At 35.2% G+C, this 122034-nt stretch overlaps 2 protein-coding genes across 4 annotated transcripts; both read right to left on the bottom strand.

The window, feature by feature from the left end:
• Positions 1 to 11189: 11189 nt before the first annotated feature.
• Positions 11190 to 21637, bottom strand: LOC134844558 (uncharacterized). Its single transcript, XM_063861286.1, has 8 exons — positions 20316 to 21637; positions 19162 to 19339; positions 18603 to 18724; positions 13318 to 13582; positions 13008 to 13081; positions 12832 to 12919; positions 12333 to 12453; positions 11190 to 12082 (listed from the first exon to the last, which is right to left on the bottom strand). The coding sequence occupies exons 1-8, from the start codon at positions 20839 to 20841 to the stop codon at positions 11531 to 11533; spliced, it is 1926 nt and encodes a 641-aa protein (XP_063717356.1). The 5' UTR covers positions 20842 to 21637; the 3' UTR covers positions 11190 to 11530.
• Positions 21638 to 55299: 33662 nt separating this feature from the next.
• LOC134843822 (putative ammonium transporter 3) lies at positions 55300 to 111707 on the bottom strand. Of its 3 annotated transcripts, none has more exons than XM_063860112.1 (10): positions 111196 to 111707; positions 109587 to 109950; positions 101994 to 102176; positions 101478 to 101681; positions 89973 to 90126; positions 82138 to 82209; positions 81878 to 81937; positions 79567 to 79640; positions 61616 to 61831; positions 55300 to 56279 (listed from the first exon to the last, which is right to left on the bottom strand). In XM_063860112.1, exons 2-10 carry the CDS (start codon positions 109792 to 109794, stop codon positions 55630 to 55632), a joined length of 1821 nt encoding a protein of 606 aa, XP_063716182.1. In that variant the 5' UTR covers positions 109795 to 109950; positions 111196 to 111707; the 3' UTR covers positions 55300 to 55629. The 3 variants fall into 3 exon arrangements, with proteins under 3 accessions (XP_063716182.1, XP_063716181.1, XP_063716180.1); XM_063860111.1 differs by lacking the exon at positions 111196 to 111707 and adding an exon at positions 110558 to 110581 and having other exon boundaries at positions 109587 to 110004; XM_063860110.1 differs by lacking the exon at positions 111196 to 111707 and having other exon boundaries at positions 109587 to 110055.
• Positions 111708 to 122034: the final 10327 nt, after the last annotated feature.

The following is a 122034-nucleotide window of genomic DNA, read 5'->3' on the forward strand; positions in this document are numbered from 1 at the left end:
TGTTGTGAGTGCTTTCACAATCTGGCTTCAGGCACTTTCTGGCCTTGCTACGAAAACTGTGATTGCCCTATAAACACGCAAATTAAAGTTTTTGGTCGGCTACATACTTCGCTCGTTGCGTAGCGTTGTTCTCTTTGAATACGGAGCATTTCCAAAGACCGTGTTGACCTTTACATACAGAACATGGAGGGAACGTTTTTCCTTAGTCTTATCACTTAATTTTGCGTTACTCGCAAACACTTTAATTCCTCTTTTTAGCTTCTCTGGTTTTTCAGTGCTACTCTTAGAGTTAAGTGACTTTAGCCTCTCATGACCCTCGGCTTTTCTAAAGCCATTCGTTGAAATCTAGCAGAGTTGGTCGATGCCATCGACTTCTTGCGGTTTACATTGACCATATCTCTTTCAGGTTTGGGGAAGCTTACCATCAGCTTGATTCAGTTAGTTACCACTTTTCAGGTCGTATTTAAAAAACAGAGACTTGAATACGGCAACGATTCCAGAAATTGTAGAGAAAAAACCAATTACATTTTCCGAATTTTGCATTTTCAGTGGCGGAAATTTACTCAATTTATCCAGATGAGCCCCTACTGCGGCATGCGGCTGCCCGAACATTCTCTGAAGAGTTGCTAATGCGTCCTTATCTAGTACTCCGCTGTAGCTTTACTCGGCGACTGCGGATTTAGCTTTACGACTACGAGCGTTTTTAAACAAGTGAGGTTTTCATCATCACTGAGCATGGCTGAGTCAACCATTGATTTGAACTGCCCAATTCACTCATGCCAATTAAGTGGGTGCCATCGAACTGTTTCAGCTTCCATTCAGGAAGATGATCTTTGCGGCTGTGCATGAGTAGATCGACCAACACTCGTGGCAATAGTGGACGTTCCACGTGTGCACCATGTGAATTTCCGTTGGCGCTGGGTAAGTCGAGGAATTACCGTGTTAATCAGAAATGAAAGTTTGATTAGCCTGCGAACATTTTTCAGGCTGAGCAACGAACCCAATCCCTTCACTTGTATAAGGAACAAAATTTTTGGGAGGAGCAATAGGAGTTACGCGGGAAAATTGTTTGTGGGAGGAACGTAGTGTTGCTCAGATGTTATAAGGGGGCAGTAACAGCTGGTCTCCACAAGTCACTAAAAGGATAATAGTGCTCACTTGAAAAGTTATAATAACTAGGGGGAACACTTATATGTTGTTGAGTATATATATGGGATAACTGGTGCCTGGTAGCCAGATACTACTGACCCTGTCGTTTGATGACTCAAAAAAACCTGATTAATTGCTGTTGATGCAGGAACGAACAGTGCTAAACCAGAAGGAACGTTTGCAGATGTTGTCAGAGCAAAATAATTTTCTGAGGGCTACCTGGTTCACTGAGCCTGGGTTTGGAATACCCAGAACTGGATAAGTAGGCAAAGCAGTTTGCTGAGGCAAATTACTAGAAACTGGTTGAATGAACTGCATTAAGCTTACTGGAATGTTAACAGAATGCAGCAAAAGCTGAGATTGAAGCAAATTTGACAAATTATGTTGTTGTCCTTGAGTGTGGTTACTAAAATACAATCCCGGATCACTAGAATCTGCCTGACTTTTGTTCACTCCTGCCCACGGAACTTGCTGAAACAGGATAAGGTTGTTCAGGAGCTGTCGAACGAACGTGCTGCTCTTGACTGGGATCTACAACAGCGTCAGGCTGATTGTGGTCAACATATTCGATCCAGTGATGTGTACGATCCTTGTCATCTTTTGTTAGTTGTGGAGAGATTGGAGTTAAACTTTCTTGCTCGGCATTCTCGCTGATTTCCGACAACTCATTTTCCAACTCCAGCCCTTCCAACTCAATTTCTGCCAGCTTTTTCCTGTGTTCTGCAGCCAATGTTTCCAACTCTAAAGTTCTTTGTTGTTCCAAAAGATATTATTTCATCTTGTTTTGCTGCTCTTTCAGTCTTAATGACACTTTTGCCTTCCTCTCAAGTTCTTCTTGTTACTTCTTTAAAATCATTGAATCGCGCGTTTTTTCAAAAGGAGTTTTCAACGGCGCGGTGGTATAGTAACTAGAATTCTGGGAACCCGATTGCTGATGTCGGCTACTTCGATGTGAAAAATTAGAGCGGTTATCTGATTTATCTTACCGTTTTTCACTCTTTTCGGAATGACGAAAAACTTTTGAGTTGATGTCTATGTCGTTCTGCTCTGCTACTGTCTCGAATCTTACTTTTTATGTGATAGCTTCCTGCAAAACTTCATTGTTTTTTTTGTCAACCTATGAAGCCGCATATCCTGTGCCGGTATCAGTTCGTCGAGATTGGCTCTTTTTGCAGCCAGATTAATCAACTCATTGCTTACATCGAAACAGATTTGCTGGCAAACCGACTCGGGCTCTCAAGTAATAATAAGTAATTCAAACATTCATCGCTTGATGGGATTGCCTAGCCAAATTTACTCGCAAGCCGATTCGGGCTCTGAATTGACACTAAGTTTTTCAAAAATTCATCGCTTGATGGGATTGCCCAAACAGATTTGCTGGCAAACCGATTCGGGCTCTGATTTAACAATCAGTCAGTTCAAACAATCATCTCTTGATGGGATTGCTCAAACAGATTTACTGCCAAACCGATTCGGGCTCTGAATTAACAATCAGTACTTCAAATATTCATCGCTTGATGGGATTGCCTAAACAGTTTTGCTGGCAAACCGATTCGGGCTCTGAGTTAACAATAAGTAATCCAAACATTCATCGCTTGATTGGATTGCCTAAACAGATTTTCTGGCAAACCTATTTGGGCTCTGATTTAACAATCAGTCAGTTCAAACAATCATCGCTTGATGGGATTGCTCAAACAGATTTACTGCCAAACCGATTCGGGCTCTGAATTAACAATCAGTACTTCAAATATTCATCGCTTGATGGGATTGCCTAAACAGATTTGCTGGCGAACCGATTCGGGCTCTGAGTTAACAATAAGTAATTCAAACATTCATCGCTTGATTGGATTGCCTAAACAGATTTGCTGGCAAACCGATTTGGGCTCTGAATTAACAATCAGTCAGTTTAAACATTCATCGCTTGATGGGATTTCTCAACTAGATTTACTGGCAAACCGATTCGGGCTCTGAATTAACAATCAGTATTTCAAATATTCATCGCTTGATGGGATTGACTAAACAGATTTGCTGGCAAACCGATTCGAGCTCTGAATTAACAACAAGTAATTCAAACATTGATCGCTTGATGGGATTGCTTAAACAGATTTGCTGTCAAACCAATTCGGGCTCTGAATTAACAATCAGTTTTTCAAATATTCATCGCTTGATGGGATTGCCCAAACAGATTTGCTGGCAAACCGATTCGGGCTCTGAATTAACAATAAGTAATTCAAACATTGATCGCTTGATGGGATCGCTTAAACAGATTTGCTGTCAAACCGATTCGGGCTCTGAATTAACAATCAGTATTTCAAATATTCATCGCTTGATGGGATTGCCTAAACAGATTTGCTGGCAAACCGATTGGGGCTCTGAATTGACACTAAGCTTTTCAAAAATTCATCGCTTGATGGGATTGCCTAAACAGATTTGCTGGCAAACCGGTTCGGGCTCTGAATTAACAATCAGTATTTCAAATATTCATCGCTTGATGGGATTGCCCAAACAGATTTGCTGGCAAACCGATTCGGGCTCTGAATTAACAATAAGTAATTCAAACATTGATCGCTTGATGGGATCGCTTAAACAGATTTGCTGTCAAACCGATTCGGGCTCTGAATTAACAATCAGTATTTCAAATATTCATCGCTTGATGGGATTGCCTAAACAGATTTGCTGGCAAACCGATTGGGGCTCTGAATTGACACTAAGCTTTTCAAAAATTCATCGCTTGATGGGATTGCCTAAACAGATTTGCTGGCAAACCGATTCGGGCTCTGAATTAACAATCAGTATTTCAAATATTCATCGCTCGATGGGATTGCCTAAACAGATTTGCTGGCAAACTGATTCGGGCTCTGAATTAACAATAAGTAATTCAAACATTGATCGCTTGATGGGATTGCTTAAACAGACTTGCTGTCAAACCGATTCGGGCTCTGAATTAACAATCAGTTTTTCAAATATTCATCACTTGATGGGATTGCCTAAAAAGATTTGCTGTCAAACTGATTCGGGCTCTGATTTAACAATAAGTAATTCAAACATTGATTGCTTGATGGGATCGCTTAAACAGATTTGCTGTCAAACCGATTCGGGCTCTGAATTAACAATCAGTATTTCAAATATTCATCGCTTGATGGGATTGCCTAAACAGATTTGCTGGCAAACCGATTCGGGCTCTGAATTGCCACTAAGTTTTTCAAAAATTCATCGCTTGATGGGATTGCCCAAACAGATTTGCTGGCAAACCGATTCGGGCTCTGAATTAACAATAAGTAATTCAAACATTGATCGCTTGATGGGATCGCTTAAACAGATTTGCTGTCAAACCGATTCGGGCTCTGAATTAACAATCAGTATTTCAAATATTCATCGCTTGATGGGATTGCCTAAACAGATTTGCTGGCAAACCGATTGGGGCTCTGAATTGACACTAAGCTTTTCAAAAATTCATCGCTTGATGGGATTGCCTAAACAGATTTGCTGGCAAACCGATTCGGGCTCTGAATTAACAATCAGTATTTCAAATATTCATCGCTCGATGGGATTGCCTAAACAGATTTGCTGGCAAACTGATTCGGGCTCTGAATTAACAATAAGTAATTCAAACATTGATCGCTTGATGGGATCGCTTAAACAGATTTGCTGTCAAACCGATTCGGGCTCTGAATTAACAATCAGTATTTCAAATATTCATCGCTTGATGGGATTGCCTAAACAGATTTGCTGGCAAACCGATTGGGGCTCTGAATTGACACTAAGCTTTTCAAAAATTCATCGCTTGATGGGATTGCCTAAACAGATTTGCTGGCAAACCGATTCGGGCTCTGAATTAACAATCAGTATTTCAAATATTCATCGCTCGATGGGATTGCCTAAACAGATTTGCTGGCAAACTGATTCGGGCTCTGAATTAACAATAAGTAATTCAAACATTGATCGCTTGATGGGATTGCTTAAACAGACTTGCTGTCAAACCGATTCGGGCTCTGAATTAACAATCAGTTTTTCAAATATTCATCACTTGATGGGATTGCCTAAAAAGATTTGCTGTCAAACTGATTCGGGCTCTGATTTAACAATAAGTAATTCAAACATTGATTGCTTGATGGGATCGCTTAAACAGATTTGCTGTCAAACCGATTCGGGCTCTGAATTAACAATCAGTATTTCAAATATTCATCGCTTGATGGGATTGCCTAAACAGATTTGCTGGCAAACCGATTCGGGCTCTGAATTGCCACTAAGTTTTTCAAAAATTCATCGCTTGATGGGATTGCCCAAACAGATTTGCTGGCAAACCGATTCGGGCTCTGAATTAACAATAAGTAATTCAAACATTGATCGCTTGATGGGATCGCTTAAACAGATTTGCTGTCAAACCGATTCGGGCTCTGAATTAACAATCAGTATTTCAAATATTCATCGCTTGATGGGATTGCCTAAACAGATTTGCTGGCAAACCGATTGGGGCTCTGAATTGACACTAAGCTTTTCAAAAATTCATCGCTTGATGGGATTGCCTAAACAGATTTGCTGGCAAACCGATTCGGGCTCTGAATTAACAATCAGTATTTCAAATATTCATCGCTCGATGGGATTGCCTAAACAGATTTGCTGGCAAACTGATTCGGGCTCTGAATTAACAATAAGTAATTCAAACATTGATCGCTTGATGGGATTGCTTAAACAGACTTGCTGTCAAACCGATTCGGGCTCTGAATTAACAATCAGTTTTTCAAATATTCATCACTTGATGGGATTGCCTAAAAAGATTTGCTGTCAAACTGATTCGGGCTCTGAATTAACAATAAGTAATTCAAACATTGATCGCTTGATGGGATCGCTTAAACAGATTTGCTGTCAAACCGATTCGGGCTCTGAGTTAACAATAAGTAATTCAAAACATTCAGCGCTTGATTGGATTGCCTAAACAGATTTGCTGGCAAACTGATTCGGGCTCTGAATTAACAATAAGTAATTCAAACATTGATCGCTTGATGGGATCGCTTAAACAGATTTGCTGTCAAACCGATTCGGGCTCTTAATTAACAATAAGTAATTCAAACATTGATCGCTTGATGGGATCGCTTAAACAGATTTGCTGTCAAACCGATTCGGGCTCTGAGTTAACAATAAGTAATTCAAAACATTCAGCGCTTGATTGGATTGCCGAAACAGATTTGCTGGCAAACTGATTCGGGCTCTGAATTAACAATAAGTAATTGAAACATTCATCGCTTAATGGGATCGCCTCGAAAAATTTTCTCATTATGAGTGCAGGTTTGCGTTTTGAAATAGCTTGAAAATTTTGAAAAGTTTTATAGCCTGATGAGCTTGCTTTGAAAAGCTTTGGTTTTTCACGAGCTTATCTGCGCTCTGAAGTGTTTCTGCGCGCCAGTCAGGTCCATGATTTCGTTGGTGGTAATAGATAAATAGATTTTATCCTTGGTGTTGAAGTTCAATTTTTGGTCAAAAACCAATATCGAAAAGAGTAGTTTTTCGTAATTTCTTGCACGTGAAAAATTTGTTTTGATAAAAGATGTATGTTGATGCAGATCTGACAGATGCACGATGCCGTGACAGAGTAGACAGTTGTGTCTTTTAACAGATATTCAGGTTTTTTTATGGGTGGCGCAGCCTGTAGGTATTGATATTGGATTACTTGCTTAGGAATTGTTGCTCTCTCAAGAGCTGAGAATTTGAATGAAAATAAGGTTAGATCAACAATTTTCAATTACGAAAAAATTGTAGTCAGAAGTATTTACAATAAGAAAAATGTGCAATTTAGTTTTTAAAAATTTTGTGCTATAGAGTTGAATGGAATTGCATGACTATAGCGTTTTTCAATGGAAATTTTTTGAGAAGTGTTTTCGCTCTACCCAATCTAAATCAAATCTAGTGAAACATAGAAATTGCCTGGAACAGTTTGCCGATCATTTCACTCAGCTATGTCTGAAAAAGTTAGCATATCATATGCTGCAGTATTCTAATCAACATACATAAAAAGGTACTTGATCAGTTCAAATTGAAAGAACTAAAATAACTTAAGCTAATTGTATGAAATAACAACAATTGTGAAGCCATTGCACTAAAGATTTGTACTTGCAAAAGCGAAAACACAGAAAAGAAAACTGACAAACTAATTTTGCAGTCATTTAGTGGCGCATGGGAGTGACGATGCCCAGTAATTATATGATTGCAGGCTTAAATCACCAATGCTTTGCAGTTTGCGAGGTGAGCTCTTGTAAGATATCAATATCTTGAATAACCTGAACTGCTTTGTTGATTGTAGGCTTAAAAGCTCTCTTCAGTCGGGAAGCTAACATGCTTCAAAGATTAAATAACAGATTGGAACCGCAATGTTTTTTTTTCCAAAAATTATGCATTATACCTTGTAAGCTAAAATTGCTACGTCAGAGCTCCAGAAACTTTTGAAATTTGGTCAAGCATTTTTTCTAAAAAAAATATAGTTTTTTTTTCAATGTCTGGAGCTTAACAGAGTTTTATATATTTGTTTGAGAATATATAACACGATTCTGACTCCGCGAGCCTGCTCCTTTTTCCCGACGAAGGAGAATCTCAAAATATATTTTGAATATATATACACTGATCAGGGCTCTTGCTTTAAGAAAACTCGCCTTTAAATAAAATTTTATCGGGACCGTGTAAAGAAGCAATTAAATTGTAGATTATGTTTAGTTGAAGTGTTTTCAAATTTTGTACAGTTTATTCTCGATTGAATCTTGCTCCTTGTGACACTTGCGATCAGCGTATAATGTGTTATTACGAACCTTTTTTTCTCACCTAACTCGCAAATAAAGGTGTGCATTAAGGTTGTTCGTTTATTTGGAAATTGCACATCATCTGTTCTTTGCTTTCATTATTTGTGGCTAGTGTTTGGTGCTCAGTAAGCGTCCGTGGCTGAGTTGTTAGTGTGTTAGACTCTTAATCTCTAGGTCACAGGTAAGAATCTCGGATGTAGCCAAAATTTTACTAATTCGAGGCTTATTTCTATTTTTATGGCACTTTATAGAGCTGCTTTTTGTCGTGTTCTCGCAAGTTTTGAGACTGTGTAAGTTTTGAGACTGCATTGTTCAGTGATTCTTCTGGGCATTTTGTTGGCATTTTGAGAAATTCGGCTGTTACAAGTTTATGAATTTTCCTTTGAAACTATGATCCCGAATCGGGCTAAAAATTTGAGTAGCAGAAAACTATAACTGCTCCAATTCAAAAGCAGAAGGCGTGTTTAACGGTTTAACGCGAGTTAACCTGAGGAATCCATTAGGTTTTTTGTTATTCGGAAAAAGTCGATAACCGGCGTATTTTTGATGTCATTTTTTGCGGAACAAATTTTTGAGCAACAACATCAAAATAAAAAGTTGTGCTGCAGTACGCTAATTAAGTTCAATGCGTCTAAGAAAAACTAAAGCTTTCTTCATATGTTTCAAAAAAAATTCTTGTGGTGTTTTAAAATCTGTTAGAGATGAAATTTGACGCTGATTTCTACCTGCATTGATACATTTGGACAAATTAAGCAGCTGATACGAGGCTACAAGAAATAAGCTACCATGAAGTTTATTCCTGCCTCTACTGCCTCTTCAGCACTGCCGTCCTGCCGAGTGTGTAAGTATATTCAACTCTAACCCATTCAATAGAATACTTTATTTTCACTCAGGACAAATCCGAATTGGCCCACTCAGCACAATTCGGAATAAATTTCTTAGAACTTGTTGAGTTTTGAAAGTAAGACATTTTTTTCAAAAACATTCCATGAACATTTTTTTGAAACATTTTTTTCAGACGCAAAGAAAGCTGTCGAAACTATCAAGGCATTATTTTTAGATGGTCGATGTATTCTAATATATTATTTATCTTCATTTAGCTTTCATCGTGATTTTTTTTTGAAAGTTGTGAGATTGTGTAGAGATAAATGAGAAACCGTTTCGAGATTTATATATTATGTCATCAGTATTTAGAACAAAAATATCCGTCAACAAATGGAACGAAAGTCAACGGTGGCAATTAAAACAAAAGTCACAATCAAGAATTTGCATTAAAGCACTATCAAAAATTAGGTTGAAATTCAAAATCAATATGTAGGATTAAAATCGCCGTAAGGGTAATTGTGATAAAAGACAATATTTTCAGACAGGGTTAACTCTCGATATCGAAACTACAGTGTATCTCAAATATAGAAAATGTCCTTCATCTCAAACATTGAAACATCTATTAATTTTAAAATAAACAAGACTGCTCGTATCAGGGCGAAGCCCTGAATGTTCCGACTGCCTTTTAGGGTTTATGGAGCAGTAATAACATAAAAAAATTAAATGAAATAAAATAAAATGAAAATTTTTTTTCCAAAATTTGAAATTTTTAATGAAAATCATCCCCCCACACGCCATATAAAGTACAAAAAGAGAGATTTCGTTCCTTGTAACAAATCAATTATGGCAAATAAGCTTCTTTTAACCAATTTGGAATGATTTCTTAGACGGATTAACTCTCCGCTTACGCGTTAATAGCGCGAAATATATCGCGCGTTAATTGTCCCAAATTGGCCAAAATGGCAATCTTTAACTCCCCGTAACTTTACGAAAAATGATCGCAGGTGAAATATCTTTTCAAATTTAAGCTCAGGACAACAATACCTTTTGAATGATATAAAAAATTCCGTCAAAATGGCTAGTTAAAAAGTCGAAATTTGTCTGTAGAAAAAAAAAACCCACCCCGAGCACAAATATTCCGTTACTTTCGTATCAAAAGTCGGAACAACAAGACTGCTCGTATCAGGGGCTCTGAATGTTCCGACTGCCTTTTAAGGTCTATGGAGCAGTAATAACATTAAAAAATTAAATGTAATAAAATAAATTAAAATTTTTTTTCTAAACATTGAGATTTTTTGTGAAAATCATCCCCCCACACGCCATACATACTACAAAAGGATAGATTTTGTTCCTACTAACAAATCAATTATGACAAATAAGCTTCTTTCAACCAATTTGGAACAATTTTTAAGACGGATTAATTCTCCGCTTACGCGTTGATGGCGCGAAATATATCGCGCGTTAATTGTCCCAAATTGGCCAAAATGGCAATTTTTAAACCTCCATAACTTTACGAAAAATAATCACAAGTGAAATATCTTTTCAAATTTAAGCTCAGGGCAACGATACCTTTTGAATGATAAAAAAAATTCCGTCAAAAATGGCTAGTTAACAAGTCGAAATTTGTCTGAAGAAAAAAAAACCCACCCCGAGCACAAATATTCCCTTATTTTCGTTACGAAAGTCGGAACAAAAGGAAACTTGTCTTGAATGCTGAAACAACCATTCATCTAAAACACTAAAATGGACATTTTCTTCAAATATTGAATTGCTCAGTATCTAAAACACCCGATATCTAAGACTCTGACAACTGAAAGAACGAATTTGTCTATATAACCTACTTTTGTCACCATTCTGAAGGGCTATTCTTAGTGTTTTTTTATGCCGCAAACTGTTGAGGTGGATACAAGTTTTGCGTAGGTAGCCAACACGTACGTTACAATTAATCCACATATTTTGAAATTAAAGAAATTTAAAACGAAAAAATGTTGCTTGGAAATTTAGCGACTATTTCAATTATTCCAGGTTTTAAGATTTGGCATTGGTTTTCACTGTCGATGATTAGGTCCTTGCTTTAAAATTCCGCATTTTGCTAGATATTGATCCTAGATGCAGCTCCTAATTGTAACGATATACATGGTTTAGCTCAGTGTAATGAACAAAATTGCGGAATCGGCGTATATTTGCAATATTCAGAACAACTTGCTACTTTCGCTCATTGCGAAATAGTTGACAAACTAATGCGCCGACAAAAGTTACGCTGCAAGTTATTTGTGCACAGAATCCACAGAATTTTTGTAATTGGACTCCACATACAGCTTGAAACTTGTTTAGAGACTTGACTCTGGATTCCAGTGACTTACGCTTATCAAATGGTGCGCCTATCTAGTTCACAGTTTGGGCTCGTAATCTTGAATGAAGCTTGGACATTTTTCATGGGGTTAATTTTAATTACACAAATTTATTTCGAATTTTATCTATCGTCGTATTTCATTATAATTGATCAAATTATTCATTAGAGCGCATAATTTTTTTCAGCAACTGCTTTTCAGTAAATAAAATTTGCTTGTCACATCACTCAGTTTTGATTAATGCATGCGGGGCTCGAAGAGTACCTTGGTTGGTGTTTCGGTTGTCTTGATATGATGATTTTGAAGCACCTTGTTCCAATAGCATGAAAGACGTCTTTTTTTGCAGCAGCCGCCAACTGAAAGTCGCGTGAAATTTCTAAATTAGCTATTCTCCTTAGGTGTCGTGATTGTTTCAAACTACACTTCACTGTACAAATCGTCATTACTTTGTTGTGAGAAATTGTTTTTCGTGAACTTTTCGGGCGTCGAGTATTCGTGAAAATGGTCGCTTTTCGAATCAACAATATCTGTCTCCTTGGCTGTTTTGTTCAACTCGTAGAAATTTGGTGGCAACGCTGGCATGAACGAGTCGCGAGGTGCTTCTTGATTTAATGTCCTGTTATGATCGCCTGGACTCCTCGGGTATGCATTTGGGAATCTGGGAGCTCCCTTTGCATTTCCAGTAGAATGTAATGAAGATTTAGGTTGGTCGGATTCTGGTGACGCCTCGTTTGATTTTGCAGCCAATGTTTGCTTGCCGATGTTGATTATGTCCGGACTGTTAAACGGTTTCCGATTTCCATTGAGAGGTCGTTCAGAAACTGCCGGATAGTTGCGCACTGGAACATCTGTTGTGGGTGGACCTGTTAGATCTCTGAGTGGGTTGAAAGGACTGAGAGTCTTGGCTGCAGGCGTGTAGAAGGCACCACGTGGCCTCATCTCATAATTGTCCAGATCCTTGTAGCTGACCTACAAGCATTGCCACATTTCTTACCACTTGATACATTATTAATCAACATGAAGTCAACTTTTTATAGAAGGAAAATTTCAAGGTACAACATAAAATAAAGTGAAAACGTTAAATACATTTTTGTCATTTTTGGTGCGATTTGGTAGCGCAGTGGAAAATTTTGATTGTATCTTTTTTTTTTGAAATTCAGCTGCGAAAGTTTTTGGGGAAGCTGTTAAATAAATGTATGAATGAGTTGTGGCGGCTCACCTCTCGAATGTCCGAGTACCTCTTGGGAACAGGGGGGATGTCGTAGTCGAATGGGATGGCGGGAGTGACGGCCAACTGGTCATTGTACTTGCGCTTGAAGCGCTTTGCTCTGAAGTACAGTCTGAAATGCAACAAAACATAGGGTTCAAAGTTGGAGCTAACAGTTTTGAGCTGCAGAAAAAATCTGCAACGAACCCCCGACTTTCAGAAATTTCTGAGAGGGCAACTCGTGCAACAAACAAAAATCACCTGAGCTTTTTTACCCCACGCCCTAAGCTACAAGGGGCCATTGGAGTTTGATAATTCAAGCTGTTTCTGACAAGCGAATCGAGTGATTTAAGCCAGGCACCCAAGTAGCATTCTCTCGAGGGGGAGGGTTCAATTTTTAAATGATTGAACTGAGCTGAACAACTTCAGGTTTCTCTCAGCATTCGTAGTTCTTACTCATTAAAAAGCAGTTCTTTTCTTGAATACATCTATCACTCCGTTCCTAACAAACCTGGCAGCATAGAGCAATGTGGACAACAGGGCGGCAGTGAGCAAAATGAAGGTGGTGATGGTCCAGAACTTGTTGTTCCGGATCTCAACTGGAACACAAAAGTTTTATTAGTTTCTTCAAAGTAGTCCAGAAGGAGCAAGTTAGAATATGTGAATGAAATTATTTAGTGTTGATACCTGGCTTTTGTTTTGTGTACTCTGCTCGTGGCACATACTCTTCACATCTCTCCCCTTCATAATGACCTTTACACCTGAAACATATCGTAGTACTACTATTTTAAGTCAAAAATCAAAAATGTTGAATCATTATTGTTATGGCTACCAAATGCAAAATTAGCCCCTAATTTAATCAAGTCGATGAAAGTTATACGGTATAAAGTGTAATTGTCTGAAAGAAATGGTCTTGGCTGAGAGAAAGTTCAATTGTTACTGCTGCTTAGTGCTTTTATTTGCAAGCCAGATAGAGATAGGTTAGAGGGAGACTTACGTGCAACCGATGATCTTGCTCTGAGGAATGTAGAAGCAAGTGGCTTCGTTCAGACAGAAGCCTCTGTACTCTGGGGGACAGTTGCCGTCGTATATGGACACAGTTGACCCACCCCCACTACTAGCACTACTACTCCCACTCCCCCCTCCCCACGAGGAGGATGACCCCCCGGAGCCCCCCGAGGGGGTTGAAGTAGAAGAAGGTCTGTTCTGTCCTGTCACCCCTTCCGAGCTGCTCGGCTTAATGGGCTTCTCCGTCACAACATCTGAATCACACAGCCGATTGCTGCCAATGCATATCTCAAACTGTAATTGTTATTTTTCGTCAAACTAATAGTAAATTTTATGGCTTATTGATTAGTATAAGTGATTTCTCTTTATTATCTTTGCTCTTAAGGCGTCGATCTACTGGATTCAAAACGCCTTTGACGTTCTCCCAATTGCATTTGATAGCAATTTATTCGAAAACAACTTATTTCAGCCGCCCTACCTTCAGTCCAATATAAGTGCATGAGTGCATTTATTAGAGTTTTACTATTATATTTCAGCGCTATTGAACACCCGCAATCAGATTGCAAGGATAATAATTGATTATAAGGCATTTTCACTGTCAGTCTTCTCGATTATTATCCATGGAACCTCAGTGCCCGCAGAAGTTCAATTCACATCATAAGCTCTTATGAACATTTAGTCAGCGTGTGTTTCTCAAAAACCTGATGTAGTTTATGTGGATCACTTAACACATGAATTTTACTATTTCAATTTGAAATAAATATTTTTTGCTAATTGAAGCTTGTATCCATGTTATGCCAAACTAATCTTTTGATCGCTTCATTTTCGTCCGTCTCTTTTGGGCTCAATATTACTTATTTGTTCAGATAAGCATCTCCAGAATAAAGGGAGACACGCGTGAACAACAACGGAGGCAGTAGGATTGACCGAAAATCAGTCTACTGCAAAACCTACTTCATCTTTTTTACGGAGGGTAGCCAAACAATAAGCAGAATGGTCTAAGAGCAGAATGGGTCCAAGAGCAGAAAAACAGAAAAATATCAATTTTATAAGCTAATCGGTAAATTAAGTATAAAAGAATTGTCAATATTACCAACGAAGCATTAGTTTATGCATTTTGGCCAATTTGGGACAATTAACGCGCGATATATTTCGCGCTATTAACGCGTAAGCGGAGAGTTAATCCGTCTTAGAAATTGTTCCAAATTGGTTAAAAGAAGCTTATTTGCCATAATTGGTTTGTTACAGGGAGCGAAAGCTATCCTTTTGTACTTTATATGGCGTGTGGGGGAATGATTTTCATTAAAAAAATTTCACATTTTAGAAGAAAAAAAATTTCTTCTGTTTTATTTTTTTTTGGATTTTTTTATGTTATTACTGCACCATAAACCTTAAAAGGCAGTCGGAACATTCAGGGCTTCGCCCTGATATGAGCAGTCTTGTTGTTCCGACTTTCGATACAAAAGTAACGGAATATTTGTGCTCGGGGTGGGTTTTTTTTTCTTCAGACAAATTTCGACTTTTTAACTAGCCATTTTTGACGGAATTTTTTTTTATCATTCAAAAGGTATTGTTGTCCTGAGCTTAAATTTGAAAAGATATTTCACCTGCGATTATTTTTCAGAAAGTTATGGGGGTTTAAAAATTGCCATTTTCGCCAATTTGGGACAATTAACGGGTCTTATGCACTAAACGGCCCAAAATCAAATTTTCTACATCGTAAGCATGAAATTATGCGATCGAATTTGATTGGGTAATTTTAGCCAATCAAATTCAAGTTGGACGGTCAGGCATTCCGATCAACCTTTCCAGCAGATATAATTATTAGCCAAAATTTCCGAAAATATGGAACTTTGTAAAATAATCAAATTAATTTTGAGTTACTTGTGCAACCTTGCCCAGACAAGAAAAACTTTAAAAAATGGCTTGACAAAACAAAAATTCATTTTTTTTGTATCTTTTCGGCTAATAATTTTATCTGCTTGAAAAGGCAGAATTATTTCATTTGAAATGGCAGAAAATGTCGATCGAACTTGTTGGCTGATTAGCCAATCCAATTCAACCACATTAATTCAGTTCAAGAGATGTAGAAATAATAATTTTGGGCCGTTTAGTGCATAAGACCCCAATTAACGCGCGATATATTTCGGGCTATAAACGCGTGAGTGAGTTTTAATCCGTCTTAGAAATCGTTTCAAATTGGTTCAAGGAATTTTATATGCCCAAATTGATTTGTTAATAGGAGCAAAATCTATCACTTTGTACCTAATATGGCGGTGGTGGGATGGTGTAACAAAAAATCTCACTTTTTTGAAACAAAATTTTAATTTCATTTTATTGCTTTTAAAATTTTCATGTTTTTAGTGCATCTATAGACCTTAAAATGCAGTCGGAACATCCAGGGCTTCGCCCTGATACGAGCAGTCTTGTTTGTTTTCACTTCACGAATGAACTTGTAGGATGTTATTGCTACATATTTCGTTCATATTTCAACCACATTAATTCAGTTCAAGAGATGTAGAAATAATAATTTTGGGCCGTTTAGTGCATAAGACCCCAATTAACGCGCGATATATTTCGGGCCATAAACGCGTGAGTGAGTTTTAATTCGTCTTAGAAATCATTTCAAATTGGTTCATGGAATTTTATATGCCATAATTGATTTGTTAATAGGAGCAAAATCAATCTACCTTTTGTACTTAATATGGCGTGTGGTGGGATGTTGTCACAAAAAATCTCACTTTTTTGAAACAAAATTTTAATTTCATTTTATTGCTTTTAGAATTTTCATGTTTTTAGTGCATCTATAGACCTTAAAAGGCAGTCGGAATATCCAGAGTTTCGCCCTGATACGAGCAGTCTTGTTTGTTTTCACTTCAGGAATGAACTTGTAGGATGTTATTGCCTTAGAGTTGATAAAGTGTGGGGTCTTTCTGCTATGCAGGCCAAAATTTCCAAAGCTTTGAATGAGCTTACATGTTGGAAAATAAACTTCATATTTCGTTCGCATTTGTTAATTTCATCTAAACAGAACCAGACATTATGATTAATTTTTCAATATAGGAGAACTCTGATTTTTAGGCCGTATAACAGAAAACCCGACAATTGTGTCCATAGAAATTGTAAGGCTGAATGCTATCATAGTTTTTAAAAACGACATTTTCTACCTGACAGAAAACATGGCTTAAACAAATTTTAGATTTTACTTTACAAGTTTGACAGAACTTTTTTTGGGTTTTTTTCGGGTCTTATGCACTAAACGGCCCAAAATCAAAATTTCTACATCGTAAGCTGGAAATTATGCAATCGAATTTGATTGAGTAATTTTAGCCAATCAAATTCAAGTTAGATGGTCAGGCATTCCGACCAGCAGATAAAATTATTAGCCGAAATTTTCGAAAAGATGGAACTTTGTAAAATAATCAAATTAATTGAGAGTTACTTGTGAAATCTTGCCCAGACAAGAAAAACTTTTAAAAATGGCTTGACAAAACAAAAATTCAATTTTTTTTTGTATCATTTCGGCTAATAATTTTATCTGCTTGAAATGGCAGAAATATTTCATTTGAAATGGCAGAAAATGTCGATGGAACTTGATTGGCTAATTAGCCAATCAAATTCAACCACATTAATTTCAGTTCAAGAGATGTAGAAATAATGATTTTGGGCCGTTTAGTGCATAAGACCCTTTTTTTCTAAATTGACTCCTTATCATTCAAGGCCTGAAAACGCTATAAAAACTGAGAGTTGCAAAAAAGTTCTTATTCCTTTAGTTAGTATTTAAACCATTTATGCCAGCGTATTTTTAATTGGTTTAAATTAAAACCACTGCTTTGGCACAAATACATTTAATTTAACATCCATGCCTTATTAGAAGAAAAAAAAGATGAAAAAAACTCAGTTCCTGAACGGGCCCGAACTTCGAACTTTTTCTAACTTCTTTCTTTTTTTTGAAAAAGTGCCCTCATTGATAACAGTCTTGTTCAAAACAATTTCTACTTGGGACTGTTTTTCGGACTGTTTTTTTTCGTTCAATTTCATATTTTTCCGGACTGTTTTTTTGGACTTTTTTGTATGGGACTGTTTTGTACAGACACGATTTAGATCAATTTAGATCAGACGAAAAGCATAGAACTAAATTAATTTAAAGCCAAGAATTTGAACTCAAAGTGCATTGAGTTTTGATCTAAAGCCATCGTTTTTAATTTTATACAGATTCATTTTGATACATTTTAAAGCGATATATGTCAATATGAAGCCAGTTAAACCATTTTAATTTCAATTGAATCTATTTTATCTATCATCCATCCTTTTTAAATTAATCTTTTTGTACAGATTAGTTATAACAGTTTTTATGGACATGTTGGACTCTCAATTAATATGAATAAATTGCTTATAAAAAAAACAAAGTATTCGCTTCGGTTGGTTTTTCATGCCAATGTTTGACTTCAACAGAAAATACAAGATTAGCTAAGTGCAAATTTCTTTAAGCAAAATTAATTAATTCAAATTAAATTATTCAAGTTTTTTGTTGATTCCTTTGAGAAAATTGCGCTAAAAGTGTCATCTCATAAATGGCATTTGAATAAACTGTGCTCATACTTTTCTTTCATTGTCGTAAGAACCCTTAAAGTGCAAGTTTTAAAGGGATCCTTCTAAAACTAATAGTTTGCGGCAAGAAACTCTCCTCGAGTGACGGTAGATCACTGTTAGTTACACTGACGGAAATTGAATAAAATTAATTTTAAAAACAAATTGAAATTGCGGCGAGATTGGGATGAATTTTAGTAGCTATCAGAACCCATCCAAATTGATTTTAAATCAATTTTTAAGCACTAAAATTATCCTTTTTTCGAATATATTGATTTGAAGCTCATCTCAGTTCTTGAAGGTTACATTTTTTTCGATTTGGATCAATTTTATAGCGAGTTAAAATGGATTCAATTCGACTCTTTTTTTGTTAGTGTGGGTGTCTCTTTTTTGTTAGTGTGGGTGTCACCATTACATTACAGTGCTGGATATTTTGTGTCATTTAGATGTCACAGCTTAGATTTCGCTTGAAAGGTGATTTGCTTTAATAGAATACCGTTTTTACATAATCCTAACACCGCAGACACCTGTATTCCAAGAATTGCTCCGGATTTTTTTTTTCATTATTCTACATTTCAGTCCCTTAGTCAGCCGTTAAAACACGAATTAACAGTCCAAACAATAGACATCTAACACATGGATAGACTTTTAATGAGCTGAGGAGAAGTAGGAGAGTTTGATTACCGGCTGTGATGAAAATGTGAGTTTGCATGGCATCATCTCTGTCTAGGAAATTGGAGCCCACACATGTGTATGTTCCCGCGTCTTGTGGCCGCACATTGTGGAGGGACAGAATCAGTCTCCGTCTGAAACAAATCAAGCTCACTTTTTTTAGAGATTCACTTGAAAGTTGTCTTGGCTAATTGCATTGACAACTTATATTTTGTCTCTTCAGTTGAAATTTCAGTTGAAACTTGAATGCTTCGGTTGAAATTTTGTCGAAACTTGCTACAATTGAGCTGCTTAATTAAGGTTCTTTGATAGCGCATTGAAATAACAAAGGTGCAAGTAATCTGTTTCAATGTTCGTCTTACGCCAGGGCGGTCAACAAGCTTAAAATTTCATTTATTCTCCTTTTTGAATCCATTTCAAATCCAAACTGACAAGACTTTGCCAGCAATCATTTCTGTAAATGGTTCAAATTGTTTCTAAGATTTTTGTTCGTTAGAGAAAAAAGGCACTGAATAAGTTTTAATAAAAGTATTACGTGAGAAAGTCATGAATAGAATGGAACTTTGCTCACCCTCTGCTGCTGATTGAAAGGGTGTGGTCCTGATATCCAGGGGGCAGCACTGTCCCGTTGACCGAAATAGAGTTGACAGGCAGGGGTGTGCCCTTGAACTTGCAATTCAATGTCAAACTCTCCCCTTCATACAAGTAGTAGGTCGATTTCCAAGGTCGAGGAAGGTAGGGCGCCGCTGCTGAAACAGAGAGAAAAACAATCCTCAAATGTTTTAGATTCGCAGTAGAAACGGGTGGACTTAATTGTGTACAAAAAGCTAGAGACTATTTCCTGGCTTTTTAATGACTCTAATTTAGTTTCCTGGCTTTTTCATGACTCCAAATTAAGCAATCTGGCTTTGCAGCTCTTCTTGAGCTGAACAACAAAAGTCTTTGCTGCTGCACTAAAGGAGTTAGGATTCGAAATCAGTCTCAGCGCTCTTAGCGTTTCCTTTCGCAAAGAATAGCAATTGATGAGTTACTTTGAATTTTTCGAATCAACCGATTGGAACGATTAACTATGGCCATTGGGGAGGGGGTGAACAAATTCCTCAATCTTTGTGTACCCAAATTGAAAACGCTAAGAATGGTGGCAAGAAGAGCGACTTATAGACGAGAGCTGGCATTGAAGAGAGCATTGCAATTAGGAGAAGGCTGCGCTCATTCAACAATCAGCTACCATATTCAGTTCATGTCGAAGGAACAGAGCATGGCCGAGAAAGGATTTGCCCGAATCCAAGCAGGAGAGAGTGCCGCAAAAGTAGACAAACACAGGAAAACAAAATTCACTCTCGGTTAAGTGATCATTACGAGGCCTACGGATTTTGCGGATTCGGTGGTTTTGGCCCTGTAAATTTGTTGTCACACAGAAGCTAAGTCCTTTCAAGTTTCGATTGGTTGCGGACTCTATGAAACTAGCTGAAAAGCATCGCCAAAATTGCCAGCATGAAGCGTCCAATAATTTTCATTTAATTCGGTTTATTTTAATTTTGTTGCTGTTTTCACTTCATTTCGTATCCGATTAAAGGTGTTTTTGCTACTAGTGATTGTATGGTCGAATACAAATGCCATTAGTCGCTTCCGACCAGATGTCGTTTTCGACACATTGTCTCTTTGCCAGGAGGGGGTAAGGGGGAGGGGGGTTGTTCACTTAGTGTGCAATATGTCATTTCTCACCGTAACAATCTCTGCAGAACACCTCCTCCTTCATCGTCTTCTCTATCTTCTTCTTATAAACATCCGGCTCAGCATAGAAGAAAAAGAGAGAGTCATCTTCCTCACTTTGGGCCGACACATCCAGATAAAAGATAAACTTGCTACTTGGTCGAAACCTTTTAAACCTTTGCAATTCAATACACGGAGAATGCAAAAGGTCAACTTTCAACTCAACATCTGAACTAATTTTGGGGTGAAATTGTTGGTGACCTTTATAAAACTCGTGGTCGTAAATTACGAATTCATTCGTATTTTCAGGATTGGAGAAATTAGCTCGGCCTTTGACGACTATGGGCGCTGCATTCGCTTTGAAAAGATAAAACTTGGTAATATCTCTTCTTTCTAGGAGACATTGGGGCTTAACGTACGAATGGTCTCCAAATTCACTTTCCAAAGATAGCTTCGAGCAACGAGTAAATGGTAAGCTAATTAACAAACAGGTAATGACCAAATAAGTGAGGCTTAACTCCATCCTACGTATTTTCATTTGAGCCAACCGACTCGCCAAGACAAAACAAGCGTATATGTGCTTTGTAACAAGAATAGTTACGACAGCCAGTATCTGACGCGTAGCTTTGTACAAATTTGGTAAGTTTTTTACTTTTATTGCTTTGAAACTTCAATTGAAAACTGAAGTTATTTAGTCAAACACGGTTTGGTGCAGCTGGTATGTTTGTTTTTTATTACTACTTTCTCAGAGGTAATTGTCAAGAAAATGTCACAAATGTGGATGATTAATCGAACAATTATTTGTCCTGTCGTTGGAGTTGTTAATGAGATTATGAGAAAAAGAAGTCAATTGGCTTAGTAAAAAGTTTTAATTGATAATTGTTTGAAAAACTAATCGTTTTTTGATTGATTTAAAACAGTGCGTTATCTTCACTGAAAAAGAAGAGAAAGTTTCAATATTTCTCAAGCTTCCACTGAAATTTGTCCAAATTTTCTAGGAATTTTAGCCGAAAGATTAAAGAAGCGAGTTTAAACTTGCGGCAGTCAGGAAAATAAAAGGGCTGGAGAATTGAATTTATTGACTGCCAGGTACCAAGAAAGGAATGTATTTATGCCCGACAAGTCCTTTCAAAGTAAGTTTTGCCCACCAAAAACACGAAACTAATATCGTTCAATTTAGATTTGGGTAAGCTTTATTGGTTTCAGTCTTTCAGTTTTGGCTGTGGATCTAATTCGATCAAAACATGAAACCACTCCACGTAGTCTATCTGAGCGATAAATTAGCGGTAAATTTAGAGGGATTAGACGTTTTGAGAAACTAATAAGGAGTGAAAATAAGGGAGATTATACCTAGGAAAAGTATGAGTCTCAAGCAATCGCCGCTTCTCTCCTCTCCTCTGTTTGTGGTCTAGCGTGTTTTCTCAGATCTTCTTAGGTGTCCGCTGTAAACTGCGAGCAGATATTATCGCGCAGCTGTCTTGACAAGCGCCATAGTTTGCGGTTTGCAGATTACGTTTTTAATTTCAGCGTGATCAATGTGCGATCCAAGCGTGTTTATGGGTGTAAGCTTGACTGACAACTGGCCAGGGCTTGGCTCCTCCGTCGCTTGCTGGTTGCTCAATCTAAGTTCAAAAGAACCCGCTTCTTTTTTCTCAGTTTGGCCAAAAGTCCAATCACAACTATCGAGCACGAAAGGTCCAGGAATTAATCTGATATCCATGGAACACCCAAGTCCCAAACGTCCTTCCCAACTTGGTTTTAGTTTGAAATGCCGTTTTATTTTTATTAGAAGAAGTGCATTAAGAATAGGAATCCTGGGTATTTGGATTCGCTATTATTATTCCACTAACGATTTTTTTGAAAACATGGGTGATGTAAAGTAGCACCAAAACATTCGACCACAGTTCTTTGCAAAAAAAGATAGTAAACGGAGGGAGGGACTAACAGCTAGCTAAGAAATGCTTCTGCTAGCTAAGAAAACACTAACAGCTAGCTGAGTATGGCTTCATTGAACAATTATCATATAATAACCTTAGCATGCAACGAATTAGCCCGTAGGAAGAATCAATATTTTGTTTAAATCGATCAAACCACGACTAAAAGTTCCTCGATAAGATATATATCACTCGACCTCATCTGACTTTATTGTGATACTTGATTTTGTGTTCAAAACACAAACAAATAAGCAGAAACACACAAGACTAAAAATCGCTTATACGTATCATTACGAGAGTGCTCAAAAACAAGGATAGCAGGCTGCTGAGCAAGTAGCAAAGAATGTCTCGACCACATTTAAAAAATCTACAACTTTTTTTTCAGATTGTCGTTTCTTGTAAGTGGAATGATAGAATAACCAAACAATAGCGTAAAGCTTAGATATAACCGACACCAGTTATCTTAGAAAAATTACTAACTAACAAAAATAAAAAAAAATCAACAAAAAAGTTATTTTGTAGAAATTTAGTTTATTATTTGTTTTCTTAGAAAAATTCATTTGCGAGGAAACACTAAATTATACACTCAAAGTTTTGAGTTTTCTGAATTTAGTTTTTTTAAGCCTTAAATTATAATTAAAATAAATTTTCATTTAACAAACGTTAGTCGATTGCTTTACTTGTTCGAAAATCAAAACTAAAATCAGAAAAAAATTTTCACGGCATTTCGACAAACATTTCAAAAATATTTAATATTGTTCGAATCTTCAATAAAAGGCTTTAATTTGCTATATCACTTAACCCATTCCGGTGGTTGTTTTTGGTTCCTGAAGATCTGTGGAAAATAAGAAGAGAAATAAAGTAGGCGGAACAATCAGAACAAGCATAAAACTCTGCTATTTATTATTTGTTAGTAGTTTTTTGGTATAATATTTTAGAATCTATTTTGGAAAATATTTGCCAAAAAAGCGCGAAGTGATGTTTGCAAAACTAGTTTTCCTTTTATGAAATAACATTTTAATAAAGTCTAGTTGACAAATTATATATAACGAACGTTGCTTGATCACTTTGCTCGTACGAAATTAGAGAAGAACACAAAAATCAAACTGTTTATTTAGAAAAGAGGATAAGTTTAAGTTTTTTTCAAGTCGCAATTATAAGTTCTTTAATATGTTGAAATGAGAGACTTTTTCTGCTGATTATTTCTGTTACTTGATTTAGCAAAGAAAACAAGAAAAAGTAAAAACTAAAACACCCTGGAAACACTAAAAACTAGAACTGAAAATGGCTTGAAACATATAATTTCCCCGGTAGGGGACCACAGAGGTTGCGGTTTGGCCAAAAGATCAATTCAAACATTGAATGGCAAATGGGACGCTATGTAATTAGGAGATAGCCCAACAGATTTTGAGGACGATCCTAAGCTAATCGTTGACGACATAAGACTGAATAAGAATTCGGTGATCAATATGTCACCTTTTGAACGTTAATTCGGCAGTAAACTGAACACAACTTGGTCTTTTTTGAAGACAATCATAGCTCACAAGTTAATTTAGATAAAACCACTTAAGCTGAGACAATATGGACAAGAGACGCTCTCGTACAAATTGCAGTTCCACGGATCATCATGTATTGGCATGTCCAACACACAAACAAGGCATGAAGGCAATCGGTTTTTGCCTAGAAGACTAAGGTGCATCGGTAAGTGATCATGGAGTTTCTATAAGGGTATTCATCTCAAAATTCCGCCCCAGGTGCTTCTTTTGTAACTTGGATGGCCATTTCAAATCGGATTGTCCATAATTCTGGGTCGCAGTGGCAGATAGTAAGCATCCAAGGCATGAAGAGGCTTTGTCAGGAGTTAAAGCCAGCAAGGCACATCTGATGAGTGAGGCGAAAGCTAGGAGGAAAGAGAAGCCTCAAGAACTCGCCACGAAGAAGATGCTAGCCGTGGTGAAGAAAAAAACAACCGGATTGGAACCGGAGACCGCAACACCAGATTTTACCACGCACACTTCAGTACATGGCCTTAGAATCCCTCGCCAAATCCGCCAGCGAATGGACGTTCCTGAAAAAGACGCACTCCAAAAACGAAGAAGCCGTAGCCTTACACACCCTAGCGAACAGGAATATGCTACTGGCCGCCTTTTTACGAATTAGTGTAACTTCTAGAACTTTTCGCTTTCGGACGCTGCTGACCAATAGCCTACTTTGAAAATGTCAGGTAAATAAGAAGATATTCTTCTATCGGAACGAAATCGGTTGCAAGTTTTTGGAAAAAATTTGGATCGTATATCGGAAGAGCTCCTATTTAAAATGTTTTATGACAAAATATCCCAAATTAATAATAACGTTTTTCTTACATAGAAGGTGAAAGGTATTCGGAAGAACCACATCTCTATCAGGTTATAATGGGTAAATAATTCTAAAGTTTTAGCCATACAATCCTCTTCAAAGACAGGTGCAGGCTAAAAACTCTCTGCCAACTGAAGCTTTCAATCGTCAACATCTGGCAACGAAGTTCTACAACAGCCAAACTCGCCTTCAAAACAAAATTTGACAGCAGTCTCCAAAAAAACATACCCCAAAAGCTCCAAAACTAGATTACAAACCAGCCATTTAGCTCAAATCTCTGCAAAATTGCGCCAAAACTTGCACTGCAGACTTCAGACGCTATAGTGCTCTCTTTGAACAAGACATTCTTAGTGGTCGACTTGAGGGGTGGTCGGAAGGGTTGATTCAACCCTGTTGTAAAGTCCTCACCAGCCAAGAAAATATTAGCCCCTTCTCCTCCTTTTAGGAGCCTCACAACCTGTTAGAAGAACTTATCCTAATCTCGTCCGAATATTAGACCCCGTCGAACTCGCAATCGAAACCATTAAATTGCCCCATCTCATTGAAAGAAGGTTCAGACTGCCATATTTCAGCGCCAGAAGCTACCGCTCTAGCCACAGTTTTTTCGCCAGCCAAACCACCAGAGCAAGACGAAGACGACCAAGAAGACAGCATCTCCGTGACATCGAGATCTTCCGGACAAAACAGATGTCACAGCAGCCCAGCCAGGCACGCGATCAAAGCGGTAGAAGAGACTACACTGAAAGAACCCACTTTGAACGTTTCGGTACCCGTCTCAACAGGCGAATTAGATTCCTCAACAGTACAAGGAAGGAAGATCAAAGTTTTTAAGAAGAGCACATCAGAACTTTCTCGAACGTTTTAAAATTAAACTCATACTGTTTGAACTCTTTGGTAAATACCCTTATCTTCCTTCCCCGAAAATGAGTATAAGTTTTTTCAATGAGGTGTAAAAGTGGTACGGCACAGCGTACCGTATTGATCTTAGCTGTGTTCAGATAGACAATGAATCTGAATGTGTCAAGGTCGAGAAAGGCATGAAGTACATCAAAGAAATAAAGAGCAGGCTTAAACAGCATGAAAGTATCATTGTCAAAAGTTGAAGAATAAATCAAACTTGACGAGGAAAATGATAAGTGCTTCCTATGCAAGTAACACATAATGTTGCGATCATAGTATTAAAAAGCTTTTTTTTGCATTTTCAGAACGTTGAAACCAACAGGTGTGTGTGTGTTTGTGCGTTTTTTTTAAATTTCATTATAAGGGTTTAGACCGGCATTTTCGTTTCATTAAAATTAAAGAAAAAAAGTTTTCTTAATAAAAACCTGAGTTAAGCATCCAAAATTGATTTTAAATTTTTTTTGCACTTGAACTGTTGATTTTTTCCACGGGCACATAATAAGAAACTTTTTATTCGATAATGTTACCATATAAAAAGTATGAAAATAAAAAAAAATAAAAAATTCACTTTTAAGGCAGAGGAAAGGTATTCAATTAGGTTAAACTATTATTTACCAAAATGAATGAACAAAAGGTGCAAATTAGGACCAGTTCAAAACAAAAACTTTTCTTATCTAATCATATTCTTGATAACTATTACTAAAAAAAACTTAGAACTAACCAATCCTTATCCATGACTAAAAATAACAAAAATGTGTAAGGCTGAAACTATATATAGTTTCAACCACAAAAGAATATTTTTTAATTTAGACAGCAGTTGTTCTTCTTTTTCTCCCACCTTGCAAGAATACCAGTATATAATAGATCATTTGAGACTAGAAATCATAAGAGTAAGATTAGGACCGGTCTTAGACAAAGGACTTGAACGAATCTATCCGGCCAAAAATAAGATAGCTTGACGAACAGGCGATGTACCTTACCCAAAATTACCCTATGAGAAAGTCACTCCGGACTCAAGATAATCTGGTTCGATAAAAGGAGTCTGGGGCCGACCTATACTTATTTAGATTTAGAAAAACCAGACACAGATTAAACAAATTAGATTAGAGAGGACATCACCAGGTCACAAAGAAAACAGCAAAACAATTCTCTGCATTGGAAAGCGAAAAAGTGGACTACGGCAATTATCTGAGTTCAAGACTTTTTATGCAGTAATTTTTCGTTCTTCATTATATGAACGACAGAAAAGAGAGCCGTAAACGAGGTTTCTAAACCGTTATTTTTAATTTAATGAATAATGAATTTTATACATAAACACCAAATCAACAAACAAACTCATATCTACTTAAAAATTCTAAATCTGCAGTAATTTTGTGAAAACCTTCAAACTTTAAAGTTTATTAAATTAAAAACACAAAATAAAAAAAATAGTAGATAATATCTAATGATTAGCTTATAGAAATATTTATGATTGCTTGTTTCTCGAGGATCATCTCTGTTATTTTTCTTCTTCACCTCAGACAAAAAACAGAATTTCTAAACAACCAACTTACCTTCAAGACGAGATCATCCAGATTTTCTTGGATCTTTGTCTTTTTTAAATCATTATGTTTTATCAGTTTCTACCAAAGCCTATACTTGCCTGAATTAATTCAGGAAATTATTCATTCAAAACTAAATCATCAAGGCTTTTCTTGGAGCTTTTAGTTTCAACTTAAAATCTTAATCCTGAATTTTTATCCGAAAATTTAACCTTAATTTAATTTTAAATCCAGATGATGAAGGCTTCGCTCAAATCACATACTTAAATTACTCCCACCTTTAAAACTAGTGTCCAACGACCTCAAACCTCGAATTTTTTTCCAACATTTGCATACGACCCATGATGAACTGAAATTTTTCCTACAAACGAACCATTTGAATTGAGCTAAGCAGTGTAGAACTTCGTTTACTCATCCATCATTTGAGCCCCAACTCCGAATTGACCCAGAAGCCCACCTCTTAGCACTAAAGCTTTTTTAGTTGAAAAGAACGCCACATTCAATTGAAAACAGTAAAAAAATCTTTGTACTGAATATATATACTCTCTCCACAACCCGAGAGTACAATTTGAGGATCAGGAAAGCCTCACAAAAAGTGTAAGAACTAACAGTTTAGGAAATAAAAACTGACATCTGTATTTACATCAATCAACTTAACACTTATGTTAAAAGATATTTTGGGAAAAAAATAAATACAAAATCCCCATGATTGCTTCATTGAAGATTCTAGAAACGACCTCCTTATTACACCACACAAAAAAGGAGGTTATATCAGATCAAGAGAGCAAACAAAAAAGAAGCTGCAATTTGTAAAAAAAAAAAGAAGCTGCAACTACAAAACGTAGAATCCGACTCAACAACTTCACGAAAACTTGAAAGATTTGAAAATCTATTTCACACTGAAAATAAACCAGATGATGATCCACGATATATTACTGAATCAGAAGCTACAACAGCATCATGTATAAAAAGTAAACGCCAAATAAAAAACACTTATAGCCGAAAACCAGTCAGACTATATAATTGGAATCAACTAATAAGATACATTAAAAGCTACACAATAAGTGTCATACCTAAGAAAAATTGATTCAATACGACTAAAAACTTGATGATGAATCAAACTTTCCATTTGTCATTGATCCCACTAGTGACCCGTTACGAGAACCAGTACAATTTTACCACACTTTGAAAAAAAAATTATTTCCAAAAGGAAATAACCCCTGTCAACAAGAATTCCCGAAAATAAAATTGAAAGGACAGATATTAGATCACTACTTGCAAGGTATCAGTAACATAACCTCAAAAACTGCCAAGCTTCCAAGTGAAATTTTACACCAGACTCAAAAATGTCATACACCATCACATCGAATACAAACAGATGATAAAGAACTAGATTTATCACAAATTTTTGCCAAATGAATCAAACATATTCATCAAAATTCACAAAAAGCAAACTCAATACTGACAAATAAAGTTTTTTCAATCATCTTCAGTTATATTTCAATACTACACGCCGATGAAACATTCCTGTATCTTCACCACAAACATCCCGACATTCAGCACTAAGAAGAGAGTTTCAGTCTCTTTTCACGGTTCTTAGACTCCATCCGCGAAATTTTTACCGACACAGAGATTTTACAAATAACAAAATTGGAGGCTCAAAGATTCTTAGCATGGTTCATCATAGATTATTTTCAGCATAATATAGACATATTTTCGTAATCTGGAAAAAAATGCACACACACACTCTAAAAAAAAACAATTTTAGCAGATGAAACAGATTATATATGGGACCCGAATTGGTATCACGATATGGTTTTTAATATACCAAGTGTTTTCTCCAGTGAACCAGTTCAAACTATTTATTCAAAAGACAGCACACCTTTCAACTAAAACATAGTCTTTTTTGATAGTACATTTAACAACAGCTTAAACTCAGCATTTAAGAATACGCAAGAGAAGCTAAAAGGATCTACAACCCTAAATCATCTAGATATTCAAACACCATTACAATTCACACATGAATATTGTTAAAATATTGCCTACAACAACACAACAAAGTATATCACCCATGCATCCAACAATCACGACGCCGTATAATAGTTATAGTGCTCCATTCTCCCAAGGTTTAAAATCACTCGTTAAACCAACAGTTTTTCCTAATTTTTCCTTTATGGATTACCAAACATACAGACCAGTTATTAAGAAAATGCTCAATCAATAAACCAAACTATGCAAAGGGAACATTTTTGAAAAACACAATTACATTTTTTTGCAAATGATAAAATCAGTAACTCAATAGTACGACCACTCGTTACAAGACAAAACCAGTCTAAGGAACACAATAACAACCAGCAAAAACTTTAAAACCCAACAATTCAATCTGTATTATTCCACGATAAGAGAAAAAATCAAACAGATTGCTCTGAAAACTATCCATCTTTTCAACAAAATAAATCTTACCCAATCAAAAAGCAGTTCAATTTAAATCAACCCAAAATTTTCAGAACGCGAAGACTATTTATCTAACACAATAACACTAATAACAGAAAAAAATCAATGAAATGACATAAAACAACCAGATAAAATTTTGCAATCCAGATATTTTTGAACCCTAACCAATTTATCCAGCCCATAGCAAACACAACAAAAATTTCTTATAGAACCAATTTTTGCAGAATCATGTCATAACATACAATTACAGCATCCAACAAATACTCAAGGCTACCGAACAGAATCAATGAAAAATGAAATTCTATTACCTTATTACCTAAGAAAACATGAAGTTCCTCAAAACTTCTACAAATACCTAATAAAGCAGAATCACTACAAATGACGATGATTCGATACCTCATGGGGGTACATCATCCTAAACATAAAAAAACCACTAATTTTTTTTACGGAAACACACCCTGAACACTCAGTAGAGGACTTTTTGATTGCTGTCACAGCCAACTTAATATTAAAAGTAGGCCCACAACTTCTGATCACACAACATCATCAAAATTGGATTCTTAGACCCGAAGCACTGTTTCAAGCCACACTCGACGGTTTTCAGTCCTACTGGATTCTTAGACCCACAGCACTGATTCGAGCCACACTCGACGGTTTTCAGACCTTCAAGCGCAAAAAAGGTTTTCAGTCTTACTTATAAAAATTAAATCCAATCGGAAACATTTTTCACAAAAAACTCAAAAATATTTGACTGAGAAAAAAACAAACATGATCAGAGAGTTTTATGCAACGAAATACGCTGACTCCCGATTGAAACTTTGAAAAAACTCGCTGTAAAAATAGGAACTCTGTTACGAAAAAAATATTCTCTAAAAACCTCAAAACTATGAAAACACAAAAATGACGGAAATTTTAGTGATTACATCAACACCACAATTAAGGAAAACAGCAAGAAAAAGAGAGAATCACATCCACCATCAACTCGCAAACCAGGTGTAGATTCCATAAACTCTTCGACAAATTTAACAAGCAGAAATCACAAAAAGTATATAGAAGAACAGAAAAATTTGAAATTACAGTTTGCCAAAAACATTCGGACGAATACGTCACATATAAACAACATTCGAGACTCGAAAGTCAAGTAGCAGAAAAAATCACTCAAATTCTCACTAAATACCAAAAGAACCCGAAGTTTTTTAAAAAAAAACCTTATTCAAAAAATGGTGTTACAATTGCCGCAGACACGGACTCAAAATTGCTAAATGCAACAAGATATATACAAAAGCAACAAGATAAATCAAACTGACTATCAAAACATAAAGAATCAAATAAATCTTTTTTTACCAATACATGAAAAAATATGAAAATCTACCAAACAAAATTTTTTAAATCAACAATAGCTCATGAAAACAACTTCCATCCAGCTACAGTAACAGCAGATCACAATCAGCACACACCAACAACTCTCGAGGAAGATCCTCAGATCCACAAAACTCTGAAATTTTTTCATTAATTAGGTATGGCCGCTTAAATAGCCACAAAAGCCCATACAGAATCAATTACTCAAAATCAAACTCCAAGCGAAGCACTTTTTCTAACTATCCTAGAAATCACTCATATTCAAGCAACCGTAATCGATCCACTTCAAATGATCGTTCTAGACATTCTTCAGGTAACCGAAATAGGAATTTTCAATTGATCGGCCTGGAAACTACTCATATCTCAATTTCAACAGCAAAAACCATAACAACAGACCTCGTAAAAATTCAAATAAATAAAGGAATAAAGACAATCGCTACCAGAATAATTCAAGAAACTTTTCTCAATCACCTCATCGGAATATTTGACACTATTTAAGCAGGCAAACTCACAATTATAGTAGTAGAACGCCCAAATATCAACGACAAATAAATCAGGTACAAACTACAGATGAAACAGCTCAAGACCCACCGGCAAATAGTTGAGAAAACTGGAAACCCAAAATGCAAAATGGAATGATATACATTTATTTCATCCTAAACTTGTACTTTACAACACTCACTCTAAACAAAATAGCTACAACACAAGTCAAAAGCTTGAAAAATTATGGAAAGTTCAATTATTTCTCATACCAACAAAAAATATGGAACAAAACAAGCTTCTAGTAAACCTTTCAAGCAAATTATTCTTATAACAGAGTTCAAACACATCATTACTGTATACCCTTCATTACTATTTATGTTCCAACAATTACTATAATAAGTAGTAAGCTACAGGTTAAAGGAAATTAAACACGAAAAAATACTGCTTGCTTAATATTTCTCTAAAAACTTGAGAAGCAAGCTCCCTTTTAAAAAAACTCTACCCTACTTATAATCAACAACAAAAGCATTTCAAACCCTTAATTGAATATTTTTGCTTCTTGTTATAACTCTAAAAAACATAGCATAGATTATATTGCAATCTTCAAATTTCCGCAAAAAAGGCGAAATTAGTTCTAAAAATAAAATGGATTATATTCGATTATCATGGGTTATAATGGATTATATTCCAAAAACGATCCATTATGATGGAACAAATTGACGGAAATAATCAATTTTAGTACCAAAATAATGAATTATGATGGGTTGATAGGATTTAATTGGAATTTTTTCCCCAAAATTAGTCGATTTAAATAACAACATAATTGATTTCATGATCTAATTTAACATCCATAATCGGTTTAATGGAATGTTTTTTGCCTCCGAAACCCTTTATAATCGATTAATATCCATTATACTGAGGTGCAGGAAGTTACACATGAAGTAGACTGTTTGTATAAAGCTGTGAAATATTGGATAGGAGTTTCTCTCGTTTGTCTCAAGTCGTTTTTACTGCGAGTTTTGAAATTATCAAAACAAAACAGTTTGAAGTTATGAATTAGATCTTTTTGGTTAACTCATAGACTAATTTCGGATAGGGTACACCGTCTGCTCGTCACGCTATCTTATTTTCGGCCGGATAGATTCGTGCAACTTCTTAGTCTAATACCGATCCTAATCTTACTCTTACATCTACTAGTCTCAGGGTGTTTAACTAGTCTCTGCTAGGCTCAATAGATCTAGAGTATACTGGCTTTTTGCGGCAGCTGAAGTTCTCTCTGAGAGGCAACTAATTTCTAAGTTAAATTCAAATCTCTCTAATGCTGAAAATACAAGTATTTTCAGCACTTACAAATAAGTGGGTTGTTAGTTGGATGGATTATGAGGGTTGTTAGTTGGATGGATTATGATTGGTTACTATAAAATATTTTACAGTGGTAAAATATCTAATTTATCCAATAATAAAATGTAGTTTAGATCAGGTTCCACCCATCCGGGTTTTACAGAGTTTTTTAGAACTATCTTTCTTCTCTGCAATTTGAAGGATGGATGATGGTATTTGGTGAACATCATTTCCTTATCCGGTTCCTCTTGAAGAAAAACGTTCCAGGACGCTGGAATGGTGGATATGAAGTTGTTATCCGGGTTGTCATTCGACAACGACTGTGATCCCCAATGAACGACTGTGACCCAAGATGGTTTGCTATGTCAGGTTTTTCTGTATTAGTAGAGGACTGTTTTGTGTGTAGCCTCGTCTGGGAATGGCGTGAAGATCGTGTTTGGAAGGGGTGCCTTGTAACTCGGATCTGTACGTATACTTGAACATCGAGGTGGTCATTGGTCTAGTTCAATGAAGTCCTTTTCTGCGAAGTCAAGTCGTACTCTAAATCCTTTGAGTCGTGATTGTGGACGGCATGTCGGTTGTGTTTAGCCATTCTTTTGTGCGAGTGTGATGGGATCATCTAGTCTGTGGATGTTCGTCTTTGTTGTTGTGTATGATCTATATACTACAAAGTATGATTTACATTTTATAAGTTTATGTTAATTTGGTTTTTTAGTCATGAACTTAGTTAGTCGTTTTCACAAAAGCGTTTGGTTTTAGTTCAGTTCTTTGGAAGAGTTACTCACCCTTGAGTACCTCTTATTAAAAACACAAGTGTGGTCACAAAGCGTGGATGTAGCGCGGAGGGTTATTCCGGCTATAGAGCATGCTCAGGACGTCCTTCTCTGGTGGGTTAGGCGAGAGGTGGGAGTATGATTGCATGCTGTTTCTTTGAGAGGTCCTGTTTTGTGATAACATTTTATGTTGGTTTTATGTTGGTCTTTCTTATGTTACTTTGGTTGTGTCCTTTTTTTCAAAAATCAAATTGTTTTTGGTTTGGGTTTGTCTTGTGACTTTTTTGTGTTTTATTATTTCTTTCTTAGACTTTATAATAGTCTTCAAAAGAATATTTTATCCAGTTTTAAGCTGGGTTAATCCGGTTTGGGTACCGTTGGATTTCTTTTCTTAGTTATGCTGTTATTTTATGATTTGTGGTGTTTAGTAAGCTGCGTTGGTTAATTTCGTTTAGTATATAATGCCTTTCCAACCGGGTTAAAGGAAAGTTTGAAACTTGTTATCGTGTGTTAGAGTTGTTTATAGTCAAAGCTTGAATCTCAAAATCATTATTTAAACAATTCTTTGTGGGCGAGCTGTGCGAGTTTGGATAGAATTCTTGTGCGAATGAATGAAAATATTGAGAAGGTTAGTACTGCTTTCTCATTTTATGAATTTATTGCATTGAATTTGAATTTTACTGCGTTTTGGGGAAGTTTAAAATTATAAATTCTCATCGTATTTAATTTTACTGCTTCATGGGGAAATAATTTATAAATGAAATTACTACAATGGGTATGAATTCTACAACATTATTTAGCGCTAAAGATTAGTTTTTGAATATAATTTAACAAGTTTGTATTTTTATTTGTCTTTTTCTGTTTTGTAGATGATTGTGATGTAAAGACTAACAGAATAAATCAAACATTAATAAAAAATGGTTAGTTTACATTTGAATTTATTAGTTAAAATATTTTAATTCATAGTTACCTTAGTCTTCTGGGAAGAAGCCGTGGGGAAAGATGTCATGAATCATGTCCGATGTTGTTAAAAACTTGGCTAGTATGCGTATGATGTTTTTAGTTTGTAGCAGTGGCCAAAGCAGTTGAAGTGCCTTAATGGTGTTTAGTTCTTCTGTGCCAACTGCAAAATCGTAAGGTGTGTTTTGGATGAGGTTATATATTTTATGGTTATATTTAGTATTGTGAATGAATTCTAATATGGGTATTTCAATAGGTGTGATAAATTCATGCGGGATAAGGAAGGGTCTTGATTCTTCGGCGTTGAATGTCTTCGTGGTGGGACAAAATATATACATTTGGGTAACTGGGTCATAGTTGCGGAGGATGCCGTGTAGGTTAGTATCGTTAATGCAATATGTAAAATTTAGAAAAAATGGTGACGTGTATTTTGAGTTGAGAAACTGAAAACGATGGTGAAGTTGTCTTGATGGAGTGTGCAAATCAAAATGATTTTGTATAAAACGATAATATGTATATGTGTGCGTTTGTTTAGTGCGTAACATAAGATCGTGGAAACAGTGCAAATCACGTTCCTGTTGTGAAAGAAAGTGAAAGGTTAGTAAAAATAACTGAAATTTATCATAGAAGCTTTCATATGCTTGAATATCGACTAATGATTAGGAAATAATTTGATCCTGCTTTCTATCAAAAATATTGAGTGTAAATACGTATGATGTTTTGATGAAAAATTTTTCTGTTAGTTGCGGGTTTGCGAAGCGGTCTTCATCTAAAAATTGATCGTTATTAGGGCCGATGATATTATTATCGTAGTATTCTATTGCAAAATCGTTAGCTCGGGGTGCGGTGAATGTTTTAAATAATTTTTTATATCCAACGTAAGTAAATTGTCGAGGTGTTAGTGTTGTGGTTAGTCTATATAACATGTTTTTATTTTTCTCGATACTTTCAGTAGTTTTAGCTAATGGTAGGCAGAGGGGGTTAGTATAATGATAATAAGCTGTCCAATGGAGTGTTGGCATTAGAACGTGCTCATCAACAAAATTGCGTGTATCGTTAGCGGTGGTGGGTGTATTCAATGTATATTGTGAAAATGAGGGTAATGTGATTTCGAGAAAATTTTTTGTGTTTGTGTGTTCTGAGTGATTTATATATTCGCGGGCTGTTCCGGGTTTGGTTGGGAATGGGTGATTTAGAAATTTTTGTTTAAAAGTGCGATGAGCTCGGTTAGTACTGGTAGGTGTTTCAGTGGATGGGGATGATTGTGCTAATGATGGAGTGTAAGCTGAAGAGGGTGTAGGAGTTGGTGGGTTTGAGGATGTTATTGTAGATGATAGTTGCTGTATTGTAAGGGTGTTGGGGTGTATTAATTGTTGTTGTAAAGTTATAAAATTGTCGAGTTCTGTGGAAATTTGGATGTTATCCGGGGAGTTATTTTGTGATCTGTCGGAATGAAATGGAGAATAGGTTGGGGTTACTTGGGAAGCATAAGAAGGAGTGGAAAAGGATGGGAGTGGATGAGTGGATTGGATGGGTTGAAAAAAGGGTTGCGAAAAAACTGAGGAGATGGTCTGGGTATGGGTAGAGGGAGATAGTTCGGATTCTGCAAATTCGTCGGGGGTTTCTACATTTGCGTTATTAAATTGTGATATAGTATGAAAAACTGAAATATCTGAGTTAGTATCAGAATTCGTGCTTGATGATATATTAATAATTGGAAAATCGGGTGGTGGGAAAGCAAAAAGTGGGATAATTGGGATTTGAGTTTGTAGGTTGGCTGGGTGGGAATTTGAGCGATGGAGAGATCTAAGTTGTCGGCTCATCGTGGGCTAAAAAATGATTATTTTGAGATTGAAAAGTGGTGGTGTGAGGTTGATTTATAATTTGTTCATATGTATTATCATTTTGTGAATGATTTGTCATTATGTGCTGAATAGGGCTTTGCGCTGTATTTGGTCTAAAATTTGGTTATTTGTGATTGCTAGGTTTCGAAAATTTTGGGGAACTAATGATAATGGATGGTTTTGTCTTAGGGTTGGTATCTGTGGTGCTGTAGGTGTTGTATCTACATTATTATGTTCTTCGTTATATGTATTTAGTCTTGTGGATATTTTTGTATTATATTCCTTTATTTGTGCATCTAGAAGTATTTTGTTAATTGATGATGAAAAAATTCCAAAAAATCCTGCAAATAGTATACGTGCTACGATTGCTTGTCGGTTTACTTGTGTGTGTATAGCGCATGTGTTATAGATTCCTTTTAACAGTGAGAAAAGAAATCCTATAAAATTAAACATGGCATATGAGATAGTTAATTTTTCTAAGATGTAATAGGGCCATCCTAGAAAAGCTAGAATTTCGTTCTTTAGGGTGACAAAACTGAAAAATTTATAGGTCAAGTATCCTGTGGTCTATACTTTTCACCGTTTAAATATATGTAGTCTTTGATATCTTTAAAATATCCGCTGTAGTCTTGTGTATAAATATCTGCAAGTCTTCGGTTTCGGTAAGTTTTCTTAAATTCTGGTCGATTGATTGGCGTTGTATTGTGTCCATTTGTGTTAATAATTCCTGAAACTGTTGTGTTCTAATGTGATGTTGTATATCAGATTTAGAACATATTCCAATTGATTGTAAATCAATATTTGGATTACGGGCGATAGCTCTGATGCTTTCGGGTGAAAACTTTTTGAGTGGTTGCATTAATGTAGGATACGGTGTAAGTAGGTAGTATTTATCTTCGTCAGGGTTTAATTGAACGAATTGTGGCTATTTTCTGATCCACATAGGACTGCGGTATCCCAAGAATATGTTCGTCTTGAAAGCGTGTCGACAAAATGTACTTTATTTTTATAGAATATAGGGATTCTTTTATAACAACGTTTGTCTTCGAAAACATATAATGGTGATACTTTTTTGATGCAAGTATAAAACCATAAAATGTTTCCTTAGTAACCAAAAAAATTTGATCTGTTTCCTGATAATAAGTATCCTGCGTAAGGTATTTTTAGTACTGCTAATGCGAGTGATTGTAATATTTGTGTTCGTTCTAATTCGCATAGTTGATGGAGTGTTTCTAATTCAGAAAGTGACATTTCCTGGAAAATTCTACTAATTGTATAGTCTAATTTCATGTCTAAGTGGATATCATAATGATTATTACTAAAATAGGTGCTATTCTTTAGTGATAATTCTTGTAAACGTGTGCTTTTACTGTCATATGGTTTTAGTTTTCCACCAGGTTGACCTTTGCTTTTACCTCTGCCGAAAGTTAACTGGGACGTATGATGTTCCTTCGTTAATAGGGTGACTTGTGGCATAAGGGTCAAATTTTATTTTTCCAGTGGTCAAGTCGAAACCTTTTTCGTATTCGACATGTATTTCAGAGTATTGTGTTTTATAAAGTGGATTGCTATATTTACATGCAAATTCTGTTTCGTGATAGTTTTGAAAACGTGTTACTTTATTTTCTATATCATGGATCTTTTTGAAATCAGTTCTTTGTTTACGAGATGGGTCCACTTGTTCGTATGGGATTGATTCAATAAAATATTTTTCATCAAATTTTATCATTCGAGCGTGTATTTTTGCTACTTGAAATGTTGTGCATGTATCTTCGGGAAACCAAACAATTGTTGCTTGGGTCCTTGTTGTAGGGTCACAATAACCTTGATCATTTTTACAGGGTAATCTGATTCCTTGATAGATCATGGTGTTATATATATTGTTGATTTCCAATAACAAATTGTGTTAAACGTCGTGATTGTTCATCTAGTGGCATTTGATTATTTGCACTATTCATATCTGCGGTTGTGAAGTATTTACCATTTATCTTTGTTAAGATAACTTGTATTAGTTCAATAGGCCAATTGCATTTGGATTCGTCAATTAGTGAATTGAGGTAACTAGCGTCTAAAACTATTTTTAGTGATTCACCTTTTGCTAGAATGATAACAGGATTAATGAAGGTGTTTCCTTTTGGTTGTTCTTCTTTATTTACCGGTGGGTGAGATAATTTCGTATTGTTCTAAAATATCAATTAATCTACTTACCTTGTCGTGTAAGTGAATCGGTACTTTACTTGCTCTTTGTTTTTTGAAAACTGCGTCAGGTTTTAATGGGAGATGTAGTGATGAACTGATTTTTCCAACGTCAAATTTTGATGTTGCGTAAACTTTTGAATATTTTAACAGTTGTTTTGCTAATTTGTCAAATTCATCTTGTGTGATTTGTGAGTGTTAAAAAATAAACATTGTTAAAAATTTTTGTTGTTCTTTTGTGTAATTTGTTATAATAAATGTCGGTTGAAAAGATGGTGTTTTTGTGAAATAATCTGTATTTCTTTTTTCATTACTTATTATATTATTTATGGATAATTCTGTTAAGAATTGTTGATTGACAAATATCTAATAGTTGTAATATAGTATTTACTCGATAGGCTACTTCAATTATAGGTGAAATTGTAGCATTTGTTTCGCAATATCCTAAAAATCCTAAGGGGTAATGTTATTTGATATGGTGTATTGTTAGACACATGTAATGAAATAATCTCGGAATTCGTATTTTTTGAGTATTTTATGCATGAGATTGTAATTTTGAAGAATTTGTGAATAGGTTTCAATTCGAAGTCTGACATAAAAAGTTGTTGTTTGTTTTGACTTTTGTCATACTGGTGAACTTGTTTTATTGAAAAATTATATATATTTCCTGATAAAGGTTTCAGGTGTTTCCGTTTTTGATTGTAAATGGGGTAAATTTTTAAGAAAAATGGTGGTTGTTTGTTTATTCTTTGGAAGAATATTAAGGCTGTGTTTTTTGTTTTGTATATTTGTCTTTGATATGGATTTTACTAATTAAGATATTTATTGTTGGTATATTTTTAGTAATAAATGGTATGCCAATGATATTGTGCTTAATATCAGTAATATGAAATGTTTGTTTAAACGGTTTGTTCAAAATCTTGCTTTCTTCCATTGTTCTTGTGGGAAGGAGGAATAATTGGATTTTTCCATAGTTCACTAATGTTGATCTTTGTGCTGTTGCCAATTTACTAGATGTTTCAAGAGGTGTTAAATTTGGGTGTAGTGTTTTAATTTTATTCCATGTGGGAATATTAATTATATTTGATTCTGCTCCTGAGTCGATTAAAAAATCAATTTCAAGATCTGGTGGTTGAAATTCTTTACTTCTTGGACTCTCTAAGAGAAATGGGATTGTCCAAATTTTTTCTCTTGGTTGTTCTTTTTGTATATTTTGATAAATATGTTTTGTGTTTGAGCATTGTGTTTCAACTTTTTTATCAGGTTTAATTACCGTGTTAATTTTGTCTACTTGTGTAGTTTGTGTATTATTATTAATAGGTCCAATGTAGTAATTATGAAGGAGTTCCAGTTGATTTTCATATATATGTGAAGTAAAAGGTTGTTCGTATATGATAGGTTCATAGTCGTTTTCGACTGTTATCATGTTTACAGAGATGGTATTACCTGTATCACTTTCAGTGTCTGATGATTCACAATTAATGTGATTTAGTTGTAGTTCATTACTTCCTGTGTCATCAACACCTGGGGGGTCTGAAGTTGTTTCTTCATTTGTTTGTACTTGATTAATTTGTCTTTGATGTTTTGGTGTGTTAATTCTATATCGATGTTTAGAATCGGGATAACGGTTATTATTCCTATGTGGTGACTGGGAATAATTTCTGTATCGATTATTGTAACTTGAGTTTCGATTTTGTGAATTATTTTGTGATCTGTTTTGATAGTTATTATTTGATCTTTGATAATTCGATCTATTGTATGAGTTATTCCTTGATCTATTGTTTGAATAGTTCTGATTTCGATCGTTTGAATAACTTCTATTTCTATTGTGTGAATAGTTTCTATTTCTGTTGTATGATGAGTTTCGTGATCTATCATTAGAATAGTGTCTTTTCCTTGGGTTTGAATGGGAACTGGATGCAGAAACAAATTCTGTTGTGTTTGAATTCGATCGTGAATAGTTATTTTGGTTATTTTGGCTATTCGATCGGCTATGTCTAATTTGTGAGAAATTTCGTGAATTTCTTTGTTCGGGCGATCTACCTCATAACTTGAGCTATATGGTGATTGGTTTCTTGAGTAATTTGAGTTACTTGGAAGTGGTTTTCCTGAACTATTATTACTATATATATTTTTGTTTGATAGATTTTGATCTTTTTCCATGTATTGATAGAATGATTTACTTGGTTCTTTGCGTGTTTGAGGTTTATTCTGATTATCTTGTTGTTTTTGTCTACATTCGGCAATACTGTGTCCGTATCTTTGGCAATAATTACACCATTTTTTGAAAGATGGTTTGCCTTTAAAATTTGGGTTCTTTTCATAGATGTATAGTATTTCAGTGATTTTTTCAATCAGGTCTGTGTCTGATTCTTGTATATTATTTATATGTGTAGTATTTGTTTCAATTCGATTAACGTATTGTAGTTTTAGATTTTCTGTTTCTTCGAGTTTCATTGTTTTTTCTGCTTGTTCTAATTTATCTACTAAATTTCTAAAATCTAAATCTGGTTCTCGAATTGAGGAAGGATGAGACGCTCTCTTTTTCATAGCTATTTTCCTTAATTGAGGTGTTAAGATCATCATTAAAAATTCTGTCATTTTTGTGTTTTTTTAATCATGTGTATTAAATGAATATGCTTTTCGAACTAGTGTTTCGATTCGTACTGCTAATTTTTTAATTGTTTCATTTGGTAATCTGCGTATTTCGTTGCAAAAAACTCTTTGATGTTGTTTGTTTCTTTCAGAATCAAACATTTTTGAAAACTCTTGTGTAAATCTTTTCCAATCTGATTTTATTTCTATAGGTAGTACTGAAAACCATTTTTGAGCTGCGCCATCTAGTGTTTTTTGTATTAACGCTGTGCGTCTATGTATAATTTTGATGGAGTGGTGTATTAATTGGTTCAGGTCCTATATTTAAAATTAAATTTGCTGTGACTGCATATAAGTAATCTTCTACAGAATATTCAGGGTCTGTTCCTGAGAATACCATCAGTGGTTTATTCGATGTTAATGATGATCCACCCATGAGGTATGGATTCATAGTCATCTGTAGTGATTCTGCGGCATTTGGCTTTTGTGAAAAATTTGAAAGTTGATTTTTTGTTATTTCGTGTTGCTGGAGGTAATATGGAAGCGGTATTTCATTTTGCATTTGATTTGGTTGATAGTATGCAGGGTTTTGTGGCTGTATCGGTTGAAAAGGTTGTGTGTTAAATTGGTTTTGTATATGCATTTGTTGTGGATTTTGTGTATCTGTTGAATTTTGTGGGAAAATTTTCATATTTTGGGATGGAAGAGATTGTCGCGGTCTTTGTGTGCGATATTTTCTAGTATATGGTGCAAACATATCTGGTTGATAGTAATCATCATCATCAGATGATAAGTTATTTGTGTTATAAGGTTTCTGTTGTTTATTCTTATTTTGTTGAAAAACTGGATAATTTTCACTATAATCCTGTGGAGGGTGTGGATTATCTGGGAAATTTACTGAATTGGTTGATGTATTTGGGAGATTCCAATAATGGGAAAATACGTGATTTAATTTTTGTGTATTTTTTTGGGGGGGTTGATTTGATTTTTGTTGGTGTGCATAATTATAATTGTGTTCTGTAAAAGTGTTTTTTGTGAACGTTTTTCGTGTTTTTGACGATTTTGTCATTGGTCTATATGTCTGATAGTCCATATGTGAATATTTTGGAGCAACCCAAGGTTTAACGGTTGACTGTAAGGTTACCTGTGGTAGGAATGTATTTGTATTCTTTGGTGTTGTGAGATTTGGACGTATTGGTGAAATACTTTGTTGTGTAGTTGTTACTGTTTTTTGGACTACTTCTTCATTTATGAAGTGTGATGGTGTTTGAATATCTTGCTGTGTAAGATTTCTGGTTCCATTGAGATTTTCATTATGAATGACTGTTGAATTTAAGCTGTTATTTCGAGTATCAGGTAAAAATGTATTATAATTTCATGGTGTTGCGTCAATCGTTAATGTTATTACTTTTATATAATCTCTGTGAAAAGATATTGCACTTATCGCTTTACTAAAGATATCTTGTGGAATATTTATAAATGCTGGATGAGAACATTTAGGGTCCCAAACGTAATCTTATTGTCATTGGTACTTTGAGGTCGGAAATTTTTTCTTGCCTGTGAAATTAAATCTAGGTTGTGGGTAAAATAATCTATTATAAACCATGCTAAAATTTTTTGAAAATCACGTTTAGTGTTTTGTGAGACATCATTATTGGTGAAATTTTTGCGGATTATATGTAAAAATGATGACAATATTGTGATTTCGTTTCTTATTTTTGTATTTTTGGATGTTTCTGTTGGTGATGTGCTTTGAACTTCTGTTTTTTTCTAATATAGATATATAACTATATATTATTGCAAAATAATTTCGTTAGTGAATATTGAGTTTGCTCTTTGTGATTTATGATATTGTATGCTTTTGATGTATTCTATGAATACTTTCGAAAATTCTAAATCTATATCGTCTGTTTGAATTACATATTTGTTATGAGCTGTTTGTGGTGTGCTGAATTCTATGGTGTAGATTCCATATTGTTGTTTTAGGTTACATATGTCTTTTAGATAATTTTCTATAATTTGTCTTTTGATTCTTACATCCGGGAATTCTGCTTTGCATGGACTGATTCCTGGTTCAAACAAGTTTATGAGTAAGTTCTTACAAAATTGTGTTTGTCCTCTATCATGGAGTGAATCTATAAGAAAGGGAAAAACTGCTTCTTCATCTGGACTTTCGTCACTTTGAGTGTGGCTCATTTTTTCGTTTGATGACTGTTAATATATAACTATCAATATGTCTAATTGGTTGATTCCAATTATATAGGTGTACTGGTTTGTGTACAGGGTTGGAGAATAGTAAATCGATCCACAAGGTTCAGGTAAAATTAGAACGCAAGTAGTTCGTTAGATACTATTTTAAACTTACTAAGTCTAAGATCTATCCTGGGTCTGGTAAAAGGAGGGTTCAAGTGAAGGATGAATAACCGAAGTTCTTCACTGTTTAGCCTAATTTGAATGGTTAGTGTTATTAAAAATTTCCATTAGTCCTGGGTTTGTTGAAAAGGTTGGCTAGTGAATCGACGTTTGAGGTCGTTAGACACTTATTAAGTGGGTGGGGGAGAACAAAAGTGTTTTTTTTATCCAAGGATAAGCCTGGATGATCAGAATTAAAACTTAATGAAATAGAAAATTTATTAAGATCCAAGGATAAGCCTTGATGATCTGGTTTAAAATTAAGTAAATTTAAGTTTAAACTGGTTTAAATTTATTTGATATAAAGTTTAAGTTTGATATGATGTTAGTTAGCTTATGATTGCTGTTATGTTTAGGTGATGAAGCTGGAACAACAGGATGATTTATATATACTAACAATTTATTGTCATGCTACTAATTTTTATTTTTATTTTTAATAAATATTTTTCAAACAACTATGTTTTATATCATACTGCAGAAGTTGAGAAAACGATCTGAGCTCTTTTTTTCAATCGTTATTGTACATTAGTAATTTTGTTTAGCGCCTGAAATAATCATGAAGATTTTCTTCAAAATTTTATGTTTAAGTGAAAATCTAAATTCATTGCTAATAAGATTCGAAATATAAAATAATGATAATAAGCTGTCCAATGGAGTGTTGGCATTAGAACGTGCTCATCGACAAAATTGCGTGTATCGTTAGCGGTGGTGGGTGTATTCAATGTATATTGTGAAAATGAGGGTAATGTGATTTCGAGAAAATTTTTTGTGTTTGTGTGTTCTGAGTGATTTATATAATCGCGGGCTGTTTCGGGTTTGGTTGGGAATGGGTGATTTGGAAATTTTCGTTTAAAAGTGCGATGAGCTCGGTTAGTACTGGTAGGTGTTTCAGTGGATGTGGATGATTGTGCTAATGACGGAGTGTAAGCTGAAGAGGGTGTAGGAGTTGGTGGGTTTGAGGATGTTATTGTAGATGATAGTTGCTGTATTGTAAGGGTGTTGGGGTGTATTAATTGTTGTTGTAAAGTTATAAAATTGTCGAGTTCTGTGGAAATTTGGATGTTATCCGGGGAGTTATTTTGTGATCTGTCGGAATGAAATGGAGAATAGGTTGTGGTTACTTGGGAAGCATAAGAAGGAGTGGAAAAGGATGGGAGTGGATGAGTGGATTGGATGGGTTGAAAAAGGGGTTGCGAAAAAACTGAGGAGATGGTCTGGGTATGGGTAGAGGGAGATAGTTCGGATTCTGCAAATTCGTCGGGGGTTTCTACATTTGCGTTATTAAATTGTGAGATAGTATGAAAAACTGAAATATCTGAGTTAGTATCAGAATTCGTGCTTGATGATATAATAATAATTGGAAAATCGGGTGGTGGGAAAGCAAAAAGTGGGATAATTGGGATTTGAGTTTGTAGGTTGGCTGGGTGGAAATTTGAGCGATGGAGGGATCTAAGTTGTCGGCTCATCGTGGGCTAAAAAATGATTATTTTGAGATTGAAAAGTGGTGGTGTGAGGTTGTTTTATAATTTGTTCATATGTATTATCATTTTGTGAATGATTTGTCATTATGTGCTGAATAGGGCTTTGCGCTGTATTTGGTCTAAAATTTGGTTATTTGTGATTGCTAGGTTTCGAAAATTTTGGGGAACTAATGATAATGGATGGTTTTGTCGTAGGGTTGGTATCTGTGGTGCTGTAGGTGTTGTATCTACATTATTATGTTCTTCGTTATATGTATTTAGTCCTGTGGATATTTTTGTATTCTATTCCTTTATTTGTGCATCTAGAAGTATTTTGTTAATTGATGGTGAAAAAATTCCAAAAAATCCTGCAAATAGTATACGTGCTACGATTGCTTGTCGGTTTACTTGTGTGTGTATAGCGCATGTGTTACAGATTCCTTTTAACAGTGAGAAAAGAAATCCTATAAAATTAAACATGGCATATGAGATAGTTAATTTTTCTAAGATGTAATAGGGCCATCCTAGAAAAGCTAGAATTTCGTTCTTTAGGGTGACAAAACTGAAAAATTTATAGGTGAAGTATCCTGTGGTCTATACTTTTCACCGTTTAACTATATGTAGTCTTTGATATCTTTAAAATATCCGCTGTAGTCTTGTGTATAAATATCTGCAAATCCTCGGTTTCGGCAAGTTTTCTTAAATTCTGGTCGATTGATTGGCGTTGTATTGTGTCCATTTGTGTTAATAATTCCTGAAACTGTTGTGTTCTAATGTGATGTTGTATATCAGATTTAGAACATATTCCAATTGATTGTAAATCAATATTTGGATTACGGGCGATAGCTCTGATGCTTTCGGGTGAAAACTTTTTGAGTGGTTGCATTAATGTAGGATACGGTGTAAGTAGGTAGTATTTATCTTCGTCAGGGTTTAATTGAACGAATTGTGGCTATTTTCTGATCCACATAGGACTGCGGTATCCCAAGAATATGTTCGTCTTGAAAGCGTGTCGACAAAATGTACTTTATTTTTATAGAATATAGGGATTCTTTTATAACAACGTTTGTCTTCGAAAACATATAATGGTGATACTTTTTTGATGCAAGTATAAAACCATAAAATGTTTCCTTAGTAACCAAAAAAATTTGATCTGTTTCCTGATAATAAGTATCCTGCGTAAGGTATTTTTAGTACTGCTAATGCGAGTGATTGTAATATTTGTGTTCGTTCTAATTCGCATAGTTGATGGAGTGTTTCTAATTCAGAAAGTGACATTTCCTGGAAAATTCTACTAATTGTATAGTCTAATTTCATGTCTAAGTGGATATCATAATGATTATTACTAAAATAGGTGCTATTCTTTAGTGATAATTCTTGTAAACGTGTGCTTTTACTGTCATATGGTTTTAGTTTTCCACCAGGTTGACCTTTGCTTTTACCTCTGCCGAAAGTTAACTGGGACGTATGATGTTCCTTTGTTAATAGGGTGACTTGTGGCATAAGGGTCAAATTTTATTTTTCCAGTGGTCAAGTCGAAACCTTTTTCGTATTCGACAAGTATTTCAGAGTATTGTGTTTTATAAAGTGGATTGCTATATTTACATGCAAATTCTGTTTCGTGATAGTTTTGAAAACGTGTTACTTTATTTTCTATATCATGGATGTTTTTGAAATCAGTTCTTTGTTTACGAGATGGGTCCACTTGTTCGTATGGGATTGATTCAATAAATATTTTTCATGAAATTTTATCATTCGAGCGTGTATTTTTGCTACTTGAAATGTTGTGCATGTATCTTCGGGAAACCAAACAATTGTTGCTTGGGTCCTTGTTGTAGGGTCACAATAACCTTGATCATTTTTACAGGGTAATCTGATTCCTTGATAGATCATGGTGTTATATATATTGTTGATTTCCAATAACAAATTGTGTTAAACGTCGTGATTGTTCATCTAGTGGCATTTGATTATTTGCACTATTCATATCTGCGGTTGTGAAGTATTTACCATTTATCTTTGTTAAGATAACTTGTATTAGTTCAATAGGCCAATTGCATTTGGATTCGTCAATTAGTGAATTGAGGTAACTAGCGTCTAAAACTATTTTTAGTGATTCACCTTTTGCTAGAATGATAACAGGATTAATGAAGGTGTTTCCTTTTGGTTGTTCTTCTTTATTTACCGGTGAGATAATTTCGTATTGTTCTAAAATATCAATTAATCTACTTACCTTGTCGTGTAAGTGAATCGGTACTTTACTTGCTCTTTGTTTTTTGAAAACTGCGTCAGGTTTTAATGGGAGATGTAGTGATGAACTGATTTTTCCAACGTCAAATTTTGATGTTGCGTAAACTGTTGAATATTTTAACAGTTGTTTTGCTAATTTGTCAAATTCATCTTGTGTGATTTGTGAGTGTTAAAAAATAAACATTGTTAAAAATTTTTGTTGTTCTTTTGTGTAATTTGTTATAATAAATGTCGGTTGAAAAGATGGTGTTTTTGTGAAATAATCTGTATTTCTTTTTTCATTACTTATTATATTATTTATGGATAATTCTGTTAAGAATTGTTGATTGACAAATATCTAATAGTTGTAATATAGTATTTACTCGATAGGCTACTTCAATTATAGGTGAAATTGTAGCATTTGTTTCGCAATATCCTAAAAATCCTAAGGGGTAATGTTATTTGATATGGTGTATTGTTAGACACATGTAATGAAATAATCTCGGAATTCGTATTTTTTGAGTATTTTATACATGAGATTGTAATTTTGAAGAATTTGTGAATAGGTTTCAATTCGAAGTCTGACATAAAAAGTTGTTGTTTGTTTTGACTTTTGTCATACTGATGAACTTGTTTTATTGAAAAATTATATATATTTCCTGATAAAGGTTTCAGGTGTTTCCGTTTTTGATTGTAAATGGGGTAAATTTTTAAGAAAAATGGTGGTTGTTTGTTTATTCTTTGGAAGAATATTAAGGCTGTGTTTTTTGTTTTGTATATTTGTCTTTGATATGGATTTTACTAATTAAGATATTTATTGTTGGTATATTTTTAGTAATAAATGGTATGCCAATGATATTGTGCTTAATATCAGTAATATGAAATGTTTGTTTAAACGGTTTGTTCAAAATCTTGCTTTCTTCCATTGTTCTTGTGGGAAGGAGGAATAATTGGATTTTTCCATAGTTCACTAATGTTGATCTTTGTGCTGTTGCCAATTTACTAGATGTTTCAAGAGGTGTTAAATTTGGGTGTAGTGTTTTAATTTTATTCCATGTGGGAATATTAATTATATTTGATTCTGCTCCTGAGTCGATTAAAAAATCAATTTCAAGATCTGGTGGTTGAAATTCTTTACTTCTTGGACTCTCTAAGAGAAATGGGATTGTCCAAATTTTTTCTCTTGGTTGTTCTTTTTGTATATTTTGATAAATATGTTTTGTGTTTGAGCATTGTGTTTCAACTTTTTTATCAGGTTTAATTACCGTGTTAATTTTGTCTACTTGTGTAGTTTGTGTATTATTATTAATAGGTCCAATGTAGTAATTATGAAGGAGTTCCAGTTGATTTTCATATATATGTGAAGTAAAAGGTTGTTCGTATATGATAGGTTCATAGTCGTTTTCGACTGTTATCATGTTTACAGAGATGGTATTACCTGTATCACTTTCAGTGTCTGATGATTCACAATTAATGTGATTTAGTTGTAGTTCATTACTTCCTGTGTCATCAATACCTGGAGGGTCTGATATTGTTTCTTCATTTGACTGTACTTGATTAATATGTCTTTGATGTTTTGGTGTACTACTTCTGTATCGATGTTTAGAATTATTATAATGGTTATTATTCCTATTTGGTGACTTGGAATAATTTCTATATTGATTATTTTAACTTGAATTTCGATTTTGTGAATTATTCCGTGATCTGTTTTGATAATTGTCATTTGATCTGTGATAGTTTGATCTATTATATGAGTTATTTCTTGATCGATTGTTCGGGTAATTCTGATTTCGATTGTTCGAATAACTTCTATTCCGATTATGTGAATAGTTTCTATTTCTGTTGTATAATGAGTTTCGTGATCTATCATTAGAATAGTGTCTTTTCCTTGGGTTTGAATGGGAACTGGATGCAGAAACAAATTCTGTTGTGTTTGAATTCGATCGTGAATAGTTATTTTGGTTATTTTGGCTATTCGATCGGCTATGTCTAATTTGTGAGAAATTTCGTGAATTTCTTTGTTCGGGCGATCTACCTCATAACTTGAGCTATATGGTGATTGGTTTCTTGAGTAATTTGAGTTACTTGGAAGTGGTTTTCCTGAACTATTATTACTATATATATTTTTGTTTGATAGATTTTGATCTTTTTTCATGTATTGATAGAATGATTTACTTGGTTCTTTGCGTGTTTGAGGTTTATTCTGATTATCTTGTTGTTTTTGTCTATATTCGGCGATACTGTGTCCGTATCTTTGGCAATAATTACACCATTTTTTGAAAGATGGTTTGCCTTTAAAATTTGGGTTCTTTTCATAGATGTATAGTATTTCAGTGTTTTTTTCAATCAGGTCTGTGTCTGATTCTTGTATATTATTTATATGTGTAGTATTTGTTTCAATTCGATTAACGTATTGTAGTTTTAGATTTTCTGTTTCTTCGAGTTTCATTGTTTTTTCTGCTTGTTCTAATTTATATACTAAATTTCTAAAATCTAAATCTGGTTCTCGAATTGAGGAAGGATGAGACGCTCTCTTTTTCATAGCTATTTTCCTTAATTGAGGTGTTGAGGTCATCATTAAAAATTCTGTCATTTTTGTGTTTTTTTAATCATGTGTATTAAATGAATATGCTTTTCGAACTAGTGTTTCGATTCGTACTGCTAATTTTTTAATTGTTTCATTTGGTAATCTGCGTATTTCGTTGCAAAAAACTCTTTGATGTTGTTTGTTTCTTTCAGAATCAAACATTTTTGAAAACTCTTGTGTAAATCTTTTCCAATCTGATTTTATTTCTATAGGTAGTACTGAAAACCATTTTTGAGCTGCGCCGTCTAGTGTTTTTTGTATTAACGCTGTGCGTCTATGTATAATTTTGATGGAGTGGTGTATTAATTGGTTCAGATTCTATATTTAAAATTAAATTTGCTGTGACTGCATATAAGTAATCTTCTACAGAATATTCAGGGTTTGTTTCTGAGAATACCATCAGTGGTTTATTCGATGTTAATGATGATCCACCCATGAGGTATGGATTCATAGTCATCTGTAGTGATTCTGCGGCATTTGGCATTTGTGAAAAATTTGAAAGTTGATTTTTTGTTATTTCGTGTTGCTGGAGGTAATATGGAAGCGGTATTTCATTTTGCATTTGATTTGGTTGATAGTATGCAGGGTTTTGTGGCTGTATCGGTTGAAAAGGTTGTGTGTTAAATTGGTTTTGTATATGCATTTGTTGTGGATTTTGTGTATCTGTTGAATTTTGTGGGAAAATTTTCATATTTTGGGATAGAAGAGATTGTCGCGGTCTTTGTGTGCGATATTCTCTAGTAATCATCATCATCAGATGATAAGTTATTTGTGTTATAAGGTTTCTGTTGTTTATTCTTATTTTGTTGAAAAACTGGATAATTTTCACTATAATCCTGTGGAGGGTGTGGATTATCTGGGAAATTTACTGAATTGGTTGATGTATTTGGGAGATTCCAATAATGGGAACATACGTGATTTAATTTTTGTGTATTTTTTGGGGGGGGTTGATTTGTTTTTTGTTGGTGTGCATAATTATAATTGTGTTCTGTAAAAGTGTTTTTTGTGAACGTTTTTCGTGTTTTTGACGATTTTGTCATTGGTCTATATGTCTGATAGTCCATATGTGAGTATTTTGGAGCAACCGAAGGTTTAACGGTTGACTGTAAGGTTACCTGTGGTAGGAATGTATTTGTATTCTTTGGTGTTGTGAGATTTGGACGTATTGGTGAAATACTTTGTTGTGTAGTTGTTACTGTTTTTTCAATCGTTTGTCAATCGTTAATGGTATTACTTTTATATAATCTCTGTGAAAAGCTATTGCACTTATCGCTTTACTAAAGATATCTTGTGGAATATTTATAAATGCTGGATGAGAACATTTAGGGTCCCAAACGTAATCTTATTGTCATTGGTACTTTGAGGTCGGAAATTTTTTCTTGCTTGTGAAATTAAATCTAGGTTGTGGGTAAAATAATCTATTATAAACCATGCTAAAATTTTTTGAAAATCATGTTTAGTGTTTTGTGAGACATCATTATTGGTGAAATTTTTGCGGATTATATGTAAAAATGTTGACAATATTGTGATTTCGTTTCTTACTTTTGTATTTTTGGATGTTTCTGTTGGTGATGTGCTTTGAACTTCTGTTTTTTCTAATATAGATATATAACTATATATTTTTGCAAAATAATTTTGTTAGTGAATATTGAGTTTGCTCTTTGTGATTTATGATATTGTATGCTTTTGATGTATTCTATGAATACTTTCGAAAATTCTAAATCTATATCGTCTGTTTGAATTACATATTTGTTATGAGCTGTTTGTGGTGTGCTGAATTCTATGGTGTAGATTCCATATTGTTGTTTTAGGTTACATATGTCTTTTAGATAATTTTCTATAATTTGTCTTTTGATTTTTACATCCGGGAATTCTGCTTTGCATGGACTGATTCCTGGTTCAAACAAGTTTATGAGTAAGTTCTTACAAAATTGTGTTTGTCCTCTATCATGGAGTGAATCTATAAGAAAGGGAAAAACTGCTTCTTCATCTGGACTTTCGTCACTTTGAGTGTGGCTCATGTTTTCGTTTGATGACTGTTAATATATAACTATCAATATGTCTAATTGGTTGATTCCAATTATATAGGTGTACTGGTTTGTGTTTATATTGCTTTTTTATTCTTCTTTTTCATCTTTTTGATGAGTTTGAAGTTGTTTCTGAGTCGGAAAAAAAATAATTGATCATGGATGGGGCAATTTTTATTTATTGATTCCTTTAATTTGTATAGTTCGTCTAAATTGTTGGTTTCTGATTCGGAAAATGCGTTTCTTTTTTTTTGAAAATCTTTTTCGTGTGATTTGTCTTTGTTTGCTTATAATTTTTCTTTTTATTGTTTGTCGTTTTGTTCGAATGTATCCAACTGTTTCTGTATGTGGGGTTATTACAAGATCATATTTTTGAGTTTCTATTTCACAATTGTGTAAAACGATTGTTTGTTTATTTCCTAAATTTTTGAATGACATAAGGTTTAGGATGAGGGATGCTAGAAGTTATTAGTGATTTTTATTTTTCTAGACTGTTAGTCCTCACGATTTTTTGGTTAGCTTAACCTGGGTCTTTTTGTTCAGGGTTGGAGAGAAAAGTATATCGATTCCGGAGAATGATTTTTTACTTTCTTGTGGCTAGTCTAAGTTAAAGTGTTAACATACTTAATCTTACTTAGGGGTAGTGATTGTGTTCAAGGGTTGGAGAATAGTAAATCGATCCACAAGGTTCAGGTAAAATTAGAACGCAAGTAGTTCGTTAGATACTATTTTAAATTTACTAAGTCTAAGATCTATCCTGGGTCTGGTAAAAGGAGGGTTCAAGTGAAGGATGAATAACCGAAGTTCTTCACTGTTTAGCCTAATTTGAATGGTTAGTGTTATTGAAAATTTCCATTAGTCCTGGGTTTGTTGAAAAGGTTGGGTAGTGAATCGACGTTTGAGGTCGTTAGACACTTAATAAGTGAGTGGGGGAGAACAAAAGTGTTTTTTTTTATCCAAGGATAAGCCTGGATGATCAGAATTAAAACTTAATGAAATAGAAAATTTATTAAGATCCAAGGATAAGCCTTGATGATCTGGTTTAAAATTAAGAAAATTTAAGTTTAAAATGGTTTAAATTTATTTGATATAAAGTTTTAGTTTGATATGATGTTAGTTAGCTTATGATTGCTGTTATGTTTAGGTGATGAAGCTGGAACAACAGGATGATTTATATATACTAACAATTTATTGTCATGCTACTAATTTTTATTTTTATATTTAATAAATATTTTTCAAATAACTATGTTTTATATAATACTGCAGAAGTTGAGAAAACGATCTGAGCTCTTTTTTTCAATCGTTATTGTACATTAGTAATTTTGTTTAGCGCCTGAAATAATCATGAAGATTTTCTTCAAAATTTTATGTTTGCAAATGAAAATCTAAATTCATTGCTAATAAGATTCGAAATAAAAAAGTTTGTGTTGGCTTTTGCCGTACAACCATGAAACTAAATGGTAAGTTTCTATGTAGTCGTATGTCGTCTCCTGTTCAAGGTCTTCTTCCAATACCGGGTAGTTCCAGTATTGTGCGGAATATTGGCTCTGATCTATTGAGTCGTAGAGACATTTCAGTTAAGTTATTATCGTGTAACATTTTGAAAATGTTTTGTCTAATTTCTAATCTATATTTGGTTAATTCTAAGCTATTAAAGTCTTATTCGAGACTTATTGTCGCACCAGATGAGTTAGATCCTTTTGGTTAACTCATAGAGTAATTTCGGATAGGGTACACCGTCTGCTCGTCACGCTATCTTATTTTCGGCCGGATAGATTCGTGCAACTTCTTAGTCTAATACCGATCCTAATCTTACTCTTATATCTACTAGTCTCAGGGTGTTTAACTAGTCTCTGCTAGGCTCAATAGATCTAGATCATACTGGCTTATTGCGGCTGCTGAAGTTCTCTTGGAGAAGCAACTAATTTCTAAGTTAAATTCAAATCTCTCTGGTGCTGAAAATACAAGTATTTTCAGCACTTACAAATAAGTGGGTTGTTAGTTGGATGGATTATGATTGGTTAATATTAAATATTTTACAGTGGTAAAATATCTAATTTATCCAATAATAAAATGTAGTTTAGATCAAGTTCCAGTTACTCTACGGACAAACAAATCTAATTGATATGGACGCATTTTTGGGCTGAAAACACCATATTACTTTCAAGTATTGTATAACAGGTGAAAGCTAGAGACATTCCTTACCATGCTTCAGTATTCCAGTACACCAACCAACTTGGTTTTGGTTCCATTAGCAAATACCTTATAGCGTAAATAAGGTCAGCTCAAAAATTGTGTCGCAAAATCCGCACCGCAATGAGCAAAAAGATCAAGAAAATGAGCTTAGCATATGGAGATGCTCTATGTTTTACCATTTGTTGCTGGATTCCACAAGCGTAAAAAAATTTTGAAAAAAGGCCCCTTGTTACGGATTTTGCGAAAAATTGTTGTTGCTTTGTTGAGAAATCCGTGTGCTTTGTTGAGAAATCTAGGAAAGTTCGTTGAAGGGAAGCGAAATCATTCAGTACTTCGACTTGATACAAGCGATAATGTTGTTTTTTCAGTAATTAACCATCCTGTACGGACAAAAAAGGCTTGCATTCAATTTTATACAGATAATGTAGCAGAATTGACTCAAAATCGATTTAGTTTGATCCAAAAATGAAGTTTAAAAGTCAATTTCAACCCATTCTCAATCGATTTAAATCTTTTTTGTCTACTTTTTTGATTTCATTTGCCTACGGATTTTAGAAACAATAAAATCAATTTAAATAGATTTTTAACAACTTTTTTGTATACTCATTTTATACAAATTATATACAGAATATATTCAGATTTTCTAAACTATCAAACAATAGAGAAAAAATGCGAAAAAAACTCAAGTAAGCTTTTTAATTGACTTTTTGTTTTCATGTTTGGCTCAAAATTGAACTATGAAGATAACTCTAACTTTTTTGAACTCTAACTCTGAGTATAACTCTAAACATCTAAATTTTTTGCATTACAATGAATAATTCTAATTTGAGTTGTTTAATAATATTAGAAATTGCGCCTAGAACCTTGACAACAAAAATGTTTTTTAAAAATACTTGGCATGGTTTTATTTCTCATTACCTCGGGAACCTTTAGTTTTACACAATTCGAGAGGGAATCCCTTTAACGCAATAGTTTGCGGTAAAAATTCTCCTTGAGTAACTATTACTCTCTGTAGCTCTGATACAGACTTTAAGATGGAGCACAAAATTTTGCTCAAGTTCCGAAAGAAAATGAATAGTTAAGTTAAATCAATTGTTGAGATATTCTTGGTTTTCACTACCTTGCGAAAATCCATTTAAATCCATTTCTGTCATAATTTTTTTTTCAGTAAAAATCTAATTAATCCTCTGTGAATCAATTTCCGTAGTTAAATGGGCTATTGTAAATTAAATTTTGTACTATATATTATCTGTATAAAAATCGATTTCAATCTCGAGTTTGTTAGTGCGGGCAGTTATATTTGTTAATGCTTCTTTTTTCAATTTTGACTTTTTATCTTTGAAAATTGGGATTACAAGTTTCTAAATTAATATATAAAGCGCATTTTCGACAAAGTTAGTATGTGTACATCGAATATGAGGTCAGTCAGATTTGTCCAAAAGCATCGATATCAACTTCAGCTATGAAAACTATCTATCGAAGAAGTTTTTGTTCTAAAGGTGGAATGTATGCCCGCTAAGTAACCTTGGCTAATTGGCCCATTGTAATCAATTAGAGTATTTGATTCCGTACTATGTTGGTGAAAAGAAAAGGGAGATACCTATAAAACAAAAAGTCATACAAATATAAAAGATTCAGCTAAATTTACACGTTTCAACTATTTTGAACAGTGAGTCTCCCGTCTCAAAACTTGGTTGCAACCACCATTTCCTCTTCCGCATCTAAATTAGCCACGTTGTTTAAATTCCTGATCTGGACTGTCGGGGAATTCTGTCCAGAAATAACCAGGCTCAAGCTCTGATGAGAGGATCCTTCAATGTGCTCTGAGCTCGGGTAATTTCCCTGCAGTCGTCTCAGCGCCTTGTCAACTCCATTGGAAACTGTGCTTCCTGGCCCCACCACCATTCGATCGGTGGATGCTCCGTTGAGTCCACTCTGCATGAGGTGTTCCGGTTGCATCGCCTCTATTTGCATGAGTAGATCTTGCGTGTTGGCGCACCGGCTTTTCTTCCGCAAACTACATGTCATGTTATGCAGCAGAAAACGGCAGTGTATACTTTCAAGCTGATCGAACGTGGCGTTTTTGGGAATAGTGGCGAATTTGTTGCCATCTATGTCAAAAATGTCGCCCTTGTTGTGGTCGAAGGAGCCGTGGATGGCATGTTCCACCAGATCCGCCCCGAATACCTCAGTGGGGAAGGAGGCCCGCAGCCCCATTGTGTATTTGAGTGGGAGCATGATCAAAGTTGTCATCACAATGGTCCACACGATGCAGCAGACGGCGTAGAGACATTGCACTCCAAGGAGGAAGAAGCCTCCATTGTGCAGCAAGCCTGAGAAACAACGACAGAACAGATAATATCATTCTCGAACTTGTATTTTTTTCAGGAACTACAGACAAAGTTATAATTTCATTTGGGAGAGAGAAGAGAAGATCAACTTACGCTGTTCGTAAGGCCCTGTTGAAGTGTCAAAGCCTTTCTGTTGAAGTGTCAAAAGAAGTTCAAAAAATAATTTGAAAAGAGCAACTAAGGCAGCAAAGTTGGTTGATCTCTGTTAAGCCGAAAACAAAACTGCTGGCATAAAATATTTTGAGCTTTAAAGCAAAGGCGGGCAATTTTTGTTGGGGTGGACGCCCCCATTCCCTCAGGGATTCGTCCGCCTAACCAACCAAAGGGTCCCCCTTTTAGTATTAATTTATGAAATCCATTTTTGGTCGAATAAACTGCTGAGTTACAGTTTTTGTCACTTACTCTTAATGAAACAATAAAAAAACATCAGAAAAAAATTCAAAATTCCCAGAAAAAAAATTGACTCGTTAGTGTAAAATAAGACGAGGTCAATTTGAAAAAGAAGCAAAAATTAATTTTAATTTTTTTTTCGAATTCATTTTTGGTAAGTTTACAAGCTACAAAAGAATTTCAATTATGAAAACAACCTTCAAACAAAAAACTATGCTTTGGAAAGCAAGTAAGTTAGTACAAAAACCACAAAGAATTCGTGCTTCGTGGAATTAGTAGAAATTGAAAAAGTCGTCGTTGATAAAAAATCTTGATTCGTTTAAAAAAAAACCTCGCCAAAACCCAAATCTACCTTTTTTTTCAGAATGGCTAGAGGTAAGTTGCAAGTCGTTGAAAATGTGGATTGCGGGCGAATGAAAGCAATCGGAATTTCTATTAGCTTTCTCTGAATTTGCATGACTGTACGTCAAAATTTGTATTTGTTAGAATCAAGGCTGCGTTACTTTCATTTCTTTTCAATTCATGTATGCCAAAAATGCCAAAATGAACACGACGAATGCTTTGTTCAAGTGATTCATGAGCACAATTCAATCAATTTTTTATAGGCAAAAAGTATGGCGTCTTCCAATCACTGTTCGGTTTCCTTTAATTTTCAATTAAAAGTGCTAATTGAATGGGAAAGCCAGACACATTGTTAGAAGATAAAAAGACGGCGACCTGAGCGCAGCTTTTAAAATAACAAGAAAATTGAACCAGTAACAAGAATCGGTTTTTTTATCAGGTTTTTGAACCAATAACAAGAAATAATTCAAGTTAAGAACACGGAAAAGAAACGGAGTCTCTCAACACATGCAATACAACAAGACTAATGCGTTAAATAGTGAACAGAAAAAGAGAAGGAGGTCGATTTTTTTGGAAAAGAAGTTCAAAAAATACCTAAAAAATTAAAAAAGGCAGCAAAATTAGGTTCGGCCCTGTCGAGTCAGAAACAAAACTATTGTTAAAAAAAATGGAGCTTCAAAACAGCGTCAGGAGGATTTGGAGGAGGACGCATTCATCAAAATGGAGCTTTATAAACTCACTGTCCTGAAAAGTTTTTGATGTAAGCTCAAGTTTTGATTAGCGCCATTTGAAGTCAGTAGAGTGTGAATTATCGAGCTCTTCCAAAACGCTATAAAAACAATTCTGCCAACGTTTTCTGATCACATTCTGTTCACGCAAAGGAAGAAAAGTAACAAGCAAGGAATTTGAACACGTTCAGTCTCAACATGACATCAAAAATAGGTCAGTTTAAAGTTTTTCAAATTGGTTTGATCGAGTTAGAATCATAATCTCACAGCCCAGAAGATTTATCAATAAAAAATAATTTCGAATGACTGTAAATCACCGATCAGCTGTTAAAGAAACGGGTTAGTATAATGTAGATTAATTTCGATGAGGTGTTTGTGAATGATGAAGTGTTTGTCGACTTAATTTTTTTGTTTGTAAATGATGAGGTGTTTGTCGACTTAATTTTTTTGTTTGTAAATGATGAGGTGTTTGTCGACTTAATTTTTTTGTTTAGAATATGATTTTCTGAGCTCTCCGAAAACGCTAAACTCAATTTCGGCCAAAATTTTTGTTCACAGGTTAATTACGAGAAGAGAGTAAAAGCAACAAGCAATGAAACTGGACGAGTTCGTATCTCAAGGTGACATCAAAAGTTGATCAGTTTGAACTTGTTCAGTTTGATTGGATCGAGTTGGAGTTATAAAATCACAGTGCAGAAAAGTTGTTAATGAAAAATAAAATCTTGGTTGGGGCCATTTAAAATCGGGTGACTGTAAATCACCACACAACTGTTATTACAGGGGCTGGTATAACCCAGAAACTTCTCGATTATCAAGGGAGGAAACCTTGATCGACGTAATGCATAAATGTTTGTAAATTTTTTTCTGAGCTCTCAAAAAACGCTATAAAAACCCGTTTTACCAAAGTTTTCACTCCACAGTTTATTTACGGGAAGGAAAAAGGGTCAAAAGCCATAAAATTGAACTCGTTTTTTTTTCAACGTGATATCGAAAATTGGTCAGCTAATGTTTTTTCAGTTTAGTTTGATAAGGGCCATCAAATATCGGTTGACTGTAAATCACCAAAGTTTGAAAAAATTGAAGTCATAATAAAAGCCATTAAAAATCGGTTGACTGTAAGTTACAAAACAGCTGTTGTAACTGTGGCTGATAAAATCTAGATTATTCTTGATAAACAGGGAGAGGTGTTTGTCGACGTACTTTTCTGTTTTAAAAATGATTTTCTGAGCTCTCTCGAAAGTGCTATAAAAAATTAAATTTTACCCAAGTTTTCTATTCACAACTTAATTACCAGAAACAAGTAGGGGTAACTAGCAAAGAAACCGACCTTGAATAAACCTCAACATGACATCGAAATTGTCCGTTTAAGTTAGTTCAGTTTGGTTTGATCGACTTGGAGTCATAATCTCACAGTCGAGAAAACTTATCAATGAAAAATCAACTCTCATATTAGGGCCATTTAAAATCAGTTGTCTGTAACTCATCGAACAGCTGTTATAATCAGGAGCTGGAATAATCTTGAATATTCTCGATTATCAAGGTAGGAAATGTTTGTCGACGTAACTTTCTTAATTAGAATTTTTTTCTGAGCTCTCCCAAAATGCAATAAAAACCCATTTTGCCAAAGTTTTCTCAGCACATTTTTATGGGAAGAAAGTAAGGGTCAAAAGCAATGAAATAGTTTTCATTTAATTTTCAACATGACATGGACAGTTGGTAAGCTCATGTTTTTTCGTTTTAGATCAAGTTGGAGTCATAATCTTACAGTCCAGAAAAATTATCAATGAAAATTCAAGTTTTAATTAGGGCCATTTAAAATCGGTTAACTATAAGCCACCAAACAGCTGATATAAAAGTGGCTGGTATAAGGTGGAATGTTCTCAATAATCAGGGGAGGAGGTGTTCGTCGACGTAATTTTCTGGTTTAGAATATGATTTTCTGAGCTCTCCCAAAATTGCTAAACTCAATTTAGCCCAATTTTTTTTGTTCCCAGGTTAATTACGAGAAGAGAATAAAGGTAACAAGCAAGGAAATTGAAAGTGTTCATATCTCAACGTGACATTAAAAAATAGTCAGTTTAAACTTGTTCAATTTGATTGGATCGAGTTGGAGTCATAAAATCACAGTGCAGAAAAGTTATTAATGAAAAATAAAATCTTAGTTAGGGCCATTTAAAATCGGTTGACTTTAAACCACCGCACAACTGTTATAACAGGGGCTGCTGTAACCCAGAAACTTCTCGATTATCAAGGGAAAAATTGTCGATCCATTTAATTTACTTGTTTGAAAACTTTTTTCTGAGCTCTCACATAACGCTATAAAAACCCATTTTACCAAAATTTTTTCTCCACAGTTTACTTAAGGGAAGAAAATAAGGGTCAAAAGCCTTAAATTTGATCTCGTTTTTTTTCAAACTGACATCGAAATTTGGTCAGCTAAGGTATTTTTAGTTTAATTTGATCGACTCTCAGAGTCCAGACAAATTTGAAGTCTTAATAAGGGCCAATTAAAATCGGTTGACTGTAAATCACCAAACAGTTGTTGTAACTGTGGCTGATAAAACCTAGATTATTCTTGATAAACAGGGCGAGGTGTTTGTCGACGTACTCTTCTGTTTTAAAAATGATTTTCTGAGCTCTCTCGAAAGTGCTATAAAAAAATTAAATTTTACCCAAGTTTTCTATTCACAATTTAATTACCGGAAACAAGTAGGGGTAACTAGCAAAGAAATCGACCTTGAATAAACCTCAACATGACATCGAAATTGTCCGTTTAAGTTAGTTCAGTTTGGTTTGATCGACTTGGAGTCATAATCTCACAGTCGAGAAAACTTATCAATGAAAAATCAACTCTCATATTAGGGCCATTTAAAATCAGTTGTCTGTAACTCATCGAACAGCTGTTATAATCAGGGGCTGGAATAATCTTGAATATTCTCGATTATCAAGGTAGGAAATGTTTGTCGACGTAACTTTCTTAATTAGAATTTTTTTCCGAGCTCTACCAAAATGCAATAAAAACCCATTTTGCCAAAGTTTTCTCAGCACATTTTTATGGGAAGAAAGTAAGGGTCAAAAGCAATGAAATAGTTTTCATTTAATTTTCAACATGACATGGACAGTTGGTAAGCTCAAGTTTTTTCATTATAGATCAAGTTGGAGTCATAATCTTACAGTCCAGAAAAATTATCAATGAAAATTCAGTCTTAATTAGGGCCATTTAAAATCGGTTGACTATAAGCCACCGAACAGCTGATATAAAAGGGGCTGGGATAGTCTAGAATGTTCTCATTAATCAGGGGAAGAGGTGTTCGTCGACGTAGTTTTCTTGTTCAGAAATTAATTTTCTGAGCTCTCCCGAAACGCTATAAAAACCCAATTTTGCCGACATTTTCCGTTCACAAACGTTTTTGGTTGAAATACTGACATGAATGAAAATGTAGGTCTTTATTTGAAAAGATATGACCAAAAAGGGCGTTTTTGTTACCCTCAATTTTAGTGTTTATTGACATCAAGAGCGCCTATAGATAAGTTTTTGGGTTGTTCAATCAAAAATTTTAACAGAGGAGCTTCGATGGTTTGCCAGGGTGGAAAAGGTGTACTATTCCCCTCCAAAGAAATTACTTTGACCCTGGATTTAATGGTACTTTCACTTGTGAAGAAATCAAATGATCTTAAGAATGGGGTGAATCCTGAAACAATTTTTTGTGGGTCGATTATTGATACACCGTTGGGTCAACTTTCAAAACTTCATCCTAGACAACTGATTGGTTTACATTAAGGAATGGAGGAGCTGAAAGAGGAAAGTTTTTGACAAGAGGCAAGAAAATGAGGAAACGAAAGGTTAAACGTACGCACCATCTGTCTGCACGAGTTGCTCCTCTGTCGGATCACTGGCACAGAACAGTCCGACCGCAATTAGACTCCACAGTCCTCCACAGCCATGCACTGCACTGGCACCCACAGGGTCATCTATGTGACACCACTTGACCACCTGCATCGCCCCAATCACAATCAGCGCCCCCACCCCACCCACGGCCAGGGCTTCAGCTGGCGACACCAGGGGACACATGGCTGAAACACACAACACACTCACAATCACAATCACAAGGCCATGACAGCTGCAGACAGTTGTGCGCCTTACAGCCGCCTTCCCACAGCAGCTATCATCACAAAATACTGAAAAGAGCAGAAATGATTTTCCCTTTTTTGTATTTTAATGTCACCAATGTGGAATATAAGTCACTCGTTTGCTTTTTATGCATAATATAAAACTGCCTATATTTGGTTGATTACACGAAATCAAATAACCAAAAAAACCTTCGAAGCCATTATTTAGTAATTTTGAGTTCACCTTCGAAGCCATTATTTAGTAATTTTACGGGGGAGGTGCGCGCCGATAAAACGCGATTTTTAGTCCAAATTTTCAAAAAAATGCCCATAAAGGCATTTTTTGGCTTGTTTTTTTTCAAAATTTGTTTGCGGCGCAGAAAATTTAGCCAAAACGGGGTCTTTTTGAAGCTTTGAGAGCGCTCCGAAAATCAATTTGTTCAACCTAGAAAAAAGGTCGACAAAATTTTCGAAAATGTTTTGAAAAATTGCCCCCCCTCCCCTCGAGAAAATCCTAGATCCACCCTTGGCGAGGATACCCAGTTGTATTTCTATAGTAGCCCAAAATAATCCGACTACAGTAATCTAAGAAAAGCATTAAAAATGAGAAATAATTTGAAAACGTGTTGAAATATAAATCACAGTATTCGTTATCTAAAATTCACAGCATTCGGAACTTGATATATTTGCTCGAGGCGGAGTCCACGACAAAACCAATTTTCATCTTACAAATTTTCACTTCTACGTCTTATCTGAAATGTCATAAGTGTTTTTAGTGAGCGTTTAAGTTTGAATTATAAACATTTTAAAATTTTCTCTTCAAAAATGAACATCCTGACTCGGTTCTGTCGCGAATGAAGATGCGATATCGGGATCACTAATCTGTGAACTATACATCAACCGAATCGAATCGTTTGACTGACTTTTTTTAAAAACTAACGAGTAAAAAAGCCTTGTTTCAAGGAAGTGCTTTGATGCTCAGACGTTGAGGACCGTTATTTGATATATTTAGAACACGAGTACCGCAAAATTCTATGTTCAAGCCGAGGAGACCGAACTCATCCGGTTTGACCCATGGGGACACTGAGAGTATTTTATTGGACCGTTCGGATTTAAAAAAGCATTCTTACTGTAGAGACTGAAAAACCCGGTTTGATTAGCTGGTAAATTGAGTGATTGTTTGCGTGGGTGGGAATCTCAAATAATAGTTCAGTCCGTTATGAACACAATTTGTTTTCTTTTTGAGCGTGAGGACTGTGGGGACACAGTTTTGCTGTTTTGAATCCGTGTTAATCATGCATTTTTGTAGCAAAACATTTTTTTAAATACAAAAAAAAACTTCATTTTTCTATGACTTACTAAACTTTTTTTTGCAACAATGTGGATTATAAGTTTTAGTCAAGATGCTGTCAACTTATTAATGCAACTTTTGAGGAAAATGATAGAATATTTGTACTTGAGGTGGTTTTCTTCTCTCCGAACAATTTTCAACGTTTTAAGGAGCCATTTTAGACAGGAATTTTATATAACGGATTTTTGTATAAATCTTCTGAAAGATATTGATAATCTGAGCTACTACTCAAAAAGATATTTTTTGTGATCATTTTGCAAATTTATGAGGATTTGAAAACAGCCAGTATGATTAAACTGGAATAATTAACATTTAATATATTACGTACTATAAACGGGTTAGCGGGTGTTTAATTGGGCTCAGAAACCGTTCCAAATTGTATTGAGTCAGGGTAGCAGTTTTATATAAAACGTTTCTATAATCTAGTTTCATCATATTGCGATTCGTCATGTAGCAGCCCGGCCAGCGCAAACAGATTTTGCCAATTTTAGATTTTAGTTTGATTTATTCAAATTTCTACAACATTTTTGTGACAACGGTTTTGTCCTCGCTCCAAGAAGTTTTTTTTTACTCGGGAACCGTTAGTACGTCTTCTTTTCGTCGCGGCTTTTACATGATCAGCAATTGCTCTGGTCTAGCTAAATGTCCATAAACTTGCAAATTTGCATATGACCTTGAATTAATATCCGTAAGTAAGAAAAGAGATTACTTAGCATGGTGTTATTTTGTTCCGTTTCTCGCAAAAAAAATAAAGTGCTCTGGTTTTCGATATTACTCGATACAGAAAAAAATTACAATTTCTCAAAATAGATTAATCGTGAAATAAAAAGTGATGACAACAAATTATGGGTAGATTTTTGCAGTCTAATAGGGTGCATTTTCCAAAAAAAATTTGGCTCTAAATATACATAATTTGTTCATCTTCAAATCGATTGCTTTGATGTAAACAAATATGCAAAACTTGCTGGTTAAACAAATTTTTATAGTGAAAAAAGTACGCAGTCCTACAAAACGTGACAAGGAAATATTGGGTGGACAAAGAATTGTTAATGGATGTTTTTTTGTCCGACAACCAAAATATGCAGTTTTTACAATGTCAAATGGGCATTCGTAGAAATTTGTGCCCTTCGTCAAGTTTAAACGGGCTATGCTCATTTTGTTTTTGACATTTGTGAATGATCCCTCTGGAGTTTGCGTCACTTAATTAATTAATTGTTCCGATTTTCGATACAAAAGTAACGGAATATTTGTGCTCTGGTTGGGTTTTTTTTTCTTCAGACAAATTTCGGCTTTTTTTATGTAGCCATTTTTGACGATAGTTTTTTATATCATTCAAAAAGTTTTGATGTCCTGAGCTTGAATTTGAAATTTTACTTGTGATTGTTTGTCGTAAAATTAGGGGGAATTAAAGAGTGCCAATTTGGCCAATGTGGGCTATTAACGAGTAAGCGGAGATTTAATCCCTCTTAGAAATTGTTTGAAATTGATTGAAAGAAGCTTATTTGCCATAATTGATTTGTTACAAGAATCAAAATTTATTCTTTTGCAGTTTATATGGTGTTTGGGGGGATGATTTTTATTTAAAAAACTCAAATTTCAAACCCACATAACTTCACAAGAAATAATCGCAGGTGAAATATCTTTTCAAATTTGAGCTCAGGACAACAATACCTTTCGAATGATATAAAAAAATTCCGTCAAAAATGGCTAGTTAAAAAGTCGAAATTTGTCTGAAGAAAAAGTAACGAAAGTAACGAAATATTTGTGCTCGGGGTGGGTTTTTTTTTCTTCAGACAAATTTCGACTTTTTAACTAGCCATTTTTGACGGAATTTTTTATATCATTCGAAAGGTATTGTTGTCCTGAGCTCAAATTTGAAAAGATATTTCACCTGTGATCATTTTTCGTAAAGTTACGGGGGTTTAAAGACTGCCATTTCGGCTATTTTGACCAATTTGGGACAATTAGCGCGCGATATAATTCGCGCTATTAACGCGTAAGCGGAGATTTAATCCGTCTTTTAAATCGTTCCAAATTGGTTGAACGAAGCTTATTTGCCATAATTGATTTGTTACAAGGAACGAAATCTATCTTTTTATACTTTATATGGCGTGTGGGGGGATGAGTTTCAAAAAAAAATTCAAAATTTAGAAAAAAATTTTCATTTTATATTATTTCATTTAATTTTTTTATGTTATTACTGCTGCTCCATAAACCTTAAAAGGCAGTCGGAACATTCAGGACTTCGCCTTGATACGAGCAGTCTTGTTCTATTGAAAAGTAGTTGTAGTTTTTATCAAAATTTCAGCCACAGAAATAAAAAATACCACCAAAAAACTGATGAGGTTTGGATAAGCGGTTTGAACTCATCGGGCCTAAGCTCAATGCTGAAGCGCAGTTTACCAAAAAATTACACAATGCAAACTTCCAAGAAACTGGAGCACCAATCATGTTGAGAACAATCGCTCCTGCACTGAGGAAATCTTACAAAGATAAAGGAACCCAAATCATCGCTGCATGGAGTTTTAAAAGCTGCGGAGTTCCATGGCTAACAATCGATTATAATGGAAAACTGTTGTCTAAAATGTTGTTATTATAATCCATTATTGTAGCAAATTTGGACCACGAAATCAATTTTATTGTCATTATAAATGATTTTGTTTTGTAAAAATGCAATCCATGAAAATCCATTATAATGGATTATAATCCAATTAAAATCCATTATAATTGATTATAACGGATTATAATCATCACACTTTTTGCAATATAATTTGCAAAACTTGCAACAATTCTGCGTCACTCACGGCCTACTTGCAATCTAAACATACTCTAATTAACCCCTCCCCCCTCCTCGCTTTTCCCCCATCCACTTTTCCCCACTCTCCCCTCACGCCTCACGCACATAAACCACTCCCCTACGTTTATCCCTACGCCAACCCCGATGTTTACTTGAGTTTACCACCTACCCACTACCCACAGCTACAGTTTACCCCCCTCGCCTAAGATTTTTGTCCCACTCCCCATTTTTTTTACCCGCCCACGTTCAGTAAACGGGGGGCTTAAACTAATATAGGTAGGGGGGAGGGGGAGTAAACCGAGGAGAGGTAAGCTGCTGGGTGGGGGTACGGGCGGTTGGGGGAGAGGTAAACTAACGAGGAGTAAATTGTGTGTGTGTGTGTGTGGGGGGGGGGGTAAACTAGGGAAGGGGGTTGTTAAAAGAGGTTATGGAAATTACGTAAAGAATAGAATAAGTAGAGAAAACTTGAATAATTAAAATGGTAGGTGAAAAAAAATTATGAAACGTAACACGTAGCAACTGCACGAACCAGGACGTAAGATAACTTTGAAAAAAAATTGCAATTAATTATAATCGATTATGCTGAATTATATTGATATAAAAATACTAGGATTAAAATCCATTTTTGATGGATTAGAATCCATTATTGTTGTAGTTTTATAGATCGCACTCAATCAAATAAAAGTGTATGCAATAAAAATTGATATTTGTAAATTAAACTTCGGTCAAAAATGTACGTAACGGCTTTAAAATAAACTTAAAAATCATTCATTTTATATTGCACAGCGTTTTTGTCAAAGTGAAAACTTTTCAAATGAAAACAAAGAAAACCAAATTTGCAAAAACTGCTGTCAGAATTCTTAAAGCCCTATATGTTTGCAAATTTTAGACAATCGAGTTGGGCCATTTTTTCTTGCAGCGCTTGTTTTAATAAAAATTACGCAAAAGTGTTTAAATTAGGTAGAAAATATCAACCAGGTTCACAAAACTAAAGAAAAAGCTCAAATTATCAAATTATTTTGTTTTATTTTTGATTCCCTGAGAGCCAAAACAAACCGTGTTTACCATTAAAAAAATTACTCTCGGTTAAACGGTAGATTATGTCTTTCTTAAAGGTTAATGAATTGAGTAAGGCACTTATGTTTCTATAACCTATGAAAAAAAATTTGCTTTTTTTAAAAAAAAAATGCATATGGCATATTGAGACATTGCATATTGCATCAAAAGAATAATCGTGCAATATTACGCTGTCTATGGTCCATTTCAACATGAAACATAGCTACCAGGAAAACTCTCAGAGGATATTATTCACTCAGCAAAAATAATAACCTGGTAATTTAAGGCTGATAGGGGAGGGATTGTCATTATTGTTCGGGGTGGATACTTTTGCTCGGGGTGGATTTTTTCTTCAGACACATTTCGACTTTTTAATTAGCCATTTTTGACAGATTTTTTATATCAATCAAAGAAAATTGTTGTCCTGAGCTTAAATTTGAAAAGATATTTCACCTGTAATCATTCTTCCTAAAGTTATAGGTGTTTAATGATTGCCGTTTTGGTCAATTTGGGACAATTAACGCGCGATAGATTTCGCGCTATTAAAGCGTAAGCGGAGATTGATTCCGTCTTAGAAATCGTTGCAAGTTGGTTGAAAGAAGCTTTTTTTGCCATAATTGATTTGTTAAAAGGAGCGAAATCTATTCTTTTGTACTTTTTATGGCGTTTGGGCGATGATTTTCATGAAAAAATTCAAATTTTGAAAAAAAAATTCATTTTGTTTCCTTACATTTAGTTTTTCTATATTATTACTGCTCCATAAACCTTAAAAGGCAGTCGGCTTCGCCCTGATACGAGCAGTCTTGTTCTATCTTGAAAACCGACTCTTTTGACAAGCACATATCAATTATACGTGATTAGGCGTCAAAACACCACTTAATTAGAACTATAAAGACTTTTCGAGACAATTTACAGAGAACCAATAATTTGACTCTTCAAAACCCTCAAAATACGAGGTGCTTCTCAAAGTATTATTAGATTTTCGTTCATTTTTGTCAAATTTTTACTAAAGATCAAGGAATGAGTTTTAATTGAGCGATACTCTTTCACGTAGAATTATATAAGTATAGCTGACAAGTGCAGCAAGAAAAAAATGTTGTGAAAAAAATATACGACTTAATTGAAAAAAAAAATCAACACGTATCATTACATGAGAGTTTTTATTAGCCTATATTGAAATACATTGTAAAGTCAGGTCGAGGTCCAAGACTACTATGTTGGTTGCGCTGATAATAGTTCCGCGAATGAAAATCCATAATTTAGACATTAGTCTAGGGTGTCTGGTCTTACCATGCTAGCAGATAAATTGTTTTCACTCTTGACGATGGAAAGTTTTTTGTTGTTAGTTCAAGCTGTTATTCTCGTGCAGAGACAATTGGAGATAATTTCGCTTCGGTCTGGAAATTATTAGCGACATAATCTGAAAACTAGTTGCAACATGGTTTCATAATTAACAAGACTGCCCGTATCAAGGCCAAGCCCTGAATGGTCCGACTGCCTTTTTATTTCTATGGAGCAATAATAACATGTAAAATTTAAAAGTAAAAAAGAAAGTAAAATTAATTTTTTTTCTGGAACGATATCTAAACAAGTTTAAATCTCCGTTTACGTGTTGATAGCGTTAATTGTTCCAAATCGGCCAAAATTGTAATCTTTAAACCCCCATAACTTCACGAAAAGAATCACAGGTAAAATATCTTTTCAAAATTAAGCTCAAGACAACAATACCTTTCGAATGATATAAAATAAATTACGTCAAAAATGGCTAGTTAAAAAGTCGATATTTTTCTGAAGAAAACAAACCCACCCCGAGCACAAATATTTCGTTACTTTCGTCATTCCGAGCACAAATATTCCGTTATTCCGAGCACAAATATTCCGAGCACAAATAATATTGACCTGGTCTAAAAATAAATGTGGACGTTGTCAGATTATTAGTCCTGAAACGATCTAAAATTTGTTCGTTTATGGTCAAAAATTAGAATCAACATTTTTTGTTCCGACTTTTGTAACGAAAAAAAAAACGAAATATTTGTGCTCGGGGTGGGCTTTGAGCTCTTTTTCCTTCCCCCCCCCCCCCACCTGCAAATTTTTTTATTTGAAGTTACTGTTCACTTTGACCGATTGTCATGGAAACTGACATGCAGGCTAATTAGGCCATGACAAACATATTTGGTCTTCATAACTAACCTTGTAAAATCACTCGTTAGATCATAAAATTCATGTTTGAGTGAGCTGGGGGGGGAAGGAAAAAGAGCCGGGCTTTGTTTTCTTCAGACAAATTTTGACTTTTTAACTAGCTAATTTTGACGGAATTTTTTCAAATATCATTCGAAAGCTATTGTTGTCTTGAGCTTAAACTTGAAAAGATTTTGAAAAAATTTTTCACCTGTGATCATTTTTTGTAAAGTTATAGGGGTTTAAAGATTGCCAATTAAACCAATTTGGGGCAATTAACGCGCGATATTTACGCGCTATTAACGCGTAAGCGAAGATTTAATCCGTCTTAGATATTGTTCCAAATTGGTTCAAGGAAGCTTAATTTCCATAATTGATTTGTTACAAGGAGCATAATATAATGTTTTGCACTTTATATGGCGTTTGGGAGGATGATTTTCATAGAAAAATCTTCAAATTTTAGATTTTTTTTTTAATTTTATTTTTTATTACATTCAATTTGTTAGTGATGTTTATGTTAATACTGCTCCATAAATCTTAAAAGGCAGTCGGAACATTCAGGGTTTTGCCCTGATACGAGCAGTCTTGTTGCCGTTTTATGCAGGTTTTTCCAGCATATTTTTGCATCTATGTAACTTTGGCCTCTGTAATAGGGCAAAAAGACATTTTTGAATTAAATCACATTTTTTTGCTGCTGCCGCTAAATGACCTATTCATTGGTTCTCTCATTGCTAGAAAATATACTGAATGTTTTGATTAATCATACCCTCCATTTGTTGGCAAAAAATTGTGCTGTTGCTTTTTCGATGAGAATTGAAGGATCTTATTGTTCCTTGAGACTTAAGAAGTCGAAAAGAAAGAGCCATTGCATTTGATCTTCAAGTTGATTGATTTCGAAAATGTTTTTATCCTCTTCAGTTCTCTGTACCAGTCAGAATGATTCATTGCTCATCAGAACAAAATTGAAAAAGGTACGACTTAATGTAATAAAGTATACTTACTGAAGCGTATGTTTTAATGAGACACTTCGTTTTAATTGCACACAAGGTGTTACAACAGTTCAAAGCAATTTGTCACCAAAATTTAACAGTTTCAGCTTTGAAGTGACGAGAACCATCTTTGGACGAGACGAAACGAGACGAGACGAGAACAATTGACCATGTTAGAATTGGACAATTAAGATTTTAATCTCAAAACCTTTCATTTTTTAAAACTAAAAATGGTGTCACAACTTATAATACTCAATGAAAAAACGCGAGAGACCCCGAAAACATGCAGATAGTAATTGAACTTTCATCTTTGGTGAGTTTACTGCTTTTCGTGCAAAGCTGTCGTCGGTTAAAGAGGTTGGCAATTCCATATGAATAAATGTATGAACAAATCTTTTTCTTTAATTCCTCTGCATTTACATTTGGGTTCTTCGGTATTAAGTTGTGAACAGATTTCATTAAGAGGGTAGATATTTCCACCGACTCGCTTTCTATACCTTAACAAATACTTCGTTGCTGCGTGAACAAGTATTTTATTCACACTTTTCCACAAATTCGTTTCCGGGAACCGGTGGCGGGGTTGAAATAACTAGGACGCGGCCGAATATCTTATCTTTCAATATTCAAATCATGGCCTCACTTTTGAAAGGAAAACCGTCGAGATTGAATTTAAAAGTGACATGACTGACTGCTGAGTACTACAAATTGCAATTACAGTCGTCTAGAAAAATGCTTTCAATTAAGTAAAAATTGCTTTGCCACATTTACCACGGGACGACGGGAGAGTGTTCAATTAATCCCCTTAAAAATTCAGATACAAGAATGCAAGAATTTTGTTGCGTTTTTGGTGGCAAATGAAGAGAATGCCTCTCAACAAAAAGTAAGAGCGATGCTAGTCTATTCTCTCAAATATGGATAATTATGTTTGTTGGGTGATTAGTTCGATCATTAGAGATGTTAGCAGTAGCGGGTTTAGGGGGTGGGGGGGCGGGGAGACGCTTTTTCTTTCAGGGATTCGACCCCCTGCCATTCCCCCATTTATACTATTTTGAGATATCCATTTTTGGCTGACTGACCTTAAAATTTTTCTAAAGGCACCTTTGGCGCCAATTTACTGAATTTGAGAGGGGTGGGAGCGCGCCAAAAAACGCAATTTTTTGGTCCAAATTTTCCAAAAATTGCTTAAAAACGCCTTTTTTGGTCTTTTTCAAAAAATTGCCTGCGACGCAGAAATTTTCGTCTAGGGATTTAGGGTCTTTATAGTGGTTTGGGAGAACTCAGAAAATCAATTTGGTCGACCTAAAAAAAGTCGACATATTTTTCAAATTTTTTTTTTAAAATCCGCCCCCCCCCCCCCCCCCTCGAGAAAATCATAGATCCGCGCCTGGATGTTAGTGATTTTAGTTTTGTCAAAAGGGATTTCGTAGGGAGCAGATGGAAGGACGTCTCAGGAGTTTAACCCCCAAATCAACTAAACGACGCTTACCAATAGTGTTATCTTAAGCTTTAGGCTCCCAGGCATTTTCATAAACATTTGGTGTTATGTGATTGGCAAGCACGCAACACGTTTAAATTTAGTTGCGTTATCTAATTAATATGTAATTGAATAAAATTGACTGTATTTTTCAGGGTTCTTTTAGTGTTATTGCAATTTTTGAATACTCAATTCTGAACTCAATTCTTAAACGCTAATTTAAATTATACTTTGAAATTTTTCAAAAAAAAAAACAAAAGAAAAATTTTTTGTAAATTCCTATAAATAAACCACTTCCTAGGATTGCTTGAAAATCTTATTTGTTGGTTAAGCCCTGAATGTTCCGACTGCCCTTTAATGTTTATGGAGCGGTAATAACATAAATATTATTAACAAATTAAATGTAATAAAATAAAAAGAAACAATTTTTTTTTTCTAAAAATTGAGTTTTTTTAAATAAAAATCATCCCCCCAAACACCATATAAACTACAAAAGAATATATTTCGCTCCTTGTGACAAATCAATTAAGGCAAATAAGCTTCTTTCAACCAATTTGGAACGATTTCTAAGACGGGTTAGATCTCCGCTTACGCGTTAATAGAGCAAAATATATCGTGCGTTAATTGTCCCAAATTGGCCAAAGTGGCAATCTTTAATCCCCCATAAATTTACGAAAAAAGATCACAAGTGAAATATCTTTTCAAATGTAAGCTCAGGACATCAAAACCTTTTGAATAATAAAAAAATTCCGTCAAAAATGGCTAATTAAAAAGCCGAAATTTGTCTGAAGAAAAAAAACCCCATCGAAATTCGGAACAATTAATTTTGAAAAAAATGCAATACCTCTGTTGCGATTTCATTTATTTAATTTCAACAGGTCTTTTCTCGTTTGACCGTAGCGTTTCAACCAATACAACGGGGCAAAAGCTATTGTAAATTTTCAATGTTTTAACTTCGAGACCAAATCTTTCTTCATATTTTCATTCTATAAAAAATAGTTTTCGCAACAAACAAACAGTAAATCATGGCACAGCCAAACAGTAAGGAACAAAATGTGAGAGGATTTTTTGTTCCGACTTTCGTAATGAAAGTAACGGATTATTTGTGCTCGGGGGGGGGTTTCTTCAGACAAATTTCGCTTACTTAACTAGCCATTTGTAACGGAATTTTTTAATATCATTCGAAAGCTATTGTTGTCTTGAGGCTAAAATTGAATAAATATTTTACCTGTGATCGTTTTTCGTAAAGTTATGGGGTTTAAAGGTAGCCATTTTGTTCAATTCGAGACAATTAACGCGCGATATATTTCGCGCTACTAAAGCGTACGCGAGACTGAATCCGTTTTAGAAATCATTCAAAATGGTTCAAGGAAGCTTATATGTCACAATTGATTTGTTAATAGGAGCAAAATTACCACTTTATACTTAATATGGCATCGGGGGGGGGGGATGTTTTTTTACAAAAAAATCTCAAAATTAGAGAAAATTTTTTTTTTTTGTTTTAATTTAAAATTTTCATGTTATTGCTGCTACATAGACCTTAAAAGGCAGTCGAAAAATTCAGGTCTTCGCCCTGATACGAGCAGTCTTTTCTTTTTGTCAAAATGAAACAGTGGACCCACATAACCACTGAGAAGACATGGGTGTTGTTTTAATTTGGCAGTCATTGCAAAAAAATTGATCTAGAAAACTTATTGAAACATATAAAACAGTATCATCCACAAACTAAATTTTTTAAAAAAATCTTTGTTGAAAAAAGCAAAACGAACAAGAAAACAAGTCTGGAGCAAGTTTATCGAACAACGAGATTTACGGCAAAAGAATGCTTCCTTAAAAGCAAAACTAAGCTACCCGGGTTGACCTCCATAAACCGAAAATGTTTATCTTACAATTTCCATATATGAAAACTGTATGACTAGCATTTTTTTGATGGCGACAAAAAAAATTCTTCATGTAAGATTGAAATTTCCCGAAATTTTCTTGTTTTTGTTTTCAACCGCAAACCGAATTTTGTACTCAAGCTAACTTTTTCCAAAAAAAATTATTTACAATTATTTTTTTTGTCTGCATAACATATTCCTGGATACACGAAAATTGAAGTTTTTCCGTTTCTCTGGATAATTTCTTTCAAGCAGGTTGAAAACTTCTATTTCTTCTATACGTCAAATTTATTCATGCCTTGATCAATGTCTGTTAATTTGAAAATTCTAATTTTTAAAACAAGCATTTTCGAAAATTTTTGCCAAAACTTACAAGTTTGATGCTTTCAGTATCTGAGATATTTGTGAAAAGAATTCTTACACAATTCAAGTCGTTTCCAATGCATTCTAAACGCCAGCCGATCAACCCTTTGGTGACACTAGTTTTGAGTAAACCCTGGGTTGAGTTACTTGTGTTCTGCCACGAACACATCCCAAAAATTTTGAGAAATAATTTTTTTGTTTATGAAAAAAAGCTTATCCTGCAATTTCTATATATAAAAAAATTCTTATTTTAGAGTTTCCTTAACATTTTTTGAATCTATGGAATTGTACGAAGTTGTACGACGAGCTTTTTTACATATATATGCAAATTATAGGACAAGCATTTTTGGTCAACCCGGGTATATAACGACACGTTTTAAAAAAAAAAAATCTGTTCAAATAATCAGAAAGGTTGGTGTTAACTATTGTGTACCGGTAACCTGATATCAAAATTTGTTTTAGCGATTTTCTCAAAAACCTGTTTTTATCAAAATGTTAGATTTTTTGAAAAATTTGTGTATTTTGTTATGTTTACGTTGTTTTTCAAGGCAGACCTTCAATAGACATATCAAATGTCGTTTGTGCATTCCTCCTGAAAGATTTTTTGATAAAAATTTTTTGAATTAGTAGTGTCTTTGATAGTAAAAATTGTTTTTCGAGGCCAAATTTTCCGAAGCCAAGCTTAAGTAAAAATTGTTTTCCTTCTTTTTTATTCTTTCTTTCTTTTAATTTTTTTTCTGATTTAAAAAAAATTACGTATTTGCATTGATCTACCAAAAAGCAGCAAAATTGATAGATTTCGAAAAAAAATTTTGCAAAAATCAGAACGACTTGCAGAGTCCAAAAAAAACATTGAAATTTTCTCTGCATGATTTTTTTAGTCAACACACCGGGAGACCTAACCCGCAGGTTACTTATATTTAAAATGACAAGAGCGCATAACCAGCACCCATTAAGCTGTGACTTACTTGCAAGAGCTCACCTTGCAAACTGCAGCGCACGAGCAAATTGAACTAGCATGCATATGAATGCTGGGCACCATCACTATCGGATCGCCACAATATAGTTTACAATATTGCGAGTTTTCTTGTTTTTGTGGAATCCACTTAGAGTTTGCGGACTTCATTTATATCATTACAATAATCATTAAAATTTTACAGAATCCGCTTACTTTTGCGAAATCCAGAATAATTAGCTACAATAGCACATTGCAGAATGTGCGACACAACTAATGTACCAACATAACTTACATTACAAAGTGTTTAGGCGCGGAATCCACGGACATCTTGAAATTGGAATTCACTAGTCGACTTTTTTTTAGGTCGACCGAATTGATTTTCCGAGCACTCTCAACGCACTACACAGAACCTGTTTCGGCCAAAATTGTTGCGCCGCAGCCAGAATTTTGAAAAAAAACAGGCAAAACTTTGGAGGCAGAATTTGGAAAGTTTTTACCAAAAATTGCGTTTTTTCGGGCGCGCGCTCCCCCCTCAAAATTAGTATTTATTGGCAACGAAAGCACTTTTAAAAAATTTTAGCGTCAGTCACCAAAAACTGATATCTTAAAACTGTACAAAGGGGGACAAAGGGTATAAAATAATATGATGATCAAGCGCTTTCAGCTTCAAATACTGCTTTTCATTGGCACTTTTTTCGAAAAAAAGATCACATTTTGAAAACGTTGGATAAACAGGTAATTTTTTTAAAAAATGATGTCCGTTTTTGTAATTACGGGGTTCATATTTTTTGTGACTTTTTCACTTCTGCTGTTTGGTCGTAGAGTTTACTGGTGAACAAGTTTTGAGTTAGTTTTTTCCTGGAAAAAATATCAAGAGCTGTATAAGTGAAAATCAGTTCAATCTTGCACTTAGAAAAACAGCGTAGCGCATTTTTTAAAGTCATCAAAAAAAATCTAGGAAATAAATACAAGCATCAAGTTTACTCTGATTCGAACCCATGTTTTGAACATGGCTTCATTGTGCCAAAGAGTCGCTCGATGAAATTTTTTACAATTGGTCTTTAATAATAACCAAATCACTGCACAGTTTGGCATCGTTAATACTTAATTTTAAAAAAAACTTTGTTTGGCTAGAATTTTGTGTGAGAAAAATTGTAGAATTCAGGACAAGCATTAGAAGGCTTTATACTTAAATTGATAGAAAAATCTGTGTTTTCTTTAATTTACAACCTTTTCAACAAACTTGAGCAAAATATTCTGACCAATGCCGATTTTGTAGAATCTTAAGAGTTAATTTCCTTTTTTCTTTTGCATTCTGCAAGATAAGCTTGACTAGCGTTTGTACGCAATCATTGGCGTTGGTAGAGCAAAAAAAAACTTGGTTTTTAAAAACCAAGAATGAAACCAAGAGATAAAAGTTTGTTTCAAAACCAACTTTTGGTGAAGAAGTTTTTCTATATTTTATAATTTTTCCGAAGATCTAATTAAAATAGATATACCTTTTGTATTTGAAAATTTGAAATTTTTATGAAAATTATGCAATAGCAGCCACTTCAAACAAATTTTCAACTCCTGAGAGCTAATTTCGTAGGGTTCTACCAGAACTCTTTTTTTTTAATCATTTTTCTTGAGCTTATCAGATCTAGGAATTTCTAGAGGCGGGGGGATGTATTAGCAAATTCTCGAAATCTTTGATGACTATGTTTTAGGTCGAGCAAGTTGATTTTTCGAGTTCTCTTTTTCGAGCCATCAGGAACCTACTTTGATAAATCTGCTTCCCTTATCTTTGTATACATTGGCGCCCTAGAAAAATTTACTGTCGGTCGGTTACTCTGAGCCCGGGTTATATCAGTTATCACTTCATTTATATCATTACAGTATTCATTAAAATTTTGTAGAATCCGCTTACTTTTGCGAAATCCAGAATAATTAGCTACAATAGCCTGTTGCAGAATGTGCGACACAACTAATGTACCAACATAACTTACATTACAAAGTGTTTAGGCGCGGAATCCATGGACATTTGGAAATTGGAATTCACTAGTCGACTTTTTTTTAGGTCGACCGAATTGATTTTCCGAGCACTCTCAACGCACTACACAGAACCTGTTTTGGCCAAAATTGTTGCGCCGCAGCCAGAATTTTGAAAAAAAAACAAGCAAAACTTTGGAGGCAGAATTTGGAAAGTTTTTATCAAAAATTGCGGTTTTTCGGGCGCGCGCTCCCCCCTCAAAATTAGTATTTATTGGCAACGAAAGCACTTTTAAAAAATTTTAGCGTCAGTCACCAAAAACTGATATCTCAAAACTGTACAAAGGGGGACAAAGGGTATAAAATAATATAATGATCAAGCGCTTTCAGCTTCAAATACTGCTTTTCATTGGCACTTTTTTCGAAAAAAAGATCACATTTTGAAAACGTTGGATAAACAGGTAATTTTTTTAAAAAATGATGTCCGTTTTTGTAATTACGGGGTTCATATTTTTGTGACTTTTTCACTTCTGCTGTTTGGTCGTAGATTTTGCTTGTGAACAAATTTTGAGTTTTTTCCTGAAAAAAAATATCAAGAGCTGTATGAGTGAAAATCAGTTCAATCTTGCACTTAGAAAAATAGCGTATCGCATTTTTTAAAGTCATCACAAAAAAATCGAGGAAATAAATACAAGCATCAAGTTCACTCTGATTCGAACCCACGTTTTGAACATGGCTTCATTGTGCCAAAGAGTCGCTCGATGAAATTTTTTACAATTGGTCTTTAATAATAACCAAATCACTGCACAGTTTGGCATCGTTAATACTTGATTTTAAAAAAAGCTTTGTTTGGCTAGAATTTTGTGTGAGAAAAATTGTAGAAACCAGGACAAGCATTAGAAGGCTTTATACTTAAATTGATAGAAAAAACTGTGTTTTCTTTAATTTACAACCACTTCAACAAACTTGAGCAAAATATTCTGAGCAATGCCGATTTTGTAGAATCTTAAGAGTTAATTTCCTTTTTTCTTTTGTATTCTGCAAGATAAGCTTGACTATTGTTTGTACGCAATCATTGGCGTTGGTAGAGCAAAAAAAAAACTTGGTTTTTAAAAACCAAGAATGAAACCAAGAGATAAAAGTTTGTTTCAAAACCAACTTTTGGTGAAGAATTTTTTCTATGTTTTATAATTTTTCCGAAGATCTATTTAAATTATTAATGAAAATTATGCAATAGCAGCCACTTCAAACAAATTTGAAACTCCTGAGAGCTAATTTCGTAAGGTTCTACCAGAACTATTTTTTTTTCAATTCAATTTTCTTGAGCTTGTCAGATCTAGGAATTTCTAGAGGCGGGGGATGTATTAGCAAATTCTGGAAATCTTTGATGACTATGTTTTAGGTCGAGCAAATTGATTTTTCGAGTTCTCTTTTTCGAGCCATCAAGAACTTACTTTGATAAATTTGCTCCCCTTATCTTTGTATATATTGGCGCCCTAGAAAAATTTAGTGTCGGTCGGTTACTCTGAGCCCTGGGTGGTGCGCAGCTGCTGGTCTGTTGGAGTGCTTCTTCACAACAGCCGTAAAAATTTCAGTGTGAAAAAATTGTTTTGGAAGCATCGACTTTCAGAATTTAAATTTCAATGTTTTTTTTTGGATCTCTTTAACTATTTACCCTGATGCAAAAGGTTGTGATTTTCGTTAATTGGTACAAAATTTGCATATGCTTACCATTGCTTCATTTCTCTATAGGGTGATGATTTCTGTTTAGGTATCATAGGGGTAGTAGTTGAAGAGATTCCGTTGTTCAATTTTTTGATTTATAATTGTGTTATAATTTTCTGATATATTTTGCTCAATTTAAATCCAATTTTTATTTTTGTTTTCAGTAAGCATGTTTTTAGAACAGCAAAACCTCTTTTTCCGGCGATATAATCAATTTTTTCTCGTCCTTCAAAATCGATTTCATAGAGATTATTTACAGTTTATCTACAGATTTTATACAAATTATCTACAGATTGTCTACAGGTTGTTTTTTATACAGATAATCTACATTTTATATACAGATTGTATACATATTATACGCAGGTTATATACATATTTTATACTTTATAAAATCGATTATTTTGACACTAAAATCTTTTTATTTTTGGTGAAAAAAAATCGATCCAATCTGTATAGAATCGATTAACGTTCGTAAAATGGTTGTAGATAAATCGATTGTATGCTTATGTTAATCTGAAGATTTTTCTGTATATAATCAATTTTTATCAATTTTTGTCACTGCAGGGCATCGTCTACCATTCCAACCCTGCCTCTCCTGATATTAAAAATAAAATTCAGTTTTGCTAGAGACTACTTTTGAAGTAGATTTTGATGGCAAGGAAATTGAGAAGCAATGAGCCGATATGTCAATAAATCTACCGCTCATTAAACAATAAATCTATGAGGTAGTCAGTGTTTGGTTCAAGCCGCTACAGGTCAGGATGTGGGATGTGGTTGATCACTATTTCTCTGTTCAGGAATTGCATCATTGCATTACTTTTTGCTTCAAAATAAAGGTAGTCTCAAATTCACATTGTTCAAACAAATATAGTCTGACTTTTTTCGTTTTTTTTTGGCGAAACTACTTGTATGCTTGATTTCCGGTGGCCGATTCAATGTTGTTTTCAATACGTGTACCTGTGATGGAGACTAGTCCTCCCAGAATGCCATTGGTTATGAATGAAATGTCGAAGCTCCGTTTGATGACAAAACTAAAATGAGAGAAATGAAGTTTTCGATTACTGCATTCGAGACTCGACAGTGCTTTATACTCTCGAACAAGTCTAAAAAAATATTGCATTACGGACGCGGTAGTCTGCTAGTTAGTCACCATAATATGGACATATGTCGCTGACTTGGAAGATACTCATGGTCTCAAACAGGGGCGCATCTAAGGACTTTCTCGGAGGGGGGGGGGGGCAGTGTATTTTCAAAAAATGTTCGCAAAATTTCTCATTTTTTCAAGCTCTCCCAAAGCATTAAAAAACCCTGTTTTGGCAAATTTTTTGCGCCGCAGGCGAGTTTTTGAGAAAATAGGCATTTTTAGGCACTTTTGGACAGTTTTGGCTAAAATATCGCGTTTTTTTGTTTGCCCTCACCCTCAAACGAAGTCAGTGAAGCAGTTTTTAGATGTAAAAATTACTGCAATTTGAAGACATGAAACCACAATAAGTAATCTACAAAAACAAGGATCAACAGCGCAATCTCATTTTTTCTTTTTCATAAAGCAAAGAAAATACCCTAAGGTCGCGGTTAACTGGCTCGTCGCATGCAGTATTTAGTGTTACCGTGCAGGTTGCAATTTTTTCTAAATTACTCTGCTACTCCGCCGAATCCGAAACAAGATTAAATATTATGTCTATGGTAGTTAATGTGAAAGAACCTTATATCAAGTTTTTGCGAGTTTTAGTCTTTGTTTTATTGGAAATAAAACAAATAAAATTGAGCAATTTGCACAGTTTCATTATGAACTTTTGCGAGTTGAAAAAAAAATGTCAAAAAAAAAACAAAATCTACTCTAACTTTTATTCGTTTGACTCGATTGAAGTCAGTGTTAAATTAAAGTGGAATTTTTTTTGAGCGGCAATAGAGCAGGTCAAACTTGTGGAGGTGACAGTGGAGACGGCCGGTGTCATAAAAACTTTTGAGTTATGAAAAAAAGCTTTGAAACAATGGGATGAATAAGTATTAGCGATTTTGAAACAACTTATTATCAGGCAAACAAACTGATATAACATCAGCCGAAACTATTTAGGCCGAAAACTCCAGTAAAACAAAACAAAAACCGTAAAAATACACTATCATCGGTAATATAATAACAAATTTCACGAATATAACAAAATGAATTTCAATCAATAACTTTGTAAATAGCTTAAATCAGAAAAAAATCCATAATTTGGAAAGTGAGCTAATAAATTAAAGCCATGTGTCATAATTTTTTTGGACTGTTTTGTATATGCACCAAAAAAGCATACGAACAAATGCACCAAAAATTTTTTATATGCATCAAAAAAATACGAGATACACTAATCATGCATGCTGCAAGATGGGCGTTACCTCGTAGCTAAATGGGCAGAACCACTACCGAGCTTGAATTTATTTTTTGAAGTACGTAGCATTCCACAAATTCTGTTACTAAAGCTGTTCACGGGAAAAAAATTAGTACCCAATTAGGTGAAGGCTTACGCCTTGTACTCGCCTAGCCAAATATGGGAGTTTAAATAAATTCTGAAAAACTAGCACAAAATTTTATTAGAACTTAGCACCAAAGTTCTTCAATGCAACCGATGCATCACTATTAGTGATATTTAATGAAGAGGCGCATTGAGGATATTGACCCTCACACCACGCAAGTTGTCCATTTTTGGCACTACGTTCGACAAAAATAATCGGACCCCATATAAGCTCATTTTAAGTACGCGCGCAACTGCATGTCTCAAAAAACCGCACTTTTGCTGCGTTTCGCAAGAAATATTTGCCTACAACGCATAAGGTGTGACAGAAAAGGGGCTTTGTTGGTGTTTTATGTCGCTGAAAACTGATCGCCACAATAATTCGAATGATTGAAATATTTGACACCCAGAGAGTCATCCTTTGGTACTAAATTACAACATCCAATATCAGCCGACAAATCAGAAATGTTTGTAAAGGCGCCATGGGCCATCATCGACTAACTTTTTTGAGAAACGCGCGCCGAACAACTTGAATTTCGATCCAAACCATCATAAAACGTGCTTTTTTTTGGCGTTTCAGGAGAGCTCAGAAAATATACTAGTTGACCCAGAAAAAGTATTTGTTTGAATTCCCCCATCCTCAGAAAATCCTAGATGCTCGCCTGCCCCTGATTGATGATCCATCTAGTGTCTGTTCGAATATCGAAAGTGACACTAGATAGCAGACCTTGTATCTATGAGATTGAAATGAAGTGAATAAACTGCTGTGCGCTTACCTGACCAGAAAAGAGACAGCTCCAGCCGCAATTGAGGAGTTAATTGTGGTCACTGCAGATCTGAAACACGAATCTGAAGATTGTTTAGCCTATCAAGGTCAAAGTTGGCTGAATTCCATTATTTACATGCGCAGGTTTTCTCAACGACTTTTTAGTTTCATCAAATTTCAGTGGGCTAGTAAAAGTTGTTGTAGAACTCACAAAGCATAGTTTGTTTGGTGAGGAAATCTTTAATGAATTAGAAGAGTGAGAGGACTCACTTGGCAGCCAACTTCCACTTTCCCCCTGCCACCCCGTACGTGCTGCCGCAGTTGAACCCCAGCCACCCCCACCTACACAAGGGCAAAAGTCACATAAGAATATGCACAAGTTCCGTGGTGTTTATAGTCGCCTTTACTCTGGAACAGGTCGCGCTTTTATTTCCAGACTGTCGCAACCGAAACTCAGTATTTGCAAACTTTGCAAACCAAGATGATGCGTCCGGTACCGGCGCGACAAACGAAATGTTAACCGCGCCCGACACCACCCGAAGAATTGATAGTTTTTGGCGCGGATATTCGATCAGTTAAACATGAATGTTTGTTAGAGAAAACAATTAAATCAACCTTCAGTTTGCAACTGCGTTCTCTATCAATATCCAAAAACATGCGAGGGGCACTCTGGAAATTGTTTTTAAGCAGGATTTGATTTTTCAAATTTTTAAAGAACCTATAGATATTGAAAATTCAAATCAGTAATAACGGTTCCTCTTCGTTTTTAGAGATCTAAGTCAAGACAAAGCTGTTGCATTGGAGTCTGAAAAAATGACGTTCAATCTGCTCAACTGATCGAAAAAGCCATCATGTTGATAGTTTTAAAGCAAAAAAAAATCACCCAAGATTTTTGAAAAACTATCAATGAAGTGAACTGACTAAAAGTATATATTTTGAACAAAAGGCAGTATAAGTTTTGTGGGAAATGCGCAATTAATTTTTTTTCTTGTTATCACAAAATGACAGTTTTTTTTCTGAAAAAATTTGAAAAGTTGTAATTCTATAAAATATACTGGGAATGAATTTTAAAGGTATAACTTTCCTTTTTTCAATGAAAAGTTATACCTGCTCTGAATCACAATAAAATTCAATTTGTCGCCAGTCCGATATAAACAAAATTCAATGAAAGTGTTTCAGCGTCATTAAAAAAATGTGTCTGACAATTTTTTGAAAGTTTTCTTTAATTTTGAATATCTTGTGGATGATTGTGGCCGGAACATATGCTGTTTCTCCATTCAAACTCAGAAATGGGAATAAATTACATTAAACTATAACCTTCAATGCGTCAGAGACCTTATACAGGCATCTGACTATCAAGTGGCCTCCCATGCTGCTTCCCTTTACAACGAAAAGGACTCCTTGAATTCGTTTTTGGAACCAAAGAACCCTTGAAGGCAATCGAATGCATCGATTGCCTTCAAGGGTTCTTTGGTTCCAAAAACGAATTCAAGGAGTCCTTTTCGTTGTAAAGGGAAGCAGCATGGGAGGCCACTTGATAGTCAGATGCCTGTATAAGGTCTCTGACGCATTGAAGGTTATAGTTTAATGTAATTTATTCCCATTTCTGAGTTTGAATGGAGAAACAGCATATGTTCCGGCCACAATCATCCACAAGATATTCAAAATTAAAGAAAATTTTCAAAAAATTGTCAGACACATTTTTTTAATGACGCTGAAACACTTTCATTGAATTTTGTTTATATCGGACTGGCGACAAATTGAATTTTATTGTGATTCAGAGCAGGTATAACTTTTCATTCAAAAATGGACAGGATATATATGGCATCTGAAAAAAATTCATACTTTTCGGATGGTTTTGTGAAACTATTGAGGCTTAGAAATTGTCACTAGACTTTGATGGATGATAATTTATTCTGTTCTTTTGATCAATGAAAAACTTCATAGAAGAGTTGAGTCTAGTTTAAAGTTTTTCCTTGCTGGAGTACTCGGAGGTACTAAAGGCGTTATTTCTATACTTAAATAATGAGAAGCAAACATTGAAATGACCATGTAGTACCTCCGAATACCCAGCAAGAAAAAATTTTAAGCTAGACTCAATTCGTCTATGAAGTTTATCGTTGATTAAAAGAATAGAATATTATGATATGTCATGACATTAATCAATTAAACATCGACTTAAATCTTTCAAAGCCACCATTTTTGTGCAAGGCCAGTGGTTCTATGAACACATTTCTATTGATTTCTGTTAAAAATTTGGATGCTAATAAGTTCTATTGAAACCATGGGCGGATCTATGATTTTCTCGAGGGAGAGGCGGATTTTCAAAATTTTTTGAAAATTTGGCAGACCTTTTTTCTTTAAGGCAAAATCATCCTCCACACTCCATATAAAGTACAAAGTGATAGAGTTAGTTCCTAGTAATAAATCAATTATTGCAAATAAAATTTCCTTCAACCAATTTGGAATGATTACTAAGACGGATTAAATCTCGGCGTACGCGTTAATAGTGCGAAAACATATCGCGTTAATTATCGCAAATTGGCCAAAATGGCAATCTTTATACCGCCATAACTCAACGAAAAAAAAACAAAAAAAAATAATCAACTCACCCCCCCCCCCAACCTTACCCCCAACCCCCATTTGCACAAGACTTACTAGTTCGGAAAAAAATTTCATACGTTTTTACGAGCTTAGAAAAGTTACACTCTGATTATTGTTCCGACTTTCGATACGAAAGTAACCGAATATTTGTGCTCGGGGTGGATTTTTTTCTTTAGACAAATTTCGTCTTTTTAACCAGCCATTTTTGACGGAATTTTTGACGGAATTTTTGACGGAATAGTTTAATATGATATGTCATGACATTAATCAATTAAACATCGACTTAAATCTTTCAAGGCCACCATTTTTGTGCAAGGCCAGTGGTTCTATGAACACATTTCTATTGATTTCTATTAAAAATTTGGATGGTAATAAGTTCTATTGAAACCATGGGCGGATCTATGATTTTCTCGAAGGGGAGGCGGATTTTCAAAAAAATTTTGAAAATTTGGCAGATCTTTTTTCTTTAAGGCAAAGTCATCCTCCACACTCCATATAAAGTACAAAGTGATAGAGTTAGTTCCTAGTAATAAATCAATTATTGCAAATAAATTTCCTTCAACCAATTTGGAATGATTACTAAGACGGATTAAATCTCGGCGTACGCGTTAATAGTGCGAAAACATATCGCGTTACTTATCGCAAATTGACCAAAATGGCAATCTTTATACCGCCATAACTCAACGAAAAAAAACAAAAAAAAATAATCAGCTCCCCCCCCCAACCTTACCCCCAACCCCCATTTGCACAAGACTTACTAGTTCGGAAAAAAATTTCATATGTTTTTACGAGCTTAGAAAAGTTACACTCTGATTATTGTTCCGACTTTCGATACGAAAGTAACCGAATATTTGTGCTCGGGGTGGATTTTTTTCTTTAGACAAATTTCGTCTTTTTAACTAGCCATTTTTGACGGAATTTTTGACGGAATAGAATAGTATGATATGTCATGACATTAATCAATTAAACATCGACTTAAATCTTTCAAGGCCACCATTTTTGTGCAAGGCCACTGGTTCTATGAACACATTTCTTTTGATTTCTATTAAAAATTTGGATGGTAAGAAGTTCTATTGAAACCATGGGCGGATCTATGATTTTCTCGAGGGAGAGGCGGATTTTCAAAAATGTGACACGTCGCTCGAATTTTTTTACTCCGCTTATTCGAGAAAGAAAATGGGATCAATTGAGCAATCTCCCCCCAATCTCGCGTGGGGGGGGGGGGGAGATAGATCAATAGGTACTTGAGACATGTTTATAACCACTTGAAAATAGTTTGAATGACATGAAATCATAAAACATATTTTCCAACGACTGTGTAAAGCCAAAATTTACAATATCAAAGCTCAAAAGTTTCATTCAGATTGAAAAAAGAATCAATAAAACAGGCATAAAAAGCGACTTTTTTTCTTTCTTAAAATGACTAAAAGCTTTAGCGTACAATATTAAGGTGCTGCCGAGAACCGTTTTTGCTATTCAGATACAAGACTAGAGCACCAACTCTGGTGAATCGCTTTCCTCGATGAGGCTATGGTCCCTAAAACAAAAATTTGCAAAAAAATTTTTTTTTCATAAATTTCGAATTTTTTTTTCGATACTCATATAAAATAAACTTCAGTCGGTTAATTGATTGCGTGCTGTAAACACATCATCCATCTACTTGCGTTTGCTGACGTCTTTTTGTAGAGTTTTTTCGTTTTTGCTGGGGGGGGGGGAGATAGCTCAATTGGTCATTACGGGGGGGAGATTGCTCAATTGATCCAGAAAATGTTCACTCCGATGCAAAACTTAAAGCAGATGAAAAAAAACTGAAACTTTCAGACCCTGATTTACATTTTTGCAGTAAAACGAAATGAATTTTGTCCAAAACTGAAATTGAAATCAGGCAATATAGAGAGTAAAAACTTTATTTTGCGCTTGATTTTGTCCACTAGTGTATTCGGTCAACTAAAATTAGAATTATTTCACAACTCGACGAAAAGTACTTCAAGTTTTAATGATAAAGTTTTCACAACCTCGGGAACTGAAGTGGATTCATTCAGGTTCATATAGCTAAAAAATCATGCCTCAGATTGAAATTAAAGGCTCGCCATAAAATTAATGAGCTCTCATTGAAACAGGTAAAATGGTGTTGTGTTTTAGCACTTCACTTGAATCCATAGTGACGAGCACTGCAAAATTAATGGAATCACTAATTGAGAAAGAAAAAGGGCTAGGGTGGGTGGAGTCAGAGAATTGTATTCATTTTCTGAAAAATTAAGTTGGATCCTGAACATTTTTTAAAGCATGTTTTTTTGAACATTTTGCGAAAGCCATATGTTTACTACTCTGGTGCTAAATGAGAGAATTAGAGTATTTGCCTTCGTCACTTGCATTTGGTTACAAACATAACCCAAGAACTTTGAGAAGAATTTGAAAAAATGTATATATAATTGGTTTATGGAAAAATGCTAGTCGTAGAGTTTCCACATCTGAAAAACATCTAATTATTGACCTTTCATACAGTTTCTAAACTATTGAAGTTGCTAAAAAATTGTATGAATAACTTTTTTTCCGTATACAGAAATTGAATGACTAGCATTTTTGGTCAACACGTAAAATTATGAAAAATGAAGAGCTATTTGAAATTTGTTGTTCCGACCATTGAACTTTGTATTCGGGCGTGTTTTAGTTATTTTTTCCTTTTGATTTCCAGGCAAAATCAGGCAACACAAATAATCATTGGACTTGGTTGAGTGATATATCATAACAAAGCCGTTTTAGTCATGATCCGAACCACATTTAAAAATTCCCACAAATTTTTCCTAGTGTCAAGAAAAATTGGTTTAAAAATAAAGGCGACCTAGCAGGCTTAAAATAACTTATTTATGCTTATTATAAGCCACGAAAACTTAGTTTTAGTCAAGTATAAGTAATTTTTGCATTTTTTCAGCGAAAATTTTGGAACCAAAAACTTCAAAATTTTGAAACAAATTATAGAAGTTTTTTCATTTCTGTAACAACTTTTTTATTTTCATTTTTTTGATCATATTTTTTTGATCAACCCCAAGAGATTTGAAACACCCATTTTAACTAAATAATTTTTTAAGCAAAGTGATCAGACTTGTGTTTATTCTATAGGTTCAGCAATATAACGCAAACGTAGCAAAACAAGACTGCTCGTATCAGGGCCAAGCTCTGAATGTTCCAAATGCCTTTTAAGGTCTATGGAGTAGTATTAACTTGAAAAAATTAAGTGTAATGTACATTATGAGGCCAAACTGTGCATTTCGGGAATTGTAAGCGGATTCCGCAAGAAGGACGCTCCCTTTGTTCCTCTTTTGTTCTTTCATTTCCTTTGATCGTTCCAACAAAAATCTAACATGTTTCAAGACATGTCTCTGGAATCCAGGAACGTAAAGATGCAAAACTGTGCGCCTATCCAGTGTACAGTTTGGCCTCGTAATGAAATAAATTGAAAAGAAAAAATTATAATTTGAGAATTTTTGTGAAACTCATCCCCCCACACGTCTCATAAAGTAATAAGTGATAGACTTTGCTCCTATTAACAAATCAATTGTAGCAAATAAGCTTCCATCAACCAATGTGGAACGATTTCTAAGACGGGTTAACTCTCCGGTTACCCTTTAATAACGCGAAATATATCGCGCGTTCATTGTCCAAAAGTGGCCAAAATGACCATTTTTAAACCCCCGTAACTCAACGAAAACTAATCACTGATCAAATATATATTTTTTCAAGTTTAAGCTTAAACAACAATACTTTTTGAATGATTTTTAAAAAAATCAGCCAAAAATGGCTAGTTGAAAAGTCGAAATTTGTCTGAAGAAAAAACCACCCCGAGCACAAATATTCCGTTACTTTCGTTACGAAAGTTAGAACAATTAAAAAGAAGATAAAAACAGCCGCAAATGTGCGGATTCTTTGAGTTATATACCGAAAAAATATATCACATGAATGAATTTGCATTCATTCGTAAATGTTAGATAACTTGCGTAAATGTTACATTATTGTGTAGTCTTATTTGTACCAACGTTCATTTGTACCAAAATGAAAAATCGGTCCCATTTCTACCAAAATTATTCAAATCAATTTCTAATTGGTCGAATTGTGAGTCAACGAATTATTACATTAATTTTCTACTGTTCAAAGAGAAGAAAACTAAACAGCAGAATAGGGACCGCCGCACTCGCGCCAACGTGTTGCGAGCTTGCCAACAGAGCCAAGAGCTTAAAGTATACGGCTTAATAGTCTTAGGCCAATTGAATATTTTTGGTACTAACGCGATTGAGACTTTATTTTGGTACAAATGGGACTGATTTATCATTTTGGTACTTGTGAATACTCACCGTCTACAGGAAACATCCAATATGTCAAACAACTGCTACGTCAAATATTCAGTAATAAATGGAAACAAGACTGCTCGTATCAGGGCGAAGCCCTGAAAGTTCCGATTACCTTTTAAGGTTTATGGAGCAGCAGTAAAAACATTAAAAAAATTAAATGAAATAAAATAAAATGAAAGATTTTTTTTCTTAAATTTTAATGTTTTTTATACAAATCATCCCCCACACGCCATTTAAAGTACAAAAAGATAGATTTCGTTCCTGGTAACAAATCAATTATGGCAAATAAGCTTCGTTCAACCAATTTGGAACGATTTATAAGACGGATTAAATCTCCGCTTACGCGTTAATAGCGCGGAATATATCGCGCGTTAATTGTCCCAAATTGGTCAAAATGCCCAAAATGGCACTCTTTAAACCCTCATATTTTTACGAAAAAAGGTCACAGGTGAAATATTTTTTCAATTTTAAGCTCAGGACAACAATACCTTTTGAATGATATAAAAAAGTTCCGTCAAAAATGGCTTGTTAAAAAGTCGAAATTTGTCTGAAGAAAAAAAACCACCCCGAGCACAAATATTAATTTGGAAAAAGTACGGATGTTTGCTCTATTAAAGATATTTTTCGGATGTTTGCAACTTTTTTTGGTTTTTCTGATGTTTGACATATCGCATCATTGCAAGGTCACACTTGATACATGTGTGAAATACTGAAATTGTTTGCGAGTAGAATGCACATATATTGTTTATACGATGAACTGATTTGAGAGAGAGTTTTCCTGAAATTGTTTATTTCTAATGTTAGATTGAAAAAAGATAGTTTCTGTACAAAAATTATTAGGCAATTGTACAAGCTCTTTTTAGTTGGGAATTTTTGTTGGGTACAATTTGGTGTTCCTTGAAGTTCTTCATTTCCAAGGATCAGTTATTTTTTTGCAAGTTTTTTCATCATAATTAGAATAAACATTTTTCTCATGTGTGAAATCGAAATTACATTCTTTAAATTCATAGCTGGTGCTAGAATTTTCATTGAAATGAAACATTTTTTGTTGATAAACGTAGTTTTGTTACTTTGCCGGCCGGCTAAGTTGCAAGTTTTTTTTTCACACTGAAGAATAAATAGCAGAAGGCAAGGAGGTATGGGCAAGTGACTGACCAGAGCATGAAGAGTCCTAGGACGGCGTTGATGGGATTTCCCATCTGTTCGAACTTGTGCTTGCAGCTGGAGTCGAACCTGCCCGTCCTGGGTCCGAGGAGGAAGGCGGCCACCAGAGATGTAACTCCGCCCACCAGGTGCACAGCGCCACTGCCTGCTCACAAACAACAACAACAATAATCGGCACACTTCTCAAAAACAGGTTCAATCACTTGATTTCACCTAGCTAATTGGGTTTGATTACAACTTAAATTCTTAATTAAATTGTTTTATTATTTCTTTGTTTTGCATATACTGTTTGATTCATGGACTAGTTGACGATTAACAATTTAGTTCATAATCAATTCAACTTTTGAGCTCTTTGCATTTTCAGTTCAAAGAGTTTGTAAAAATTGAAGAAGCTGATGAAGTTATAAGCATTTAGGGGTACCAGAGAGCTAATGCTTCTTTGTAGTAGCACTATGGTCACGTAACAAAAATTTCAAAAGCCAAAACTTCAATTTTAACAGCAGGTTTTGATAAGGTTTTCATGGGTTTTCAAGTGTTAACACTGACGCTGGCGACCGCTGTCTCTTTGCAAAAACGTGAACAATGCCAAGAGTCTTGAAAGAAAATTGCAGAAATACTCCGGAATTTTTCAGGGTCGAAGCTACAATGAATTTTATTTACCGTGATATTAGTACATATTGTGATACAGCGGCGGACTTATGGGGGGGGGGGGGTGCACGCCTCCCCCTGGGAACTCGACTCCTTGCCGACCTAAAGAGTCTTCTTTAGTACTATTTGAAGACATCCACTTTTGGCTAGTCGAAATTGTTTTGAAGGTGCGTTTGGCGCCTGTATATACTCTAATTGTGACGAGGAATTTTTCAGATACTGACTTTGCTAAATCATCTTGCTTGCGGGAAAAATCAAAAAGTTAACTTAAAAGGACTCGAAAAAATTTTATTGAAAAAAAAAAAGCTTTTTATAGCATCCGAGCAAATTTTACCCCCGGGTTGTTAAAAAATGCTTGTAATCACCAGCGGATTTAGGAGGGGGCAATACGAAAGCGGTTTCAATTTTATAATGAATTCGTTTTTTTTGTTTTCTCGCACGTGTAATAATTTTCTTAATACAGTGCTGATTTAAATTATCCGGAATAAACGAACAAAACTTGAATTTTCAAACGCGTTTTTCTCAAATTGGGTTAAGATTAGAGAAAAAGTGAAGAGAACAAAAGTTGCTTAGAATTTCACCAGAATTAATATGATGTTATTTTTTCTCCGAAATTCACAACCAAATTTTTACCCCAAAAATGGGTCATTTCGGCTTTTTTCAATTAATCAAGAATTACGCTGAAACTATTTTGTTAATTGATAAAAATATTATATCATTAGAAGCCTCTTACGCAGCCCAACAAAGTTTAAGAAGGGTTATTTCTCCAAAAATTTGCGCAAATTGTGTAAAAAGTTTGTTTTTAAGCAAAGATTCTGGGTTTTATATAGTAAAAATCACATTTATTGATTATCAAGTGAAAATTTTTTCTCTTATACTGGTTTTTGGAGATTTATCCTTTCTTAAACTTTGTTGGGCTGCGTAAGAGGCTTCTAATGATATAATATTCTTATCAATTAACAAAGTAGTTTCAGCGTAATTCTTGATTAATTGAAAAAAGCCAAAATAACCCATTTTTGGGGTTAAAATTTGGTTGAGAATTTCGGAGAAAAAATGGCATCATATTAATTCTGGTGAAATTCTAAGCAACTTTTGTTCTCTTCACTTTTTTGTCTAATCTTAACCCAATTTGAGAAAAACGCGTTTGAAAATTCAAGTTTTGTTCGTTTTGTCCGGATAATTTAAATCAGCACTGTAGAATATGCATTAGTGAATGTAAGTAATAGTGAATTCACGATGTGGGAGAGATTTGCCGGAAGTTTTCTCCCAGATATGCAAGTTTTTTTAATTTTTTTTTTTTGATATAACACCCTTTCCAGTACTCCTCCCCCCCCCCCCCCCCCCCCCCCTTAAGATTATGATTAGGACATTGCTGATATCTAAAGAGTTGAGAAGATCTCCTGCAGAAAATTAAGAAACTGAGGTTGCAGTCTTAAAAAAAATTTTTTTCTCAGGTTTTCTTCTCTGTTCGCAGATTGCACGGCTTATTAGATGGGCTTTAATGTAATTTGTGTCGCATTTGAAAAAATTTTTTCCAAAAACTGTTTGTCATACAATTTTCATCAATGAAAAAATTTTAGTCATACAATTTCCATTTATGGCAAAAAAGTTTGTCATACAATTTGCATTTATGAGAATTGTATGATAAGCATTTTTGGTCAACCCGGGTATCGTTTCAAAATAGTCTTAGTAAACTTACTATTTTAACTCTTCGAACCTTTCACTATTTTTAAACTAGCCATAAAATAAAAGTCAACTACAACATATTTGCATTGTTGCCTAGCGATCTCAGCTATTTTTATTTTTTTAAACGTGGCGTAGTCAAACGAGTCAAATCTTCTTAGAATTTTTTGAATCAACACCGAATGGTAAACATAGATATTGGGGCAAATGGTCGGAGACATTTTGAAGCGACCGGGGATCAGGTCCTACGAGTCGCAAGAGATGAACGAAAGAAGCCGGCTAACTTATCTACAACCAAGAAGTTCGCAGACGAAAAACAGAAAATAACGCAAAGCACATTGAACTACAGACAGGGAATAACTGCAAAAAGTTCATTTAAACTGAAAAACTTGATTTAACATAATTGAAAGAAGTACAAAAAAGTTTTGCCATCAAAAACTCCAACAAAAGCGTGTTTTGGATAGAATTTTTGCAGAGTTTTGTGAATTGTTTATGTAAACTTTTGCTCTAAAAAGTTTAAAAAGAAACATCTCACTTCTTGAGCTGCCTGAGACCAAAAATGTAATAAATGGGGTCACAAAGTTCATTCTGCTGAGCACCGTAGAAGCTCAGCCAAAAACAACGCGAACAAGGTAGACCAAAATCTCATCAGCCCGGCCAACATTTCCGACGGAATAATATTCATGACAACCCCGAAGTTGGGGTAAGTCTTGACAACTTTCTGGTTCTAACAGTAGACAGTGAAAGCAAAGTAACTGCTGCCAGGAACCGTAATGAAAAAACTTGGTTAAAAAACCTTATAATTATTATCCATAGAACTCCGGTGGGTTAAAAACTGGGTTAAAAAAACTTATAATTATTATCCATGGATTTCCGGTGGGGGAAGCTATGAAAATCTAATTCAAACCCCTGAAAATTTAGTTTTATTAGGGTTTTGGTTAAAAAAACAGTGAAATGAAGTGTTAGTTAAACTGCGATGAATTGAAAAAAAAGTAGAGACAAAAAATATAAATTTTATTCTGAAATGTAACATTTTATGAAACGTAATTCGTAGCAACTGCACTAAACAGGAAATGAGATAATTTTGAACAAAATTGTAAATTTCAAGAATAACCCCTCGAAAAAATCCATTATAATTGATTATAATTGATTAAAAATGGATTATTTTGCCTCGAAAACAAGTTTCATTTTCTTTCAAAAATAATCGATCATAATCGATTATATTCGGATTTTATTGATTAGAAGAATAGTTTCATTATAATCCATTTTAATCGATGATAATCGATTATTATCGAAATTTATTGAGACAGACCACGAAAATTCAATATAATCGATTACTATCCATGGAACTTCGGTGCGGGAGTGCTACTATATTTCAAGGTTGATTGAAACGTGTGTTGTTGAGTTCAATTGACATTTCATGCCTGCCAAAAACGCAACGGTTTTTTGGGATTGCCAACTGTTGTTCATAAGTAATCTGAATGAATTTATTCAAACTTTCCGCTTCTCGTTATGAAGAATTAGTGTCTGCGTAATTTTTTTTAGCCCTTCGAACCTTTTACTTCTTTTAAGTTGGTCTTAGTTCAAAAATCAACTGCACCGTCTTTGTATCGTCATTGGATATATTTTCATCTGGAGAATAAAAAATTAGGAGATCAAGTGACAATTGTTTCTTGGGACGAAGGAATATTTTGTCATCGGATATATTTTCACCTAGAGAACAAAAAATTAGGAGATCAAGTGACAATCCATTTTAATGGAAACGGTAGCAGCATTGGAAGACAAGTTGACATTTTGTATTGTATGAAGCATGGTGCCGATTTGCCCGGGTTGAGGTGCTCGGCTCATGATTCAACCGAAACAGCCAAACGATGTCCGTTTTTGACTTTTTCAGTAGAACGATGTCCGTTTTCGACTTTGTTCGACTATAGCGGGCATTGTTCGACCTTACTCGATTTTGTTTGACTTGGCCGGAAATTGATCGACTTTGTTCGATTTAATTCGACTTTATCGGAAATTGTTTATTTTTTAGATAAACCGCTCAAAACCGTTCAAATCTTGCGCGGTTTTTGAGCGGTTGTTTTAGAAAAACCGTTCAAAAACAGCTCAAACCGCTCACTTTGAAGCAAGATTTTGAGCGTAATTGTCTAAAAAAAACCGCTCAAGCCGCTCAAATCTTGCTTCAAATAAGGTGAAAAATCTCGCTCGGGAAGTAAGGGAAGTCAAAATTGGTAGAGGCAAACAGCCAATACAAGTTATAATATGAAACAAGAACTAGTGGATGGGGAAGAAGAACAGCACTTCGTTGCAGCCGAGTTGTAAGTAATGAATCGTTATGACCGGTTTTATTAGTTTCAAAAACAGTACTGAATCAGTACTGGAACAGTACTGCAATTTTCTGCCCTGATTTTAACAACTATCAATGCTATCATGCACTTGCCCAGTACTGTTACAGTACTGATTAAATAATGTTGCAGTTTTGAAATAGCGCTGATTTTCACTGGCAGACCAATCCGCAAAGGAACAATCTTTGCTCGGGCAAAAAAAATGGTGTGGAACATTTGGAATGCCATTTTCAAATATTGAATTTCAATAGCTTCATCAAGTCAAGTAAGCGCAGTCAATCAAGGCTACGAAATAGTTTCCAAAAACAAAACAAAAATATCAAAAATTTCAGGTTCCCATTATGAAAACATTTATTGATCATTTATTGATTTATTAATTTTCGACTCCATTGACAAGGAAAGAGATGCGAGTCTTCGCCATCAGCCCAGTGATAGATGGGAATGGGAATGAAAACAAAATATATCTGAAAGTCAAAAACCACCATCTCATTAAAGAAAAATCACTTTCCAAAATCGTTGTGCGAACCCTGCGTTTTTTGCCCAGAAAGATTTAATGATGGTGTAAATTTCAGATAGAAAAAATTAGGGCTGCAATGCAATAAGTTAGTCGGAGATATTGAACTAGAAGTCAACCAAAGGTGACAGACAACTCCGAAGGTTAATTACCACTTAGCACCAGAATTTACGCAATTGATTGAAAGCATTGAAACGAGATACTTGAAACTGAAATGGACTGTGAACTAATTTAATAACTATGACATACCCCTTCTTGTGGAGATGGGAAAAAATAAAATTAAAGTACTGAAAAATTTTCAGAATTAATGACAAGAGTTTTTAGCTAATGTTTGAGTTTTAAAAATGATAATGGTTTAACCGAAAAATTTAGCTTTCGACCGCTATACGGTCTGTCCTCTCCATGGACTACTACTTTTAAAAGTTTGAATTGAGGGCTTTTGGTAGGTATTTTAAGCATCTTCCTTTTCTCATTCACCTAATTCTCTCCCCTCTCCGGGTTGTTGGATATGGTCGATTGAGACAGACCCCATTTTGTTTACCGCCGTTCACTTCCTCTCGCTTCGCCTTGATGTCATTTTGTCCTACGAACTTGCTAGTGCCTGACTCGATTGAGATAACAGTCTCTGCCTTCTTACTCGCATTTTTGCGTTTTCTTTCGAAAATTCCGCTGTTCCCAATGCCGCAGGCTCGCTCTGCCCAATTTTCGCATGCTCCGTTTCCTTTTTATTTCGTTCTTCCGTCTTTCTTGCGATTGTACACTCTGTAACCGTATCGTGGTCGCTTGGTAGAACTCACTTGGCCTGGATGGCCGTTTTCGTTCCGAGAGTCGCTTGCTCTTCTGCTTCTGTGTTAGGCCTGTACGCTTGCTCAACTGGATTTCCGTTGCTTGCTTCCATCTCCACCGGTGAACTTGTTTCCGGGGCCCTAACTGCTCCTCGTGCTGGCATTCTTCTTGCTGCTAGCGGCATGTCGTCCTGGTTGTCAATTTCAAATTGGTTTCTGTGGTCGATTCGTCTAGCGTTTTGCGTTGGTAGGCTGCTGCTCGTGGTCTTATTCGGTTTTTCGAACTCGATTGTCTCTCGGCCATGATTTTGTCTTCAAGTTCTGTGGCGTAGGTGGGGCGTTAATGGCTCTGGGGGCTCTTTTCTTAGATGTAGTGACTTTTGGCAACCCCACTCTTGACCTCTCAAGAACAGCATTGTTATTCAATCTAGCTGTGAGCGCAATTTTTGACACTATCTTGGACTTAGGTAGTTTACGTTTATGTTTCTATCCCTCGCCCTTTGCAGAACGATCTCCGGTGACAAGGTCGACGCCGATGATCCCCCTTCTAGCCCGATTGCCAATTCTCCGTTCTGTTTATTCAGCTGGTCTTCCGCCAGTCTTATCGGGTGGTGTCTGTTCTTGATATTGTGGACATTATCAGATCAGACCTTCCAGTTCGTATCTGCCGGGTGAGGCATCCTTTGCGCCACTGGGTCTCGTTCATCTAAACAAGAATAGTTTGAACGTTTTACTCTAGCCTAGTTTAGATTCATTAGTGACGGCTTCCTTGAAACCTATTTGGCTCCCGACCGCAGTGAGCTTCAAATGGCGATGATTTTAGCGTGGCATTTTTTGAAAAATTTAGAACTCAGAGAACCTTTTCAGGCATTTTCTCCATTGGTTTCGGTTTTTTTTCTCGAGCGATAATAAACTCTGAGTTCTTCAAACTATCAATTGTTCGTTTGACGCATCCCGTTGTTCGGAGATTGTTCAGAGGTGATGGGATTATCTCAATTCCATTTCGTTACAACAGTATTTAACATCTTTCGAAAATTGTCCCTTGATCGAGATGGATCTGTCACTGTTCGCTCTGGGTGTTTAGATAATTTTTCAGAGATTTTAAGGTTTTATCATACTCATTTGAACTACAAATCATGACCAATGGCCATTTTGAGAACCGGTCTACCGCTAGAAGAAGATAATTTTTGGATTCATTTCGGCAGTTGATCAGCCCCCAGAAATCTAACTGCATTGATTCTTTTGGTTTTTTTGATTCGGTTATTTTCCCCACGTTCAATTTGAGCACAATTTTCTCAAGTTCATACCGGCTAGTGCACACTCTCGACAATTTTCCGCTATTGATGCAAAGCTGCGATATATGTACGCTTACAATATATATTTTTGGCCGCCTAGTTTATGTGGGACACTCCATGATGATAATAGTGTTATCTATAGTTCACCGCTACATATATGGATTTCAGAGTCACCAGCTTCTCGTCCATCTCGCCTTTTCTCGTCACCAGATTCTCGTCTTTTAATTGAAAATCATGAGTCTACCGCGCGTTAAACTCGCGCATTGCGTAAATTTTTGTTCTGTATTTCAGGTTATTTGCATTCAATCATTCTTATAAATGCTTCTGATTGGGAGTCTGCACGATATTGGGGTTCAATAAATCTAAAATTGAATAGCTCTGGAAGCTTGCTTTGCTTATTTAAAGTTTTTCAATCAGGCGGAATTGTGGAAGTTTTCAAGTTTAACCAGCGGATAATTTTTGCCCGGAAAGGCAGAAGAAGTTTAGATTCTGATGTATCTAGTATAAGTATTGACTTCTGTGGTATGAGTTTGAAAATTCTTGTGGATTTCTTTGTTTTTTCGATATTTTTCTGTATTACTGAAAGTAAGATCAATAATTGCCCGAACTAAGTTTGCATATTCATCATTTGAGCTTCCGGTCATGCAAATTGCTGGACTGTAATTAGTCCATTTTCCATCGCATGTATTGCTGCCCTCCACCAAGCGAATTCAGTTGATTTTCGAGCCGTAAACATGCTAGCTATCGTATCTGCTAACCGACTAAGTTTTCGAGCTCGGATTTTTAGAGAAGTAATCTGCGAAGCTTGTTTTTGCCTCAGGCTTATGCTGTTTTTGAAAGTCAAAGGAAACAAGACGGTCTAACCACCAGGTAAGTCGTTTGAACAGAGTTTAATTCTTTTTCTTGTTTCCATCCAACAGCGAGACCATTGCTTTGTGATTTGTTTTAATCAAGAGTTTACTTCCCAATACGTAGTTGCTGAAATAATCGGCCCGACACGACTGCTAACATTTCTAAATAATTATTCGAGTTCTTTTTCTCGGCATCGTCCAGGTAACGTGACGCGACTGATATTGGCCTTCAACCGTCGGAGCCCAATTGCTCGAGTACGGCACAAAGTCCATTGTGGCTGGCGTCGCAAACTATTCGGATAAGAATAGTATATGTATGTCGAAGTGCCGTAGTTCGACTCTGTTCAAAACCTGCTCTTTCAGATTCTCTAACGCTGTTTGGCACTCCGGTTTCCATAGATATTCATTGTTCGACTATGGGAGGTTCGTAACGGGGCTGAATATTCGTAAATGCTGGCAGATACTTGTGTAGGCTGTGTGTTGGGCCCATAAGAGATCAAAGCTGTGACAAGGTGCGAAGCGCCTTCAAAGATTCCATTGGTTCTGTCCTTTAGACAAGCGGAGATACGCCCGCAGGAGTACTTTTATGACCGAGCCATTAGCATTCACTTTCAGCGAGTTTCCTCTTTGTAAATTTTAATGACATATTTTCCTAATCAAAATTTCTCAAAATCTTGTCGATCGCCGATATGTGTTCAATCTTGCTGCCTTTATTTACAATCAGTATGTCATCTAGAAATGCGTCTGCCTCTGGTGGAAACTCTGATAGGATTGCAAACACTACTCTCTGGAATTCCGCAGGCATCATCGTTAAACCGTACACTGGTCTCAAGCCTATACCTCCCTGTCGATTGACTTCCAACAAATAAAAAATTGCACGGTTCCCTCGTTTTCATGATGAGCTGTAGGTGTCCGTTTGCGTATGTTAGGTCCATCGTTGAGAAATATATGTTTCTCGCATTTTTTCGCTTATGATTTACTCTACCGCATTTATCAATTCCTCGAAGTTTGCCACTTGATTTTTATTCAAATGCTTTCGCTTATTTAGTTCTCTTGATTCCAATGCTAGTTTTACAGACCCGTTTTTCTACACTGCAGTTACAATTCGTGATACGAAAACTTAACAAAACAGTCTTCTAGTTTTTCAATGTGTCCTTATTTCAAAAGTTTGCTAATTCCTTTTTCAACTTTTTTGAACAGTTAATGGGATCCTTCATTCTTTTGCTGGACTGGGATTAGCTTTTCGAAAAACTCTGCTTGTATCTGCAGTTTTTTATTTTATCGTTTCGGCGAAAAAAATTGTTAAGTTGATTACTAAAATAATGTTGCCATTGGTCCCGCGGGATTCTGCCCCAGGTGTCTTTGCAACGTCTCACTACTCCTGGATGGACATCACGTTCTTCCCCGTTGTGTTTTGAATCAGCTGCAACCCAAAGCTAGACATTGGGACCCTTCCAACAGCAGACGGTCTGTTTCCTCCTATTAATTGGATTTTGGCCTCGACGACCCAACCGTTTATCTCTCCAGCCGTACTGACATCGTCCCGAGTAGGTGTAGGGCGTTGTTCCCATAATCCCGGAATTTGTTGTCCTCTGGATGCAACTCGTTTATCTTCACACCTGCGGCGACCAGTGTCCTTCTAAACTCCTCGATGGTAAACATTCAAAATGGCGAGCCGCTGTGTATCCACACGTCACGTTTGTTTGTTTCCCGTTGACTTTTGCCGGTAGTTTTGCACCTGTTAATGTTAGTTCGACTTCCTTTCTTGAATGAATGACCATGACAGCGTAATCCGCCGAACTGTCCGAGTCCAATGATTCAGGTCTATCCTCGGGTGTGTTGACCCAGCCGAACAAGTTTTCTTTGCTGTGAGTGGATATCCTCCTTGTCCCCGGATTTGCTCATATCTTGCTCTTCTTGTCTTTGGATTAGTCTACTGCCGGGCGCACTCGATATCCACATTTCTCCACATTGTTTTGTCATAGTGTCCTGTTTTCCGGCAGAAATTGCAGGTTGGGCTTCTTGCTGGACATCTCGTCATATGCTCTGGTGCAAAACCAGGACGGTACGGTCCTCGTCCGGTTTGTCTGCTATTCTGGTACGGCTCGGATCGCTCCCACCGGTTCCATTTTGATCTGGAACGCTCCACCGTTTGCGTTGATCGATGTCGCTCCTCCAGTTTTCGATACATACTTTTTCGCGTACTTGTCTCCTCATTCGTAGGATAACGCTGTTCGATACACCTCCTCGGATGTTTTTGTCGATCTGCATAATTCGTTCTGAGCTTCTCGGTTGTTCATGTTAACAATGATGGCCTCTCAAGAGCCTTGTCTCCAATGTCCCAAAATTGCATCGTGCTGCTATTCCATTTAAGACCGAATGGGATTGTTACAACGATTCCCCGATGTGTTGCTTTCTTGCTAGCAATTGCAACGTCTCGAACGTGTCGTTCCTTTCCTTCTTGAACTCTGTTTCTCTAGCATCGATGACCCTTGAAAAACGGGTCGCTTCTAGTTCCAGATGTGGTGGTCTACGCCTGTGGATTTTATCTTGTCCTTTTTTCCCCAAGGAATAAGTATAAGTTCGATATGAAGGTCTGTTCCGCCTCCAGTCGGTTTCTCCCGCTTACATCTGCCGGTAATGCCGCAACTTGCGCTGTGGTCAGCGTACTCGCATAGTAGAAGTTTTTCGGGTTAATCCCATGTTTGGCCATATTCCCCTTTGAAAACCGTTAAACCAAAACTCCCATAGCATTGGCGGTTAAGCCAGTTTGGGAGGCCAGAACGACGTTATTCCTACTGGGTTCTCCCCCCCGCCCCAATTTGAACTGCTGGCTGCGCCATGTCAAGAAAGAGTTAACGATAGTTTAAATTTCAGATAGATAAATGAAGGGCTGAAATGCATAAGGTTAGTCGGAGAAAATGAACTAGATGGAGGTCAACCAAAGTTAGTTACCAGTTAGCACTACAACAAGAAGAATAGAACTGAAATGGACAGTGAACTAATTTAATAACCATGACACTTTCATGTTCGAGGAAGAACTCCGTAAAACTGATGGTTTAAGTGGTTGATAATTCGAGTGGTTTCCTGGCGGCTGGGTTAAAATGAGGGCAATAAAAACCGAAGATGGCAGTGAGATAATCCTTAAGTTCTCCCAACTGTATTTGTTTGGATATACTTGGAAACTTAGTTATTATTATATTCTGGTTGCCAATATGTTACCAAACCCTGGTACTTTCAAAGAGTATTGGAACGTATATTGCAAAATACACCGGAAGTTCCCTTTTATATCTGTATTTTGAAGGTTTAGGGATAAAATTAATGTCACTCCCCTCATGCCTTGCATCTAGAGCGACGGAGGGGGTGGTGACTCACCGGCATAGTCTACTGCCCCCAGCTGGTGCAGCCAGCCGTCCTCGTGCCAGATCCAGTGGGCAGGCAGAGCGTAGATGACAGTGTTGACAAAGGAGAACACGATGTACGAGTTGAAGTTGGCTCGTTCCGCCATCGCACCCGACACGATGGTGGTGGCCGTGCTGGCGAAGCTGGCGTGGAAAAAGAACTTGGAGTACTTGTAGCCTAGGCGAGAGAGAACAGGGCGTCCAAATTGCAAAAAACAGCAAAAAAACTTTTTTTCTGATTGTAATTAATAGACTGATTCCAAAAAATGGGCTTTTGAATTGTAATTTTTGTTGTTTTTTTCTTAAAACAAAATGTAGGAGCTAAGGGTCCGTCTATTTAGGTTATTCTAATTTAGCAAAAATTTTGAGACGAAAAAATTATTTTAATTGTAAGGCAAAAACTGATATTTTTTTTTCATATAAATATAAGGTGCAGACTAGTTGAGATACAGATGTTAATGTTTAAGTGAAGCTTATTTGGCAGCCCTGCCTATGAGTTCGAGCTCGCTGGTGGTGACAAAGAAATCCCCAACTGCCACTACTCCATAGAGAGATTTGGGGCCGAAGCTGAGTCCATAGCCGAACATCCAGTAGGACAGTCCCCCGAACACCACGTCCACTATGTTCTTCACCATGATGTTGGACTCATTCTTCTTACTCACAGACCCACTCTCTGAAAAACAACACACACACACAATTACACCCACTGAAAAACTCAACATGCTTATTCTAAGCCCTAATCAACTCAAAAACAAACCAGAGAGGCGAAACGGAGCTTCGCAACATTTGCGATACAACACTAACATTAGAAAACTAGGTGAACCAAAATTTTCTTATGTCTCGCATGAAAAGTGTGATTTCAAAATTTTGACTTTAATCTAAACCTTAGTTGTTTCGCTACTACAATAAGTGAGAAGATTAGAAAAATTTGAGATAATCATTTTTCCCAAGGAGAGAAATTTTCCCAAGTAGTCACCGCTTCGGTAGGAACATTTATCGCAACCGGTTCTTTCAATTGAAATTTTCATCTGAGATTTGATTTTCAAATTTTAAAAAAACCAGAAAAAACGGCGGACAAAAGATTTTCCACAATCCATATTTTTTTTCACATAATGTTTACATAACGGCCGTTTAAGCAGAGAAAATTCCCAAAACCAGGTTTAAGGACTGAATACAACCTGATAATTGGCACAGTAATTTTCGCGTAAAGTTTAAACTTTCCCAAAAAACTGTCGAAGGTTCAAATCTTTGAATTGTTTGAAGGCCATAACTTTTTTCTAAAGCAAACAGGGCATAGTCATTTATAGAAGCAGGTTGTCAAGAACCTGTTATTTCGATTGAAGATTTGATATCAGATTTGGCAGTATTTGCGAGAAATATCCAAAAAACGGTCAATAAATCAAAAAAATTTACATTTCCAGGAATCATAGTTTTTTTGTGTGAAATACTAGGGCGTAGTCACTTGTTCAGCAAGGATCCACGCACCCTGTAACTGCAATTGTCCAAAATCTCAGATTTGGGATAATCATTTTCAAGAAAAATCAAAAACTTCAAAAAAACTATTGAAAAAGAAAGTTTTGACGTTTCCGAGGGCCATAACTTTGGTGTCAAAATTACTCGGGCAATTGAACGCAAAACCTCAGATTTTGTAATGTAGATTTTGAGATAATTCAAAAAAATTAAAAACCGACAAACAATCAAAAATGTGACTTTTCCGTGGGCAATAATTTTTGTGTAAACAGTTTTGTGAGTGGCCGCTAATGCAAGGGAGCTGCCCACTACCTGTTGTCTCCATTGAACCCGCAATATTAGATAAATTTGCGCAATCTATTTACGTTTACGGAATCCGCTTACCTTTGAGGATAAGTTTGCGGAATCCATGTAGGTTTACATGTTAGATAAATTTGCGAATCCATTTACGCTTGCGGAATCAGCTTACATTTGAGGAGTCCGGAATAACGATCTAAATTCGCTCGTTGAGGAATCCGCAACAAAATTAACGTGCCGACAAAATTTACGTTACAAGTATTTGTACGCGGAATCCAGGGAAATTTTGTAGGTGGAATCCACTACATGTTTAAAGACTTGTCTTTGGAATCCAGAAACGTACAGACAAAAAATTGTGCGCATATCCAATGCAGTTTGGCCTAGTAAGGAATTTAAGATAGTTTTCCTTAAAAAAATTTCGATTGAAAAAATGCTTGTCACACAATTTTCTTCCATGAAAGTTGTATGATAAGCTTTTCCATAGACTCCATACATGAAATTATATGATGGGCATTTTTTGCATGGAAGTCAATCAGCGAAATTAAAAAAAGTATCTGCTTGAGGTTTTTATAAAGTTGGGTCGGTTTGAAGCACCGAGTACAAACCATGGTGGTGCTCAAACTGCCGACCTTTTGATTGAGAACTTGAGACTTTAGCCCCTTTATTAACAAGCAAAACGACAAAAGCAGCAAAACAAACGACTCGCAAACAGTTGAGAACAAGTTCAAATGAATGACTGACGGCAGATAACTATAGGCTAGATAGACTGATTACTGATTACACGGTTGGGTAGTTGAGAGTATGATACTAGAGGAAGTAAAGGAATAAGGGCAAATTAGACAATTTCTAAGAACACCTAATTACCAATAAAGATGGAAGCATTCAATAATTTGTGATCAACCTCGGTTAACTTAAGGTTATTTACCGCAGACAGCAACTAACGCAATGGCCCAACAGAAAGAGCGCGCTTAACGACAACAAACTTCCCAATCTCTGACATGCTCGCCTCCCCGCCCCTTACCTTCTGGTCAGCAGGAAACAGAAAAACATGAAAGCCAAGAGTGAAAGAAAAAGAAAAGCATTCCCAACAGACAGCTGAAAGAGTGTTCTTGCAAGAATTCACGAAAATAATTTCTGAAACAACAGTTGAAAAGTCAGCGAAGCAAAAAAGCTACGGCTGACTTCTCAAATGTTGTTTCAGAAAAAAATTTTCCACAAATTTAACCAAGTGCGTCTCATCTTCAGCCAGTTTTTTTCAGCTAAAAGCACAGTCGGCAAATCGTCGTTTAGAGTTGAATTAGTTAGCACAAAAAGCGCTCATTCAGTATTTCAGCTATAATGAACCATTTTGTAACATTTTTTTGTAAAAAATTAGCATAAAAAAGTTTTTTAACGCGTTTTGAAAATTTTGTCCAACAAATCGCGATTTGTGGCGTTCGTTTTCGCTCAATTTACTATATACTGGTGCTCCTTCAATTGACCAAAATTTGATGCCGTAAAGTTTTACCAAAGTGGAGATGAAAACGTGAAATTACAGTACAGTTTCTACAAAAAATGGTCTGCCTATTTCTGTTTATATTTTCAGCTACTCAGTCGAGATTGCGAATGAATGGTTTACGAAACATACATCAAGTTTCAAGCTTTCGCGTTTACGCCGAATCGCTCATCGCTGGGTTTTTGACTCAACTAGTCTCCAACATTGATCAGTTTTCCGTCGCTCTTTTGCTTTCGCTTTCTTTTTGCAATTCTTTTTGCGGCATTTTTCGTCTTTTCTTTGTATTGGCTGTTTCTGTCTCATGTCCTTGAGAGGATTTACTTTTTCTCATCCTATTTTCTTCTTGAAATCTAGCCTTTCTGGTTTCACTGAATATCACGTTCTTGGGTCTGGCTTGCCATTCAATTCCATCTTTCGTTCTTCTTCTTACGATACTGCTCGTTAATGTTTGTTATGCACGCTGTCTTGAACTTTTTTGCTCCTCGCCCATCTCTCAAGTGTTTTCCTCCGAGTCAATTTTTTTCGTCAAAAAATTTCTGATGGTATTTCCTTTCTAACCCTTTTCTCACCTCCATTATATTTCTCTGATTGTTTCCATAGTCCTAGTCGTTCTAATGAGTTCTTTCCTTTTATGTTCGCTCTGCCTCGTGATTTTTCTACCTGGAGTCGCGCCGAGTTTTTTGGTCGCGAGAGTCTGGACATAACAAATATGAGTCGCGATGTTTCGGTCGCACCACCTCCGCTTCGGTCGCGAAAGTCGCGACGGATCATCATCATGGTCGCGAAAGTCTGCAAAAGCCAGATTTTGGTTGCGAAAGTCTGGACTTGCCTAATTTTGGTCTGGAAAGTCTCGACATGCCAAAATTTTGTCGCGAAAGTCTGGACATGTGTCTGGGACTTCGACTCGGGACATAGCGTCGATGCTTGAATTAGCCGAGCTTTCCTCTCAAACCGTTCAGAATATATAGTGAGCATAAGCCACTTTCTCTATTTTAGTTTCATTTTTTGCCAAGTTTTTGTCCTTTTCGAATTATCATCTTTCTTAAACGCTGTTGGCGATCCTTTCAATATGTTTTTTTCTTCATTTTTCCCAGTTCTAACTCCCTTTTCTAAATTTGGAGCCCTTCATGTCAAATAATATTTCCTCTCTAAGCACAACCCCTCGTCGTGAAGCCTCGTGTCGTCGAAAGTTTGATCTTATTACTCCTCTGTTCTTCTTTTCCGTAGCATTCAACAAAATAACACAGCGACGCCTCAATTTTGATCGTAGTATCGAAATCAATTTTTCATAGAAAAGTTCTTTTATTGATTGGTTACATCCTCTTGGTTTATTACAATCTCATTTAGTTCTGGGTTCGTATTTCCGTTCTTGATAACATGTTGCGCTTCCAACCTTGGTGGCACATGATATTTGAGTGCTTGTGACGCATGTTTTCTGTTACATTCTTGACTAAGCTAAGCTCGTTTTCCATCTGTGATTTTTTTCAAAGTTCCATAATTTTATAAGCGGAACATTCGTATCCTTTTTTTCCATTACTTTGCTTCGTTTTAATGGTCGTCGACTTGACTCTAATTCGGTTTTGTTTTCTCCTAGCCTTTACTTTAGCCGCCGCGTTATTTACATTTTCATAATTTTTTTTGTGTTTTTTACACTTAAGTGTAAAAAACACGAAAAAAAAGAATTATGAAAATGGAGACAAAGTTTTAGGAGAATAACAGTTGTTATAACAAGTGTAAGTTTGAATTGTATTGCTACTGTTATTGTGTACACTCGAAGCATGTTTATCTCGTTGCGGTTGAGCAGTGAATTGATTTCTGGTTATTTCTTTCTAGAAACTGTTTGTTTCTAGACTAGAAAAGAAATAGATCACTTCCGCACGGAAAATACGAGAAAACTAAGCTAGACAATCTACACAGAATTTCTATCTAGAAAAAGCAGCTTCCGTTCGGTACGGGTATCAAGACTACTTTTTAGAAATTGAAACTGCCAGTCAACGCTGTGAATAAATCATTCAACAATGCGCCAAGAACTGAGAATAATGTTCTAGAAATTGGGGTAATTCACCTATTTTTTTTGGCAAATTGGAACCAACAGTTTCACAAATTCTCACCCTCTGTTACAAACAAAAGCACCTAGCGGGACCCGAGCCTCCTTCCCGTGTGTCTGTAATTTGCTTGTTAATTTAGCTCATTTAGCTCTCTTTTTCAAACGTTGGAATGAAGCAGTCCTATTTAATAAAAGGTTGTTTGTTTCAGCTCGTACACAAAGATATTAGGGACTAAAAATTTTAAAAAAATGGGGAAAACTTGAACACGATTGTTTTTTTTTCAGCGCGGTTTTTTTGTAGTTAAGGCTGACTGAACATAACGGAAAAAAATGGGATCAAAATTGAAAGGGGTAAATAATACGGATGAAAATGTAGATTACTGGCAAACTTTGATTTCCGAGCAACCAAAATTCCTCTCATAAGCGGAGAAAACGTTGGTTTTTTACACATTTTTCGGCTTTATCACTTTCGATTAAAGCTGCACCCAAAATTGTTGTCTTAATTATCTGTACGCTCCGTTCCTAGTCTTGCTGAGGCCTTGTCATAAGTAGCATTTAAGTAAATCGTGTAAAACTTCTAATTTGGCTTTTAATTTTTTCTTCATTTGTAATTTGTCCGAATTGAAATTATTTTAGGTAGCTTTCAAAAATTTCGGTTTTGCCATTTTGATTTGTCTTTTTCATTGGTCTCAGTTCTCAGATTTATGAAAAGTAAAGCAAGTGCTCTCAATTATGTTCAACTCTGGTGACAGCGCTAATAGCTCAATTCAATATAAGATTAAATTTTACAAAGAAGTGTCTCGGAAGAAAGCCAGCGTCAATTTCTTAGTTTCATTTTTGTAAGCAACTTATTTGAATGTTAAAAAAATGTGGTGTCCAACTGTTTAATCCAACGTTATTTACACCCCTATTTTATAACTCTGTAAGAAGATAACCCCACAAAAAATTAACCTCCTTTTGATACCGTTGATTTGTTTTAAATTAGGTCCTTTTTTACAACTATATTAGAGTTCCACTGAAGTGTACTAATTGAAACCTGAGAAGATATTGTTGTTTTTTGATAACCCTACAATCTAAAAAATAGTTTAGTTCTGATTGACTAAAGATAAAATCCCTTAAAGGCGCGTTTAGAGCCGCGATAATCTACATGGTGCTAACTGAAGGCCGAGCCACAGCAATTTCGGATGGTGAAATTTTTCTTGAAACGAGATGTGAGCCTAATCATTACACTTCTACGAGAAAACCTCACGCTCGACTTAATTTGAAAAAACAAAGGATCTGAGCGAGATTGATGCCCCGACCGTCGTAGTCGCCACGGCGATTCAACCATAACAGATGATATTACCACTCAACTAGACTTAACAACTAAAATTTTCACCTACACCAACTTCCAACTACACAATGCATGCACAAGCAACGAGGACAGGTTTTACCAGTCTCCTCGGCAAAAAAAAATACGAAACACTTGAGCTATTCAAACTATTCAAAATCTTTGTAAAAAAACAGTGGACAAAAAGATTATGAAAAAAATGATTTTGTTAGGCGACACAGAAAAGCTACATGTGCTCGAAAATTCAAAATGTTTGTTGGCTGATCGAATTCTCAAAGTTATTACCAAAATTTTTCATACTTACCAAAAATTTTCATTACCAAATACTTCTTACATGTTTGTCTTTCACGAATAGCCCTCGCCTGCATATATGCTTTCTTAACAAATAAAAAGGAAAAAACACAACACCGATTCTTAGGAGTCTTAGAAGTATCAGATACTGATAGTGTATCTGAAAAAAGTTTGCTCGACTTTGAGCCTCTCGCTATTCAAGCGTTTGGGAAAAACTTCCCAGAATTCAAGCTGTCTGAATGTTTTTTTATCTTTCTCAAAACTACATGATAAAAAAACTGCGGAATATGGATTAAAAAAGAGTACAAAACAAACCACGAATTTGAATAAGCACTTGAAATGGTTTCTTTACTTTTAATTTTGGCTTTCAGAAAAACTTCAAAATCTGACTTTTTTCTTTTAAATTTACTATATATTTAAGCAAAAAAAAAATTTGTAAATCATCGAAACATTTGCAGGGGAGCATACTTTATAAAACTTTCGAATTTTGAATCCTAAAATATTCCAAATTGCAAACTGTTGCTCATACGCACGATACAAACAGAAAATCAAACAAGCGCAAGTCAATGTTTTGCTAAATACTGTGCGTGTAATGAGGGCAAATAAAGAGTTAATTGATTTTTGAGGCTTCAAAATTTTCGAAATCTTTTTGTTCCGTTCATTGACAATAGAGAGGAATATTTGTCTTCGGAACTAGTTGTTTTCGTACATTTTTTTTCATGCAAAATCTGATACTACAAAGTATTAATGGGTCGAGTGATATATCATTTTAAAGCCCTTCTGATGGCGATTCGAACGACATAATTTTTTCTAAAACGTGTCAGTAACGAGAAAAAATGTAGAAAAATTTTCACTGACTTTGTTTCATTTTTTTTCGTTAAGCATTTTTTGAAGAGACAACTGTAGTCATTGTGTCTAAGTCACTAAAACTCTACGCATTTGTTTGGTTTTCCAATCACACCACGCACAAAAACACGGCACTGCCTTGCAAAAAAAAGGCACTGCCTTGCAAAAAAAAAAATTTAGTGAGATTTTTTATGAACTTGGTCGGAACATTGTGCTGAAAACTCAGCAACCGGCTATATTTGTGTGCTATGTCTAATCATTTAGCGGGTGGGGTGTAGTTTTGTGTAGTTTGGGTTTGGGAACTTACCTAGGAGGCCGAATCCACTCTGCATTGTGAAGATGATGAAGGTGGAGGTGAGGATCCAGGTGGCATCGTCCCACGAGGACAGTCGGTCGTAAGTCGATTCACCCCCCGCCACGCCCCCCACCGAACCACCGCCGTCACTGTCACTGTCACTGCCAGTGCCCACTCCGCCGAAAGATACGTTAGACGACAAGTTCACTGTCAGAGTCATGGTTCGAATTTAAACCAAGTAAACTAACTTTAAATGAGTAACTCGAAGAATCGGAAAAAACAAAAGTTTGTTATGAATTATAAAGTAAAAAACTTCTCACTCCGCACTCGGCATTTTTCGAGAGCTTTAGAAAATAGTTTGAAAGATCTTTAGGAGCTAACAGCATCGAACTAATCATCTGTTATCATCTAGTATCTTCAATTATCATCACTAGAACGCAATCAGTTTTATATTCTTATTTTCATGTATCAGTGCATAATACCTCAAAAAATCAATTTGTAAATGTACCAAAAAAATTGCAAATTCACCTATTCGACACATGCGATAAAAGCTGGAGAAATTAATTGATTTTAGCCTCTTCGCCAACTTTTATGTTTTATTTGCAACTTAAGAAACCGTTCATGCAGGTCTTTAGACTGCGACTTTGAAAATGTCTTTTTTAGTAACTTAAGGCTGTAGGGGCATACCCTGAATGTTTCGACTGTTCTTTAGGGTGTTTGAAGCAAGAACTCTTTTTGTTTGAAAACCTTCCCAACCCCAATCGGATGTTCTTTGCGTCTTTTAAAGTTTTATTTGGATCAAATAGCATGCCTCAACTCAATTTAGAGTAACTTCTCAGCTAATTTAAGTCACCGCTTAAGCTATGCGCTAAAAAGCAAAAATGAAAAAAAAAATGAAAATTGTTGAAAATTTTAGTTATCATGAATTGGCCAAAATAGTCTCAAAGTCGGACAATGGAATCTCGAATATAAAAATAAAATACAAATGTGTTTCATTTCGTTTCTGTTTTAATGATAAAAAATTGAAAAAGTGACAAAAGCCGTTGAGATTATACACAATCTGGACAGCTTGATAAATAATATCGTCAAGTTCAAACATGTTGCTTTGAACTTGACAAGAAAAAAAACAGGTGCGCTTAACATGTGTTTTTTAACATGAAATTTGAGACATGTGATGCACATTTTATTGCACGAGATTTGACTAATTAGATGGACAAGATATGGCCGGGCTATACTTATGTATTAGAATTGTGATCGAGCATTCACGAAAAGGAAAACAGGGTGGGAATCCTAATTACAAAAACATTCCTCAACCCGGGTTGCATGAAAAGAGGGCTGCACTTTGAGCATAGGATAGAAGGAGGTTTCAGAAATTAGTGGTTGGGATTAAGGTAACTATTTCTTATAGATCGATAGTTCAGATCAGTCTAATTTTGCTATCATTTAATAATTTCTTCAAAATATGGAAGCAAAAACTGTTTTCTTATGCAAAGTAGTTCAGTTTTTGAAAATGGCGCATCGATTAATCGAAAGCAACTTGCGCTTTGTTTTCGAAGAAACTAATGGATATCTTTAGGAGAACAAAGGTCTTTTTAGTCCGATGCTGTTAAGCACCATTCACTGTTTTAGAGAAGTAGTTTAAAGCAATTCTCATAGATGACTGTAGATGTACCAAAAAAAGTAGTCATACTTCCAAAAAACAGTTCAATAAAATAATCAATTTCGATTCGAAGACAAAAATGTTATGAAGTCTCAAACTTCCACAAAAGGGAAAGTTTCAATTCGATTCCTTCTCATAAAATGGGAAGGATAAATAAACAATGAACTAAACTGGAGACGAGAGCAAAAATTCCTCAAATTCCAAAAAGTTCTTCAACTGCCGAATTTTATAAAAAAGTGACTTCAGCTTGTTAATAAAAAAATTCGATAACAATTTTTTAACTCAATGAAATAGATTAGGCAAACAAGCTAAGCAACTGGAATGAATTGAACTAGGAAAACTTCAGATGATATCTTAAATCAGAATGGACTTAGGCGTTTAATATGAAAAAACCACTAGATGCTTTTTTGTAGAACAATTCGCCAGCCAATCGCATCATCCGGCTATTATTCTTTCAGAGAAGCAGTCTTTCTTTTTCAGCGCATAAAATATCTCAGATAAGCAGATTTTTCAACAAAAATTGCTCAATCAACGCCATTGGCCGCCGGTATAAATACTAGATTTATTTTAGAGAACATACGTAACGATAAAGAACGAAGTAAAATTAATTTGAGCTTGTACAAGGTCACTAAAACTTGCCGAGGGTTATTATAGTTACGACAAAAAACAAAGTCTGACAATATATTGACGCCCCAGTCCGTCTCGTAGTGATTACGATAAAAGCTGTTCACGAGGCCTCATGCATGACTATTTCTAGCTTCAATTCTGATCATGCCAGATTGCCATTTTTATACCAGAAGAGCAGACTAGCAGAGCAGAACAGAGCAGACCCCTTCCACCACTGTTCGTCCTGCATTGAGTTGGACCAGGGGCAATTTAAAAAAGGGGTGGCTTACCAGCTCTGTTAGGATTGCCCAAAGTTTAGAAAACACAGAACAAGCAGGACTGCGACAGGGTCAGATTGACAACTCCTTCGGTCATACTTGTATAGTAACAAAACATCATCTACTTACACACGTCGATCAGCGTAGTGTATCATTACGAACCTTCTTTTTTCCTAACCTAACTCGCAAAAAAGAGTAATCATTGAAATTGTTCACTTATATGGAAATTTCACTGTAGCATTGGAAATTGCATAGCATCTGTTCTCTGATTTATTTGTGGCTAGCGTTTGACATCAATCAAGCGTCCATGGCTGAGTGGTTAGTACGTGAGATTCATAACCTCTAGGTCACAGTAGGGCGTCCCGCACTGAAGTTTTATGGATAATAATCGATTATATTGGATTTTCATTGTCAGTCTCTATAAAATAACAAAAATAATCGATTATAATCGATTGAAAATGGATTATAACGATAATATTTTTTTAAGCAATAAAATCCCAATATAATCGATTATAATGGATTATAATAGATTAATTTCAAAAAATTTTATCAAAAGAAAAATAATCCATTTTAATCGATTATAATGGATTATAATCTATTTATTCAAATATTTTTGCGTGTTGCTTTCATTTTTTCATAATTTTGTTAAACTTAGGGTTAGTTAGTTATTTTGTTCTCTGGCTTAATTTCAATTTTTCCTGTTTTGAATCGAGTTATGAAAAATTACAAAAAGTTAGCTATAGATCCCACACCAAGTCACCCCCCACGCTTGCCCGTTTTACAGTTAGATGTCCCCTAACTAGAGAAAGAGGGGGTACGTCGTGGGTTGGGGAGATAAGTTGGGGGATGTCCTCTAACTAGAGAGAGGGGGGCTACGTGGGTACGTGGGGGATGGGGTACGCTGGGGGGGGATACGTTGGGCGTTGGGGTGGGGGTGCGTTGCGGGGGGGTACGTTGGGGGGGTGGGGGGGTTAACGTGAGGAACTGGTCAAAAATGCTGTTTTTTGGGCTTTTTTTGGAAAATTACTACATATTGGCTGCCCCTGGATGAACGTGTTCTTTCGAGTTTCGCAGAGATTTGCAAAAACTAGAGTCATTATTTACAAAATTTAATCAACTTTCATGGATTTTATGTACAAAAAATCCATTATATTGAAAACAATAATAGATTATAATCGATTATAATGGATTATAATGGATATAAATTTTTCCGAAATAATCGATTATAATCGATTAAAATACGATTACGTGGTCTAAATTTGGCATGATAATCGATTATATAGACAATATATAGGCAACATGTTAGTCAACGAAAATCGATTATACTCGATTATTACCCATGAAACCATGGTGCGGGGTATGTTCGACTCCCAGACATATCCGATTTTTTTTACTAACTCGAGGCTTATTTATACTTTTTCTTCTTGCAGTTCCCAGAGCTGCTTTTTGAAGTTTTCTCACAAGTGTTTGGGAAGCGCAGCTTTGTCTCTGTGATATCAATGAGCTTCGCCCGCATCGGCAAAACAAAGGTTTTAAGAGAATCAAATCGATTTTAAACTGATTTATTTTTAGTAAAAAAAACAAATGATGTGCGGTTGAAGTCATTTCTCTACCTAAAGTTCATAATTGAAGGTCAATGACTATTTTATTGCTAGCCATTGAACAAAACAATATTATAAAAAACACATCTGCCAATTTTGTTTAGGCTGATATGGGTTAAAATGGTGCTGACTTTAACGGTGCTGACTTTAGCTCTCCACATTTATTCAATTGATACCTCCATGGAACATATCTATTTCGCTATTATTAATTTATTTTTACGATTTAGTTATAGCCAGGGTTTTAGTAGTTATCACAAAGTTCAGCTAGCAGTTTCTTCTTCGAAAGACCGGACGGAACTGCTTGGAGATTTTTTTGTTCGGGAAAAAACCGTCGATCGAAACTCCATGTCTTAGGGAGTTCTGGGTTGGCCAACTCTCCTTTCTAGATCACTCAAGGACAATTGCGAGTTCTAAAATTTATTGCCAGAGCCAACCGAATTATTTAACGATCCACCACCAAAGCCCGAAACCGTTCCATCATCAGATTCTACGACCGAAACCAATGAAGAAATGCTGAAAACAATGCAGCCAGCTATCCGGAAAACGACCAAATAGAACAAAGAGCGGCGTAAAGAGGGGCACAAAATAAGCCCGAATAACTACTTTAATGAATCATGAAGCAGACTCACAGAACTAATCTCATATATTCTTTGCCTTGGGAAACGAAAGAAAGAACAGATTCCTGCAACAATTGCACAAGTAAGTCTAAACTTAGTCAGATTTTCATATGATCTGTGAATTTATTTTTTAAATCAGAAAGAAATAATTAATCGAAGGAATCCAATTCTATAACTCTTAAGGAGTAATAAAATTCTGATATCATACAAAAAAAAGGATAAATCAAAGCAAATACCAACCAGAAACAAAACCGTCAACAGCACATAATTCCTCAAATTTTATCAATTTTTTAAACCTATTTTGGGTAAAATAAGAGCTGTAAATATCGATAGATACTAGAAAAACTGTACGCATTTAGATGAACAGATCATTGGGGAGAGCAAATTTCAACGCAAAACCGCATTCAAGTCAGACCAAAAGTCAGACTAAACCATGTTTTTTTTGTGGAAACAAACATACATCAGACCTTAATGCCATATCACCTGCACGAGGAGTCACAAGCAGAAGATACCGTGAGAAAGACTAATTTAACAATTCTTTTATCAGTACTCAAGTAGCCAACTTGGATGCAGAGCAGGAAGAATTAGTTTGCAACTTCCATGACCCGACAGTGAACAAAACGACTATGTCCTGATTCCCCTCAGAAGTAAGAAGTTAAAAGATCGAAACGATTATTAATCAAAGCAACCATGGATCCTTCATGAACAGAAAGACCGCTGACCTAATATTGAAAAAAGATCTTATCGCGAAATCTTCCTCCATAACTCAGAACCAGAACTCAAAAAAATTCGTTGACACCATCAGCCAATCAACGAGTATGAAACGCAGACGTTAGACATCTATTCTATGCGAGTCGAAGTTGCAAAGTTTTCACTTCCTGAGAACAGAACTAATTATCTGTTAGACAAAACAACCCGGCTTGTTTTGAACATTTCAGAATTCGAAACATTTCTGGCTGTTCAGTTATTTTTCTTGAATGATCATCACCCAGTTAAACTCAACTAGGAAAATTTTGGAGCAAAAAACAAGTTGGAGTTATATTTTTCCTCAAGTGTGGTAATTAAAAGAGAAATATTTTTCGCTTAAGTCAGGGGCGGATCTAGGATTTTCTCGTGAGGGGGGAGGGGGATTTTCAAATTGATTTTCTGAGCTCTCCCCAAGCACTACAAAGACCCTGTTTGGGCCAAAATGTCTGCGCCGCAGGCAAAGTTTTGAAAAAACAGGCCAAAAAGGGCGTTTTTAGGCACTTTTTTGAAAATTTTTACCAAAAAATTGCGTTTTTTTTGGCGTGCGCTCCCCCCCTCAAAATTAGTTTATATTGGCTCCAAAGGCGCCTTTAGAAAAATTTTAGGGTCCGTCACCAAAAATGGATATCTGATAATAGTACAAAGAGGGACCCTTTTGGTCGGCAGGGGGTCGAATACCTGAAGGGGGAGAAGCGTCTGCCCCCCGCTCCGCCTCCCTAAATCCGCAACTTGCTTTTAGTCATGAACTTGGTAAAACTATTGAACTCTTAGCAGAGAACAAAAATTGAAATTTCAATCAAAGCATTCGCCCCCACTCAAAGAAAACCTTGCAAGCCGGTCAACGATGTTAAATTAATGACCAATTGGTTTAAGATTTAGGAGGCAAACCTAACCACGCCTATTGCATTTGGTCAAAATGAAAGCAGCTTCTTTTCAAGTTCAAGCTTTTGCACTGAAATGATGATTGTAATGAAATGATAAAAAGTAAAAAAAAAATTTTTGTTCAAATTCTACGAATAGATAAAAAATCTAGACGTGTGTGCAACGTATTGAGCAAGTTTACAAAATTAAAAAGAAATCAGAGCTCTAGATCTTCCGTAAATTATTGTTTAAACAATGAGAACAACAAAACAAAAGATTTAGATGGTTCTGAAAATTTAACACTTTTTTCGCATGTTTTGGCATGACATTGAAGTGGAACCTGATCTAAACTATATTTTATGATTGGATAAATTAAATGTTTTACCAATGTAAAGTATTTAATATTAACCAATCATGATCCATCTAACTAACAACCCACTTATTTGTAAGTGCTGAAGTTACTTGTAATTTCAGCACCAGAGAGATTTGAATTTAACTTAGAAATTAGTTGGACTCTCCCGAGCACTTCAGCAGCCGCAATAAACCAGTATACCCTAGATCTATTGAGCCTAGCAGAGACTAGTTAAACAACCTGAGACTAGATAGTATAAGAGTAAGATTAGGATCGGTATTAGACTAAGAAGTTGCACGAATCTATCCGGCCGAAAATAAGATAGCGTGACGAGCAGACGGTGTACCCTATCCGAAATTACTCTATGAGTTACGCCTCAGACATAACTCATCTGGTGCGACCATAAGTCTCGAACAAGACCTTATTAGATTAGAATTAACCAAGAATAGATTAGAAATTAGACAAAAACATTTACAAAATGTTATACGACAATAATTTAATTGAAATGTCTCTCCGACTCAATAGATCAGAGCCAATATTCCGAACCATAATAGAACTACCCGGAATTGGAAGAAGACATCGAACCAAAGACGACATACGACAAAGTAGAAACTTGCCGTATAGTTATATGATAGTTCGGCAAAAGCCAGAACAAACTTTTATATTTCGAATACTACTTGCAATGAATTTAGATTTCCATTTGCAAACATAAAACCTTGAAGCTAATCTTCAAAATCATTTCAGGCGCTAAACAAAATTAATATTATACAATAACGATTGATAAAAAGATCTAAGATCGTTTTCTTAAAATTCTGCAGTATTATACAAAACATGTTTGAAAAATATTTATTGGAAAATAAAAATAAAAATTAGTAGCATGACAATAAATGGTTAGTAATCATAAATCATCCTGTTGTTCCAGCTTCATCACCTAAAACATAACAGCAATCATCAAACCCACTAATATCATAAAAACACTAAATCTTTACTTTACACAAATTAAAACATTATTAAAACTTAAAGTCACTTAATTTTAAAACCAGATCATCAAGGCTTATCCTTGGATCTTAAATCATTTTCTACTTAATTAAATTTTAAATTTGATCATCAAGGCTTATCCTTGGATCAAACAGAACAACTTTGTTCTCCCCCACCCACTTAATTAGTGTCTAACGACCTCAAACGTCGATTCACTATCCAACCCTTTCTAAAAACCCAAGACTAATAGAAATTTTTAAACAAAACTAATCATTCAAATTAGGATAAGCAGTGAAGAACTTCGGTTATTCATCCTTCACTTGACCCCCCCTCTTACCAGACCCAGGATAAATCTTAGACTTAGTAAGTTTAAAATAGTACCTAACGAACTACTCGCGTTCTAATTATACCTGAACCTTGTGGATCGATTTACTATTCTCCAACCCTTGAACACAATCACTCCCTTAAGTAAGATTAAGTAAGTTAACACCTTAGCTTATACTAGTCACGAGAAAGTAAAATCATTCTCCGGAATCGATATACTTTTCTCTCCAACCCTGAACAAAAAGACCCAGGTTAAGCTAACCAAAAAATCGTAAGAACTAACAGTTTAAGAAAATAGAAATCATTTAACAACCTTTTGCATCCGTCATCCTAAACCTTATGTCATTTAAAAACCTAGGAAATAAACAAACAATCATTTTACACAATTGTGAAATAGATAACAAAAAATACGACCTTGTAATCACACCTCATACACAAACAGTTGGATACATTCGCACAAAACGACAAACACTAAAGAGAAAAATAATAACTAAACAAAGACAAATAACACGAAAAAGATTTTCAAAGAATCGAAACGCATTTTCAGAATCAGAAACCAACAGTTTAGACGAACTTTACAAACTAAAAGAATCAGTAGATAAAAATTACCCACTTCACGATCAATTATATTTTTCTGACTCAGAAACAACTTCAAATTCATCACAAAGAGGAAAAAGAAGAATAAAAAAGCAGTACAAACACAAACCAGTACATCTATACAATTGGAATCAACCAATTCGACACATTAATAATTACATATTAACAGTCATCGAACGAAAAAATGAGCTCAACACACACTCCAGGTGAAGAAACTCCAGATGATGATGAAATCTTTCCCTTTATAGTAGACGCAGATACTGATAGAGGACAACACTTATTTTGTCAAAATTTACTCATAAATTTATTTGAACCCGGAATTAGTCCATGTAAAACAGAGTTCCCCGATGTAAAAATCAAAAGACAAATCATAGATCACTATCTAAAAGATATATGCAACATAACACAACAGTATGGAATCTACTCTATAGAATTCACTTCCCCAAACCATAATAATAGAACATATACTATTCAAACAGACGATCTCGATTTAGAATTTTCAAAAGTCTTTTCAGAATATATAAAAAGCATCCAATACCATAACTCACAAAGAGCAAACTCCATTTTCACCAATGAAGTTTTCGCAATAATATATAGTTATATTTCAATATTAGAAAATGAACTACCATTAACAAATGTCTCACCGACAGACACATCTAAACATTTAAGAGTACGACATGAAATCACACTACTCTCTAGTTATTTGAACGTCATTAAAGAAAATTTCACGAAAGACGACGTTTCACAACATACCAGACACGATTTACAAAAAATTTTAGCATGGTTCATAATAGATTATTTCACACACAATATTGATTTAATTGCACAAGCAAGAAAAAATTTTAGACCCCAAAATTCGAACGATGAAACCGCTATCACAGAACAATCAGATTATGTTTGGGACCCCGAATGGTCTCATCCCGCATTTATAAGCTTCCCACAATCAATCTCAAGTCAAGCAATAGGTACAATATCTTACATAAGAGACTATGTAAGAGTAATACCATTAACAATTGATGCAACACCATTAAACTATAATACATTTTTACCCGATACACAAAATAATAGTTTAAACTCTACAGTCATACACAATGAAAACCTCAATGGAACTAGGAATCTTACCCAACAAGATATCCAGACACCATCACACTTCATAAATGAAGAAATTGTACACACAACAACTACACAACAAAGTATTTCACCAATACGCCCAAATTTAACAACACCAAGAAATACAAATCCTTCACAAACACAGGTAACCTTACAATCAACCGTAAAACCTTCGGTTGCCCCTAAATATTCACATATGGATTATCAAACATACAAACCCGTGACAATACCATCAAAAACACGCAAAACATTCACTAGAAACAACTTTGCAGACCATAATTATAATTATACACATCCGTCAAAAACAAATTATCAACCACAAAGGAATTTTAATCAATATACAAAACCTCGAAACTGGGATAACCCAACAGCCCAATATAATTCAAATAATTTTCAACCAAATCCTCCACAGGATCGCAGTGAAAATTACCCATTTTTTCAACAAAATAAAAATAAAAAACAAACATCTTATCAAATGGATTATTTATCCTCAGATGAAGATTTCCTACAACCAGATATATTTGCACAAAATACTCAAGAATATCGTAGACAAGGAATACAGAAAACACGTATAAATCATAGGAATTTTTCTCCACAACCAATAGATGCACAACATCAACAAGCAATTCAACAACAAAATCCAATTAATACACAATCCTTTCAACCAATTCAACAACAAAATCCAATGATTGCACACTCGTATCAACCATCACAAATGCAAAATGAAATACCACTACCATATTATCTTCAACAACATGAAATAACAAGAAACCAACTTTCAAATTTTTCTCAAATGCCAAATGCAGCAGAATCATTACAAATGACAATGAATCCATACCTTATGGGTGGATCATCAATAACATCAAACAAACCTTTAATGGTTTTCACAGGAACAGACCCTGAATACTCTGTAGAAGACTATTTAAATGCAGTAACAGCAAACCTGATTTTAAATATCGGACCTGAACCAATAAATACGCCACTACATCAAAATTGGATACATCGACGCACAGCGTTAATACAAACAACCTTAGATGGCGCAGCCCAAAAATGGTTTTCAGTACTACCTCAAGAAATAAAATCAAACTGGAAAAGATTTACACAAGAATTTTCAAAAATGTTTGACTCCGAAAGAAACAAACAACAACAAAGAGTTTTATGTAATGAAATTCGCAGATTACCAAACGAAACCATCAAGCAAATAGCAGTAAGAATCGAAACACTAGTTCGAAAAGCATATTCACTAAATACACACGACTATAAAAACACTAAGATGACAGAAATCTTAATGATGACCTTAACACCACAATTAAGGAAAATAGCAATAAAAAAGAGAGCATCCCATCCTTCTTCAATTCGAGAACCCGATTTAGATTTTCGAAAACTAGTAGACAAACTAGAACAAGCAGAAATTACGATGAAACTAGAAGAAACGGAAAATCTGAAATTACAATACGTTAACAAAATTGAAACGACTCCCACTAATATTAATAATATACAAGAATCAGAAACAGATCTCGTTGAAAAAATCACTGAAATACTCAATATTTACGAAAAGAACCCGAACTTTAAAGGCAAACCATCTTTCAAAAAATGGTGTAATTATTGCCGACGATACGGACATAGTATTTCCGAATGTAGACAAAAACAGCAAGATAGTCAAAATAAACCTCAAAAATACAAAGAACCAAATAAATCATTCTATCAATACATGAAAAAAGATCAAAATCTACCAAACAAAAATGTATACAGCAACAACAGTTCAGGAAAGCCACTTCCGAACAATACAAGTTATACAAGAAATCAATCCCCATATAACTCAAGTTATAGAGGAAGATCACCAGAACGAAGAAACACGTATAATTCATCACAAAATCACTACAATAGACCAAATAGTAGAAATAACTACTCCAGATCAAATTCGAATACACAACGATTTGTTTCTAGATCTAATTCCCAACCAAGAAATAACTACTATCCAAACAACCAATCACGAAATTCATCATACAATAGGAATAGAAACTACTCCTATAATAGAAATAGAAGTTATTCAAACAACCGAAACCAGAATTACCCAAACAATCGATCAAGAAATAACTCATATAATAGATCGAACTATAACAGACCAAACAACAATTATCAAAACAGATCGCGAAATAATTCACAAAATCGACACCCAAGTTATAATAATCGTTACAGAAATTATTCCAAATCACCACACCGAAATAATAATCACTATAATACATCTAATAATCGTCATAGAAGCAGTACACCTAAACATCAAAGACAAATCAATCAAGTACAATCTAATCCAGAAACAACATCAGACCCCCCAGGTATTGATGACACAGTAACCGATACGTTACAACTCAATCAAATAAATTGTACATCATCAGATTCAGAAAGTGATACTGAAAACACTCTTGCTATCAATATGATAAAAGTCGAAAATGACTATGAATCTGTTATATATGAACAACCCTTTCCATCACATATATATGAAAATCAATCAGAATTTCTTCAAAATCATTACACTACACCCATAAATTCCACACCAACAACGCAAGAAACAAATGCAAAAAATACTACAGCACAACCAGATCAAAATGCCAAAACAAAATGCTTGAATACAAACCACATCTACCAAAATATACAAAAAGAACAACCCAAAGAAAAAATTTGGACAATACCATTTCTCTTAGAAAGCCCAAGAAATAAAGAATTTCAAC

The sequence above is a fragment of the Symsagittifera roscoffensis genome, chromosome 4 (assembly GCF_963678635.1).
Source record: "Symsagittifera roscoffensis chromosome 4, txSymRosc1.1, whole genome shotgun sequence".
Taxonomy (NCBI): Eukaryota; Metazoa; Xenacoelomorpha; order Acoela; family Convolutidae; genus Symsagittifera; species Symsagittifera roscoffensis.

What these genes read in the sequence shown, in the direction of transcription:
- LOC134843822 (XM_063860112.1), bottom strand. Translation starts at nt 109,794, where the DNA reads ATGACTCTGACAGTGAACTTGTCGTCTAACGTATCTTTCGGCGGAGTG. An exon ending in CTAGGACTCTTCATGCTCTG is followed by an intron (nt 82,210 to 89,972) that starts GTCAGTCACTTG and finishes GCCCTTGTGTAG; the next exon opens with GTGGGGGTGGCTGGGGTTCA. An exon ending in GCAACTCGTGCAGACAGATG is followed by an intron (nt 56,280 to 61,615) that starts GTGCGTACGTTT and finishes GTTGTTTCTCAG; the next exon opens with GCTTGCTGCACAATGGAGGC.
- LOC134844558 (XM_063861286.1), bottom strand. Translation starts at nt 20,841, where the DNA reads ATGAAAATACGTAGGATGGAGTTAAGCCTCACTTATTTGGTCATTACC. An exon ending in CTTTCAATCAGCAGCAGAGG is followed by an intron (nt 18,725 to 19,161) that starts GTGAGCAAAGTT and finishes GATTTGTTTCAG; the next exon opens with ACGGAGACTGATTCTGTCCC. An exon ending in GGTACTCGGACATTCGAGAG is followed by an intron (nt 12,083 to 12,332) that starts GTGAGCCGCCAC and finishes CAATGCTTGTAG; the next exon opens with GTCAGCTACAAGGATCTGGA.